The sequence below is a fragment of the Rattus norvegicus genome, chromosome X (assembly GCF_021556685.1).
Source record: "Rattus norvegicus strain SHRSP/BbbUtx chromosome X, alternate assembly SHRSP_T2T, whole genome shotgun sequence".
NCBI classification, from domain to species: domain Eukaryota; kingdom Metazoa; phylum Chordata; class Mammalia; order Rodentia; family Muridae; genus Rattus; species Rattus norvegicus.
The window spans coordinates 117,487,261-117,631,439 of record NC_141554.1 but is presented as its reverse complement, the minus strand read 5'-3'; the positions used below and the strand labels follow the sequence as shown (position 1 = coordinate 117,631,439).

Sequence of the window (144,179 nt, the reverse complement as noted above, 5' to 3'; positions counted from 1 at the left end):
GGGAGAATACTACCAACCAGTAGACATATGGACATGTGCTACAACAGCAGTTCTCAAATCTTGAGACATGTCCTCTGGAGATCTATTGACCCTCTCACAGGGATCTCCTAAGACCATGTGAAAACACAGATATTTACCTTATGGTTTATAACAGTAGCAAAATTACAGTTATGGAGTAGCAATGGAATAATTCTACGGTTGGGGGTCATCACAACATGAGGAGCTGTACTAAGGGTCACAAAGTTAGAAAGATTGAGAACCACTGGACTATAGCAAAGGCTCATATGATTTTCTGTGCAATTTGTGCACCATAAAGTCTGGCCACCTCTGTCACTGTAGTATGCAAACACTACAAATTCTAAATGAAGTGGGTGTGGCTATATTTGAATAAAGCATTGTTTTTAAACTCCCAAATTTGTTTTGAATTTTACATAATTTTGTGGTCATCAAAGGCTTTCTTCTTCTAGTTACAAAACATTATTACTGTATGTGTGTATGATATTTGTCATGTGTGAGAGAGAGGAGGGGAACTGAGTGTACACATGCTTGTTACTGCATGGATGTGTAGGTCAAAGGGCAGCTTCTGGAAATACGTTCTCTTGTTTCACTTTGGATTTTTATGGTCAAAGTTAGGTTGTCAGACTTCTACCAACTGAGCCATATTGGCACCTTGTAAATTGTTTGAAAATCCTATTCATGTTTTAATTTTGGAAAATATCAAGCACACTAAACTGATGCCATGAATTCCTGCATATCCACTGCCTTTATGTAATAAGTGTTAAAGAAATACTATAATTATATTTTGTACAAATATCCCTAAAAATACATGTTCATTCCAGCAGACATAAATGTGGAAAAGGGATTCATAAGGAACAAGAGGTAGCATAAAGTAGAGAGAAAAGTAAAAGATGGTAGAGGGTTGCAGGAATCAGAATGGGCTATATACGTGTAAAAGGGTTTAAGGTACATAACATTTTCTGAACTCATAGACCATATTAAAATAGGTTACTGTGAAGATCTGGCCCATGTTCTAGAAGTTGTCAACCCAGTCTGAGAGAAGCAACATGTTCACCATGGTAGGTAGTAGATAGCTCAAAAGCTGTCTAACCCTAATTAGCACTTGTCATTGTGCATAACATCTGGGAAAGTACAGAACTATGGGAAAGTGAGGCTAGATTGAAGGTGCCATTCTAAACAGATAAGGATGGGATACCATAAAAAAAAACTTGTTTGCAAGTGGCTCTACTGTATATGAAATTTCCAAAGGAAAGGGTTGGCGTGTTTTTTTGTTTTTTTGTTTTTTGTTCTTTTTTTAGATCATGAAAATTCTCTAAAATCAATTGTGGTGATGATTGAATAACTTTGAATACAATACAACTCAAAAGCATTGAATTGCATAGTTTTAAATGGGTGTCTTCTGTGGAATATGAATGATAGCTATACAACTTAGCTAAGAAAAAGAAAAAAAAGTATGGAGAATAAAGAACCCACAAAAGAAAACCAGCTGAACCCAATAAGCTCAAAGAAAACTGACACCAAATACTAATACAAGCTGTGCTGACTTTATAAGGAAAGTCTTTGGCTCTCTTCTCAAAGGAAAAAAAAGCATGAGTATGCTCCAGGATTCAAATAAACAGGCACCTAATCATTATGGGTATAATTCAAAAAGTAAACAAGAACCTGAGCATATACCCAAAAGATGCTTCACCATCCCACAAGGACATGTCCTCCACTATGTTTTAAGCATTATGGGTACAATTCAAAAACTAAACAAGACCCAGCTATACCACTCCTGAGCATAATCCCAAAAGGTGCTTCACCATCCCACAAGGACATGTCCTCTACTACGTTCACAAAACCTAGATGTTTCTCAACTGAAAAATGGATACAAAAAATGTGGTATAGCTACACAATAGAATACTACTTGGCCATTAAAAATAAGGACATCATGAATTTTACAGACAAATGGATGGAACTACAAAATATTATTCTGGATGAGGTAACTCAGACCCAAAAGGACATGTATGGTATGTAATTACTTATAAGTGGATATAAGGTAAAATGTACAAGATAACCATGCTATAATTAACAGACCAAAATAAGTCAAATAACAAGGAGGGCCCAAGGCAGAATTTTTTAATTTTCTTCAGAAGGGGAAACAAAATAGGTATCAAAGACCAATTCAAAGCAGGACCTGAGTGGAAGAGGGGAAGGGAAGGATGTGAGATCATATGTAGGGAGAGCAGAGGAGAGACAAGGGAGATTGGCTGGGCAGCAATCTCCAGGACATGCCAGAGGCCTGGGATGGGGTAAAAGCCCAGAGACTGTAAGGGACAACTCTAGCTGAGACTCCTAGCAGTGATGTATATGGATTCTGAATTGGCCACTTCCTGAAGCCAGGCAGGACTCCCAGTGGAAGGATAAGGACAGGAACCCACACATAAAGCCTTTGACCCAAAATGTGTCCTGCTTAAAAGATGTGCAGAGACAAAGACAGAGCAGAGACTGAGGGAATGGGCAACCAGTGACTGCCCCAAATTGAGACCCATCCCATGGGCAAGAACCAATCCCTAACACTATTAATGATACTTGGTTATGCTTTCAAACAGGAACCTAGCATAATTTTCCTCTGAGAGGCTCCACCCAACAGACAATGGAAAGAGATGCAGAGACTCACACCCAAACATTAGATGGAGCTTGGAGCGTCTTAGGATGAGTTGTGGGAATGGTCCAGGGATCCAAAGAGGATAGGGACTCCAAAAGGAAAACAAATCGATTCAACTAAAATGGATAACCAAAGAGCAAGCCCAGGATGGACCTAGGCCCCCTGCACATATGTAGCTGATGAGCAGCTTTGTCTTCATGCTCGTCCCCCAACAACTAAAGCAGGGGCTGTCCCCAAGCCTGTTGCCTGCCTGGATTCCACACCCCTAAATGTTACAGCCTTGTCTGGCATAAGTGGGAAAGTATGTTCCCAACCTGCAGTAACTTGATATACAAGGGGTGAGGTTGACACTCAGGAGGAACTTCCTCTTCTCAGAAGTGAAGGGGAAGGAGGAATGGGAGGGAGGACTTTTGTGAGGTGGTACTTGAAGGAGAGGATGGACTGATACTGGTTTGTAAAGGGAAAGGATGAATAAATTCACTAAAAAAGAAAATACATCTTAAATAAGATTTATAAAATTACACAGAAAAGAAATTTTCTGATTTTCTTTTTTTTTTTTTTTTTTTTTTTTTTTTTTTTTTTTAGGATCCTGCACGTGGCTCAGAGTGACCAATGAGAGGCCCCTGCACATGACTCACAGTGACCAATGAGAGGGCCATGCAGATCAACCACGTGACTCACAGTGACCAATGAGATGCCTCTGCAGACCCACCGCCAGATAATTTTTTATTTTATTTTATTTTTTTTTATTATCTTGAGTATTTCTTATATACATTTCAAGTGTTATTCCCTTTCCCGGTTTCCGGACAGACATCACCCTCCCCCCTCCCCTTCCTTGTAGGTGTTCCCCTCCCAAACCTCCCCCCATTGCCACCCTCCCCGCATAGTCTACTTCACTGGGGGTTCAGTCTTAGCAGGACCCAGGGCTTCCCCTTCCACTGGTGCTCTTACTAGGATATTCATTGCTACCTATGGGGACAGAGTCCAGGGTCAGTCCATGTATAGTCTTTAGGTAGTGGCTTAGTCCCTGGAAGCTCTGGTTGCTTGATATTGTTGTACTTTTGGGGTCTCGAGCACCTTCAAGCTCTTCCAGTTCTTTCTCTGATTCCTTCAACGGGGGACCTATTCTCAGTTCAGTGGTTTGCTGCTGGCATTCGCCTCTGTATTTGCTGTATTCTGGCTGTGTCTCTCAGGAGCGATCTACATCCGGCTCCTGTCAGTCTGCACTTCTTTGCTTCATCCATCTTGTCTAATTGGGTGGCTGTATATGTATGGGCCACCTGTGGGGCAGGCTCTGAATGGGTGTTCCTTCAGTCTCTGTTTTAATCTTTGCCTCTCCCTTCCCTGCCAAGGGTATTCTTTTTCCTCATTTAAAGAAGGAGTGAAGCATTCACATTTTGATCATCCGTCTTGAGTTTCCTTTGTTCTAGGGATCTAGGGTAATTCAAGCATTTGGGCTAATAGCCACTTATCAATGAGTGCATACCATGTATGTCTTTCTGTGAGTGGGTTAGCTCACTCAGGATGATATTTTCCAGTTCCAACCATTTGCCTACGAATTTCATAAACTCGTTGTTTTTGATAGCTGAGTAATATTCCATTGTGTAGATGTACCACATTTTCTGTATCCATTCCTCGGTTGAAGGGCATCTGGGTTCTTTCCAGTTTCTGGCTATTATAAATAAGGCTGCGATGAACATAGTGGAGCACGTGTCTCTTTTATATGTTGAGGCATCTTTTGGGTATATGCCCAAGAGAGGTATGGCTGGATCCTCAGGCAGTTCAATGTCCAATTTTCTGAGGAACCTCCAGACTGATTTCCAGAATGGTTTTACCAGTCTGCAATCCCACCAACAATGGAGGAGTGTTCCTCTTTCTCCACATCCTCGCCAGCATCTGCTGTCACCTGAGTTTTTGATCTTAGCCATTCTCACTGGTGTGAGGTGAAATATCAGGGTTGTTTTGATTTGCATTTCCCTTATGACAAAAGATGTTGAACATTTCTTTAGGTGTTTCTCAGCCATTCGGCATTCCTCAGCTGTGAATTCTTTGTTCAGCTCTGAACCCCATTTTTTAAGAGGGTTATTTGTTTCCCTGCGGTCTAACTTCTTGAGTTCTTTGTATATTTTGGATATAAGGCCTCTATCTGTTATAGGATTGGTAAAGATCTTTTCCCAATCTGTTGGTTGTCGTTTTGTCCTAACCACAGTGTCCTTTGCCTTACAGAAGCTTTGCAGTTTTATGAGATCCCATTTGTCGATTCTTGATCTTAGAGCATAAGCCATTGGTGTTTTGTTCAGGAAATTTTTTCCAGTGCCCATGTGTTCCAGATGCTTCCCTAGTTTTTCTTCTATTAGTTTGAGTGTGTCTGGTTTGATGTGGAGGTCCTTGATCCACTTGGACTTAAGCTTTGTACAGGGTGATAAGCATGGATCGATCTGCATTCTTCTACATGTTGCCCTCCAGTTGAACCAGCACCATTTGCTGAAAATGCTATCTTTTTTCCATTGGATGGTTTTGGCTCCTTTGTCAAAAATCAAGTGACCATAGGTGTGTGGGTTCATTTCTGGGTCTTCAATTCTATTCCATTGGTCTATCTGTCTGTCTCTGTACCAATACCATGCAGTTTTTATCACTATTGCTCTGTAATACTGCTTGAGTTCAGGGATAGTGATTCCCCCTGAAGTCCTCTTATTGTTGAGGATAGCTTTAGCTATCCTGGGTTTTTGTTATTCCAGATGAATTTGCAAATTGTTCTGTCTAACTCTTTGAAGAATTGGATTGGTATTTTGATGGGGATTGCATTGAATCTGTAGATTGCTTTTGGTAAAATAGCCATTTTTACTATATTAATCCTGCCAATCCATGAGCATGGGAGATCTTTCCATCTTCTGAGGTCTTCTTCAATTTCTTTCCTCAGTGTCTTGAAGTTCTTATTGTACAGATCTTTTACTTGCTTGGTTAAAGTCACACCGAGGTACTTTATATTATTTGGGTCTATTATGAAGGGTGTCGTTTCCCTAATTTCTTTCTCGGCTTGTTTCTCTTTTGTATAGAGGAAGGCAACTGATTTATTTGAGTTAATTTTATACCCAGCCACTTTGCTGAAGTTGTTTATCAGCTTTAGTAGTTCTCTGGTGGAACTTTTGGGATCACTTAAATATACTATCATTTCGTCTGCAAATAGTGATATTTTGACCTCTTCTTTTCCGATCTGTATCCCCTTGATCTCCTTTTGTTGTCTGATTGCTCTGGCTAGAACTTCAAGAACTATATTGAATAAGTAGGGAGAGAGTGGGCAGCCTTGTCTAGTCCCTGATTTTAGTGGGATTGCTTCAAGTTTCTCTCCATTTAGTTTAATGTTAGCAACTGGTTTGCTGTATATGGCTTTTACTATGTTTAGGTATGGGCCTTGAATACCTATTCTTTCCAGGACTTTTATCATGAAGGGGTGTTGAATTTTGTCAAATGCTTTCTCAGCATCTAATGAAATGATCATGTGGTTCTGTTCTTTCAGTTTGTTTATATGATGGATCACGTTGATGGTTTTCCTTATATTAAACCATCCCTGCATGCCTGGGATGAAGCCTACTTGATCATGGTGGATGATTGTTTTGATGTGCTCTTGAATTCGGTTTGCCAGAATTTTATTGAGTATTTTTGCATCGATATTCATAAGGGAAATTGGTCTGAAGTTCTCTTTCTTTGTTGGGTCTTTGTGTGGTTTAGGTTTAAGAGTAATTGTGGCTTCATAGAAGGAATTCGGTAGGGCTCCATCTGTTTCAATTTTGTGGAATAGTTTGGACAATATTGGTATAAGGTCTTCTATGAAGGTTTGATAGAATTCTGCACTAAACCCGTCTGGACCTGGGCTCTTTTTGGTTGGGAGACCTTTAATGACTGCTTCTATTTCCTTAGGAGTTATGGGGTTGTTTAACTGGTTTATCTGTTCCTGATTTAACTTCGATACCTGGTATCTGTCTAGGAAATTGTCCATTTCCTGAAGATTTTCAAGTTTTGTTGAATATAGGTTTTTATAGTAAGATCTGATGATTTTTTGAATTTCCTCTGAATCTGTAGTTATGTCTCCCTTTTCATTTCTGATTTTGTTAATTTGGACGCACTCTCTGTGTCCTCTCGTTAGTCTGGCTAAGGGTTTATCTATCTTGTTGATTTTCTCAAAGAACCAACTTTTGGTTCTGTTGATTCTTTCTATGGTCCTTCTTGTTTCTACTTGGTTGATTTCAGCTCTGAGTTTGATTATTTCCTGCCTTCTACTCCTCCTGGGTGTATTTGCTTCTTTTTGTTCTAGAGCTTTTAGGTGTGCTGTCAAGCTGCTGACATATGCTCTTTCCTGTTTCTTTCTGCAGGCACTCAGCACTATGAGTTTTCCTCTTAGCACAGCTTTCATTGTGTCCCATAAGTTTGGGTATGTTGTACCTTCATTTTCATTAAATTCTAAAGTTTTTAATTTCTTTCTTTATTTCTTCCTTGACCAGGTTATCATTGAGTAGAGCATTGTTCAATTTCCACGTATATGTGGGCATTCTTCCCTTATTGTTATTGAAGACCAGTTTTAGGCCGTGGTGGTCCGATAGCACGCATGGGATTATTTCTATCTTTCTGTACCTGTTGAGGCCCGTTTTTTGACCAATTATATGGTCAATTTTGGAGAAAGTACCATGAGGAGCTGAGAAGAAGGTATATCCTTTTGCTTTAGGATAGAATGTTCTATAAATATCCGTTAAGTCCATTTGGCTCATGACTTCTCTTAGTCTGTCTACATCTCTGTTTAATTTCTGTTTCCATGATCTGTCCATTGATGAGAGTGGGGTGTTGAAATCTCCCACTATTATTGTGTGAGGTGCAATGTGTGTTTTGAGCTTTAGTAAGGTTTCTTTTACATATGTAGGTGCCCTTGTATTTGGGGCATAGATATTTAGGATTGAGAGTTCATCTTGGTGGATTTTTCCTTTGATGAATATGAAGTGTCCTTCCTTATCTTTTTTGATGACTTTTAGTTGAAAATTGATTTTATTTGATATTAGAATGGCTACTCCAGCTTGCTTCTTCTGACCATTTGCTTGGAAAATTGTTTTCCAGCCTTTCACTCTGAGGTAATGTCTGTCTTTGTCTCTGAGGTGTGTTTCCTGTAGGCAGCAGAATGCAGGGTCCTCGTTGCGTATCCAGTTTGTTAATCTATGTCTTTTTATTGGGGAGTTGAGGCCATTGATATTGAGAGATATTAAGGAATAGTGATTATTGCTTCCCGTTATATTCATATTTGGAAGTGAGGTTATGTTTGTGTGCTTTCATTCTCTTTGTTTTGTTGCCAAGATGATTAGTTTCTTGCCTCTAGGGTATAGCTTGCCTCCTTATGTTGGGCTTTACCCTTTATTATCCTTTGTAGTGCTGGACTTGTAGAAAGATATTGTGTAAATTTGGTTTTGTCATGGAATATCTTGGTTTCTCCATCTATGTTAATTGAGAGTTTTGCAGGATACAGTAACCTGGGCTGGCATTTGTGTTCTCTTAGGGTCTGTATGACATCTGTCCAGGATCTTCTGGCCTTCATAGTTTCTGGCGAAAAGTCTGGTGTGATTCTGATAGGTCTGCCTTTATATGTTACTTGACCTTTTTCCCTTACTGCTTTTAATATTCTTTCTTTATTTTGTGCGTTTGGTGTTTTGACAATTATGTGACGGGAGGTGTTTCTTTTCTGGTCCAATCTATTTGGAGTTCTGTAGGCTTCTTGTATGCCTATGGGTATCTCTTTTTTTAGGTTAGGGAAGTTTTCTTCTATGATTTTGTTGAAGATATTTACTGGTCCTTTGAGCTGGGAGTCTTCACTCTCTTCTATACCTATTATCCTTAGGTTTGATCTTCTCATTGAGTCCTGGATTTCCTGTATGTTTTGGACCAGTAGCTTTTTCCGCTTTACATTATCTTTGACAGTTGAGTCAATGATTTCTATGGAATCTTCTGCTCCCGAGATTCTCTCTTCCATCTCTTGAATTCTGTTGGTGAAGCTTGTATCTACAGCTCCTTGTCTTTTCTTTTGATTTTCTATGTCCAGGGTTGTTTCCATGTGTTCTTTCTTGATTGCTTCTATTTCCATTTTTAATTCCTTCAACTGTTTGATTGTGTTTTCCTGGAATTCTTTCAGGGATTTTTGCGATTCCTCTCTGTAGGCTTCTACTTGTTCTCTAAGGGAGTTCTTTATGTCTTTCTTGAAGTCCTCCAGCATCATGATCAAATATGATTTTGAAACTAGGTCTTGCTTTTCTGGTGTGTTTGGATATTCCGTGTTTGCTTTGGTGGGAGAATTGGGCTCCGATGATGCCATGTAGTCTTGGTTTCTGTTGCTTGGGTTCCTGTGCTTGCCTCTCGCCATCAGATTATCTCTAGTGTTACTTTGTTCTGCTATTTCTGACAGTGGCTAGACTGTCCTATAACCTGTGTGTCAGGAGTGCTGTAGACCTGTTTTCCTGTTTTCTTTCAGCCAGTTATGGGGACAGAGTGTTCTGCTTTCGGGCGTGTAGTTTTTCCTCTCTACAGGTCTTCAGCTGTTCCTGTGGGCCTGTGTCTTGAGTTCACCAGGCAGGTTTCTTGCAGGGGAAAAGTTGGTCCTACCTGTGGTTCCAAGGCTCAAGTTTGCTCGTGGGGTACTGCCTAAGTCCTCTCTGCTGTGGCAGCAACCGGGAAAATCTGTGCCGCTCCTTCCGGGAGCCTCTGTGCACCAGGGTTTCAGATGACGTTTGGTGTTTTCCTCTGGCGCCTGGATGTGCACAGAGTGCAGTCTCTTCTGGTTTCCCAGGCGTGTCCGCCTGTCTGAAGGTTCAGCTCTCCCTCCCACGGGATTTGGTTGCAGAGAACTGTTTATCCGGTCTGTTTCCTTCAGGTTCCGGCAGTGTCTCAGACGCAGGGGTCCTGCCGCTCCCGGGCCCTCCCCTATGGGAACCCAGAGGCCTTATACAGTTGCCTCTTGGGCCAGGGATGTGGGCAGGGGTGGGCAGTGTTGGTGGTCTCCTCCGCTCTGCAGCCTCAGGAGTGCCCACCTGATCAGGCGGTGAGGTCTCTCTCCCACGGGGTTTGGGAGCAGAGAGCTGCTGCGGTCCGGGATCCGCCGGTGTGGGACTTCCGGTAAACACAGGAAGTGCCCGGCCTTAGAGGAATTTTGCCTCTGTGTGTCCTGAGTTCACCAGGCAGGTTTCTTGCAGGGGAAAAGTTGGTCCTACCTGCAGTTCCAAGGCTCAAGTTTGCTCGTGGGGTACTGCCTAAGTCCTCTCCGCTGTGGCAGCAACCGGGAAGATCTGCGCCGCTCTTTCCAGGAGCCTCAGTGCACCAGGGTTCCAGATGGCGTTTGGTGTTTTCCTCTGGCGCCTGGATGTGCACAGAGTGCAGTCTCTTCTGGTTTCCCAGGCGTGTCCACCTCTCTGAAGGTTCAGCTCTCCCTCCCACGGGATTTGGGTGCAGAGAACTGTTTATCCGGTCTGTTTCCTTCAGGTTCCGGCAGTGTCTCAGGCGCAGGGGTCCTGCCGCTCCCGGGCCCTCCCCTACGGGAACCCAGAGGCCTTATACAGTTGCCTCTTGGGCCAGGGATGTGGGCAGGGGTGGGCAGTGTTGGTGGTCTCCTCCGCTCTGCAGCCTCAGGAGTGCCCACTTGATCAGGCGGTGAGGTCTCTCTCCCACGGGGTTTGGGAGCATAGAGCTGCTGCGGTCCGGGATCCGCCGGTGTGGCAATTTTCTGATTTTCAAATCATCAAGTAGCCATTTTCTAAATATAAACTTACAAAATATCATCAAGAGATATGAAGACAGAATTGGCTCACTGCAACTTTGTCAACAAAAATAAAATTTAAAAATAAGAAACACCAAAAAGGACAAAAGCAGAATCAAATACTCAATAATTATGAAGAATGTCCACAATCCAGGGACCTGTTAAATTCATAGTGATAGAACCATGCATTGGGAGGTTAGAAGTAATATTGGAAAGATTAACTTAGATCCATATCAACTGGTTAAAGAAATATCTCTCATGAATTTCATCTATTGGGAAAGAGAATTAAGTGCAAACTAGTGTGTATAATTCTCCCTCTGTGCTCATGTGCACATGTAAGTGTGTAAGTGTAGAGAAGGATGAAAGAAAGTAGACAGAAAATGAATATAAAAGCAACCATGTATGTGTATTTATTTCATCTGAAATCCCTGGCTGCAGCATTTCTCATTAAAATCTGGCAGAAATTCATTTAGGGAAAAGCCAGATATTTGCCTACTTATAATGTTCAATAACTCCACACATTATGAGCAAATACTTTGCTACATAAATTTTAATATGCTTGATGAATATTGAACATATATAATTTGTTTCATTGCTGTCCTGAACCTCACTAGGAGAGTAACATACTAAATGTCATAGATAATATATCATTATGCTAAAATCTTGAAAACATTGAGTTGTAATATTTACTCCTAGAACATATATGTGTGTGTATCTATATTTTATGATGCTTCTAGAGTAGTATCATGATCTTTTGCTGTAGCTGTCTTCAGACACACCAGAAGAGGGCATCAGATCCCATTACAGATGGTTGTGAGCCACCATGTGGTTGCTGGGATTTGAACTCAGGACCTCTGGAAGAGCAGTCGGTGCTCTTAACCACTGAGCCATCTCTCCAGCCCCCGATCTTTTGAAAATTCTTTAGTGGTAGTTTTTCCTCCTTATGTTGTTTCACTTATAAAGTCTTCCCATCCCTCATCTTATATAATTGTTGTAAGTTCATTCATTTTTCAATTAGTTTCTTTTTTACATATTTAAATTTTTCATACAGTATAATTTTATTGTTTCGTCTCCAACTCTTCCCACATTCTCCACACTCCCCTACCTTAGCAACTTCTTTATATTCTCTCATGCTTGCTCACTTGTTCTCTCTCTCTCCCTCCCTCTCCCTCTCTGTTTTTCTCTCTTGCTTTCTTTTGCTCTATTTTTCTCTCTCATACATACATACATACAGAGAGAGAGAGAGAGAGAGAGAGAGAGAGAGAGAGAAACTACAAAACTGAAAATCAAAACAAACAAGAAAAGAAACTGAAACAAGTGTCAAAACCAAAGAATAAGCTCACAATAAATCATGATGCTCATTTTGTGTTGGCGACCTACTCCTTGGCATGGGACCTTCTTTGAGTGTAGTTGATATATGCAGTGATACTCCATTGGAGAATACCATACCAACTGTGAGTAGCTTCTCAGTTAGGGGTGTGATCCTGTGTTCACTGCCCCTTTGTAGTGCCGGAACCCCATCTGGCTGGAACCTGTGAAGGTCTTATGTATGTTGCCACAGTGTCTGTTTACGTATGTGCATATGTACATGCCTCTTAGTATATATGCCCGTGGAGGCCAAAAGAAAGCATCAGATTCCCCGGCGCTCGAGATATAAGTGGTCATGAACCACTCAACATGGGTTATCAGAACAAAACTTGGCTCCTCTTCAAGATCAGCAAATGCTCTTAATTTCTGAGACATCTCTCTAGCTCCATTCCACACATTTTTAATTTGTGTGTATGCATGCTACTTATTTCTTAGCAAATTTTAACTTATGTGTTTGTATGTACGTCTTGTTTGGATATGTTGTCCATGAGTTCAGGGGCCTATAGAGGCTAAAGTTCTTGTTTCGGATCTTCTTTTTCCCACCTTTTATCGCCTCCAGTTTCATCCCTATCAGTAGGTAGGAGGGAAAGGTAGAGGGAAAAGGGGGAGAGAAGGGGAGGTCTGAGTCTCATTTCTTTCTTCTTATTACTTCTTTAAGCACAACTACTAACAAACCACACCAACTGACCCTTAGGGTTTTAGCATTTATTTACTCTCCGGAAAATTCCAAGAATTCTAAATGCCACACAATCATAGAAACTATGTACAGCTGGCAAAAACATGCTTCTGCTAGAGCACAAGGCAAATCATAGTCACCTGCTGCAAAACAGACCCATAGCCCCACACCTGGGATTAAAACAAAAACATATTTTTATATTTCTTTGTTTTTTAAAGCAAACAAAATTCCAGAATACTAAATGCAGTATAGGATTGTGCTAAGAGCTGGATTTACAGGTGATTGTGGGCTGCTGAATGTAGGTGCTGGGAACTGAACTTGGTTTTTTTCTTTTATCAATTCATGCTCTTAACTGATTTATCTAACCCACAATGTATTAGTTTTTCATAAAATAAATTCAACACAGTTATAAGGGAAAATTATGATCCATTTTACTTTACTTCTTTTTAATGTTTCCATATTCAAGATCAATACAAAATTAAAAATTTAAAAGAAAGTGCATTTAGAATAATAAATTGAAAGCAGCTATGATGGGAAAGCAGTCTATGATAAGGCTTAGAAAGTGCACATCTCATGAGCCACAAATGTTGAGAAATATGGGCCATGCCTGTGGGTTGAGAAATGTTCAGAGAAGTGTTCTCCTGGGCATGAGGGAAACTGACTTAGGCTTTACAGGAAGGATTTATGTGATGACTATGACAGAGTTCACATGGAAAAGAGTCCATATAAAAGCAAGAAAGCAAGGAATGTAACTTCCCCCAAAGTTCAAAGCACAGAGAGTAAAAAGATGGTTCAATTTCCTATTAATACATTGATACCAAATGTTCGCTCATGTAACACAACTACCACCAAGCTATAAGCTATGTAGTCTGTCTCTCATCATCGATATCCTATTTACAGATAGTCCCAGACCTATGATACTTGACTTTACCAATTTTGAATTTATGACAGTATGATATACACACTCACACCACACACACACACACACACACACACACACACACACACACACACACACATATATATATATATATATATATATATATATATATATATATATATATATACATTCACAGTGGTAGGGACCTGAAGCTCCCTATCAGCCATGTGATCAAGTGATCAGGAGGAAGGGAAAATACCCATACTCTACAACATGTTATGTTCCTAAGCTGTGATGTTTGATAGACTAAATGCATTAACCCAAATTTCAACTTATTATATCTTCAATTTGCAATAGAGTTCATCAGAATGGAATTTGATGTCAAGTCAATGCACCAGTGTCAATTTATTTTCTTTTGATCCATTTACAAGATTTTCATTAAAGATACACATTTTTTTCTCAATATTAACAGGGACATACAGGACATGTTAAATATATGTGCAGAATTATTTGGGGAAAGAAAAAGCCCTTGGAAATCAACCTGTATACTCATGACATATTGTAGAAATGAATATGAGGTCAAATGAGGTGAAGCAAGTCAGCAGTCAGCAGGTTGCTAAGTTACATGGCTGGCTGGCAAAGAGTTCCAAATACAGCCCAGTCTTCTACCTTGTGGACCAGTTCCCTCTGCCTGGGTTTACTAAAAATACATTTCTTTTCTAGACTAGTCCATGATCTGGTAAGATTCTTGCAGGCTGTTAATATCCAGGAAACAGTAAACAAAATATGAAAGCATATAAACTGGATGCTCACTAGAGGAGTATCACGTTAACTTGTGTGTGTAGATCAGGCTTAAAACCTGGGTACTAGTAAGTTATCGTGGTGAGGTGGTTTGAATAAGTTTGGCCCATAGGGAGTGGTACTGTTAGAAGGTGTGGTCTTGTTGTAAAAAACTGTTTCATTGTCTGTGGGGGGGATCAGCTTTCGAGGTTTCCTCCTATACTCAGGCTCATTCCACTCATTGTGGAAGTGAACTTCCTCCTAGTGGCCTGAGGAAGGCAGTCTCTCCTGGCTGCCTTCAAATCAAGACGCAGAATTCTCAGCTCCTTCTCCAGCACTATATCTGCCTGCATGCTGCCATGCTTCCTGCTTTGCTAATGGACTAAACCTTTGAAGGTGTAAGCCAGCCCCAATTAAATGTTTTCCTTCATAAGAGTCGCCTTGGCCATGGTGTTTCTTCATAGCAATAGAAACACATGGCAACATCTGGGTATGCAATCCAGGCTCAAGAGAGAAGATAGTATCTCACATCCTGCCTGGACTCTCATTTCTGTCAAAATGTGACCTCACAATTTTAAAGATGGAGTGGTAGTGAATTCAGTATGACTGACACTTACTAGCTTAGGGATTCCATTGCTCTGAAAAGACACCATCGCCACTGCAACTTATATAGAAGAAAATATTTAACTGAGGTTGGTTCACAGTTTCAGAGGATTAGTCCATTATCATCATGTCAGGAAGCATGGCAGTGTCCACCAAACATAATGTTGAAGAAGGAACTGAGAGTTCTATATCCAGATACACAGGCAGCAAGGAGAGACTGTGTCTCTCATTGGGCATAGCTTGAGCATATATGACCTCAAAGCCTGCCTACCTACACTATCTTTAATAAGGCCAAACGTTCTAATAGTGTCATTCCCTATGGCCAACCATTCAAATACATGAATCTATGGAGGGGGGCAATCTTATTCAAACCACCAAAGATACTATTCTTTCTTCTTGTTCATATTGTCTTCTCTTTTGAAAGAGAACAGAAAGAAGGAAGGGAGGAAAGGATGAAGGAAGGAAGGAAAAGCAAAGAAAGAGGGGGAAAGGCAAGAATAAAGGAATGGAGGGATTGGAAGAGGCTTTTCTTTGTCTTGGTATTTTCCTTACAGTATAAATGCTGATATTAAAACTTCCTGGCCTACGATTTATTTTTTCTTTTCCTTCTTCAAAAATCTATATTCTAGCTGAAGGTGATGGTGGATGTGTGCGATCTCAGCACTAAGGATGCAGAGATAGGAAGGTCACATGGTCAAGGTTAATTTGGGGAATATAGGGAGGTTCTTTATCAAACAAATAAGCAAACCCAGCTTTCCTAACTCCTCTATCCTGATTCTGCATGGGGCCACAAGATTCTACCAAGGATCTGATATTGCTGAGATATTCCCAAGTGTTTATAGGAAACATAAATATTATATTTGAAATGTTCTTCCATGCTAGGGAGCAATCCAGGCATCAGCAACATAGTCAGAGTTGGGAATAAGATCAGGAATAAGGTATGGTAAAGTTTCTGACATGCATTTCCATAGTTCTATCATCTGAGAGTAGAGCCATGGTTCAGCCCCACTTTGTCTCTCATCTCTCACAAAGCCTACTGTCCTGACCACGCCTCAACAGTTTTGACACATCTCTGTAGGATGCACCAAAGGAGACATCAAATGATAGCCAGGATAGAAAGGGGGAGTGTGATCTTGGAAACTAACAGTATACTATGTGATCATGTACTTATTTCGAAAGGGTCATTCCAAAAAAAATAGATGGCCACTTCTGAGACCCAGTCACTCATTGGTTCTATTCCAGCAACAGTCTCAACTCGAGAAGGATGATGTGACTTCCTACCTGTGTATATAATGTGGCTTCTGAGGCACGTATGTCAGTTTATTAACTTTACTCCCCATGTACCAGGCTCAGAGCCATCATTTGTATTCCTGTGCTTTCCTCTATTTGGTATCCCGCCTCTCGCCCCCACAGCTTCCCTTATTTTAGCACGTGATTCAAAACCAAATCAGGGTTCTACTTCCTCCATATTCCATTATTGTCCCAACCCATGCTTAAATAACCTTTACACAAAGTTCACTTAAATGCGATATTACATAGTGCTGTTACCTATCTGTGCTTCGAGAGGAGAATGACAGCATTTGTTTCGCTGTATCTCACTGAGAATTATAGAATATAGCATATAATGTTTAGTACTGCCCGAAGCACACTAAATAAGCCACATTTACTGTTGTTGCTCTTGTGGGGCATTGAGTGATCTCAAATTAAGCCCGTCACACATTGCTGTATATAGTAATGACATCAAAAGCAGCAAAGTGTCTACCTATGCGTTGGATATAGGAAAGGCTCTTTTGCAACCCAAAGTATGCAGTGAGCATTAACTAACATTCAACAAGTTCTAACCATGAGCCATGTGACTTTTCTGTGTTTTATTTATTTCTAGATTGGCAAATTCTTATTCCACTAAAAGTTCACAGTCATTGTTATCGCTTGCATTTTATGATTCTGAAAACACACTTAAAGAAGTTGGGGAACTGGCAACAGGCCACCCATTAGCTGGCAGATCCATGTGGACATGAGCAGTGTCCTAGCACCCGAGCTCTTACCTCCTATGTTATACACCTTGCAGATTGGAAGACAACACCCCATTTTGGAGAGAGAAGCGCATTGAAAATGGCAGAAGTGATGTAAGATTTTAAGTGGAAGGCACCTGGACTTAGAATAGCAATGGCGGGCATGAGAAAATGATTCAGTTGTCATAGAAGCTTGAGGACCTGAGTTTGAATCCCTAGTACCCAAATTAAAAAAAAAAATTCCAGATGCAGTAGCCTGTTTTGGGAAGGAAGCAGACAGGCAGGTTCCAGGGGTTGCTGGCTATCATTTCAACCGACCAGGGAGCTCCAGGTCTAGGGTCCAGTGAGAGACAGTCCCAAAACAGCAAAGTGGAGAGCAATCGAAGGAGACACAAGGCAGGTTTTCACACGCATGCATATATACACGCATGCACACAAACATATGTACACACACGTTAACACAGGCATAACACAGACATATATATACACACACGAAGAAAACTGGGTTTTGGAGTGTGTCTGGTTTGTGCTGACTGCCTCACCAATGACTTAGGAAGGCTTATGACTTCCTTGCTGCTTGCCCCTAAGCACTTTCAGTTGCACTCAGGAAGCTCAGTCTGGGAGTGGGTAGCTGTCACAATGACTCATTTTGAGGAAGAAGGACTAGAGATAAGGATAAGGAGTATTCCAAGGCTGAAGCGCCAGAAGAGTTCCAGCAGGTAGGGGCAAGGAAGGTGAAAGAAAGAAATTATCCAGCCGTTCCCTGACGGTGGAGGCTACGAGCACTTTCAGAAACACAACTTCCTAAGTCAAGCTTTGGGGTCTTATCTCGAGCTTCTTTCTTGGCTCCTTTTTGAGCACCATCCTGTTGTGCATCTGGAAGGAATGTCAAGTTTTCCACAAAGCTGAGAGGGAACAGAAATAGTTGGTTCCCATGAAATGGTGTTTAGCGAGGGAACGGAATGGCAAGCATCCTTGAGCCAAGTCTTCATGGAGGTTTTCTGTGAGAAGAAAATGGCAAATGAGCAAGGACCTGGAGGTGCAGGGGCTGGGGGCTATGAAGCTGACCCTACCTCAAAGTTCACAGGGCTGTGAAAAGTTATCATTCACTGGCCTTTTGCTTCATACTATGGCCTAATCTCTGGGGACTGCACACATACTTGACGCATGAGATACCACTGAGGAACTGAAGCAGCCAGAGCAGCACGTATGACCAGGAAACTAGCATGCTTTCCAGTCATCCAGGAAACTAGACAGAGAAGTAGACCTAAAGTGCTGGAATTGTCCACATCCGTCCTCTTAGCATTGGCCTTTAATACATCTGTATCTTGAGAAGGCAGGAGTGGGTGGGTGAGTGGGGGAGCACCTTCATAGAAGCAGGGGGAAGGGAAGGGGATAGGGTGTTCATGGAGGGGAAACCAGGAAGGGGAATAACATTTGAAATGTAAATAAATAAAATAACCAATAAAAAATAGAAACATTTAGAAAAAGAAAAAGAAAAAAGAAACAACCTAAATTATGATGGACCATTATGCACTCACAGTAGTGACTAAGAGCAATATGGGTGAGAACGAGGATAATGAGTGAATGGGATGCTACCAGAAAGGCCTTCAGACCTAATGACGTTTGATCTGATATGTGGAAGATAAAAAGGAATGTATCATGACGAGGGAAGACTGATGCTTTCATTTTCTATCATGACTCTAGTAAATTACCCCACACTTAATGAATTCAAACAATGAATTACCTCATACTTTGTGAATTCAAACAACATAGATGATCTCCTGGTTCCAATGGATCAACAACACAGGTACTGAGTTTTATTCTTTGTTTAAGGTCTCTAGGGCCAGCATCAAGATATATTCTTGGCTAAACTATCTAAGTCTCCAACGAAAACCCACTTCCAAGTCCAAGTCTTTTATGCATTTTATACATATCTCATTCCATCACCAAGACAGCAAGGTTGTCTGGAGACTGTCTTATTCTTCAAGTGTCTAGGACTGATTTTTCTTCTGTAAGTCTCTTCACCTAGATCAGCGGTTCTCAACCTCCCTGATGCTATGACTCTTTAATATAGATCCTCATGTTGTGCTGACCGCAACCATACAATTATCTTTGCTGTAACTTCATAACTGTAATTTTGCTAATGTTATGAACCAGAATATAAATATCTGATGTGGAGGATGTCTGATACGTGAGCCTTGTGAAAGGGTAATTTGATCCCTAACGGAGTCATACTTCAGGTAAGAATCACTGATCTAGTGGCTTTGAGCCTACATGGAGAATCCAGGACAGCCTTCCCTTTTACAGTCAGTTTGTTCATAACCTTAAGTACATCTAAGTAAATATTCTCACACATGAATTAACATGGTCTCTGCCATGACACCAGGAGGAAGAAAGTAGGGGGTAAAGGATCTCGCAAGCATAGGGAGCAAAAGGATGACCAAGTGCAACGAGGTGGGCTTTGCTTGGCATATTGAAGGAACTGAGAAGTCAGTTTGGCAGGGTCATTATGACCAAGGACATTGAGACAAAATAAGGATGGGGAGGGTCAAGGGGTCAGTTCATGCATATGGGACATGGTCAGGAATCTAAAACGTGGGAAAACACTGATAAGACTAAAACTGGAATGTGTAATGATTCAGTTATAATATTTCAATAATCATAATGACTTCTGTGTGGAGAATGTGTTATAAGGGAGCAAAAATGAAAGTGAGAAAAATCATCATACGTAATCATGACAATGATGTCACTCCTGAATTCTAGCCTTTCTCATCTTGTTCCACTGACACAGTACCGGGGCTCACACAGATCTGTGAACTATATACAGCAGGATTTGTATGAAAGGCATACAATATCTACACACAAAGCTTGCTGTTAAATCAGATGCTGTCTTTTATATTCTTGTATAGTCATGTAGCAGACAGGATGAGGAGTTTCAGCAAAATTTCGGGGAGCACACACTATCCTTTCACTCACTGCCTTTCTGTGAAGACAAATGTTTTCAAGAAGTCAACTTGATGTAAAATGAGGGCCCTTCCTGTATCCTTTGAGACTCTCCTGGCCCTCTTTACTGAGCCATCCAGTTAGCTGTTATAAATATATTATTACTGTGGGAATGCATCCAAGGTCCAAAGGCTACACAGATAAAAAAACTGCAGATTTCCAGTAGAATGTATAAAAAGTTGTCAAGAGCTTTGAGACCTGATTCCTAGGTGGGTCATTTTGTTCCAGGTTTAAATATTTTCTGAATTTACCTGGAAGTCTGATCAGACAAGACTCTTTCACGGGTCATTGGGCCCTAGGCCCCAGCATTCATTTCCTTATCCAGCCTCTTCCTCCTCCTCCCCCTCCCCCCTCTAGCTCTTCTTCCTCCTTCCTTCTCCTCTCCTCTCCTGTCTTCTCCCATCACTTCCTGTCCTCTCTTCTCCTTTCCAGCTTTCAAGAACTATGTATCTGTGCTCCTTGAAGCTCTTAGATTTTTCTCTCCCATTTTCTCATTCTGTTCCTTTACTTGCATACCTATATGAATTTTCTCCCCTCCCTCTTAGGTTTTTTGACACAAGGTATCCCTGTGGCCTGGCTGCTGAACTGCTCTGTAGACCAGTCTTGCCTTGAAGTCAGGGAGATCTGCCTGCCTCTACCAGGTGCCTCAACTACCTAGTGCTGGCTGGGATTAAAGGCATGTGCCATCACTCACAGACAACACCCTACATGAATTTTTCAATCTTACACTTTTCCTAATCAACCCTTGTAGTTCCTCTCATTATTTCTACATCTATTGCACACCTGGGGCTGGGATGCCCCTGGTCCATTTTTACCACCCACATTACTTTTTTTTCAGCTCATCCATAGTCAAGACATACATTTCCATGTCTAAAAATGTATTAACAAACAGTGTGATTAGGCCTTTTCTATTCATCCTCCAATTTTCCCAGTATCATACACATTGACTAGTGGGAACGAGTTTCTATGGAACCCAGGATGTCAGGTGTCAGATATGTGAGGGAGGACTTAAGGGTAGCACTACTAGAGTCTTGATGCCTGAGTTGAAGTAGCTGGAAGCTGACTGAAGAGATACTGAATATACCTTTAAAGGTTTGTGGGACTTTCTAGTAACTGAAAAACAAAGATAGCATTGTTGTCCTCTTAAGACAAACAGGCCTGGCTCCAAGTTTTTTTTTTAACAAATAGTTTAACAACTAGTTGGTACATTGCCAGCTTCTTGAATGATGGTGGAAGAGGGGCAGAGGGAGACAGAATGAGTGCAAGAGCATGCTGTAGAGGGCACTATAGAGGGCTAATATACAATATATACAAAGAACTCAAGAAGTAATACTACAGAGTACCAAATAACCCTACTAAAAATGGAGTACAGAGCTAAACAGAATTCTCAACTGAAGAATATCAAGTGCCTGTGAAGGACCTAATGAAATGTTCAACATCCTTAGTCATCAGAGAAATGCAAATCAAAACATCTCTGAGATTCCACCTCACACCAGTCAGAATGGCTAAAATCAAAAACTCAGGTGACAACAGATGCTGGCAATGATGTGGAAAAAGATGAACACTCCTCCATTGGTGGGACTGCAAACTGGTACAACCACTCTGGAAATCACTCTGGCAGTTCCTCAGAAATTTGGACGTAGTACTGCTTGAGGACCCAGCTATAGCACTTCTGGGCATATATCTGAATGATGCTCCAACAATTAACAAGGACACATGCTCCACTATGTTCATAGCAGCCTTATATAATAGTCAGAATCTGGAAAGAACCCAGATGTCCTTCAACAGAGGAATGGATATAGAAAATGTGGTACATTTACATAATGGAGTACTACACGGTATTAAAAACAATGACTTCATTACCTTCTTAGGCAAATGGATGGAACTAGAAAAATATCCTGAGTGAGGTAACCTAGTCACAAAATAACACACATTGTATGCATTCACAGATAGGTGGATATTAGCCCAAAAGTACAGGATACCCAAGGTACAATTCACAGATCATATGATGCTCAAGAAGAAGGAAGACTCAAGTGTGGATACTTCAGCTCTTCCTAGAAGGGGTAGCAAAATACTCAAGGGAGGAAATATGGAAACAAAGTGTGGACCAGAGACAGAAAGAAAGGAGATACAGAGACTGCCCCATCTGGGCATCCATCTCATATACAGACACCAAACCCAGACACCTCAGGGTGCTTGCTGACAGGAGCCTGATGTATCTGTCTCCGGAGAGGCTCTGCTAGAGCCTGACAAATACAGAGGCAGATGCTCACAGCCAATCATTGGACTGAGCGTGGGGACCCCAATGGAGGAGTTAGAGAAAGGACTGAAGGAGCTGAAGGGGTTTGCAGCCCCATAGGAAGAACAACAATACCGAACAACCAGATGCCCCCACCCCAGAGCTCCCAAAGACTAAACAACCAACCAAAGAGTACACATGGAGGGATCCATGGCTCCAGCCACACGTGTAGCAGAGGATGGCCTTGTTGGACATCAATGTGAGGAGAGGCCCTTGGTCCTGTGAAGGCCGGATGCTCCAGTGTAGGGGAATGTCAGGACAGAGAGGTGGGAGTGGGTTATTGGGTGGATGGGTGAGTCAGGGAGCACCCTTATAGAAGCCGGAGGAGGGAGAATAGGATAGGGGTTTTCCAGAGGGGCAACAGGGAAAAGGGATAACATTTGAAATGAAAATAAAGAAAATATCCAATTTAAAATAAAGAACAGTCAGTATTTTGAGAATGTATTTGAAAAAGTGTGGAAAGTACAGAATAGTCTGATTCTAGCAATTTTCTCTGGATGAGACAGATTATTTCTATAAAATATGGCCCCGGGGACAATCTTTTGTGTCAAATTATTATTGTAATGTCAAACATTTCTTGAATGTCTTTTATTTCATGCTCACAATGACACAAGGAGATAGAGGATATTACATTTGTATTTCCAGCTAGGAAGATGAGTTGTAGAGAAAGGAAATAAATAGTTAGAGGTCACATGTCTGGTGAGTGACTGAACCAGATATAGGGCCAGAAGCATATACTGTAATACTGTACTGGTTCATATCAGCATTATGCTCTATGTGCATGGTTGTCCAGTCAGTAAAGCGCTGTAGAGGGTATTCCCTCCACTCACCTCTGTTCTAAATTCCTTTCCTCTTTCTTTCCATTACCTCCTCCCTCACTTCCAAGATCATGTGTGTGCACGTACATGAACACATGTGCATGCACTCATGAGGATTAGGAGTATGTCATACATTTGAATGTAGGCATTTGTGAGACATATAATACACGTAGAGGTCAGAAGACAATAGCATCAGGTATTGATTTTCACCTTCTACCTTGTTTGTTAAAGGGTCCTTGTTCTTTTTTGCCATTGCATATGTCAGGCGGTCTGGCCTGTGAGCTTCTTGGGATACGCCTGGATCTGTTTTCTGTCTTGTCAGGTGAACACTGGGTCTGCAGATGCACAGTACTACATCCAGATTTACATGGTTTCTGGAGATCGGCACTCAAGACTTCATGTTTCCATGAAAAACATGTCATCCACAGAGTCACCTCCTTAGCCATTTCAATACTTTTTAAGGAGATCAACAGTGAGGGAATGGGAAAAATTAGTAATGGGAATACAGTTAGTTCAGAGCAGGGAAGACACTGAATTCTCTATGGAAGCACATATAGGTGACTAAAAGTCATGAGTTACCTTCATGTTAGCCACATTCCCATGTTGTCTTTTCCACAGAGGAAGGGAAAACCCTATGTACCCCTTCCATGACTCCTCCAGAATCATACATCTGCTGGGTATGCTAAAATCCGAGACTCTAAGCTACATGTCTTCAATTTTTTGTCCTTGTCCCTGATGCCTCAGCTCTGTTGCCAGCCTTCTCTGTCCCTTTATGTTTTGTCTCTTGCACTTCTCTCCCTTCCTTTTCAAAGTTACTTTCCAAGTCGTCACCAGAAATGGGAGTTGTATTTTCATTTTCTGGATGATTTCCTGACTGGCCACATTCTCCTTCAGTGATTACTTCTGATCATTGTCTTTTCTCAGTAGCAACTCATCCGTGTAAAACTTGAGAAGGAAAGGGAGCTTGTTGCTGTTCAGTGCCAACAAAGTTAAGAAATCTAATCCCTTGATGACAAAAATGAATTGGCAATTAAAAATAGTTTTATTTTCCTTAAGTACTTTCAGTTTGTCAGAATGTGTTTTTTGATATTTTAAAACACCAATGCATGGCCTATGCAATGATCATTCTCTCTCCCACTCTCTCTTTCCCCCACTCTTCCCCTACCCCTTTCCCTGTGACAGCCAAGTGACTTACTCATAATCATGATGCTAGAGAAACAAAGCTAGGAATATGAACTTAGGACTTCACGCTGATACAGCATCTCCTCCTTAGCTTAAGAGTCCTTTCTAGTCCTTCCTGAAGGGGCTCTAGATTCTAAGAGGCTGCTGTTGGAAGAATATGGTAGGTGGTACTGGGGCATCGCTTAGAAGCACAAGGAAAAAGTAAGGCATTAAAAACAATACATTATGCAAAGTGTTCATTTTCAAGAAGATATTCCTGGGTCCCATGTGTTTGCAAGTCCTCTTTCAGTGTTACCAGTGTAGGTTGCAGGGGCCTCTGAGCTGTCTTCCTAGCCAGCTTCATCTGAGTAAGAGCACTGGGAGAAAGACTACAAGGCACTCATCCTCACTTCTTTGTTTTTTAGCAGGAATACTCTTTGAATAGCTTAGCGTATTTTACATTCACTCCTCTTTTTAGTTGCTTACTTCTTAATTCTAACATCCTTTAGTAGAAAGATCCTTGCATGTCTTAAAAACGTTCTTCCTTTGAGGAATCTTTTTTAATGAAGTAGTAGAAAACAGAGCTGGGAAAGTCATGTTAGGGTGCTTAGTAAACCAAGAAGAATGAAAGGGAATCTCAATTATGAACATAGTGCTGTCTTGAAATAGCAAGAGAATGCAAGGAAGCACCTTTCTTCACACCAGACATGACTGAGTCCAGGACACCCAACAAGGAGTTATTTCTTGAGTCTCAAATTTGGAATTCACACAAGGACTCTAAATTCTTGCTCTTTTTTTTTTCTTAGCAGGCAGCAGGGCAGAGGATCTCTGACTTATGATTTCATTTATATGAACATAAAGTTTCATGATACCATACAGTGATTTGCATTCCTTAGAAATCATATTTCCAAGTTTAAATGTTAATCATTCCCTAGGCTCGCCACAGGGTATGGACAATGCCACAAAATTTCAAGAATACAGAAGCAGCACTGTGGTATGCTGTGGTGCTGCGGTGGAATGTTTGCTGGGTCGGGTGCCTGAAATTCCTTTTGGACAGGAGAAAATATTCAACCTACCATAGATTCATCAGAATATAACCTATTCATCAGGCATGGAGCACTTTTACCCTAATCTATAAGAAATTCCTACTCATACTGTATACATCCTAGGAATAAAATGTAAATACTGCGAAGTATATACGATTTAACAACTACTTAAATCTAGAGTTCAAAAAGTTCTGCACTAATTTAGAGCTGATTTTATCCCTCCGGCTGCTAGATGCTTTTATCTTCGTGGTGCAAAATCTTTATAGACCACTTTTCCTGTCTATCAATGGAAGCGATAGCTAACGATACTTAATCATCTCAAGTTTTCTTGAGACCACTCAGTGCCCTAGAATCCCTTAACAGGGTGCTATTGGCTCCTTCAGAAACAAGAGCCTCAACTCAGAGCTTGTACTTGCAGCTGCCTCAGAGGATAAAGTTGAATACTCTCACAATCTGTCTCTCACCCACCACAGTCTTCTTTTTTTTCTTTCCATCCTTTCCTGAGGAGGAATGAAGTTCAATGCTGTGAGACCAGATGGACATCTCAAAAACAAAAAACAAAACAAAACAAAAAGGTGGTTTTATTTTCCTCTTAGTATTGTATATTTTTCTCTCCTCTCTCCTTCCATTTCCGTTGCACTAGAAGTGGTGAAAGTAATAGGCCGGTTGGAAGGTATAGGGGGCAAGGTGTCCCTTAGCTTTCGGGGCAATTATGAAGAGAGATTTTGCATCCTGGGAGAGTGACTTCGTTTTCTGCCAGGTCACAACATCTCTGGTTCTTTTCTTCAGAATGCTTGCTCCTTCAGTGGGAACAAGAAACAGGCTGATACGCCCTCCCTCTCCTGGCCCCTCTTCTACTTCTCTAGACACCCACTTCCTTTATAGCAGCTGCAGCTGTTGGGTCAGCCTGGGAGCCTAAAGCCCCTTCCTCACAACCCTTTTCCCCAGGTAAAAATAAATAAAATGTCAGTGAGTTGATTGCTTTTTGGATTGCACCTCACCTTTTTCTTCCTGTTTTGAGCTTTCAGGTTTCTCAGTGGAAACTACAAACCTTGCCTTGACTCCAGGGTGGGTGTGACTTCCTTCTTCCTGGCTCCTGTCCCATCCCCCTCCCGCACTCCTTCCTTCCCGGCTTGAGTCTCTTATCTCTCTAATTGGGATTTCTCACCAGCTAAGGTGTTTCATCTTCTTCCAAATTACAAAATGTCTGCAAAGGTTGATGGAACTCAATTCTCTATAGTTTACCCAGCAATTGAAGGCAAGGAATGAAAATGTTTAACTTCTGTTTCACACAAGACTCTCTACATAATTGTAATGCCACTGTCCAAATGCTACTTTTGGTTTTGGGAACCCACTTTATCATGTTGCCTCAATATTATTGTTGCTAGGTTTTTTTTTTTTAAGTGTGCTTCCCTTACAAACACTACTCAGGAAAAAAATACTTTTTAAAAAGATTTTATTTTTTTAAAAATTTATTTATGTTATGTATGTGAGTACACTGTAGCTGTATTCAGACACACCAGAAGACGATATTGGATCCCATTGCTGATGCTTGTGAGCCACCATGTGGTTTCTGGGAATTGAACTCAGGACCTCTGGAAGAGCAGTCAGTGCTCTTAACCACTGAGCCATCCTCCAGCTCAGCAAAAAGTTCTTTTTAAAAAAGGATTTATTTATTTATTTATTTTATGTATGTGAGGACACTGTAACTGTCTTTAGACACACCAGAAGAGGTCATCAGACCCCATTACAGATAGCTGTGAGCTACCATGTGGTTGCTGGGAATTCAACTCAGAACCTTTGGAAGAGCAGCCAGTGTGCTTAACCACTGAGCCATTTCTCCAGCCCAGAAAAATTTCTTAAGTTTTATGAGCCCTATCAATTTGCTTCACAGACATAGGGAATGTAAACACGAATGGTATTGGATGCATGGAGTGAGGGTTAGTGTACTTTTCTGAATTAAGTGAATTCCAAATCTACAGATTCAACCAATTTTGGACAAGAATACATTTCTAATTCCAGAAAATTCCATAAAGCAAAATACAAGCCTGTTGTGTGATGAGTGGTACTCCGCAACCTTAGGAACACTGGCAGGCAGCCTCAGGCCAGTTCAGTGTCCAGCAGCACTTCCTTAGCATTGCCTTGCATCTCTTTGTATTATATGTAGGTAAGTCTATATCAGTGGTTCTCATCCTGCGGGTGGCAACCCCTTTGGGGGTTCAAACATTCATTTCTTATGGGGCTTAAGACTATCATAAAACACAGATACTTACAGTAGCAAAATTACAGTTATGAAGTAACAACGAAATAATTTTATAGTTGAGGGGAGGGAGGTCACCACAACTTGAGGAACTGTATTAAAGGGCCCCATCATTAGGAAGGCTGAGAATCACTGGTCTAAATGGATCTATATGAACCATGTGCACCTTCCCTTTTTTCTTGTCATTATTCTACAAGTAATAGTCTGAAAACCATCTATGTAGTATTTGCATTTCATTGGGTACTATAAGCTGTTTAAAGATTTTTTTTTATTAACTTGAGTATTTCTTATATACATTTCGAGTGTTATTCCCTTTCCCGGTTTCCGGGCAAAAATCCCCCTCCCCCCTCCCCCCTCCCCTCCCTTATGGGTATTCCCCTCCCAACCCTCCCCCCATTGCTGCCCTCCCCCCAACAGTCTAGTTCACTGGGGGTTCAGTCTTAGCAGGACCCAGGGCTTCCCCTTCCACTGGTGCTCTTACTAGGATATTCATTGATACCTATGAGGTCAGAGTCCAGGGTCAGTCCATGTATAGTCTTTAGGTAGTGGCTTAGTCCCTGGAAGCTCTGGTTGCTTGGCATTGTTGTACATATGGGGTCTCGAGCCCCTTCAAGCTCTTAAAGATGGTTTTAAGTCTACAGGGAGATGTACAGATGTAATGTGTAAGCATCATGCCATTGTACATTAGCAATTTAGGCTGTATGTAAGCACAGTGACATTTTATATTAGATATTTGAGTATCTAGACTTCTTGGCACCCATGGAGGGTCAACGCCCTGTGTATATGGCGTGTCTATCACAATATTAGAATTCTTTGCTGCTGACTTTATATACTACTATTGGTTTTCTAAGGCTGCAAGACAATAGGAACAGTTAACATCTTTAGAATGGACTTTGATGTTTATACAGTTTACCTTGTTTATGTAGGTCTCACATTGTGGTCCAGGCATACAAATCAAAATAATGGTCTGTATGATGCATTTGGTATTCTAATTGCGATCATCATAAAATTATAATCAAAGCAGTAAATAGACAGTGACTGAAATTGCTCGTGATCATGGATCCATTTACCTACCTTCTTTCCTGAAGTGTGTTTAGACTCCCTAGTGGGATTTTAGAATGGATTCATGCCAGGAGACAAGGACAGAGGAGGTTCTGGTTATCTAGGAAGAATGGAGGAAGAGAGAGTTAGATGTTGTGGATATGGGCAAAAGTATTCTTTATCCTACAGGAGTTTCCATTGTGTGCAGATGAGGAAATTATATGTGAGCATATGTTAACAGTTTGGTGCTAGCCCCAAATCCCAAAAATTCAACCAGATTTCTCACTAACTAATTTTGTGACCTGGAACAAGTCATTTTTTTTCTTCAATTTGGTGTGCCTTTCCCAAGAATATGAAGATAATAGTTGTACCTCGTAGGTAAGGACAGTGAAAAGACATCATACATGACAAGTGCCTAACACGCAGTCACATCAACTGTTTATTTAGTGCTAACTATGTGCAAAAGAGTACAATGTGGCTTTTGTGTGTTGCCTCGTTTACACTGACAAATCCCCTATAGAGTAAACACGCATGCTTCACTTTCCAAAAAAAGGAAACCAGGGTCATGTGATGGTAAGTGTTGAGTATTTTTAAAAAATGTTGTAATATTCAAGTGCACCAGGAGTACAAAGACATGCCCAATTTGGACTGTGGGAAGCTGAGAAAGGAATGTCAGGGGAGAGAACACTCTAAAGGGTCCGTCAAGAGTAACAGAGAGTATATAAAAGTCAGTATTCAGTCACCGTGTATAGCTGAAGCACAGAGAGTGGTTGTATGGGTATCAGCAGGACCCAGGCATCAGGGTTTGTTGTGGCAACACTGTGATTGTCATGTTAAAGAATGTGAACCTTCCCCTCCAGAGAATCCTCTAAAACTCCAAGTATCCGACTCTGCTTGGGAATCCATTGACATGAATGTCAAGGTTCTATATAAACATGATGGTACAGATATGCGCAATTGGACAGTTGGAAAGTAAGTATTCTATTTCCTCACTAGAACGAAGTACAATACTTAGTTTGGGTGTGCTTGGGGGTTGTGGTCATTATTCTCCCTCCAAAAGATCACAATATAATGCAGAAGACCGTTCCATACCAAAGATGAACCTGAGATGTGGATGTCGCTGTGGTAAAAACCCACTTAACTAGGTCTGGCAAGGTGGCTCAGTGGTTAAGAGTACATACTGTTCTTGTAGAGGACCCGAGACTGATTCTCAGCACCTATAGCAGGAAGCTTGTCACTGCTTCTGACTCCAGTGCCAGGCAAACTGACACCTTTCTTTCATCCTCATTTGCAGACATATAGCTAAAGAAACAATACAGCAATTTTTTTAAAAGGGATCTGACTACTGCATACAAGTACATGTGTCTCATCCTCAGCCCTGTAAAAGTAAATGAAAGAGCAGCCAACCATTACAGTGTGATATGATATGTTCTGTGAGAGAGAAGAAAGGGAGACGCAATGGAGAGTGTTTTTACAGTGCGAATAGTGAGTGATTGTCTATAAAAGGACTCCCGGAGAAGTTTTCCAGGAAATTAAATATTGCAATATGGCAGAAATTCTTATAGGAAGAAGGACATAAAGAAATTCCCAGGAGTCTGCAATGTATGGAATGCGGGAGAAACTGCAGGTATTTCCTATATCGCTAGAGTAGAATGCTATGCGTGAAGCTCAAAAGATAGTAGAGAATACATTTTGAGGACATGGATATGCCGAGGAAAGGGGTATGGACTAATCCTGGTGTATAGATAGACGTGCCTGTTGTTATGCTGGCAGCGGTGTGAATGGTAGGACTAGGGGTGTTGACGTTGGGAGAGGGGCCATCAGAAGTAGGAAGATGTGGTAAGAAATGATTGCAATACTTCATTAAAGATGGTGATTGCCTTAGATAAAGATCGTACACAAGGCACATGAAATGACTGGAAAACAGAAGCAGTGGAATTGAGCACCTTGCAGCTAATTTCCTGTAGTGGGTGAAGGAAAAGGAGTAGGTGCAGACTTCTCCACTTGGGACTTTAATGATTTTAGTCTCACCAAGTAAGATTCAGGATGAAAAATAGATTTTAGGGGGAAAGCAGCAAGTTTAGTTTGGGGTATATTGAGTCCTAGGTGAGTATGGGACATCCAAATGATATCCACATTTTTTAGTATATGAGTCTAGAGCTCCAGGGTGATTCCAAACTGTCGGCATATGTATGACTGTAAAACACAAAAACAGAATTATCACAGGACATGAGGCCTAGAGGGAAAATATTTAGCGAGATCAGGGAAGACCCAGCATAAAATCTTAAAGGAGTACTAGCATTCAGGGGACAAACAGACAAGAGAGTTTCTAAATGTATCCTACTTGCTATAGACTACATCTTTGGGAACTGTGGGAGGTTTGTTTTGTTCTGTTCTTCAAGACAGGGTTTCTCTGTGTCACTCTGGCTGTCTTGAAACTTGCTTTGTAGACAAGGCTGGTCTTGAACTCAGAGATCCACTTACCTCTGCCTCTCGAGTGCTGAGATTAAAGACATGGACCACTATGCCAGGCCAGAAGTGTGAGATTTAATGAGAAGCCTCAAAAGAGCAGCTTCTGTGTTTCATCTGGAAAGTTTCTGAAACCACTGTGTGCCCTACGTCGTTGAGCATAAATGGTCAGTATATCTTTTCTGAAATACTTCCTAAACTGTTGTAAAGCAGAAATGTTTTAGAGATTGGATGTTCTCGTGTAGAAGATTTACCAAATACCTTCCTGCTAACGATTAAGGCCTCATCATATAAACCGTGTTGTGGATGATGCATGTTCAGTCTGTTACATCTAATAAAAGTTAGCCTTTCTTTCTTCCTTCTTTCCTTTCTCTTCTTCTCTTTCCTCCCTGCTATTCCCTTCCTCTCTCCCTCTCCCTCCCTCCCTCCCACATCCCTCCCTCCTTCCCCCACCTTCTCTCTCTCTCTTGAACATGTATAAGAAACAAAACAAAGTGGCCATTGTGGGTGGCCAATACAATTCAAGTGGCATAGCCCAACTTCATTGTTTATATATAAATATTCACATGCTGACCTGCAGTCGTAGACCTATATACAAGTAAGTTAGAGCGTTCTTAAAGAGCAATTGCTCAATTTGTCTTGCCTTTCGGGGTTTCATTTTAATGATTTGGTACCAGAGGGAAAATTACAAAAGTGAAAGAAAAAATACTGGCATGCGGATTCCAAGGGACTGTTTCCCTTCAGATTATTACAGCATGTTAAAAACTGATCACAGTTGATATACAGCAGCTTGCCTGAGTCTGCAACATACCTCAAATACAGAAATCCCTGATGATGGACGACTTTGGGTAAAAACATACATGCATCAAATTTCTTCTTTGATAGCTTCCAGACCCGATTTTAGTGGGTTTGGCTCTGGAAGCAAACTTCATTTGACAGCACAGGAGTAGCACTCAGTCATTTTCCCCACATTTGGCCTTCATTCAGCAGGCAGGGCTTCACTAGCTGCTTCCACCCCCTCCCTCCTAAGGGAGAAGGGAAGTTAGTGAAGTCCCTGGTGAGTGCTGAATTGCAGTCCATGCATGGGATTTTATAGGGAAGAACAGGCACTCTGCTTTTCCTCAATTTCATTGTAATAAATCTCTGAAGAGACCCTGTGCTGAGTGAGGGGAGGAAAGAGGAGCCGGACAATGAAAAGCAGAAACTAAGGGGCAGAACAGGAAGGATACTGTCACTGACATACTCTTATTTTGGGCTATTTGCAATGGTTAGTACTCAGCTATGTTCTCATCTCTGTGAAGCTTTTCCCTTCTCATTGACACTCTGATCTTATCGAGGCCTTTCATTCTTTAATAGGTAGAAGGTAGAGTCTTCTGCTTCCTACATACCTCTACTCTTCAGTACGCCATTACTGGAGTTAAAAACAAACACATGTTCTAATAAGCTTCTCTCTATTGTGTCTCTCTACAAGGGTGCTGTTCTTTTTTTTTTCTTTCAGTAATATTGTTAGCCATTTGCTAGGCTTTATGCTATCACACCCCACACAGCAGACGATCAGGGCCAAATAGGTCCTTGATTTTACTGTCACTATTGATCTCTGTGTCTGTGAGATGAAGGTAGGGGGCATTGTGCTTTTATAGCCTTTGGAGAAACCAGAAGATAGGAACAAGAAAAACGTACAAAGAAATAATAAACACAGAAGAAAGAAGTGGAGCAAGCACCCGAAGAGAGGGAAGGGAGACACAAGGAAATAAAGAAAAACCCTGAAACAAACATTCCCTGGTTCTTTGCCTCGTTGATGTCGTTGTCCTTGTTTTATTTCCCTGGAAAGCATTAGGTGATCTTTACTTGAGTCTCAGCTTTTGTATTTCCCTCTTGTGGTGTCCAGAAAAATATTTGTGATGAAGACAAGACAGACCTTGGGATTACATCACCCCTTATTCTTTTTCTGGCATGAGCAAAATCTCTGACCTGTAATGAAAAATAGGCTCCCCTTCTTAAGAATTGTGTATTTGGGTTTGCTGTAGTGATAACAATTCTTCTGAGACATATATAGTATTCTATCATCGTGTCACACTGGTAATATGTCACTAGAAGCCAGTCTTTTCAAATAGCTATCTATGCCCAAGAAGAAAATGGATGCCAATGTATTGTCACTTAACACATATTAATATTCTTGAATGTATATTTGGCAAAGAATCCAAATCTAATGAATACTGTACAATAAAATATGTCTAACCCTTCACAACAACTCTTATTTTTTGTTTTAAATGTAATTACTGGACCCCTACTCATCATTCTTTGTTTGACAGGCAGACTTTGTCATGGAAAGGAGGTTGACCTGGGATACTTCTGCTTTGCTCAAGTTACTTGCTGTGGCTTGGTTGTTGTTAGAGTCTTCTGCATATATATTTGAAAGCTTGGTCCACAGGGTAGTGATACTGAGAGATTGAATGTTCCTAAACTGCTGGAGCTGTGTGTGTGTGTGTGTGTGTGTGTGTGTGTGTGTGTGTGTGTGTGTGTGTGTTATGTCTTTGGCAACATTTGGCAACTTGAGAATAAGTTTGAATTAACCTTGTTGATTATTAAATACATAAGTCATTCCCAGCCATTATTGAATGTCAAGAAATTCCCTGTATATCTCTGGGAAAGGTCTGTAATACTCAATGGAACATCCCTTCTCACTTGATAATTACTTTTCTACAGAAGCCATATGTGTCTAACAGAAAACAATGTATTTTATATTGTATTGGGATTTTTTCCATTTTATTATAGAATTGTTGACATATATAACATATAGCACATATATAACTATACTATATGATTCTCTCTCTCTCCCTCCCTCTCTCTCTCTCTCTCTCTCTGTGTGTGTGTGTGTGTGTGTGTGTGTGTGTGTGTGATCAGCAGAAGCTGTTCTTAACTCTTTGTGGCAATTTTCAGAAACATTCCCATTTCAGACACAAGAGGGAGCTTTCACCCCAAAATGAAAAGTTAAATGTAGGCTCAACTGTCTTTAATTTTTTTTTCATTAAAAATGTTATTGTCACTGTCTCCTAAACCATATTAATTGGCTTGTTATGGAATTGCTTGCGTAATGGTAGAGGTGACCAGCTCTCCCCAGTAAACACTACCTCTTTATAGTACTCAAAATAGTGTGGTAACCCTTTCTTGTTTTCTCTCTTTCTTCCAAGGTTTTCTTGGCTCCATGTTCTTTGGATGGGCTCCTAATTTTTTTTATCATTTATTTTCCTTTGCTATCTCCTTAAGTCTGGATATTTTCCTGAATCCACCAGGTCTCTTGTCATCACATTCTTATTTTTATCTCTTTGCACAGTTTCCTTGATTAATCTGATCCAATCCTTGAGTTTAGGTTCATAAGTCAACATGCACCTCAATTGTGATTAAGCCTCTCTAAAGTTGTAAATATTCAGATTCACTTGTACAGTGGACATGACTAAGAACATGAAATCCTTTCGGAGGAAGATCATAGGCCTGAAGGAAGACAACAAACAAATTAGTTAAAGATTTTTGGAGCTTTCTGGACCCACAGAAGGTTTGCCATGGATGGACGTTTGAACACTACAATTGTTGAAACAGAAGAGAGAAAGAAAAGCCAACCAAACCCAACCAAACCAAAGGAAACAGGGATGAGAACCTTCTTGTCCCTAGACTAAAACATGTATCACTTCCCATGTGGTGGTGGTGTATGCCTTTGATCCCAGCACTCCTTCTGGAAGCAGAGGCAGGATCTCTGTGATTTCCCAGGATCTCTGTGAGTTCAAGGCCAGTCTGGTCTATGGAGTGACTTTCAGAACAGGCATAGCTTTTCAGGGAGCGGGTGGTAGGAGAGGAATGGTATTGTTTAGTATAGGCTCTCCTCTACAGCAGAACTAATCATAAGACCTGTGTGTGTGTGTGTGTGTGTGTGTGTGTGTGTGTGTGTGTGTGTGTGTGAGAGAGAGAGAGAGAGAGAGAGAGAGAGACAGAGACAGAGACAGAGACAGAGACAGAGACAGAGAGACAGAGAGAATTCATACCACAGCAGCCATGTGGAGGTGGCAAAAATCAATTCTTTCTTCTAACCTAGATGACTAGACATGGTGAATGTGAATTTATCCTAAGCCATATTGCCATCTCCAAAGGTGTCTTTTAAGCATTAGAAATGTTTGATATATATTTCCTGTTTGAAAGAGGAGAAATATTTAATTAATGTTTTTACACCAGTCACAGTACAGTTGCTTGCTCGTATGACATAATAAATGTTAATTGCCACTCTCACTAGATATTCAATAATTCTGGTTTGGTTAAATTTTGTAATGTTACTCAAATCTACTGTGCACCTATGATGCCTTTCTAGCCCTATGAACGCTATTTCTCCTTCTTGTAACGGAGTACTTCAAGTTCAACATCTATTAAATTCCTATGTCATCCTCGAGACCTAGCTTAATCCTAAACTGCTCTTTGAAGCATCTACATTAACAGCATCCATTTTCTCTTCTGTGTTTCTCCACTCTGTGCCTATTCTTTTTGGAGCACAGATCTTGCTACAAAGTTAATATAGGCTATGTGTGTGTTTCATCCTCTAGACTCCTTAGCTAAAGAATAGGAACTTGCTGGCTTCTCAACATATCTATAGTGACTAGCACAACATTTGCTATATAATATGCCCTTAATAAATATTTTCTAAACTGGAAACTTAATCATCTAATCTGTCCACTTTTAGAATTTTTAAAAAATGAAGTCCTGGAAAGTGATAGGAATCTTTTAGACAAGATTAAACTTTGCATACTATAGGATCAAGAATGCTTTTTGTTTTCTCTCAGTAAGGAATAGACCAAAAGGAGTCTTCAGAGTAACTGCAAGTAAGAATCTGTATATGTAGCCCAGGGGAAGGCCCTGGCTTTAGGCAAACCATGAATTAAATTCAGTGATATTTGATCCTAGAGGAGAGACCTGTGAGATCTAGCTAACATAATTAAATGCTTATCTCAAAGAAGACAGGATTAAAAAGTCATTGCCAAAATTACATCCAGCAAAGTTGTTTTCTCTGCTAGCTCTCTGTTCCACAACCATAAATGCTTATTTCAGAGAGAAGAGGGGAAACCACCCAAATTAATTGCAGTGATGTTGAAATTGAGACAAATTAGCCAAGGATTTAACCCATTTAACTAACCCTTTATTTAAAGAAGGAGAAGGATATGACCACTTCTAAAATTACATGTGTTTGTAGACTAGCTGTTTGTATCATCTAATCCTAGGAAGTAAATGTTTATGTGAAGGAAGTATGGAGCAAATGTCAACATCAAAGGTCATTCTAGTGACATAGGACATAGACAAGTTTATCTTCGTTTTGATCAATATAAGTGACTGCTAGATTGAAGAAAGAGGAAACAAAATCATGGCATACCAAAATAAACACAGTAATGTTTATTTCCTGGCTGGTTATTGCTTGTTACATCTATTGTCTGATTTATAGATGTAAATGGCCAGATAAGTACATTATATTTAACAGGTTTATTAAAAATACTATATGGATGTGACTGGCATTTTTTGTGGTAAAACACAATTTTGATTGAAATAAACAGGTAGGAGTATAAAAGAATTTCCTAGTATGATGTTTAGCTTTCACTGTTAACTTGACAGAACCTAGAATCACCCATGGAGAAAGTCTTACTTAGAGATTGTTTATATCAGATTGGCTTGTTGGCATACCTGTGGGAGACTGTCTTTATTGTCATTATTGATGTGAGAAATCTCAGTCTAATTATGGGCAGCACCTCTTGGGCTGACCAGGTAAAAGAACTTGGAAGAAAGAAAATGCAATCTGTTCTTTTGTTCTTTTTGTTGTTTGTCCTTTATTCTTGGTGAGGATGACCGCCGTGAAGATGATAATGATTCCTTCAGTGGTTATTAATGCTTCCAAAGCAGACTGAAGACACTCCTTTTTCCTTCACTAATGCTACACCAAGCTTCTTGGAACATCTGGCTTGGGCCTGATAACCAACGGCTCTCTACGCATCCTCCAGGCCTTCACAACCAGATTGGGATTTGTGGATTAGGCTCATGACTCTTGGATTATCTGCTGTGATACGAATTTTTTTCTATTACTCAGACTGTATGTAAAGCAATATACTAGATGTTATTTATTTATTTATTTATTTATTTATTTATTTATTTATTTATACACTCCAGATTTTATTCCCTTTCCGGGCCACTCTCCAACTGTTTCACATCCCATATCTCCCCATGCCCACCCACCCCCCATCACCACGAGGATTTTCCTACCCCACCCACCCACCTGCTCTTTTAATATATATTTACTCTATTGGTTCTGTTTCTCTAGAAAACCTTAACTAATATGCCTAATATAAGGAAAATATTGGAGCAAGTGTGGAATACAGGATGATGGGTAAGAAATTCTCAAATAGTAACAACAAATATTTCCTTGAATCATAGTGAGGAAAATTTGAACATCATATGTGTTATAGGAAATTGCAACTGCAATGGAGAGGTGACACCATATCTGCCAAAGGCTAGGAAATACGCTTAATTATTGGAAATGAGAGTGGGAAACATAGAAAATCAACCCGTGGGTCACAAACCTTTGGTGGTCACATATCAGATAGAGTGCATATCATATATTTACATCATGGTTCAAAACAGTAGCAAAATTATGGTTATGAAGTAGGAACTAAATAATTTTATAGTTGAGTTGGGTCACCATGCCATGAGGAATTGTATTAAAGGGTTGCAGCATTAAGAAAGTTGAGAATCACTGATCTAAACTGTGATTGAGCAACTGAAGAGAAAAGAAGAATGACAGTCCAGAAGAGGGTAGCAGTTGCATAGTCAGGAATCACTCATCCACCCAATCTTAGAGTTGATAGTGATATGTATATATAGAAGTCAGCCAACTACTGCCTGAAAAGTTAGCAACCCAGAGGTGGACATTCAAGGCTGAACTTCTAGACTTGACAAGGAAATACTGGTAAACTTTAGAATCCTCTGCCCTTTGCTGAAAGCAGTAAAAGGCTTGTGAGTTGAACTGTCTGTCACCTGAAAGCTTTCTCTGGATGAGCAAGTCATCAAAAAGTATGATGAATTTATTCCAGTGCTTTCTAAAATTGCTTGCTTATTTTATGTGTATGGGCATTTTGCCTGTGTGCATGTTTGTGCACAACATGCATTCTTAGTTTCTGTGGATGTTGGAGAATGGTATTGGATACCCTAGATAGAATTGAAGTTCTAGATTATTGTTAGTTTGTTGATTTTTAACAAAATCTTAGTCATTCAATTTTACCAATGAAGACTTGGGAGCCAGATGCTTGGGTGAAAGCCTGCTAGCTCAAGAGAGGCAGAGGAAGCTTCCAGCTGACCTTCCTCCACAGCCTGTGTCCCCAAACCGTGTTCTTCTCCTTCACACCATTTCAAAACCCATCAAACTGAATCCCCCTCCCTACTTCCTGTGTGTCTCTATCCACGCACCTGACTCCCTCTTACTTTTATTCTTTTTCCTGTGTTCACTGTCTGCAAACTGATTGCTTGCTCTGCCTCTTGGCCTGTGATAGACTTTATTTAATCCTGTTTAAAATGAACATAAAACTCTTAGATTAAAGATGTGTGCTATGACTGAGCCCACACCACAACTAGAAACAGTTTACTTTTTCAGTAAATAATGCAATCTCAGGGTTCAAAGTGTGACCAAATTTCCTGCAAGATGAACTGGCATATTGGTGCTGGGAATTAAACTTGAGTCTTGTGGAAGAGCAACCAGTATACATAAACTGAAGAGGCATCTCTCCAGCCTCTAGTCCCATTATCTTAGTGATTAGTAGAATTATGAGTTGCCCTTGATATTTTAGAGAAGTATTTACTGATGAGATGCAAGTTGCAATATACTACAAGAAAGAACTCAGAGTGGGCCCAGCCATCATGTTGTGCTTTAGGCTTTTGTCATGGTGGTAGATACGTAAGTTTGGAATGCTATTATTTCCAAATATGTGTTAGTAAGAGTATTCAATCTACAATTCTTTAAAATACTCCTAGGAATAGTTTTTTCATATTCAAGGCTTCTTGAGAGATGATAATGCTAATTTTATTTTAAATATAAACATCATGTCTGGAGATGTGTGTCATAGTTAGCTTCATCTGTCAACATGACATAAACTAGAATCACCTGGGAAGACAGAGCCTCACTTGAAGAATTGCCCAGATCTCATTGGCCTGTGGGTATGTCTTTGGTGCATTTTCTTATATGCTAGTTGATGTAGAAAGGTCCAGCCTTCTGGGGGCAATGTCATTCCTGGGCAGTTGGCTTGAGCTATCTAAAAAAGGAGCTGAAGAAGCAAAAGAGTACTAAGTAAGCAGTGCCTCTTCATTAGTTTCTGCTTCACGCTCCTGCCTCGAGTTGCTCCCTCGACTTTCTTCAAAGGTGAATATAACTTGCAAGTTAAAATAAAATTTTTACTTCCCAAGTTGTTTTTGCCATTGTTATATCTTAGCAACAAAAAGCAAACTAGGCTATATGCCTTGTTAAAATCAGGTCAGAAAATTTTAAGATATAGGATTCAGGTTGTGATGGTTTGAATTAAAGTGCCTCCCATAGACTTATGTATTTTAATCTTTAGTCACTAGAGAGTGGAACTATTTGAAATGGATTAGAAGGGTTAGAAAGTGTGGCCTTGTTGGAGGAAATGTATCACTGGTGACAGAGGGTGATTAAGGGTTTCAAACGCCCCTACCAGGCTCAATTTCTGTCTGACTCTCTTTCCCTGGCCCTCTGATTCTCCATCCCCTCCTCCTCTCCCCACCCCTCTGGATATAAAGTTCTTAGTAGTTCTAGTGCACCATGCCTGCTTGCTTGACCCTATGCTCCCTCCTTGAGATAACTGACTCACTTCTGAAACTATAAGCAAGCCTCCATTTAAATGCTGTCCTTCATAAGAATTGTCTTGGTTGTGGTATCCCTTGAGAGTAATAGAAAAGTGTAAAGACATAGGTGTAGCCACTGTATTTTATGTTTAGAGAAAAATTTCTTGTTGTGCTACTATACCTATGCTAGGATAACCAACAAATCTCAGGGAGAATAACTCCTTGGACCACCAGTGATTGCATATTTAGCTAAAAATCAATATTTAAATATATGTCTTTAAAAAATTGATTACATTTTATTTGTTTTCTTTCTCTCTGTCTCTCTGTCTCTCTCTGTCTCTGTCTCTCTCTGTCTCTGTCTCTTTCTCTCTCTCTCTCTCTCTCTGTGTGTGGTATGTTTTGGGTAAACATGAATCATAGTTTAGATATGGAGGTAAGAGCACAACTCTTGGAAGTGAGAGTGAGTTCTTATCTCTTCTGGTAGCAAGCATCTTTACCTAATAAACCATATCACTGGACCTTAATGTATTTTTAAACATTCTCATGTTTATTGATCTTGTTCTTCCTCAGTTTTCAAATACAAATAGCTCATTGAGAAGAACATTTATGCTTCATCTTCTAATTCCATAGAAGGATGGTGTGCTCCATTTATCTAAATCCATTTATTTAATAAATGGATTATCCAAATAATCCATTTATTAAAGACTCAGAAATACAGAGTTTGCTGAAAAATTTCCCAACACTATCATCCTCCATGGTCACAATTACTGTTTTAAGTGATGTGATTAAAAGCGTTGATAAGGTTAGCACAAATCTCACCCAATGTCTATTCCTTTCAGTTATTCTTATGGATTAAACTTGAAAGACTAGCTACATCGCAAACTTCAAGATTGGTAAGATAAGAAAATTTCAGAGGTGTTGGGAAAAAAAAACTTTAGCTAAGTTTAAGACGTTCACTAGAACTAGTTTTAATGACTTTGGTATTCTATAGGCAATTTTTAAAAATTATCTTTAATCTTTTTCTGTAGACAATGTTTAAAATGTAATTAATTAACGTATTTGTATACGTGTGTGCGCACATGTGGAAGTCAGAGAACAAACTGCAGGAGCTGGGTAGCGCCCTCCACTTAAGTGGAGGATTGAATTCAGGTCATCTGATTTGGCAGCAAGTATGTTTATCAACTGGGCTATCTTGCTGGCTTCAGAGTTTTGAAAACTGCTCTCTTTTGTTGGTTAAAAACCATGGTCTTTTGTTGCTCACGTGGTCTTAAACTTGACATATAATGGAGAACGGCCTTGATCTTCCTGCCTCCCCTTTCAGAGTGCTGGAATTCAGGCGTGTTGTAGTACACCCAGCACATACCATTTTGTTAAACAGACATTTGGTTTTTGTTTATCATTGCTAAAAGAATATGGGAAATGTCCACCTAAAATAGAAATAATGACAATATGATACCTTACTGAACAAAAGAAATAGAATGGGTTATTCCATGATTCCTTCTGCCTTCCTTATTTCTACTTTCTTTTTTCCTTTTCCTGTAGAATTCTGAATATTCTTAGGTAACCTTCCCTAAGTAACTAGTCATTCTTCACACAAACATCTATCCCCTTGCTCTGGAGCTACACATGTTTTGGTTGCATATGAGGATATAACTGCGGTACAAATAAAAAGATAACCAACATGAGATAACATAATAGTGTTATTTTATTCACACTTACTTTCTTTAAAGACAAAAATCTCTAGCTTGGACTAGCTTCAAACTACCTATGGACCCAATGGTATCCTTGAGCTCCTTTAGAAAGACGTGCATTCTTAGGTTGTTTGACGTTAGTGTTCCTAGTGTTTACATGTGAATGTAAGTATGTGTGGGTGTCCATGTGCCACAGTCCAAGGACTACCTCGAGTCTCAGTGCTCGCCTTTCACCATGTTTAAGCCTATTTGGCCTGTGATCTCCCAAGAATACTCCCTTTCCCCTCCCATAGCACTGCGGGTATAAGGAGATTACAGATGCATTCTACCACATCCAGCTTTGCGTAGGTTCTTACGATTTAGACTCTAGCTCTCATGCTTTCCTGGAAAATTAAAGACATTGGCACGCACCTTTCACAACCACAATCCTTTCACTTCTTCTTGACCCTGTCTTTCTTCTCCAAAGTAACTAATTACACTTCCAGCTAGTTCACTAATCACTTTTCATTTTCTTGATCATCTCATCACCAAAATGTTTGTGATTAAGCAGCCGGTCGTTCCCTTGTACTTCATTCATCATTAAGGCTCTTTTTATCTAGAGCATTTAATTTATTTTCACTTATAATGTGTGTTCAAGAAGTGCTATTGCTTGTTCTTTAAGACCTTCCCAGAATTGATTTTGCCTGATGGCATCTCCTAATGTCATTTGGTGTGCTACTTTGTCTACACTTGCTGTAAATTGGCACTTAGTTCTGGAAGATTAGATTTGTGTTTTTTTTTTCTGTCCTTTCTTTTTGCTTCATAGATTGTGAAGAGTTCTATTTGGAGATATATAAAGTTTGAATGCCTCTTTTTATCTATGATGTATGGTGCCATTAATGATCAATACCATTGTTTTCTATGTTAATGATGCCCTTCTAAGATATTTTAGTTCTCATTTGTTCTCCCATTAAAATACAGAAGAAGTTGTTGGAATAATATCTTGCATGTTTGTCATTTATTTGAAATTCAGTGTGTGGAAAACATTTAACTTACTTTTTTCCCTTATGTATATTGAATATGCTGTACTACTCTCTGTTGATATAAATATTGTCATGCTGATGATATGTTGGTTTCATCTCTTTTATAAATTATTCTAGTAATTTTATTGAGTATTCTCCTTTCCAGTAATCTGAACAGAATACATCTCTATATTGCTTCAAATGGCAAGGTTAATTTCCTCTTTTAATATGCAGTTTCAAACTTTATTTCAGGGAATTTTTCATGAGTTTCAAGAATGCTATCTTTAGAAATGTTCTTTGTCCTTCCCTCTTATTTCCTCCATTGAGAATTGAGAGCTTATGAAAAATAAAACAACTTTGAACAGCTGGGGAGGAGTGTTGACATATGGATCATTAAGAGATTACAAAGCAATATTGAAAGATGAGATGAAAAAGCTGCGGCAGTTATCAATATATGAGTATACATAACGAAATCATATGTAGATGTTTCTGAAGTAATTCCAATTCTATTTAAAGCCTTACTTATTTCTTATTGTGTCTGTGTCTGTGTAAGGACAAAGCACAACCCTGGTGTTTTGGATCTCTCCTTTTTCCTTTATATGAGTAGTGTGGATAAAAATCAGGTAGCCTGGCTTATGTGGCAAGTGACTTTTCCCACTGAGTCATGTCTCTGGCTCATTAGTTCCAAATTTGACAACTTTGTCTTATATAAAGGAAATGTGAATGTAAAAAAAAATAACGTAATAATTATTCATTGTTAAGAATGTTTATATGCATTAACAAATCATAAAACAATTCTCTGTTTCTCTCACACTTTCCTCTGTCTTTGTGTATGTTTTAAGACTGGGTCTCCCTACATGCCTCAGCTGGACTTGAGCTCACAATCAGCCTGGCTCAGAAAAATAGTCTCAATAGAACAACATATTGATCGGAAAAAAAAATCCCGAAGATGTATGTATGTAACAAACCAGTGAGGGCCCTTCAATTGAAAACTCTTCCATTTGGATTGCTCTGGGGTTTTACATTTCTTTCAACACCTTGTTTCTATGGAGCTAAAGGTCCTATGCCTTCCAAGATACACAGACACTGAAGTGGAACTCTACTGCTTTCTACATTAACATTTGATATAGATTAATACTAAAGAAAATTGTTGCATAACAACAGCAGTTCATTTAATTAGTGTCCCGTAGTCACTAAGAATGCTAACAAGCGTCTTCTTTAAATGTTCTGTACTCATCTCTGATATTATCAAAATTAACTCATTGGTGCTTCTTCCTAGATTTTTTTCAAAACCATTTTCCATAGGTTCCCATTAAGCATAAGGAATTCAGACACTTCTTCCTTTATGGTCTTGTGCTAAACACCAGGGGTGACAATGGGGGTGGGGGTTGAGTGAGATACAGAAAAGATTCTACTCAAGGCCTGAAAAAAATCCAAAAGGCAGTCCTTTTGGAACCTCCTGGGGAGTATCACAACTTGCAGCCACTACTCATTGTTCTCCTGTTAATACAGTCCACTTTTAAACACCTTTATCTTGTTCCTCATGGTTCTCTCCTTAGTAACCATTTTGTTGTCTTCACCCCATTTCTTTTTCTTCTTCTTTTTCTTCTTAGTTTGAAGATTCAATTGCAACATTTCTTTCTTCCTTTTCCTCCCTCCAAACCAGAGGTTCTCAACCTGTGGGTCATGACTCCATTGGGGTCGAATGACACTTTCATAGGGGTTGCACATATATCCTTTATATCAGATATTTACATCGCAATTCATTGCAGTAGCAAAACTATAGTTATGAGTAGCAACAAAAATAATTTTATCTTTGAGGTTCATCAAAACATGCAGAACTATATTAAAGGATAAATTATTAAATTTAATGTATTAACTTGTATTAAATCACAGAATTAGGAAGGCTGAGAATTACTGCTCCAAATATGTCCACACTCCCCTTCCCAGTCTTCCTTCAAATACATGACTTATTTTTTTATCAATTGTTATTGCATGCATATACCTATTTGTATATACATGTTTATTCCTACATACAGGCTGTTGAGTCCATATAATTTTACTTGTATATATGTTTTCGGGACTGACTATCTGGCACCAAGTAAACAATTCTTGTGCTCTTCCTTGGAGAGAGATATATCTCCTACTTTTAGCTTTACTCGATTGCCTCTACTACTTTGTGTAGGGTTGAGGCCTCATGGGCTTTTCCCCTTGTAGTTATGCATGCTCATTGATGTCCTCCTTGTGCAAGTTACATTTGGGTAATCTCATTGGGGAGGCTTTACAGGCATACCTTTTTTTTTTATCTTTATTAACTTGAGTATTTCTTGTTTACATTTTGAGTGTAAATCCCTTTCCTGGTTTCTGGGCCAACATCCCTCTAATCCCCCCCTTCCTTATGGGTATTGCCCTCCCCATCCTCTCCCCATTGCCACCCTCCTCCCAAAAATCTATTTCACTGGGGGTTCAGTCTTAGCAGGACCCAGGGCTTCCCCTTCCACTGGTGCTCTTACTAGGATATTCATTGCTACCTATGAGGTTGGAGTCCAGGGTCAGTCCAGGTATAGGCTTTGCGTAGTGGCTTAGTCCCTGGAAGCTCTGGTTGCTTGGCATTGTTGTTCATAAGGGCCCCTTCGAGCTCTTCCAGTTCTTTCTCTGATTCCTTCAATGGGGTCCTATTCTCAGTTCAGTGGTTTGCTGCTGGCATTCGCCTCTGTATTTGCTGTATTCTGGCTGTGTCTCTCAGGAGAGATCTACATCCGGTTCCTGTCAGCCTGCATTTCTTTGCTTCATCCATCTTGTCTAATTGGATGGCTGTATATGTATGGGCCACATGTGGGGCAGGCTCTGAATGGGTGTTCCTTCAGTCTCTGTTTTAATCTTTGCCTCTCTATTCCCTGCCAAGGTTATTCTTGTTCCCCTTTTAAAGAAGGAGTGAAGCATTCACATTTTGATCATCCGTCTTGAGTTTCATTTGTTCTAGGCATCTAAGGTAATTCAAGCATTTGGGCTAATAGCCACTTATCAATGAGTGCATACCAGGTGTGTTTTTCTGTGATTGGGTTACCTCACTCAGGATGATATTTTCCAGTTCCAACCATTTGCCTACGAATTTCATCGTTTTTGATAGCTGAGTAATATTCCATTGTGTAGATGTACCACATTTTCTGTATCCATTCCTCTGTTGAAGGGTATCTGGGTTCTTTCCAGGTTCTGGCTATTATAAATAAGGCTGCTATGAACATAGTGGAGCACGTGTCTTTTTTTTTTTTTTATTAACTTGAGTATTTCTTATATACATTTCGAGTGTTATTCCCTTTCCCGGTTTCCGGGCAAACATCCCCCTCCCCCCTCCCCTTCCTTATGGGTGTTCCCCTCCCCACCCTCCCCCCCATTGCCGCCCTCCCCCCAACAGTCTAGTTCACTGGGGGTTCAGTCTTAGCAGAACCCAGGGCTTCCCCTTCCACTGGTGCTCTTACTAGGATATTCATTGCTACCTATGAGGTCAGAGTCCAGGGTCAGTCCATGTATAGTCTTTAGGTAGTGGCTTAGTCCCTGGAAGCTCTGGTTGCTTGGCATTGTTGTGCATATGGGGTCTCGAGCCCCTTCAAGCTCTTCCAGTTCTTTCTCTGATTCCTTCAACGGGGGTCCTATTCTCAGTTCAGTGGTTTGCTGCTGGCATTCGCCTCTGTATTTGCTGTATTCAAGCTGTTTCTCTCAGGAGAGATCTACATCCGGCTCCTGTCGGTCTGCACTTCTTTGCTTCATCCATCTTGTCTATATGGGTGGCTGTATATGTATGGGCCACATGTGGGGCAGGCTCTGAATGGGTGTTCCTTCAGTCTCTGTTTTAATCTTTGCCTCTCTATTCCCTGCCAAGGGTATTCTTGTTCCCCTTTTAAAGAAGGAGTGAAGCATTCACATTTTGATCATCCGTCTTGAGTTTCATTTGTTCTAGGCATCTAGGGTAATTCAAGCATTTGGGCTAATAGCCACTTATCAATGAGTGCATACCATGTATGTCTTTCTGTGATTGGGTTAGCTCACTCAGGATGATATTTTCCAGTTCCAACCATTTGCCTACGAATTTCATAAAGCCGTTGTTTTTGATAGCTGAGTAATATTCCATTGTGTAGATGTACCACATTTTCTGTATCCATTCCTCTGTTGAAGGGCATCTGGGTTCTTTCCAGCTTCTGGCTATTATAAATAAGGCTGCTATGAACATACTGGAGCACGTGTCTTTTTTATATGTTGGGGCATCTTTTGGGTATATGTCCAAGAGAGGTATAGCTGGATCCACAGGCAGTTCAATGTCCAATTTTCTGAGGAACCTCCAGACTGATTTCCAGAATGGTTGTACCAGTCTGCAATCCCACCAACAATGGAGGAGTGTTCCTCTTTCTCCGCATCCTCGCCAGCATCTGCTGTCACCTGAGTTTTTGATCTTAGCCATTCTCACTGGTGTGAGGTGAAATCTCAGGGTTGTTTTGATTTGCATTTCCCTTATGACTAAAGATGTTGAACATTTCTTTAGGTGTTTCTCATCCATTCGGCATTCCTCAGCTGTGAATTCTTTGTTTAGTTCTGAACCCCATTTTTTAATGGGGTTATTTGTCTCCCTGCCGTCTAACTTCTTGAGTTTTTTGTATATTTTGGATATAAGGCCTCTATCTGTTGTAGGATTGGTAAAGATCTTTTCCCAATCTGTTGGTTGCCATTTTGTCCTAACCACAGTGTCCTTTGCCTTACAGAAGCTTTGCAGTTTTATGAGATCCCATTTGTCGATTCTTGATCTTAGAGCATAAGCCATTGGTGTTTTGTTCAGGAAATTTTTTCCAGTGTCCATGTGTTCCAGATGCTGCCCTAGTTTTTCTTCTATTAGTTTGAGTGTGTCTGGTTTGATGTGGAGGTCCTTGATCCACTTGGACTTAAGCTTTGTACAGGGTGAGAAGCATGGATCGATCTGCATTCTTCTACATGTTGACCTCCAGTTGAACCAGCACCATTTGCTGAAAATGCTATCTTTTTCCATTTTATGGTTTTGGCTCCTTTGTCAAAAATCAAGTGCCCGTAGGTGTGTGGGTTCATTTCTGGGTCTTCAATTCTATTCCATTGGTCTATCTGTCTGTCTCTGTACCAATACCATGCAGTTTTTATCACTATTGCTCTGTAATACTTCTTGAGTTCAGGGATAGTGATTCCCCCTGAAGTCCTTTCATTGTTGAGGATAGTTTTAGCTATCCTGGGTTTTTTGTTATTCCAGATGAATTTGCAAATTGTTCTGTCTAACTCTTTGAAGAATTGGATTGGTATTTTGACGGGGATTGCATTGAATCTGTAGATCGCTTTTGGTAAAATGGCCATTTTTACTATATTAATCCTCAGGCATAGCTTTGATGTTACTAGGAGACAGGATCTCACACAGAACTCTATGATCCTCTGTCTCCTTCCGTCATTTCTTGCTTGCAGGGGCTACAGTGGTGAAATGTATAGCTGAACTACACTGAGATTAGTCCAGTAGACCAATAATATGAGCTTCCTAACTAGATTTCTCAGTTTATATCTTCCTCAATAATCTCATTTGAACCATTGTCTGTCTCTATCATTTAATATTCATTGCTGCTGTTAAAATAGCAAAAGGAAATGTTTCAGGTATTTTACCGCACTGTGAACCCTAACGTTGTGTTATCTACTAAAAAAGAACCTGTGTTTAGTTGTGGTGTCACTCAGCCTTAGCACACACTTTTCCTCCCTTTTGCTGGAATACAGATACATCCTTAGCACACACTTTCATTTCAAACAATACACGTCATGTTAGTTTGTAGAGGCAGCCATGTCTAAAAGTGTCTAATTGAAAGACAGACAAAGTGACAAATCAGAGAAAGAGTCAGAGATTAGAAAGCCCAACTCTCATGAGACTTTGCAGGAAAAAGTAACTATTTAAGAGAGCAGCATAGGAGATAAAAGAGAAAAGAGGCTTTTTTTTAACTGAGATGGTATAGAGAGATAGGTTGCAGAGAGAAAACAAAGTAGACACAGGTAAAGACAAACCAAGCCAGATAATGGGGAGCCAGAAAATTAGAACAGATTGCTAAAGTTAGTACAAGGACAAGCAGGGCAATTTAGTCAGAGGCTAAGAGAAGCCACACTGGATCAGTCAGCTGGGTGAGGAATTTGAACCAGAATAGATGAGTTGACCAGCAGCCAGAGTTCAGAAATAACAAGAAAGTATAAGCATATTTAACAGTAATTCTCAGAGGCTGAAAACATTTTAGGCCCAGATAAGATTGGACATAGACTAGATGCTGCCAGAACTAGGCCTAAGTTAGGAGGATGAGGCAGTACATCTTATAGATGTCAATTATACATGAGAATAAAAGTTATATTTATAAGGATACAAACTCCTTAAGAGAAATCTAAGATCTTTTTTGGGTCAATGCAACATTGTAGGTGTTTATTCTTCCTTGTTGTATTGTTGTAGACACCATTACTTAGAGCATTGTTACTTCATTGAAGCTAGCGTATCATAGCATCCCTGAAGCTATTGGTATTGATGCAGCTAATTCTTTGGTTTTCTGTGTCCTGAGGAAATTTACTTTGCATTGCAGACTGGTTTCCAAAGGATTGAGAAGTAGGTCTTCAAAGACTCATCCTGTAATATAAACTATATTGGTAAATTATCAAAAGCACTTTAAGTTTATTGAGAAGGTGGATCTGAAGTAGAATATCATTCCACATTTCAGATCCACTCAAGTATGTTTGATTCAAAATTTTCTTTAAAAATAAGTGGTGGCTTGAATGAGAAATGTCTCCTATAGGCTTAGGTATTTGGACAGTAGGTCCTAGATGGTAGTGCTGTTTGGGGAGGTTATGAGGAATACAGCATCTGTAGAGAAAGTACATTGCTGGGTGTGAGTTTTGAGATTTTAAACTCTTCACTCCACTTCCTGTTTATGCTTTGCTTCATGATCGGGATTAAGGATATAATCTCCCAGCTTTCTGGTCAAGCCACCATACCTGGTGCTTGATCGAATGCCTTCTCATTATCTTGAATTCTTATTGCTCTGGAGCTAGTTTTAAGCAAAAATAAACTCTGTCTTCTCTAAGGTACTTTTAATCATGACATTTTATGACAGCAATAGAAAAGTAACTAATACAGAAGCTGGTACCAGAGAATGGGGTACTGCTATGCAGAACTTGATATTGTTGTTTGTAGAGAAATGTGGAAGACTTGAGGATATGAGCACATCTAAGTTTCCAAGTTGTGAAAGAGCCCACTGAGTTTCAGGTTCTAGAAAGCAAACAAAGGCTGCTGTAAAGATGATCCCATGTAAATATGGGAGTTAGCTGTCACCCCAAGCTGCCAGTTGAACTTGGCAGGGTTATCTCTGTAAGTCTGGCCTACTTTGGAAGCGCAAAAGATGAAAGAGTGTGAGGGATCATATATTCTGTGATTTCAGAGGGTCACTTGAGGCCAGACAATGTTTGGCAGGGTGTCCACAAATCAAGGCCACAAGAAGGCAGGAAGCCTTAAAAGGCCATTTGTGAAGCTATGACAGTGACTCCCAGGATGCTGTGGAGATCCCAAGATACTGGAGATGCCAGAGGCCTGAGATGTTTGAAAAGGAAAGCTGCATACTGTGAGGTCTGAGAGAGTCTGAGAGAGTGGTGGTATATGTTACAGGCAGCAAAACTAGAAGGGCTATGTCATCTAAACTTTTAAGAACTAGATTACCAAACTTTGGTCAGGGAGCTAAAGGATACATACATATTGGCGTTGGGCGGGGAAAGGTCCAACCAGTGTATATTCTTTGGTTAGTGTTTCTGTCTCTGAGATCCCCTAAGAGTCTGGGTTAGTTGAGTCTGTTGGTCTTCTTATCAGTTCCTATCTTCTCTGAGGCCTGTGATCCTTCCTTTGACTCTTCCATAAGACTCTGTGAACTCAGTCCAGTATTTGACTGTGGGTGTCTGCGTCTGTTTCAGTCAGCTGCTGGGTAGAGCCTCTCAGAGGACAAGTTCTTCTAGGCTGTCTGCAAGCATAACAGGGTATCATTAATAGTGTCAGGAACTGGTGTTTTTCCTTGAGAAGAATCTCAAGTTGGGCCAGTCATTGGCCATTCCCTCAGAGAGGATTATTCCAGGTCAATTCCAGCTGATTTCTCGAAATTCTCTTTCAGAAGTTTGTGGTACCTTCACCAACAAGGGTTTTCTTTTCATTTTTAGTTAGCAATGAAGAGCCCTGGGAATAACCTATATTGCTTTGGGTTTCCTTTGTGTCCCTGATCAACAACTTGAAAAGTGATTTCCAATGCCTGGCAGTGGTACTTTTGCTAATCCATCAAAGTTTATATATTTAAAGTATAAAGCATGGTGTTTTCTATACATAGTGAATTGATCACTAAAGTCAAGATAATTTCATATCAATTTACTCACATACTTGTATGTTTTTGCAGCATACACAGAGATAATGGGTATTTGTTAATGTGGACTCTTGCATGGCATGTTGATCATGTGGAGGTCAGAAGACAACTTTTGTGAATCAATTCTTTCCTTCCATTTTGCATTCCAAGCTTCCATTTTGGGTCTAACTTAGGCTTGTGTGGTAAGCATTTTTACTCACTTAGCTATTTAACCAGTCCACAGTAGTCAGTGGTTTTGATTTGCACTTCTTCTTCAGTGGTTAGTCTTGCCAAAACTTTTCATATGTTTGTTGACTATTTTTATGTCTTCTTTTGAGCAATGTCTATTTAGGGCTAATGCTTCCTCATGTAGTTTTCATAGTTTTGGGGCTGGAATAACACCTAATGTATGCTAAGCAAGTACTCTGATATAGAGTTACATCTAGTTTTGTTTTCTCTAATTTTCCTGCATTATTTTATTTGATTTTTGAGATTATAATGTAACCAAATCCTTTCTCCCTTTCCTCCTCTCAAGACCTTCCAAATATTCTTACTTGCTCTCTTTCATGTCTACGGTCTCTGTTTTTCATTCATTTTTGTTGCATGCATATATATACATACACACATATATTATATTTTATATGTTATAATCCTAAATATAACCTGTTCAGTGTGTGAGTTGTTTGTATACATGTACTCAGGGCTGATCATTTGGTATTGGATATCCAAGTTATGTGCTCCTCCTTGGGAAGACTCTTTCCCTTGCTCTCACCATTTCTTAAATGCCTGAGCTTCTTTGCATAGTATTGGTGCCTCATGAACATTGTCTTTCCCGTGACCATTTTAACATGTGTCTATTTTTCCCCTTATTCAGCTCATGATGAGGCAGTCTTGTTGGTGATACTTTGTGAGTAGAGCTTCTGATCTTGCAAGGAGAAATTGTTTCACAACAAACCCTTTGATCCTCTGGCTTTTATGTTGCAAACTAGTGCAGCCACTATGAAAAATCAGTATTACAATTTCTCAAAAAAAGCTAAAAATAAATCTGTCGTATAACCCAGCTATACCATTCCCTGGCATATGTTCAAAGGAGTTGACATCCTATTCCACAGACACTTGTATATCCAGGTTCAGTGTTGCCCAATTCACCATAGCTACAAAGTAGAAACAATCTAAATGTCCTTCAACCAATAAATGGATCATGAAAATGTGATAAATATACACTATGGGATGCACTCAGTTTTATACAAAGGTGAGGTCATCAAAATTGCAGGTAAGTAACGGATGTAACTGTTGCAGTAAATAATAAAAATAAAATAAAAATTGAATATCAACCTTCCCCTGTGGTTATAGTCACAGCTCCTAGCAACCGGTAAAATCAAAATTCAATAAATAATCTTGTAATTTATCAATCAGATTTATATCAGTAAATTCTCACCCCAAAACGTACCCACACAACAAACTCTAAACAAATTAATAATAATAAAAACTGCCCACCTAGAAAAGACATATTATCCTATAAAAATCCATCCCTTATGAAATATTCATAACTGCCTGGGGCCCTTTAAAGCCTTACAGATCTGTCTCCGTCTTAGTTCTTCCTCTTCCCGTCTCCTCTCTCTTCTCTCCAAAACTCTGTGTCGGCCTGACTTTTTCACTGCCCAATCACAGGCCTTGCCTTATCTTGTGCCTGCCTTCACTTGCATATAGAAAACAATCCATATGGAATTAAAAAAAGATCACACTGAGTAGGAACCACACACTGAGAAAGACAAACATTGCGTGTTCTGTCTCATTGGAAGCCCCTAACTCCAAATATTGAGGTGTAAGCTACAGAGTAACTTCAAAAACCAGGAAAGTAGAAAGGGACCATTGTTGAAGGAGGGTGTTAGGGAGATAGAGAGAGGAATTCCTCTAAAGCATGAAGTGTGGGGTTTCTTTAAGGACAATTGAAAATATTCTCGATTCACATAATGCTGGTTGTTGTATGGTGTTACAAATTTACTAAAATCACGAAAAGTATACTTCAAATGGATGAAGACTTACTATGTAAATTTTATCTTTCAATGTCCAGAAAGCAAACAAATAAGTATCGCTTAACATTGGGCTATCTAGTATGGTAGTAATTGGTGGCTGGGAGATGCTGAGCACGTGAAATATGGCTGCTTTCAAAGTCAATGTACTACAATAATGAACATTAAATTTCAAACAAACTAAACCATGTCCACAATGTATCTCAGTGTTCATTACAAGATGAAATGGTGGCACTTTCAGTGTGTAGGTTGAAATAAAAACTAAATTAAAATTATTGAAACTAAAATTAAGAGTTCACCTTTTGAAGTACTGTCTTATTCAACCATCATCAGAGAAGCTTCTTTGTGCAGTAGATGGGAACAAATACAGAGACCCAAAGGTCGACAAAGTGCTCAAAATAAGAGACATTGGAAGACTCAGTCCTAAACGGGATATCCCTTACCAAATCCCTCTCTTTGGGGCTAAGGAAACACAGCAGAAGAGGAGGCAGAAAAATCCTAAGAGCTAGCGTATCGAGTAGCAAAGGAGAATCTAGGAGAGTAAGGCCTTTCAAGCACAGCAGAACCTATGAACATATAACCCCACTCACCCAGAGACAGTGGGAGCAAGCAAAGGGCCTGCATCTAAGCCACATGGGGTCCCAGCACTGAGGAGAAAAATGAACGTAAGCTCTCACTCATAACCCAGAAACTATGTCCAATTGATAACTCCTGGCAAATGAAAAATTAGTTTTTTCCAGCAGTAACTGAGTCACACAGGACAAGCTCAACATCACGTGTTTGGAGACCCTTTGTCTCACGACGCTTGGTCAGAGCTCTTCTCTTTATAAAACTTATAGTTTCATATATATATGTATACACACACACACACACACACACACACACACACACACACATACACACATATATATCAGGGTTTCCAGTCTTGCAGTTTGTTTCTTTGTTTTGTTTATCCTGGCATCTACATGTATTTCTTGTACTTCTTTTACCCCCTTTCTTCTTTTATTCTATTCCCATTTGTTTTTGTATTATTACATCTTATTAATAGTTTTAGATGCCTTTTTGTATTCTAACAAGAGAGCAAGAAAGGGTAAGGATTTGATAAGCGGGGAAGTGGGGAGAATGTAGGAGCATTTCAATAAAGGGAAACTGTAGTGAGAATATTCTCTATGAAAAAACCCTATTTTCAGTAAAATAAAATATGGTGGTCATAAAATTTAAGCTTACTTACATTGCTTATACATTTTATTCACATTATTTTCAGTAGGACAGGCCTTTTCTGGAAGATTAGAAGATGAAGATGACCACAGTCTACTTTTGTATCCAGAGAACTAATAGCAAAGCATACGTTTCAAGTAGCTCATACAAAAGGTCTGTAGAGTTGACTGTTTTTATGGAACTATGTGGCTTTAGGTACATTTCAAAGATAGAAGAGAATGAAATGATGCTGGTTTCTATTGACAAACATGCTGTTTATTGGGAAGAATCAATTTAGAGATTGTGAGGAATGTCACTATTTTTGCAGAACACTATGTATTTGACAACAAAAAAGAAATTCTCTAAAAGTCACATAGACATGGCATGCTTACACTACCAAATCACAGTATACTTCCTATCTTTATCAGAAAACACCAGTTCGGGGCTGGGGATTTAGCTCAGTGGTAGAGCGCTTACCTAGGAAGCGCAAGGCCCTGGGTTCGGTCCCCAGCTCCGAAAAAAAGAACCAAAAAAAAAAAAAAAAAAGAAAGAAAACACCAGTTCTTTTGTTGAACTGAAACAGGATCAGGATAAGTGAAATGGTGTGCTGCCACTCTGAGCCCTCGTAAGCATTTAAACCTCTCTCTGTGCTGCTGACTTCGTAGAGTCGACTGAGGCAGTGTTTTTATCTTCCCTGCGGTAACTGACTCCTAAGTCAGAAGTGTGCAGAGTGACAAGGATGTCCATAGGAATTTCCTTGCTAGACTCAAGAAAAGATGGATACTGTGTTATTTAAAGAAGACAGAATTGGCTACAGCTGATGAGTGCACCTTTGAGCTTTCATAACCCACACTGTATCACCTTGTCAGACCACATGGTTTAATGGGCTATTGATGAAATAGAGGAAGGAAGCAAAAATACATTCAGAAATCTATAAAAAGCTATTATTTATATACTGTACGGCAGGCAGTTGTTGATGAAAGGGTTTTTTTTTTTTATCTCCAAGATCCATATAAGTTCAACTTTTTAATCATATAGAAACTATTACTTACATAAAAAGAGAAACATGTAAATTATTGTAATAAAAAATTAAATATCAACAAAACCTTTTTATTGGTAGACAATTATTTCTAAAGGCCTCCACTCTTATATATAATTATAGGACATGAAAGGAGAGACTTATAGCTCCAGTGGCTTCTCGAACTCAGCAGGAGGCTTGTCAGAGCATGGGGTATTAGAAATATGGACAAGAAAGGGATAGGGCAACGGACTCATGGTTTTATGAGTAACAATCCGAAATGCAAGCTGCAGAGGTAAGCTTCTGATCAATAGCATTATTGCTTTGATTCATGGTTCAGGGAAGCGGTGCTTTCAGACTGAAATATTCAAGGGTGAGCGATAGAGTCAGTGGCAAGAGCATCTTCTCAGGAAATCGAGTCTCCATGTCTTTTGTAATTCATTGCAGAGTGATATTCTTTTTATTTTTTCTTTATTAATGTATATTTATTGTACAGGATACCAACACTCAAGTTTATTTTCTAATTTTTTTACGATGTTTACCCTCTTGTTTCTTTTTCTTTTTCCCCCTTTCATTTTCTTCTTTTTTGCCAGTAACTTTTCTCCCTCTAGTCTTTCTCCTGTTTCATATCAAATGTGTATGTATGTGGCAATATATCATAAACATTATATATGTCATATATACATAATACATAAATGACTTCATCTGTCTATAAAATGTTAAGATCTACAAATGAGAAAAAATTGTATTTACCTTTCAGAGTTTAGCTCATTTCACTTAATATGATGATTATTTATTATATTAATCTCCACAAAAATGGAATCATTCCACTGTGTGTATGCAGCATGCTCTCCTTATCCACTTAGTTCTTGATTTTCTTCTCCACTCTTTTCCCATGAGAAGGCTAGGCTGATTCCATGACAGGCTTCAAATTGGCAGTTGAGGGGACTATGCCTAAGAACTAGGCAAGTCCAGACAAGCCCAGGCAAGTCAGTTACTAGAATAAAAATCCAGGCTTCAGGCAACTAGTCAGAAACTACCCTGCCACTCTTTTCAGTCCCAGGACAAGAGTCACTTTATTGCAGCCAGTTTAAGTAATCAGAAGGCTAGGCCGGAACCTGTGCTGCTGGGGCAAGTGGATGGACTAGTTCAGGAAGCTTATTTCTGTTCCAACTAATTCAGCACAGCAGGATCATAATAGTTCTGACAACCTCATCACCAGTTCTACCAAGAACATCCCAGGCTTCAACTCTGGGAATATCAGTAGTGCCCCCAGTGACCTACCTTTCTGTTGGAACCCAAGGAGTCAACAACACAGCTTCAGGGAGTAACAGACATGAAGGGATTGGGGGTGGCAATGGGGAGAGAGAGAGAGAGATACTGAGAACCCGGGTGGTGGCCATCATAGCCATGGAGACTGTGGCAATCGGCGTGGAGATAGTGGCCTCCATGGATATGGATACCGTTACCCAGAAAGTAGTAGCCGTCATACTGATGGCCATCGTCATGGAGAGACCAGGCACCGAGGAAGTGCCAGCAGACATGAAGAGAGCAAGGGTTCAAATGATGGCAGGAATGGAGAAAGCAGGAAAGAAGGCTTTAACCGTGAAAATAAGATGGACCCCAAGGTGGACAGCAGCAGGATGGACAAAGTAGACAGCAAGACAGATAAGACACCTGATGGCTTTGCTGTTTCAGAGACACCCAAATGCAAGAAAAACCGATGGGATAGTTAGAGGATATGTGAAAGTCAGCATGGTCAGTTGTCTTTAATTTTATTTTTAGAAAGATTTTGGTAATGAGGTATCTCGGGCTAGGTTGAGGTCCAAGATATACAAACACCCTGCCCTTAGAGGAGAACTGGAGCGTGGAGATATTATACCTTCATCTGGTGTTCATTCATATGTTTTCTTGGGAACCTGAGTTGGCCCTAGAAAGCAGAGCGCTGGGAAGTTTTTGTTTGCTCTGGGTGAGTTTTAAGGAGGGTAAGTAAAAAATGCTTAGGGAGAAAGAGCCTTTTAGAGCACAAAAACTCACTCTAGGTTTATAATAGCTTATAATTTTTACTAAAATGTCACCTTATAAACATCTATAATTAATTTTTTTTCTTAGCTGTGGCCAGGCAGTCCCATTTTTTGGAGTTGGCTTCTACAATCTCAACTTTTGACCTGTTAGGGCTGCTTGGGAAGCAGTTTGGTGCTTTCAGATGTTTGCAGGGAAGATACCTGATAACTCAGCTTCCCCAGACTTTGTTTCCAGCCCTGAGACATGTAGGGAAAGACAGCCTTCCAGACACAGGCTTTGAAATCCTAAGCCATTAAGACTGAAGGAATGATCATCGTGGAGGGATTCCAGGATCATCCAGGCCTGGAGTACAGCTAAATTTACCATTTCAAACCAACCCCAACAGTAGCTTTCAAAGTGTCTCATTGTTTGTTTGTTTTTTTAATTTGCCCTTATAGTAGAAAAAGTCTTTTGCTGACATGATTCTGATTTTGGTTCTATCTTGTTTATAAAAGGAAAAGAAATATACAAACTTTGAATTTTGTGATTGTTGTTAAGGTTTCTTTTTTTTCTTTTTCTTTTTCTTTTTTTTCTTTTCTTTTTTTTTATTAACTTGAGTATTTCTTATATACATTTCGAGTGTTATTCCCTTTCCCGGTATCCGGGCAAACATCCCCCTCCCTCCTCCCCTTCCTTATGGGTGTTCCCCTCCCAACCCTCCCCCCATTGCCGCCCTCCCCCCAACAGTCTAGTTCACTGGGGGTTCAGTCTTAGCAGGACCCAGGGCTTCCCCTTCCACTGGTGCTCTCACTAGGATATTCATTGCTACCTATGAGGTCAGAGTCCAGGGTCAGTCCATGTATAGTCTTTGGGTAGTGGCTTAGTCCCTGGAAGCTCTGGTTGCTTGGCATTGTTGTTCATATGGGGTCTCGAGCCCCTTCAACCTCTTCCAGTTCTTTCTCTGATTCCTTCAACGGGGGTCCTATTCTCAGTTCAGTGGTTTGCTGCTGGCATTCGCCTCTGTATTTGCTGTATTCTGGCTGTGTCTCTCAGGAGCGATCTACATCCGGCTCCTTTAAGATGTGCATTCCCTCTCTGCTTGATAGTAAATGTCTTAACTACTGGGACCTGAGAGCTGTCCTTTCTACCATAAAATTAGTTGCTACATATTAAATTATGGCTTGGAATAGTACAGCCCATGATGTGAAATGTGGGGAAATGCTTAATTATTAAACTATCAGAAAAGTTAAAAGAAAGAAAGAAAGAAAGAAACAAACAAACAAACAAACAAACAAACAAACTACCCTGCCTTCAGAAGCTGCCTGGCTACCTGGCCTGACCTGAGGCAAGGGCAGTGGGTCAGCAGCCGTTTCCAGTCTTCCCCAACAACAGTTTCCAGAGCCCCCAACACCACCCCCACCCCACCCTGGCCCCAGCATTGGTTCTGGAATGAGATAGAGCCAAGATTAAGATAGAGGTCACCTACCCCTCCCTGGAATTCCCTGAATGTGCTTTAAATCCAGCCTGTGAACTCATTTCAGGGTCTCTCTATTTTGGTAGTGGGAGACCCCAGCATGCTGGACTTCTGTAGAATGAAACACAATTTGCGTTTGAGTCCAGGATATAATTAATTCCTCGGTGAATCACAGACCCTGACACCCCCATCTCTTTGGTCCCTCTTGTTCCCTTCTACCTCCAGTAAGTGCCTCTACCCTTCCATGTCACGTCTGGCTTCCTTCCTTCCTCATCTGCTCCATTTTATATGCCTTTCAGGTTCTCCCTACACTGTTTACAGAATCAGTTTCCTGAGTGAATATATTTATATCATAGTGTGCCAGTATCTTGGAAGCTTGTCATTTCCCTAGCAACTAGATAAAATGTTTTCTTACCAATCACTGTGATTTTAGAAACCTCAGAGCCTCCAGTACAGGTCCATCATGTTCTGGGTTAAGAATAAGGAATGCTGTCTTCTGCTTCTGACACAGGGAAGAGGTGCTTGTTTTGAGATTTGGGGCTGGTGGACAGCAGGGAAGGACAATATAAAATGTCACCGAATTTCTTTGTATTTAAAAGTGACTTTAGTCTCCAAAGTCTCACTGCAATCCAAGCCTCATAGATACCCACTCTCACAACTTGAGAGACAAGCTGTATCAGGCTCCTTATATACTTTCCAGGGCTTTCACGTTAAGTCACATGTTGATCCAGAGGTGAGATTTGTCTAGACACAGCAAGGTGGTCACAGAGACAGCAATGTGCAGCTATTTAAAGAGAGCACAACAGGTAGAAATTGGTGAAAAGAGACTTTCAGGACAATCAATATTTTTGTTCGCTTTGTCCAATCACATGACAGCATTCCTGCTGCTGAACCATAAGTTTAAAAAGATTACCTCTGTGGGATGGCACTTGAAGGCCATGATTGCTTTGTGGAGTGCCAAGAGTTATAAACTAAGGCTTTATGGCTTAAGTGGGTAATGGAGTGAGGTCCACGCAATCTGTTAGGAGTATTGTTTTTGAACAAGAGGGCAGCTAAAGGTCTGGACTCCAGCCACTTAAAAAGCCAAAATCAGGCTGCTGAGGTAGCTCAGTTGTGCAAAGCACTTGCTACCTGACAAAATGATTTCAATTTCCTGAACCCAGGTAAAAACGGAAATAGGGAACTAATTAAATGCAATTGTAAATGGGAATGTTTAAAAAGTTAAAATATGGTCTGTATGCAAATCAAGTACTTTAGACACTGCCAAGAGTTTCAAGGCAAAGGAGGCAAAGAAGGGAGGAGGAGAGAAGGAGAGAGGAGATGAAAGAAAGAAAAAAAGAATAGAAGGAAGGAAGGAAAGAACGAAGGAAGGAAAGAACGAAGGGAAGGTAGGCAGCTAGCCCAGCTTGAATGGGTAGAATGGCTCAGAAGGTAAAGGCTTTTCACACAAAGTCTTGATCTTCCTGATCTATATGTTATAAAGAGAACCATTTTTGTACAAGTTGTCTGTGGACCTCCACACACTTGGTATGGTGTGTGTGTGTGTGTGTGTGTGTGTGTGTGTGTGTGTATACATATATTATACAAAATGAAGAAAATGCAATATAAAATAAAAAAAAAAGCACAGATTAACACAGCTTCCAGGGAATGTATGCTCTATCATTAGAAACACAATTGGCTAAATTTAAAATTAAGACTAGGGTTAAGGAGAGGTGCAAAGTTCAAGTATTTAAGGCTCAAAAATATGCAGTAATCTAAAAAGTGTCAGTAATACAGAGTGCACACTTCTAGGTAACTTCATAGCACCAGTCTGATTTTGTAGTAAGAAACATGCTTCTCTACAAAAACAATAGTTAATGAATAGAAATGGAGCCTAGTACATTCGTACCTGTCATGAAGAACCAAACCAGGAAGTAGACTACACTCTTCTTTGAAGATTAAAGAGCAAGCAGACACCTGTGGGAAAGCCTTTCAAGGTCAAGTTTCTAGATCCTATGGGGCGGGGCTTCTTCTTGTACAATTACATCGAGTACTGCTAATGGAACAAATGAAATAGCTTTAATCTAAAGAAAAACATTTCTAAAAAAACATGATAGCAAAAACTATTGATTCTAGGAAATATGTGTGAAGGTCACTCGTTTTTGTATTATGCCAGGACCCTTACAGCTTCAGTGTTTCTCACAGTGACATCCGCAGAGCTGCTCAGTAGTAGTCGTTGTGGAGAAAAGATCATGGGAAATATCAGCTATGAAGATGGTACGAGTTTTGAAGTCCATTGGTTAAGGTAACGCATACTTTTAAAATGTTTTTTTTTGTTTATTCTTTGAGGATTTCATATAATACATTTTTGTTATATTTTCCCATTCTCCCAACCACTCCCAGATCCTTACTCCCTTTCCTACCTATTGACGTTTGTGGGTTTTTTCTCTCTTAAAATATATAAAACAAACAAACAAAAAACCTTAAACCCAAACCCAAAACTATAATAAATAAACAGAAAAAAAACACATAAAAACACACATTTACATGCTCAACATGGAGTCTGGTTTCTGTTGGCTGGCTCCTTCTGAGCATGGAACCTGCCCTAGAGTATAGTTGATATACCCAGTGTCACTCCACTGGCAGTGCAGGGGAGGGGACAGGGAGCACCTGATACTCACATAGCTGCTTCAACTGCAAATAGCTTCTTGGATACAGATGGCACTGTGTGCTCTCTGCCTTTCCTCTGTGCTCAGATTTTGTCTGGCTTAAGCTTGTGAAGACCTTGTGCATGCTGCCACAGTCTCTGTTACTTTATATGTGCATCTTCTCTGTTACTTCTTGGTTAAAAGCCGGTGCTTGTAGTATGTGGAATCTAATGTGGGTGGTATGTATGTCTAGTATGACTCTAGGTCACACACTACTTTGTATACACAATTCTCTGACCTTCTTTCAAGGCTTGTGTTTAAACACATATTAAAGTGGAATCTGGGCAAGCTTATGCAATTTCATAGAAATTGTTTGGCATCAGAACGAAAGCTGTTTCGATACTAGACCTTTGCGAATCCCACAAAGAAGGCAAAATCAGATTATTATACATTTCAAGGATCCACTGCCCTTCTAGAAAACATGAAGAAAAGCTGCCTCAAGGAACAGCTGAAGGCATCGTCCATCTGTGAGTCAATAAAGTGATTGCCATCTCATTGCGAGCTAAGTGGAGAAACAGCAATTGCTTTGGGTACAATTCATATTACATGTTTTCTAGCCAAGCTCTGGGCTCAGATTTGTTGTGGCTTCAGCTTATGTAGATATGAGCATGCTGTCAAAGTCTCTTCATGTGTGTTTGTTAAACAAGAGAAAATCCTAGTGTAGGGGCAGGGAGGAGGAGGAGGTCAAGAAATCCTACCACAGGCTGAGGAGGTGCTGATAATTGCTGGATGTTTGGGGGAGGGGGAGTTGGTTTCCTTTAAGGGTGTGACTTCACTTCAGGGAATGGCTCCACACCCAAGAGTGTTTGGGCTGTATAAATTGGCCTCCTAGCACTTTATATAAAGAAGATAAGAACTTGGGCAGGTTGGAAGGCCGAAGTGGATCTGGGAAGAACGGAGGGAGGGGACATAGGTACTATAAAAATGCAATATATGAAAATTTCTGGGAATTAATGAAATGTTATTTAAAGAACATGATTCTAATAAATCCCAACTTTGCTTCATACAAAACAAAACCAAGAAAAAAATCCAGAAACTTCCAGTGTATCCAGTAGTTAGCCCTAAGTCAGTGTCTATAGCAAGCAATAGTGAGGAAGTCTAATGACCTTTATGATTGTCCTGAATGCCTGCCCAGGCAGAGTTGAAGTGATTATTTTCTATTCAAAGATTAAAAGGAAAGGAAAGGAAAGGAGCTGAACACAAAGAACAGCCCCCACCCAGTACTCCCTATAAAGATAACTGTAAGGAGTTTAGCACACTGAAATCTACACAAGATGATTTTATTTCCTGTTGTTGTCTTTTATTTGTTTATCTTGTGGCAAGCTTAACCAGAGTCTGTTTGGTGACATAACAGTTTTTAAACTAGGAGCTTTCTTTCCTTCTAAGTCCTAGAATGTAAGGGAAGCACCAGGAATCCCCCACACTTAGGTCAAAGAAACAAACAAAAATAAATGGCAAAGGGACTCTGGGGAACAAGAGGGACTTAACCAATGGCTTCTATCAACCCCACACTGTTTTATCTGAGCCTTTGATCTAAACACCAACTTTTAAAGACATTGTTTGGCATAGCAATGAATGCTCTTTGAATACTAGATATTGGAGAGTCCCACAAAGATGGCAAAATCAAATTATACACATCAAGGATCGACTGACCGACCTTGCAGAAAACATGAAGAAAAGCAGCCACAAGTGGCAATTGAAGGCATCCTCCATCTGTGAGTCAATAAAGTGATTGCCATCTCATTCTGAGCTAAATGGAAGCTCGGCAGAAGCAGCTGTTGCTTTGGGTAACAATTCACATTTTGATGTTTTCTAGCCAAGCTCAGGACAGATGACCTTCAACACAATTAGCTCTTTAATCAGCAGGATGCCTCATGATTATTTGATGTCATCCTGCCCTGTACATTCATACAAAAGTCTATTATTAGACTTACTTCTCTCAAAGACTGACAGGCACCAAGCCAAGCCAAACTGAACATTTGCATTTCTTGAGAGAGGCTGATTTATTTATTCAGGGGGAACCCAGTGAGAACTGGCTAAATTGCATCAAGGTACCAGTGGACATGTTAGAGGAAGAGACTTAGCTTTCATAGCTTCCTGCAATGCCTTCCCCCTGGCTGATCAACACCTCCTCATGCATAGTCTTCTTTTGTCACTGTGTTCCAGACGCTATATAGTCGACCACTTTCTAGAAGTCACTGTCTCTTCAGGCTCACTATCCAGTTTGAGATTAAAAATTTAGTCCTTGTCTTATTGTGACTAAGCTTTTCATGTAGTTTGTGATGATGGAAAGATGTGGTTTTCGTTGGCCTTTCTTGGTATAAATGAATGAGTCTGACCTTTGGGATATGCTTTCTTCATCAAACCACATTAAATGGCCCTTTTTAGGTTTACTCTGTTTTTCTATTCTGAGGGAAGGTACCTGGAAGGGAAAGTGGATAACAACAGAAAGGCATTGGTTTAGGGAAGGACGGTAGAAGAGAGATGGAAACAAGGGCACGATGGACTGGGCTGAGGTTGTAAGTGGCTATAGAATGCATGGCGTGATGCATGGATGGAGGTTGTTGCAGGAGGAGGTAAAAGAAATTACAGGTGGTCCCTGATTGTCTCTACTCATCTTGGTTTATCAGGTTGATCAACAGCCCTCTGCTTCTTCCCCTTTGGGAAGAAGCTGCTGCAAGTGCTCGATAGTTGTTTACTTTCTATGCTATGGACCTGGGATGGTTAGTTTTCATCCAGTTGATACAAACTATAGTCACCCAGAAAAGGAGAACATCAATGGAGAGAAAGTTTCAATCAGATTGGCCTGTGGGGCATTTTCTTAATTGTTAATTAGTACAAGAGGTACATTCCACTGTGGGCAGCACCATACCTAGGCAGGAGGCCTGTGCTATACAAGAAAAATAAATGAGCAAGCCAAAGGGAACACACGACTGGGTAGTGTTCCTCCATGTTTCTGCTTCAGTTTTCTTTAGGTTTTTTTTCTTAAGTTCCTGTCCCAACTTCTCTTGATGGTGGACTTTATAAGATGAAAAAAACTTTCCTTCTCATGTTGTGTTTGGCCCAAGTATTCATCACAGCAACAGAAAGCAAAGGAAGATGAAAGTGGTAGTTTTGTGGTCAAATTGCCTATATGCTTCCCAGTAGGTTATTTTACCTCAGATCTCCTGACCTCTCTAAATGGACCCATCTTCAGGACAAAGAGTGGCTGTATTCTTACTCTATCTTTGGTCAGGAAACCACTCCCATGCCTTTGTAGCCTAGGACAGGGAAAGACTAAGATACAAATCCTCCATTTTCAGTCCACTGTAGGGAAAAGGAAGGCAAACATATTCTGGTTGCAAAGGGAGATCTGCACTCTGAGAAAGTGCTTTGAAAGGTGATGCCTGGTAAAAGACCCAAGTACAGGCTTGAGATAGAGGTATTTAAATATAAGCAATAAAGTGCCCTATGAAGAAAGAGAGCGATGTTAGTTGAGGAGGACCAACTTACAGAGAAGTTGCTTATAGATCTAGCAAGAATCTTCATTTTATAAATTTCCTTTATTATTTATTTTAGCTTCCAAAAATATCCACTGGTCTTCAGTAGAAGCAATTCTCAACATGAAGGTTATAGAGCAGTATTGACCCAAGGTGAGAAACAGACTAAAGGAATGAGGAGCTAAACATAGTTTAGTTTTTTGTGGTAAGCCATATCAGAGACAGATGATGTCAATGAATTACAAGGGAGATATAATAGAATACTCTAAACAATTATTTACCCTCACATTTCATAAGTTCAAGGAAGTGGATGAATTTCAAGAATTGTGCAACTTCCCATAACTTAATCATAAGAAATAAGAATTCTGAATAGAGTGATAATAAGAAAGGGGAATGGTTCAACAATAATAAAGATCTTTCAAAAATATTCATAATTAATTAGCATACATCAATCTTTAATGATATATCAGCAAATTGAATTAGAAGAAAACTAAGGGAATGATACATCATGACCAAGTGAAGTTTACTCTAGAGGAAGCAAGGATAATTCAATATCTAAAACAGTCAATCTATGTAATACGTGCATTAACACAGTCAACAGCAGAGAACACATGATCAACTTAGATAATAGAAAGCATTTGGTGAGATTCAACACGCATTTGTTATTAGGCCACTCCATCTGGGATGAGATAGACACTATTCAACACAATACGATCATAAATGAAAAACTATAGTAGGGCCATGTTTGATGACACGATGTAAGTTTTCCTCCAGGATAAGGAACAAAAAAAAGATAATTATCATTACTATTCAACACAATAGTTCAAGACTAGCCAGAAGAGTTTTGAAAAGGGTGAAAAATCATGACAACCATTGTGCACTGTTACTGAGGTTGTAAATAACGCAAGCACTATCAAAAGCATTATGGATGTTCTAACATTCAGAAGGTAGAGGCAAAAGGATGGGAGAGTCAAGGCTGGCATGAAATACATGAATACTGTTTCAAAATCTACTATATGATCCAATAATTCTGGGAACGTATGCAAAAGAAGTAAGAAAACGTTAAATGATTCAGTCACCAAAAAAGCGAATCCGTCATAAATTCTACTTTTATAATCTAACACGTTCAACCCCTTAGAAAGAGAAAGCAGAGTGAGAGTGGGCGTTGTCTGAAGCCATGAAGAGGAGAAAAAGAGCAGTTATCATTTACTGTGCATCGAGTTTCAGATTTGTGTTATGATGTGAATTAGCCTTACAGTACTGAGCATTATTGTGTTAGCTGGTTTGGTTTGGTTTTTGCCGCTTTATTTTGTTAGCTTGACACAAGCTAGACTCATCTGAGGCAGGGAACCTCAATTGAGAAAATAACCTCATAAAAATCAGGCTATCATCAAAATACTTGACTAGTGTTTGTTACCTATGAGCACTAGTGACACATTTGAAAGACAATCTTGGAGTAATGACTTTCCCTACAGTGAGGGAAACAACTATATCTGAAACTGTCCTGACAAATTCATTCTTATCCTGTCCTTTCAAGGACTTCATGTGGGTCAGAGAAGTGGCCTAATGAAATTGTCTAGACAACATGTTACTGATATTCTTTGTGATCTTCTAATGATTAAAACAAATGATAATTTAGATCACAAAATGTACCAGATTAAAAATAGGAGATCTTTTTGTCCATATTTTGTCAGTTCTCCCCCCTCCCCCACTTTCCTGTCTTTACAAAGAGCGCTTCTCTGGGTCATAAGGGACAAGCTTATATTGTGAGACACTAAGAGATACTTTATACACATGGAACATAACTACTAGTTCTTATTATCTGATATCTTAGATTTTAAATTAATTTTGCATTAGTTTCTGCAACTGTGAAATTGATTAGAAAATGTGTAAAAATCCTCTATGGATTTTATAAAATCAAATAAGATAATTTATGATAACAGTGTCCTGCTAGTACTAAGCGTTTAATAAATGTAGGTGTTAAAGTTAGCCAAGGTAATGCCTTAGTCACAGTTTGAGCAAAGAGAACTTTAATGTGATATAGGGGTCCATTATGAATACCCATGTCATTTTGGTAAGGAAGACATCCCTTCTCCATTGTTCTGTTTCCATTACTTTTTGAATTTCTCTTTAGTGCTAGGAAAAGTTGTGGTCATGAACTTATCAGATATTTTTATCCTACATATGACTAGGGAGGGTACAGGGACCACTTTTATTTGTTTACTGATTTTTCATGATCAATTTTTCAGACTTTATGTTCAGATCATGGTCTTCCCTTCCCCAGCTACCCTAGCCCTTTCTACCTCTCCACCCACAGAATTTTATACCTTCTTTCTCCGTACCCAAGATGTTCCCTCTGTCCCTAAATTGCTATGGGTCTCTGTTCTTTGATTTTGAAATGTTGGTTTTTAAAGGACAAGCAAAGAGCTGTGCTTAACTCAAAGAAGCCAAAGAAGCTGCCCAGCGATTCAGCCTAAAGGTTACCAGGATGACATTTAGAACTCCATGTGGCTTTAGGCAAATGACATTCTCTCCTCCCTTTCTCTTTCACTACCTGTCACATATTATTATGGAAATGGGATCCATAAGGGACATGATTGCACCACCTAAACTGGATTGTGAATGCCACTGTCTTCCTTTCAGAATGTTTTCTCCATGCCTAAAGAAACGTTACCTCTTCCAACGTCATCTCTGTGACAGAACACATTTGTAGTTATCCAAGGGACTACAAAAATTTGCACACATTGGAACAGAATGTATTTGACAAAAATCTCTACTCAAATTCTTTTGGTTGTTTGTTTACTCTACATGCCAGGCCCTTATCATAGCCATGTATTTGCAAGCATTTTCCTCATTTTGTGTAAGTTATCTTCTTCCCCTTCTCATAGTACTCTTTGATATCGAAAACAATGTAAATTTGCTGAATGACAACTTGTTTTTTATATTTTGTTGCTTATGCTTTTGAAATCATATTTAAAGCATATTAACTACTCCAAGGTCACAAATATTTATGTCCATATATTCTATGCTTTCTATGGTTTTGGGTGGATGGGTGTTTGATCCCTTTTTAATTCCTATGGTTTGGGTAGAGGTCGAACTCCATTTTCAGAATATTTAGAAACTGATTTAAGCATGCTGACCATTTTTATACCATGAGGCTTCATTATTTGTAATTCATTTTCACCCACAATTATTTTATCACTGATATTTACACAGTGAGCTCCTTCTGATACTTTTAGGTCTCCTGTCATATTTTACCTCACAGTGTTTCTTAAATATTCCACAGAATATGAATTTTTCCAATCCAGACCCCAGTATCCTATTCTAAGATAAATTAAAGACTGTACTCCTTTGTTTTACTCATGTCCCTGTGCTTTTATTGCATGAATTCACTATTTGAATGTGTGTGAACTTGACTTTGATTCCTTTTCCAGTGCCTGCTACATTTGCATGCTAAGCAAATCATGGAAGAACAAGTTTGGTTGTCCCATAAAGTAATAATAGTAAGAAGTGTTGTTTAAATAATTTTTCAACTTAATGAATGACCCATTCCTGATAATTTTCAATGTAGTAAAGATTTTCATAAATAGGAAATTAACCTCTAGGTGAAAATGAGTGCTTATGGTTCAAAAAAAAAAGCAGTCTTTTTCTTTTTTTCCTCTCTCTCTCTCTCTCTCTCTCTCTCTCTCTCTCTCTGTCTCTCTCTGTCTCTCTCTGTCTCTGTCTCTCTCTCTCTCTCTCTCTCTCTCTCTCTCTCTCTCTCTCTCTCTCTCTCCCTCTCTCTCTTTCTGTTGTTGGTTTGTTTCTTTGGTTTCTCTGTGTAGCTCTGACTGGCCTGTTACTTACTCTATAGACATGGCTGGCCTTGAACTCAGAGAGACTCTGCCTCTGCCTCCTGAGAATGCTGGGCTTAAAGTATTCAGGAGTCTTAGATTATAGAGTTATTCCTCAAATAATAATTTAGCTTATAGCATTCCACAAAAGTCAAGGAGGAAAATGTTGAACTTGATACTAGTTTTCATTTCATTCCTTGAAATTTGTCTAAATTCCAGGGTTGGGGTGGAGGTGGGAACGACACCAAGTGGTCAGAGTCAGAGTCAGAGTCGAAGGATGTATATGTCAAGAAATGCAAGTTTTAGCTATACTGAGTCATGTGTTAAGTTGAGTAAAAATGGAAAACACTTTTGTATAAGCTGGAAGGATAGATGCATTTCTGAGTGAGATTGGTTTCTCAGCTCATCCTTGGTTATCTTCGGATAAAAGCGGGTCGATAAAGCACTCAAACTGGAAGGACGTTTAACCACTCTGCCTCCTTTGTCACACTGCCCTCACATCACCACATCCTTCCTATGTTTGTCCTTCCTGACCAGCTCTCATCTTTAAGAGGCCGTGGTTTGCACAAAATAGGATGGTAAGAGCACTGAACAATACTTGTCTCCTCCACGAGTCCTTGTCTTTTCACCCATTCCTTACTTAGAATTGATTCTGCCTTTGGTCCTCATGGTTTATTGTGTGTTTATTATGGAAAGATAGAGTGTCACAGGCTAGCCTCACTGACCGTGTAGCTGAAGATTCCCATGATCTTCATGTCCACTGTCCTCTACCTTCCAAGTGCTGGAATACATGGATGTCTCACCACAACCGATCTCTATGCTCCTGGGCACCGAACGGAGCGTTTCATTCATAGTAGCCAAGCACTATGTTAACAGAGCTAATTAGCCTATCTTTTTACTTATAAATGGTCATATCTACTTTTAGGATTAGCATCTTGCATATGAAATGTTGTCCCAGAACTTTTGTTTCATCTCTAGACCCATATATATATATATATATATATGTATATATATATATGTGTGTGTGTGTGTGTGTGTGTGTGTGTGTGTGTGTGTGCTACACATTTCTTCTGAGGACTTTTGAAGACACTTTGCACCTATAGTCATGCTGAACTCAATGTTTTACTTTCTAGTCAAGGAAATGACATGGATATGCATGGGCACTGCTGCATACAATTTTGTTCTGCCTTATAGAAGGATATCCTTACATTCATCTTCAGAAAGAAATTTAGGTTATTTTCATACTTTTGCTGTTCCTTCATAACCATTTTCACCCTTCTTTTAGGTTCTTACTCAGTTGGTCTTCTTCTCTAAGTCCTTTTCCAAAGCCATCATTTAGGAGACTGAAGAGTTCTGTGGACTTGGAGAAGCCTGTTATTAATTTTTATGCAATATATTTTGATCATACTCCACCTGGATCCTCTCCAACTTTCTACAGACCAACTTCATATTCATTTCTCTCTCTCTCTCTCTCTCTCTCTCTCTCTCTCTCTCTCTCTCTCTCTCTCCTCTTTCTCCCTCTCCCCTCTTTCAATGGACAAAGAAAAATACAAACTTGAAAAGAAACAAAGTGAAAAGGAAAAGAAAGAACATGACTGGGGGTGGGGATTTAGCTCAGTGGTAGAGCGCTTGCCTAGCAAGTGCAAGCCCCTGGGTTTGGTCCCCAGCTCCGAAAAAAAAAAAGAACCAAATAAATAAATAAATAAATAAATGGGGAAGTTTATGGTACATAAAAGGGAGAGCTAGCCAGAGACAGGGAGAGCCCAGAGTGTATATGAACAGATGGATCTAGGCCATATGGGAAGAGTGGGGGCAGGGAAGAGGAAGGGAAGAGGAGAGGGGAGAGAGGGTAACCAGTGGCAGCAGCCAGAAAGTCAAAGGTACAAAAAGGACAGGTAACCAAAATGGCTGTATTATATAGGGAAGAGCAGCCCACCCTCCCTCTGCTAAAGAGGTCAGGGTGAGGGGTAAGGTATGTCATTCTTGCAGACTCTGTGACAGGTCGGGACTGAGGGATGCCAGGAGAACCAGGAGGTCAATGTCCACTTTGATATATTAATGGACACCTCAGCTGTTTGTCCCAAATTTGAAACCTAAAACAAGCCACGAACTTTCCTAAACCTCAGCTTTGTGTTCTAAAAAGATGATTTCTTTTGAGGATTAAGTTTATTACTCAATTTAAGATGATTCCTCAGGTAAGCCCTGTGGACAAAGGTTAGATACTATTTACTGAAATTTTCCAGCAAATATTCTTGAGGACAAGTTCTTTGGAAGGTCTTCTAGACATAACATTTTTTAGAACAGTTTGTGGATATATGATGTCCCCAGAAAGTATAAATACAACCCAGGAAGAGGTGAAATGATTTTTTTTCATTGCTAAGAAAAAAATCTACATTATAAGCCACTAGACAAATTGCCCAAATGTTACCTGGAGTAGTATGTTAACATTGCACAAAAACGTTTTACCAGAAGTACAAAGCTGAAGTTTGTTGGTAAGAGCATTTTTATTATGTGCTCTGTTTCAAGCAACTGTTGCTTTAAGGTGTTTTGTGGACAAATTACGTGCCTGGTTGTGCTATCTCTATTGGAAGGCCAGTTGTCCTCTCAGATTACCGCTGTAGAGAGGACTGTTCTGTTTCTTGAGTTATATCTCTCTGATATGGTAGACACAGTCATCTGTTTTCCTTCCATTTTTCCCATTTCCTCTTTTCCTTATTCCTTCCTTCCTTCCTTCCTTCCTTTATCCATCCCTCCTTACCTCCCTTCCTTCCTTTTCCATCCCTTTGTCCCCACCCCTGCATTATTCTGTGTTAGTATGGCTCAAGTTTGTGAGTTAACCCAAAAAGCTGCACTGCTCAATAAAATCGAAAAAGTATAAGAAAGCTGTAAGAACTGATTGGTTATTTTCAAATCAGCCTGTGTGTTTCAGGTCACCCAATCCTCAAAGCTCTGTGACTTGTCTCAGGAGACAGAGGTAAAAATAATCTATTTTTTCCCTGAATGCTCTCTCTCTCTAGGTTCATAGATATTTTTCCTCCTGAAACCAAATTATATTATTCAGTAGGAAATTAATTGGAGTGGCTTGGCAAATGAAAATACTTTCCTACAGTATTTAGTTATCAAGGGTGATAGCATTAGAAAGGCCTCATAAGAAAGTACAATGAAAGATAATGATGTATGTATGGCACATGTAGATGCCATAGTGAAACCAATCACTTCCTATGCAAACTTGGAAAATGATGCGGTAAGCAACAATACAAACAATATGAAGCTTTTATAGTGAGTATCCTGGGGAGGGAAGAATGGCAGGGAAAATATCACTGAGAATGTTGACAGGCCATTTCCTTTGAGTTCTGAACTATGATTCAGGTTACCGCTTTAGAAATTCGATTCTATAGAATCATTCACTGACTGGAACATAAGAGAGGGTAGATTGTTTCTAGGCAAACCAATTTGATAACCAGTTCAATATAGGGTACTGTAAGTGCAGAAATTAAAAACCGAAGTTTAGGGTTTCTGAATGCAAGATGGAAGATGGTGAGAGAGAGAGAGAGAGAGAGAGAGAGAGAGAGAGAGAGAGAGAGAGAGAGAGAGAGAGAGAGAGAGAAAGTTTTGAGGAATAAAAAGTGTACCCTTGGATTCTCTATATTACAGCTTTCTGTGTTTCCTAAAAATATGGTAGAGAGTATTTTAAATCACTCCATGGCTTCCCTTTAGTTTGAGCTATGCCAGACCAGAAAGCCAGGTGAAATGTCAAATACTATCAAGGATAATGACTTCTGTTATTAACTAAATATGTTAACAGTAATTTAGAGAAATCCCAGAGGTACAATTACAAAATTGGTAGGTATTTTCCTGTAGCTACTCCAGTTTCCACAGAGATATGTCAGAGGTCATGTGGCCAGTCTCTGAGGGGAAGGGCACAGAATCAAGGGACATAGACACTTATCTTTATCCTGGTTTGACACAGTATTTATTATTGAAAACAATAATTGCTACTTTAAGATTGATTATAGGTATCCAGTACAAAATAAATGCTTACAAGTTTCTCCTTTTTTCCACCAACTATCTTTCTGGTTTCATCTGACACCAGTCTCCATTTTACCGTGACTGAGCCCCACTGACCTTCCAACTTTGAGTCTTTATAGTTTCTTTTAGTTTCTTTTAGATCTTTATTGCTTCTAATCTGTTTAGATACTTTTTCATTGCTGGGATAAAAGGTCAACTTAAGGAACAAAAGATGAATTTTCACTTACAGTTTCAGAGGGATAAAGTCTATTATGGGGAGAGAGAAACATTAAACCTGGTAGGGAAGCCATGGTAGCAGGGCCAGGCTGTCTGGTTATACTGTATCCTTCCTCAGGAAGCAGTGAGGAAATTGATGTGGTAAATGTACATAAAGCTTCAATGATCCGTCCATTCACCCATCTACTCAAGCAGCCTCCATCTCTTAACGGTTCCATGGCCTTCTCAAACATGAGCATTACTAGCTTGGGACCAAATGTTCAAATATTTGAGTTTAAGCATGACATTTCACTTGTAATCCCCATACTTTTGCTATCTTGTGGTATTGCTTTTTGAGATAGGGCTTCTCTGTGTAGCTCTGGCTATCTCGGAACTAGTTCTGTAGATCACGCTGTTCTCAATCTCACAGAGGTCCACCTGCCTCTGCCTCTCAAGTGCTGGGACTAAATGCGTAGTACACCACTACACCAGGCTTCATTGTTATCTTTTGATATAAAATGCATTCAGTCTAACTTCCGAAGTCTCCACAGTCTTTTTTTTTTAAAGATTTATTTATTTAATGTATATGCACTGTCACTATCTTCAGACACACCAGAAGAGGGCATCAGATCTCATTACAGATGGCTATGAGCCACCATGTGGTTTCTGGGAATTGAACTCAGGACCTCTGGAAGAGCAGTCAGTGCTCTTAACCGCTGAGCCATCTCTCCAGCCCTCTCTCTACAGTCTTTAACAGTCCCATCGTTATTCAAAACTTCAAACTCTCTTCAGAGATACTAGGGAATCTGCTAACCATGAACCCCTGTAGAATTGTATATAGTGATGTAAAGCATACATCCCCAAACCAACGAAGTGATGAGCAAGGGAAAATTCCAACCTAAACAAGGCTGAAACCCAGCAGGACAAACATCAAATCAGAAGTTCCATGTCTGACATCCACAACTTATAATGGAATCTTCTCGTTTCCAAGGGGCATAGGTAGCCCTGGTACTCCAGTTCAGCTGCCTGTAGCATACATTGCTTCATTTTGGAGTTAGCTCCAGCAGGCGTGCAGCTTTCCTTGCTTGACGTCCCATGGCTTTGTTCTCTCCAACATCTCAAGATGTCAACCATTTCTTAGGTATCATTTTCACAACTTTTCCAAGTGATCTCTCAGGGACTCCTTGATGGAACTCTTACTCTGCCACATGCTATTTGGCCTTACCCATCCTCAAAAACTAAGGTACCAAGACTCCATTACTTCTTGTGATGGTTTGTATATGCTTGGGCCAGGAGGTGGCACTATTAGAAGATGAGGCCTTATTGCAGTAGATGTGTCTTTGTTGGAATAGGTGTGTCTCTGTGGGTAAGGGCCTTAAGACTCTCCTAGCTTAAGAGATAGCTCAGTGGTTAAAAGCACTGACTGCTATTCCAGAGGTCCTGGGTTCAATTCCCAGAAACCACAGCTTGCAACCACCTGTAATGGGATCTGATGCCCTATTCTGGAGTTACTGAAGACAGCAATACTGTATTCATACATAAAATAATTTTTTTATTAACTTGAGTATTTCTTATATACATTTCGAATGTTATTCCCTTTCCTGGTTTCCGGGCAAACATCCCCCTCCCCCTCCCCTTCCTTATGGGTGTTCCCCTCCCCATCCTCCCCCCATTGCCGCCCTCCCCCCAACAATCTAGTTCACTGGGGGTTCAGTCTTAGCAGGACCCAGGGCTTTCCCTTCCACTGGTGCTCTTACTAGGATATTCACTGCTACCTATGAGGTCAGAGTCCAGGGTCAGTCCATGTATAGTCTTTAGGTAGTGGCTTAGTCCCTGGAAGCTCTGGTTGCTTGGCATTGTTGTACCTATGGGGTCTCGAGCCCCTTCAAGCTCTTCCTGTTCTTTCTCTGATTCCTTCAACGGGGGTCCTATTCTCAGTTCAGTGGTTTGCTGCTGGCATTCGCCTCTGTATTTGCTGTATTCTGGCTGTGTCTCTCAGGAGAGATCTATATCCCGCTCCTGTCGGCCTGCACTTCTTTGCTTCATCCATCTTGTCTAATTGGGTGGCTGTATATGTATGGGCCACATGTGGGGCAGGCTCTGAATGGGTGTTCCTTCAGTCTCTGTTTTAATCTTTGCCTCTCTCTTCCCTGCCAAGGGTATTCTTGTTCCACTTTTAAAGAAGGAGTGAAGCATTCACATTTTGATCATCCGTCTTGAGTTTCGTTTGTTCTAGGCATCTAGGGTAATTCAAGCATTTGGGCTAATAGCCACTTATCAATGAGTGCATACCATGTATGTCTTTCTGTGATTGGGTTACCTCACTCAGGATGATATAAAATAAATAAATTTTTTTTAAAAGACTCTGCTAGCTGCCTGGAAGCTAGTCCTCTGCTAGCAGTCTTGAGATGAAAATTCAGAATATTCAGCTCCTCCGGCACACCATTCCTGCCTGGACGCTGCCATGCTCCCACCTTGATGATACTGGACCGAACCTCTGAACCTGTAAGCCAGCCCCAAATAAATCTTGTCCTTATAAGAGTTGCATTGGTGTCTGTTCACAGCAGTAAAACCCTAGCTAAGACACTTCTTCAATCTTGTATTTTACGTTGTGGAAAAACCAGTACCATGTGCTCTATGCTGCTACCTTAAGACATAGTTTGACCATCATGGACCATAGTGACTTGTTGGCAAGAGCTTTTGCTCATTGAAAAACATCACGAGTTCCAAGTTTTGATTTTTTATGTGAAATGGGTAAGTTTCAGTTATAACTTTTCAGTATAGAACTAAAACTTTTAAAGAAAATTTATATGATGTCTTTGGCCAGACAATTCCAGGCATACATGTGTTTCCACATCCTTGGTGATGAGATTCTAAACATACATCACCACAGAAAGCTTTACTATATGGCTGCTAGGGTTCAAGCTCGGGTCATCATGCCTGCTCCGCAACCATTCTAACAACTGAGTGTATTTTCCTATTTTAAGTGTCCATGTTTGACGGGTCATGGAATTTATATGATTTTTTTGAAAGCCTTTACATGCAACCTTCTCAAAATTCAAGGGCAATGGAACTATAATTTCAAGCCTATGGGAGTTATTTCACAGTCAAGCCATATTATCCTTTGGGTTCCTATCTCCATGCTACATCAGAGAAGCCTTCCCTAATGGCTTCATTTAAGATATGCCATCTTACCCCACACAGTTTATTACTATTCTCATGTTGATTATTTACCTGTTTAACCTTCTCTGTCTTCATGATTGGAATGTAAATATTATAAGGTCATGGTCTCTGTCTATCTTCTTCACTCTGTGCTTCCTGAGATTTCTATAGTATTGGACATTACCAAACTGTTTAATTTGATTGTATTTATACAACAAAATTCTTCTCCTAGTTGTTTGTGATAAACAGAATATATTTTCTTACTGTTCTGAAGGATTGGATAACCACAAAGCAACAGATCATTGAGTTTCTGATGAAGGTGACTCTGCTTTGAAAATTGGCAGTTATTTCTGTATCTTATTGAACAGAAGAATGCAGTCTTCACACAACAAAGATGGGAAGGCTATAGGGCTATAGTGTCCTGACACTGCCAATGGTGGTAAGGCTAGAGTCTGAATACTTATTGAAGCCACTCTTCTATTCAATCCCTAAACCTACCACCACCACACTGGTAACACATGACGTTTGGAACAGACACATTTAAATGAAGGCAGTAAGTGTTCACTGGTTGCCTTTGGCAACCATCAGCATGAGTGATGAATATTTGCAGGGTATATAAGAATTTTTAAAGAATTTAACAGCTCAATATAAATGTTCTCTAAATTTGCTTTCAAATTATATTTTAGTATAAGCACGTATTAATGGAAGTTAATGAAATTCAATTTAGTTTAACTTAACTAAATATCTGGTACATTGGTTTTGTTTTTAAAGAAAGAGTTCTGGTTTATTTTTATCTGTTATAAATTTAGTAAATATCTTCCCTCAAAGGCTGTTAATGCAAGCAGCAAGACCAGGAGTAATTTTATTTTTGATTTACTTTCAAATAAAACACAAATTGCATGCTAAAAATTGGGACCCAACAAAACATCTTAATAATGTTTCAGTGCTGATACTGTGCATGGAGGGGGAGAAACCAGTGTATATGTAATTGTTTTAATAGTGTATGAAGCCTATAAATTGATACAAGCTAAGACTGTGTTTTTTGCATTTGTTTTTCTTTTTAACTGTAAGTTCCAGTGGTGGTTTGGAGCTAATTTACACTAGCTTGTGGATGTTGACTGTGTATGTCTTCCAAATTTCACCCTCAATATCATCAAGCTAGTAAACACGAACTTTGATGTGATTGGCCTATAAACATCATCAATATCACAAGTTAGGGCTTTATAGCACCTCATCTCCAGACTCTGAAGGAGGTTATTAAGCATTTACTGTTAGGCCCTAGCATTGCTGTGCTGATTTATATTCCTTATTAACTTGGCTAGATGTAGAATCACCTATCACCAAGACATACCTCTAGGCATGTCTGTATAGGTATTTCCAGAGAGGTTTAAGCAGAGGACAGACATCGCTTAAGGATAGTTCATACCCAGCCATCAGAGATTAAAGCACTTTCTGTGTATGCATTAAGACCAGAGTTTGGATCCTCAGAACCAATGTTAATGACAGATGGGCACTTAGAATGTGGATATCAGATTGGTGGGATCAGTTGACTAGCAAGACTAGCAGTATATCAGCAAGCTCTGGGCTCAACTGGACTCCCTGCCTCAATCCATAAGGTAGAGAGTAATCAGAAAAGACTCTCTGCATCAGCTTCATGTCTCCATGTGCATATACTCATACATATAAGCATATACCACACAAACACACACTCTACTTCTTGATACATGTAGATACAAGTTCCTGTTGTCACATGATGTTCATGACCACAGTCAATTGTACCCATCAACTCTGAGCCAAAATAAATCTTTCACCTTGAAGTCACCTTTACTGTGTCTTAGTCATAAGAATTGATCATGGAATTCAGTAAAGAAGTCATTTCTGATTTTCTTAATTTTTTACATTTATTCTTTACTTTGTATGTGTACACACATATACAAACACATGCAAGTGGAGGAGGAATTAGTTCTCCCCTTTCACCACGTGGTTCCAGGGATTGCCTTCATGCATTGAGCAATCTCCACAGTACCCAGGTTCAATGTTTGTATTAAAACACATAAGTTTCTTTTCTAGGTTTTCAGCATAGAGCTAAAAATTTGGAGGAAAATTTATAGTGTGTGTGTGGCTAGCAATCTCCAAGAATTTGTGTGTTTTCATATCCTTAGTATATGTCACCATAGCAGGCTTTTTATTTGGTGGATAGCATTCAGACATAGGTATTTATGTTTGTGTGGAGGCACTTTACCAACCAACTCACTTTGAGCCCCTAGAAATAAAGCTTTTCACTGACCTGGGAATCTTTCTATATTTAACTCCCATGGGTAACAGGCCATGGAGTCTATGTGTTTTTAAAGTTTGAAAGCACTTACATGCAAACTTCTCACAATTCAAGAACAGTGGAGCAGTACAATCAATCTTAGGATAGATGGGCTGTCCTTGGAATCCATATTTCTAAGCTATTTCATAAAAAAGAAAACAAGGAAGTAACCATGAAAGAAGTAGCTATACAACAAAGCAAAAATTAGAATATGAAAAATATGAGTACAGCTTCAAAGGATAGCTTAATATAGAATGGATAACAGTAGTACTAACTTTCTAGTTTGTAGTGAACACTAGTTGTGGTGGTTTGAATATGCCTGGCCCAGGGAGTGGCACCATTAGGAAGTATAGCTTTGTTGGAGTAGGTGTGGCCTTGTTGGAGGAAGCATGACTCTGTGGGGCGTGGACTTTGAGACCTTCGTCCTAGCTGCCTGAGGATAGCCTGTCTGCTCCTGACTTCCTTTGGACGAAGATGTAGATGTAACTTTCCAGTGCCATGCCCATCTGAATGGCGCCATGCTGTCTGCCTTGATGATAATGGACTGAATCTCTCAACCCGTAAGGCAACCCCAATTAAATGTTGTCTTTTATAAGAGTTGCCTTGGTCATGGTGTCTCTTCATAGCAATGACAACTCTAAATAAAACTCTAAATAAAATAAAACTCTAAATAAAATACTGTTCATTTTCAGTGAGTAGAATGTAAAGAAACAGTCTGGATTGGCTGGCAGTATACCAATGCTGAACCCAAGTGGCATTTTTCCTTTATGCCCTTTCCTCTCTTCCATTTTAACCTCCCTCTCCTTACAGTTAGCATTATGTCTCTGCTATAATCTATAGATAATTAGTCTCTACCAGGAGTCAGCACATTTTCTCAGTAAGGAGCCAGGTAATAAATCTTCAGGCTTTGTGGGTCATAAGATCTCTTTTTATAACTACTCAACTCTGCCATGGTAACATGAAAGCAGTCATAGATAATACAGAAATGAATATGCTATGGCTGTGAGCCCATAAAACTTTAGAGAAACAGACAGCCTAGTAGATTTGCCATAGACTGGCTCTGGCTCGTTGACCCCTTGTCTAGACAGCAAAATGCTGTGGGAGTATTACGCTTGCTTGGGAAATGCTACTGTATGTATAAGGCACTGTTTACAAAACTAGGGATGGGAATGGATGTATGACTAACAGTCACCTCTCAGCATATATTCTCTGCATCTTTTATTCCATATAGATTAAATAGAGGATTTAGATGTCCCCTGCTCAGTAGGAATTTTAACAGTATGACAACTAGTGTATATCATTCCATCACTTACATATATTACAAGTAGTAAATATTTCTCATTCTATCTCAAATGTCTTATTGAAGCATGGTGTAAAACCTTTTGCTTTATTTTGCCTTGATTTTGTGCTACAGTCTATGTTGGCTAGATTGGCAAGAAACTTGGGATCTCCCTGCTTCAGCCTCCAGAGCCCCAGATTTTTAGGAATGGGTTTCCTGGCAGCTGAATAGCATAGTGAAATGAACAGAAATATGGTCCCACAAGAGTAAAACCCATTTCTTTCTGCGATAATTCGCCATCATTAAATTAAAAAATAAGAAAAAACAATAAATTGCTCAATAAATCATATCATTATTTAGTATATAACTATGTGCCTCTATTCTTCCATTTCAGGGAAATGGAGGTTCATTGAGAAGATATTTCAAAAAAGGAATGTATAAAAGGAAGTCCCCTCTGAGTTCCAAATAGTGACAATTCCCCAAGTGACAAGTATAGTTACCAGGTACAAGGTTATATAAGCAAGAGCACAAAGAAGAATTAACTACCTGAACCTCCCAAAGTTTTCTGCCATATCTCTCACACAGGTTCTATATGTCTGTTCATGTGATGGTGTGGATATGTTTGGTCCAGTGAGTGGCACTATTAGGATGTGTGACTTTGTTGGAGTAGGTCTAGCTTGCTGGAAGAAATGAGTTCCTGTGGGGGTGGGTTTTGAGGTCCTAAGCTTAAGCTCTGCGGAGGGCAGAAGAGTCTTCTGCTTGCCTTTGGACCAGGATATTGAAATCTCAGCTCCTTCTTCAGCATCATGTTTGCCTACATGTGGCCATGTGTCCCACACTGAAGATAATGGACAGAACCTCTGAAACTGTACACGAGCCCCAATTAAATGTTGTCCTTTCTAAGAGTTGCGTTGGTCATGGTGTCTCTTCACAACAATGGAAACCTTAACTAAGCCAGTTAATACTGACTTATTTTTAATGAAAGAAGGCATAACACTTCTCGGTACATCAGTGCTTCCCAATGATGCTGATGCTGTGACCCTTTAATAGACTTCCCTATGTTGCTGTGACCTCCAACTATATAGAATTATTCCATTGCTACTTTACAACTGTAATTTGGCTACTGTTATGAACTGTAATGTAAATATGCAAGATATCTAATATGTGAACTGCAAAAGGGTAAGTCAACCTGCAAAGGGGTCACAACCTACGAATTGAAAACAACTGATTTACACACATAGTCCTATACCTGAAGCAGTGACTCTTAAGCAGTTAACAACTGGGAAATTATTTAAAATTTCAAGGGAGCTTGCGCTACTAAAAGTCAGACATTATATGCAAGAAGTCAGCTGTCCCTCCCTGCAGGAAGTGCCTCAGTAAGCTCTTATTACAGATGGGAATGTCATTTATCAGTGAGTTTAGGAAGAAAAAATGTGGTTAAAAACTGCTGATGGGAAATAGCTTGATAAATTAATGTGTGCATGAATATAGATGATAAAAGACAGGGCAGGATTTATGCATGTATCTAGGCAGATGAGAAAAGTTTAGTAGGCTCATTAAATAATTATAACACAATGAATATATCAAGCTACTAATTCATTTAGTTTTGCCCTGTGAATTTTTGCTGTAAGATGCACAAACACAAGATTGATAGCGCTCAGAACCCACTTTTGAAGGTAATCAGTAACCACCAATATTTTGGATCCGCTAAGACTGTTCTGTGAAGTCTTCTTCCTTGTAACCTATTTTGAGTTAAATTCCTTGTTCACGAGGAGGCATCTAGATTGAAGGGGAAATAAGATCCACATGTAGAAGTGTACAATGGAGATGATGACAGGTTTCAAAAGTAAGTGTAGTGTGCCAGGATTATACTCAGACATGAGAGGTGATGGTAGACTGGGCCAGAGCCTCAGACTAGCTGTGTTCATTTCCAGATCACTAGGTTCTTTTTATAAGTAGAAAAAAAGCAGTTCCCTGTGCTTTTAGATAAATAAGACACTGATGTTTGACACTACTACTATTTCAAGAGCTATTACTACTCTTTGAATGTATGGTTTAAGTAAGATCTTTAGGGTTTTTTTTTTCTTCCTTTGGCTAGGTAACTCGGGTTAGCCTTGAATTGTGATCTTCCTTCCTCAGGCTCTGACACACTGGGATTACAGTTGTGTGCCACTACACATGGTTCTTCATAATTTTGTGTCTTTTAATTTTAGATATTAGTACTGTTTGTGTGAGGCTTATGTGCGTGTGAATATGGGCATGTGTACGTCAAAGCCTGTGTATGGCGTTCAGGGCACAACTTTCACGAATCCGTTCTCACCTTCTACCATAGATTCTGAGGATCAAGCATGGGTCCTCATGTGCAGGAAGCAATTTGATACACAGATCTGTCTCTCTAGTCCTCAGTTGTTTTCTTAAAGGTTACATTGTGCCAATCTTGAATCAAAAATTTCTCTACCAGAATATTTGAGGGAAAATTCTATTTAAGGGTGAGCATGCTCTCTCCATTTTTTCCCCCAAGTGCCTAATCTCTTCGGTAGAGATTATTTGGGTGTTTGGAGAAAAGTTAGGGAGAACCTGAGTTCCACAGCTGGAATTCAGCAGGTGGGGAAGAGCCATAGAAATGCAGATGAAGAGTGGCTACACACACACACACACACACACACACACACACACACACACACACAGAGGCAGAGAGGGAGGGGGGAGAAAGGGAGAAGGGGGAAGGTGGAGCGAAGTAAGGAGGGAGAGATAGAGATTAGAGGCAAACACACACACAGAGGAAGGGAGGGAAGGAGTGGAGTGAAGGAGGGAGGAAGGGAGGGAGAAGGGGAGAGAGAGAGAGGGAGAGAGGGAGAGAGAGGGAGAGGGAGAGGGAGAGGGAGAGGGAGAGGGAGAGGGAGAGGGAGAGAGAGAGAGAGAGAGAGAGAGAGAGAGAGAGAGAGAGAGAGAGAGAGAGAGAGAGAGCCGCAGCTGGGCTGTGGGTGGTGAGAGGGTGCCTGCTGAGCTGGTTTCTGCTTCAAGTGCCTGCATGTCAGAGGGTGAGTTTGAAGCCTCCAGCGTAGTTGGAGTTAATTCCCATTAAGCTGGACTCCTCCCCTCTCTCCCAAAGGTAAAGCAAGGTTTTCAGGCATCACTGCAAAGAGCAACTGGGAATCCCATCCCTGTCTGACAAGCTGTGAGAAGTTCTTATTTTTTCTCTCTCTTCTCAAATCTGAACCAGGCGAAAGGGAACAAGTCAATCAGCCTTCGTGGTTAGAAGGTAAATATTCAATTTGGCCAAATGCAACTGAAGCAGCTGGAAAAAATCCCTGCTTTGCTCTCCTTTTGCTCAGCCCTTCTTCCCTGCTTCCTTTCTCAGGCTTCCTTTCTCAGGCTTCCTGCTCTTTCATGTCAAAGAAGTTGTTTTTCTTCCCAAGGGCAGCCTGGTGTATTTTTACTTCCTCATAGTTGGTTGTTTGCATAGTCTAGGAGGGATCAGTTCTGGACTCCTATTTCATATTGACAAGGTTTGAAGACCTAAGGGTTAAGAGCAAGCTCCATTCCCCCAAGGGAGTTGGTAACCTGAGGAGAGGAAGGCAGACTTTCTCTGGGAGTAGAGGGAGGGATTGTGTTCTGACTTGTCTAACCAAGTCAAAATGGATCTGATTTCCCGATGTGGTAGGGCAATGTTTTAGACTCGCCTAAATTGAAACTACGGGGCTGAAACCAGAATGAGGTTAAACTGAAGTGCAGATGTTGAGATCAGTAGGGCTGAGTTAAAACATGGCATTCGTTTAGTAGCTCTAAGTTCCTACTATGTGCCACAAGTGATGGTTTACAAGGAAGCCAAAAGGTGTTAACTATTAATCCATGCTAAGAAAGAACACTTAGCTAAGTGGTTTTATTTTTATTTTTTGGTGGGAAAGAAAATTAAGAAATCCAGGAGCAACAACTGCTAGAGGGGTTTCAAGGAGACAGGATGGTGGTGGTAGTGGTGGTGGGTGTTTATTTTCTTCTCAGTAACATCAAGATTCATCTATCATTCAGTAATGCTGTTTTCATTGCTAGCATGGAGGATAATTGATACCAACTCTGTTGTTGTATAATATATGCCATGTATGCTATGTTTTATTTGCACTTCATGCCATTGTTTCCAGTTTGGATGAAACAGAAACCCAAAGGTTTGAAGTGATCTCCCTCCGTATTCACACCACTTTAAGGGGAAGATGTTAGGAGTCTGTGGCACATTTGACTCCAAGATCTTGCTCATTTCCACTAAATGAGTATCCCCTCAGTCCTGAGTTTCCATCAGAAAAATTGCAAATTCTCATGGACTCAAGTTCGATAAATCTGGGGAAGAGAGAGAGAGAGTACACAATTTTCTCCTTTGAAAGAGCATCTAAAGTGGTTTTTATGAAGGGGAGTTAGAGCTCCTAATTGAGAGACTTTTTTGATGTACCATGCTGCATCCTAGCTATTTCAAACTGAGTGCAAAACCATTTAGCCTGCCTTCTAGTTAGTTGTGGTGGCATTTTATTCTGAGGACCTGGAATGGAAGGTTCATTGCACAGCAAAAGTAGGTTGCAGTTATGACCCTAAAGGTGGTTGAAAATGCATGCCTTTCCAATCATTCATTCCCTTGTTGCTAGGCTTTACCCTTATCTTGAAAAAGCAACTGAGGGGCAGCTTTGAATTGCCTGATGATGTGTGGTAGATTCCCTACACAAGCAGACCACCATTGAAGCTAGGGTACTAGGATTCTGTGCAGCAAGATTCTTCCCCATTTGATAAAGCATAGATAAACAGGTGTACAGGAAGTGGCGTTTCAGGGTCAGAAGAAGCTCATATGAACTTTAGGGAATTCACCTGAGTTCCTGTATTTTTAATCTCAAACATTAGAGAAGGAGAATGGCCTAGTATTTAATGTAGCATTTTTGTTTATTTCCTCTGTTTTGTTTATGAACTCTCCCCTCCTCTGCATAGTTAACTTAGGTGACCCTCTAGGTTTTTGATTAAGTTGATTGAGTGTACTGCAAAGGTTCAGAGGCATGACTGTATCCAAACAACCACCACAAACGTCTACATTTTTGATTGCTTGGGTGGTTCTCTGTATCCACTTACTCTCTTGCTTCCTGGATTGAATCTCCTATTTACTTGTAATGATCTGTACCTTGGGATGATGAGATCCAATAAACAAACTAACCTAACCCATCTGGTTTTGCAAGTCTTACTATGACAGACAAAAAAGAGAAGGGATGGGTGAGGTGGGAAGCCCAGGAGACATCTCAGCAATTTTGAAAACTGAGGCCAAAATAGTGAGAGGTTCTTAGAGTCACAAAGGTATAAGTAGAGAATTAAGCCCATTGATGAACATCACCTTGAGAGAGAATCAAGAATAGAAGACCTTGGAACAGCTGTTATTGTAGAAGAGGAGAAACTTCAAAGAACATAAGCTGCAGAAAAGGTTGTCCGGAAATGACTTGGATATGGTTGTTTTGTTTCCCAAGGTTATATTTAAATGAGAAAGGTCTAGAATGGGTAGACTATGTCTGGTACCCACTCTGATTTAAGAGAATTATACCTCTTAGACACATATGTCTGCACATCTTGCTCATTTCCTAAGAAAATGTCAACACTGAGGAAGAGGTACATGTAAATGCTTGGCAGGTAGGCAGTACTCACTGCCTAGGAGCTGAGGAAAAAGATGTGTCCATATTTCTTTACTTACACCAATACCAATAAACCTCATATAAACATGTGTGCAGCCATTTTTGCTACAGCACCTGCAGCTCAGAGACTCTTTTGTCTTAATCCTGTTGCCCTTGGGAATCATTTTACTTATTTCTAACTCAGAATGTATACAAATGTTATAAGACCCCAAAGTGGCCCTACGTCAGGAGCGCCACCCACAGAGCACAGATTAACAGAGTGACTGCTGCAATACCAAGAGGGTATAAGGTTTTTTTAATCCATGTACATGGAGTTGCTCATCCATGCAGGGAGAGGCAACCCCGGACCCAAAAAGCACACAACTTTTATTCCTTACAGAGGACAGACTTCAACAACAGGGTTAGCTGGCCTATTCTCATTGGTGGTACACAGGACAAAGGATCTGGTCAGGTATTGGCTGGCCTGCTCAAGGGACTATTCATGGCTCAGTTGGTCACTTTCCTCATCCAGCCCTACACCTGGCCTTGGAGAATCACCGGGAAAGGGCTAAGTTGGCACGTGCTTTAGAAGGGGGGAGGAACTGGGTGGCTGGGCAGGGTCAAGATGTCATCTTGTGGTTGTTCTTGGAATCTACCTCAGGGAGGGGTAGGGGGAGCAGGATATGTTTTGGCTAGTTTCCATTAAGTCTGGTCACTCTGACCACCAAGACCTTGCTCCTGTATTCCCAGAACATCTTTCTTACAGCTTTGTTTCCTGCATCTACGAAACTTTATTTCTTCACAATGAGCTCTAATGGGAATGAAAAGATTGGTATCCTTCTATCAGGACTGGAGAAGAGAGGAGATAGGCAAAAGAGTTAGCTTATCTTTCCCACTGTGCAAAATGTAAGCAGAAAATGTTTCTAATTTAATTGATATTAACAACCCCCCCTCACACACACATCAAAGTAGGTCTATGTGAGAGCAAGAACCAAGAAAAATGTATGGCAATGGTTGGGAGAGAGAGAAGGAGAAAGGGTAGGGGGAGACACAAAGACAGAGAGACAGAAACCAAGAGGCTGAGAAACCTAGAGAGGTAGAGGTAGAGAGACAGAGATAGACAGAGAACTCAATTTGAGGGATGGAAAAATATACCAATAAAAGAACACATCATATCAAAATAAATTCTCTACCCATCAATGCTTGGCCAATGGGAACACTATGGTATTGCCTGGATTTTTAAAATGCAGTATGTCTGTAAGGCTAGCTATTTCAGGGACAGAGAAAGAGAAACAAAGTTGGCAGGGCATTAGGATACAATGAAGGATGGCATTGTATGCCATAGTTACTGGAGTAAGAATAAAGTGACTTAACCAGCTTCTGGGAATGAACTTGGACTTGGATTGCTTTAGGAGGCTGTCATAAAGGGGATTAGTCTATTGCAAGTAAAACTGGTTGCTAGACTGCGCTTAGTCACTGTGAACGTGTTCACATATTCCTCATGTGCATTCTGCCTTGCTGTGGGTAAGCTCAGCCCACTTTTATTAGTTCTCTTGAAAAAACAAATGAGCAACCAAACTCCTGCAACCTAGTCATTGACCTGGTAAGTCAAGAAGCCGTGATTTAGAGAGACATAAGACAAAATGTACACATCTCATCTTTCCAATAACGATTTTCTCAGCCAGTTTTAAGTTCATATCATGTGAGTCATGGAGAGATCCCATTAGGGCATTATCTGTGGCAGTGATTCTCAGCTTGCTGCCCATTGATGATGTTGGCTTACCATGACTCTAATACTAAATAATGGTGACCATCTCAATCCAGGTAGTTTTGGATTTTCTGAATTTGTCACAGAAAATCCCACATTCCAGAAAAACCTCTCAGGCCACTCTTTTTAAAAAAGATTTATTATTGCTATTTTTTAATTATTAACTTTACATCCCCCTTACTTCCTCCCTCCCAGTCACTCCCCCATCCTTCCCACCTCCCCCTCCCCTTCTCTGAACAGCATCCCCGCACCCCCCAGGGATTCATCAATCCTGGTGTTTCACATCTCTGCAAGTCTAGGTGCTTCCTCTCCCTTAGGCCAGAAAGGGCAGCCTAGCTAGTAGAACATAGCCCCACATTTATGCAGCAGCTTTTGGGATAGCTCCATTTGAGCTGTTCAGAACCCACATAAAGACCAAGCTGCACATCTGCTACATATGTGCGGGGAGGCCTAGGTCCAGCCCATGTATGTTCTTTGGTTGGTGGTTTAGACTCTGGAAGACCCAAGAATCCAGGTTAGTTGATTCTGTTGGTCTTTCTGTGGCGTCCTATCCCCTTTGTGGCCCACAATCCTTCCTCCTATTCTTCCATAAGAATCCCTAAGCGCCATCCATTGCTTGGCTGTGGGTGTCTGTATCTGTCTGAGTCAACTTCTGGGTGGAGCCTCTCAGAGGACAGCCATGCAAAACTGTCTGCAAGCATAACAGTGTATCGTTAATAGTGTCAGGGATTGATGCTTGCCCATGGGATGGTCTCAAGTTGGGCCGTTTATTGGCTGGCCTTTCCCTCAGTCTCTGCTTCATCCCCTGTGCCTGCATTTCTTGTAGACAGGATACATTTTGGGTCCAAAGTTTTGTGGGTGGGTTTGTTGTCTATATCACTCCACTGGGTTCCTTCCTGGCTACAAAAGGGCTCACACATCTTTTAAGGAAATTCAGTTTTAAAGGATTAATTTAAATTCTAAAATACATTGAGGTTTGTTTTTTAGCTAAATACATTTATATTAACATTTAAGGATTTTCTTTTCTCATTTTTGCATCAAGCATTTTTTATTGGACATTTTATTTATTTACATTTCAAATGTTATCCCCTTTCCCAGGTTCCCCTCCACAAACCACAAACTGCCTGTCCCATCCCCTCTTCCCCTGCTTCTCTGAGGGTGCTCCACATTTCACCCACCCACCCACTCACCCACTCCCACCTCACCACCCTGACATTCCCCTACACTGGGGCATCAAGCTTTCACAGGACCAAGGGCCTCTCCTCCCATTGATGCCACCTAAGTTCGTCCTTGGTTTGCAACACCATAGGAAGAATAACAATATCAATCAACTAGACCTCCAGAACTTCCAGGATATTATTTCTTACACGTGGTTTCAGAATTCCACTTTTGAAATGAAATCAAGGTGGTAATGATTGGTAGTATTATACTTCATTTAATAGCTTGATATTTCACAGATGAGGTCAGTGTTGTATTAGAATCATTCTCTCCCTGTCTATTATCATATATCTGAGAATGTGCCATGCTGCATAAACCACAATGGCTTTGAACTCCCAGTTTCATTGCCTTATTTTCTTCAGTACTGTGAGTTTGTGTGTGTACCACTATGCTGGGCTCTGTCCATGTCCTTCAATCATAGTCTGGAACTACTCACTGCCTCCTATTCTCTGCCATTCCCCCTAGTTGTCACGGTGCAACTTTGACCTCAAGATAATGATGTTGATGGGAGACATTAGTTCTGACTGCAAGTGCAGTACTTGAAGCAGCCCATGCTTTTGTCGTTATGTCTTGAGAAATGGGCATTCCTTTTAACTTCTCTGCCTTCCTTGTAATTATTCCCCCATTCTGAAATACTTTTGAAAATATGGATGTGAAATCATGGAAGCATTTTTTAAAAGATTTATTTATTGTATTTGTATGAGTACACTGTAGCTGTCTTCAGACACACCAGAAGAGGGCATTAGATCTCATTACAGATGGTTGTGAGAGACCATGTGGTTGTTGGGATTTGAACTCAGGACATCTGGAAGAACAGTCAGTGCTCTTAACCACTGAGCCATATTTCTAGCCCCACCATGGAAGCTTTTAAATATAATAACACAGGATGATACTATAATTTTGGGAGAGGGTAACACTACACAGGAAGAGAAGGTTGTAGGTATGGGAGTGAGAAATGATAACTTTTATTGAATCAATGTGTATCCTTGGGAAAGTCATTTGGCTTGTTGACCCCCAGTTTGCTTATTTGTAAATCTCCATTTACAAATTACTTTTCATGAAAATCTAAGAAGATTTCTGTGCACAGCAAATGGAATAATGGGTCCAGAAAATGTTGGGGTAATGATGCCAGTAGCTGTTTCCTAGCTTTTCCTTTCTCCCCATCTGGTCTAGGTATCTTCATTAGGAAAGAAGTCCACCATGGGGCATTGACTGTGCATTTCATATTCCTACAAACTCCAACCTAACAATCAGATGCATTACCTCATTGTGGTAAAGCATACCTGACTTCTAACAGCAATTATTCAAAGCAGTTCCACTCTTTCCCCCACTAGCCTTCAATCCCTCACCACATCTTTTTTTTCATTCTTCCAACTCTCAGGCAAAACCTCGTCCTCAGGGGACCAGATCATGGTAGTATCTTTTCAAACCTTAACATTCCAGAGTAAGCACCTGCAATTTATGATCTCAACTCTCTTCCTGCATGAAAACACACAGCTTAAAATACATATGTATCGAGAAGGGAATTGTGATGGAGTGAAAACAGAGTATAATACTGGGAAAAAATAACTAGACTCTGGTTTGTCTTATGTATTTCACTAGCTTTTTACTCTGGGGTAAAGAACTTCCTTCTCATATTCACATCTGAGAAATGATGGGGGAAGTGTAAGTTAGCATTGAGCGGTCCCTGCACTCTGGTCTAGTAATCATCAGATCAGGTTTCTGGTTCCGGTGTGTCTGGTTACTAACTGTGACTGGAAAAAGAATCACTTCCTGCTTTCCTGAGCCAAACTCACCCATATGTAAAGCCAGAAGACCAGATTAACTGATTCATGAATGCTTCTGCCAATCTTGGAGTTTGATGATCTTTTAAAAAGACCTTCATTAAGCAATCATGAATTGTAATTCCTACTCTGTGCCAATCACTATTTGATCATGCTTATAAAATCACTTACAGCTATATCCTGAGACCCCCAAATACAGTTGATGTTTGCTCCTGTTGGTTTCCAAAATTTGTATTATAGTAGTCTCATACAGGTAGTCTATGACACTCCCTGTGATTTGGGTCCTCAATTTTCAATATCACTACTTATAACTCTAAACAGTAGTGGTGAATGAGAGAGAAGTTTCTGAAACATTCCACCATCTGCTTGCTAGTGACAGTTAACAGTGCTTTCATCAAGCTGCAGTATGCTCTTTAGCTGCATTAGTAGAGAAACTAGCCAGAAAGCAAAGGCAAGTTAATGGATTGGAAAGGAAGTGGTTGATTTTTGACAGAGGAAATCTGGGAAAGCCATTTGTGAACTGGATTGAGGATACTAGCACTGGAAAGCCAGTATCTAAGATTACTTGTTCCAAAGGGGATCTGGAAATCTGGAAAGGCCCACGTGTGTGTGTGTGTGTGTGTGTGTGTGTGTGTGTGTGTGTGTGTGTGTGTGTGTGTTCCCTCTTCAGAGAAAGACTGTTGTTAAAATATTTCTGGAAGATGAGAAGCTTTCTTAGCTGTATCCAGCAAGGAGTGTCGATGATTCTTCGGTAGTTTGTCTAGGTGTAAGTGCTGTTATAGGTGTGAGTGTTGTTATAGGTGTGAGTGCTGTTATAGGTGTGAGTGCTGTTATAGGTGTGAGTGCTGTTATAAACGGTGTGAGTGCTGTTATAGGTGTGAGTGCTGACTGGTAAGTTACTCCTCAGCTTTTTTGTGGGAAGTGACTCAGTGATGGATGTAGGATGCACAAATAGACAACTTTTATCCTCCCAGTTTCGCTTTGGTATTTCTGTGAAAAGCACATACATGATTGGTCATTCTAAGCCAAAATGAAACATCTTAAACTGCCCTCTTACCTCTTAAATGGGGTAAGGGGCGAGTCTGTTGACTTGTCTAACTTTTTACTTTATGAAATAAACTGATTCACAAAATCATTCATCTGGGTCTCGGGGACTCTTGGGACAGCATTCCTTTCAGACTCCCTTCTCATGACCAGTTCCATACTGTGTTTCAAACATTGTAAGCTAGCTAGCTGATTGGGTTCCACTTGGGTTGCCATAGCACTCACTAATTCAACTCTGTGACTCTTCTATTGCAGCCTAGCAACTATAGAACTCTGAACTAGGCAGAAGTAAAGGATGACGGAAAGCAATAGCCCACAGAGACCCAAATGACATTTCAGAGAATGAGCTCTTCAAGAAGCAAGAGCCATACAGCACACCTGTGAGTTCCAGGACCGGCCAACCAGATGAAAACAGCCCAGTGGAGCCTACATCGTAACTTGTTTCTTGCTGCTGTGAACCATCTCATTTCCCCATCCTTGCACAGAAACCTGAGACCATGAGGAGCAGCCTTACTCTGGTAGGCACCTTCTGGGCCTTCCTGTCCCTAGTTACTGCTGTGGCCAGTTCTACCAGTTACTTCCTCCCTTACTGGCTGTTTGGATCACAGCTCGGAAAGCCAGTATCGTTCAGCACGTTCAGGAGATGCAACTACCCTGTGCGGGGAGACGGGCACAATCTGATCATGGTGGAAGAATGTGGACGCTATGCCAGCTTCGCCGCCATACCAAGCCTGGCGTGGCAGATGTGCACGGTGGTGACAGGTGCTGGCTGTGCTCTGTTGCTCCTGGTGGCATTGGCTGCTGTCCTAGGATGCTGCATGGAAGAACTCATCTCTAGAATGATGGGGCGTTGCATGGGAGCTGCACAGTTTGTAGGAGGTAAGATTGTCCTGGGAATGGAGTAGGATGTGGAAATTTGGAGTGATGGAAGTAGAACCATGGTATTATGGAAAAATATACTCTTACCTCTGATATGATCTTTGAGTCTAAGGCTATGAATGACAATTTCCTTGAAATTCACTGAGAATTCACAGAAAAATACAATAGTAGATAGAATTGATATCAATGTCCCTTTTTAATCACCTAGAAGGTGTCCACTTCATAATATTGTCTAAAATAGATGTCAATGTAGAAGAGAAATGAACAGTGATCAGTAGAGGTGTGAGGTGAGATAAAGGAGACCAGACAATAGTCATGAAAATACAGTTGAGTAGGAAGAATACATTCTGGTTCTATAGTGCTGTATAGAGACTGTAGCCAATAGCATTTCATTGTCTAAATATAAAAACTCAAATGACAAGATCTTTAGTTCTTCTAGTTATATGTCAGTTAACAATAAAGTAATACCAAAAAGAAAACATATTTCACTACAGTCTATGTAATGTAACAGTTTTGAATGTAACAAAATTATTTAAAAAGACTATTATCCATTTTGCCTTCCAATAACAATAATACTGTAGTATATTACTACTCCCACAGAAAGGTGAGGTCTATGAACTTTACTCATTAGTAGTTATCTCAGAGGACAGTGATCAGATAAACATATACACAGATGATAAAATACCAATCATCACCACTAAAGAAATACACCACTAATAGTAAGATGCTAATTATTTTCTAAACAGGCAACACATGACTACTTTTTGGTCTATTTCGAAGGCTCTCCTCATACGGTGACCATTAAGTAAGTATGCCCAGCTTTTTAGTGGCTCTGATATACCCTATTTTGTCTTTTGTCTTTTTCAGGCTCCTCTTCATTTTAGGGCAGTTTTGTCCTAGATTGCAGGTAGAGGGAGGGTAGTCTAAGAAAGTGCAAAAGGCAAAGCTGGACAGATTACAGGAAGGCAAGGAGATTAGGTTAATTTCAACCAAGAATAAAAAGTAAGTTTCGATAGGAAAATGCATATAAATCTTTGTGCTATCATCCATGGGACATTAGAAAAACTGCTGGTAAAACTCACTGCTGAAGTTTGTTGATATAAGTTTTGGAATCCTCATCTGAGTAGATTATTTTTATTAACATTACAGTATTGTGGTGAGAAAGGCCAGGAGACTTGGATTCCACTTGTTTTATGACATGGATCTATGCCTGTCTGTACAAATGATAATGAATTTTTCTATGCTTCACTTCACCTGAACATATTCCCTGGAAATGCGATTCATCTCTGCATTTTCACTCCTCTCTCCAGTGACTGACTGCATTTAGCTGTTCTTGGAGTGAGATTGAAAGTAATTGCCTCTGTCCATCATGGCAATCTTACTCCAAGAACAGCTAAATGCAGTCCTATATCCTCTTTCCCATAAAGGGCATTTGTTACATCTGGAGAAATTTTAGTCATTAAAATTCAGGAAAAATGCCACTGAGAAGCCCCTGGTTTTCTAGTTCCTTCTTATTTGGATTCACTGCACATCTTTCACATATGCGTTATCATTTTATTTGCACATGCATCTTAATTTTTCTACTTTTTTCAGATAAAGATGTTCTAGAAAAAAATTTTGGTAGGTGTCTACACTGGTAGAAACAAGTTATTAATTTCTCAAAGGAAGTTCCATGAGTATCACAAATAAGCATTTGGCTCACTTTTTATGTTTGTGGGTGGGCTGAAGTTAACCCACCATGTCCTTGAATATAATTCTTCGGAAAGTGAAACTTGGCTGCTAAGAGACAAGATGTTTCCTATCTGTTTGAATAATGTGAACATATGAGACTTGGGTTAGTTTCACAACAGGGTTTCTCTGTGTAGTCCTGACAGTCCCTGGATCTGGCTCTGTAGAGCAGGTTACTCTCCAACTCATGGAGATCTGTCTGCCTCTGTCTCTTGAGGCCTGGGCTTAAAGGCATGCATCACCATGCCCTGCCATTTCTAGACTATTTATGCTTATTATGTCCCAAGCACCCATCACTTCTATGTGACAACTTTGCTTCACTTGAATCTCTAAGAGCATCCAGATGAACGTTAGGAAGATACAAGTGGCAGAAAGTAGGACAGTAGTAGCAACAGCCTCTACAAACTGCAGTGCTAGCAACATTTCCTCTAAGCCCCTCTGAAACTTTTATAATATTTTAGGTTCTCTGTATAATTAATGCATCTTTCCTGATCTCATCTAAAAGATCTAGAAATTTGAAGGAACATTTTAAAGCAAGATGTAAAGTGACAATGGGGATTTTGACATTTTCTAGCTGTCTGGAATAAAATTTTAGCTAGGCGACAGATATTGTTTGAGAGGAAGTCAGAAGTGACTCCCATTTGGGCATCAAATGACTCGGCCAACCTATATTCCCTAAGACCCTTGTTCATAGGCATATAGTTTCAATGTTTACATCCAGGTGAGTATCTTTAAAATCAAGAATAAAAATGGCATCTTCAGTAGTCTTAGAAAGGGCAAATGAGGTTAGACGTAATGTAAAAAGCTTCTCAACAGGGAAGAGAACAATCAGAAAGCTAATAGCATGAGAGAAAATTCTTTGTCAGCTCTACTTCAGACAAGGAGGTAATATCTAGACTCTACAAAGACCTGAAAAAAGAAACACACATTCATACACACAGATATCTGTCAATCAATAAGAAAGGACTAGGCAGTTCTCAAAAGAAGAAACACAAATGGCCAATGAATATTTTAAAGTGGTCAACATCCGTAGTCATCAGTTAATGCAAATTAAAATTGATTTGGAAGTCCATCTCTCCCAGTGACAATGGCTATCATCAAAAAATATGACACACATGTTGATGATGATGTGGGAAAAGAAGAAATCTTATGCATTCCTAGCAGGAGGATAGACTGCTGAACCTACTATGGAAATAAGCTTAGAATTTTTTCAAAAATATAATAATAAGAAATACCATATGACCTAGCTGTACTGGTATTGAGCATACACCTACAGGACTATAGTTCTACTTCAGGGACACATGTATATCCTTGTTTACCCCTGGACTGAAAAGAAAATCAGTTTGTATCGCTATCAACAGATGATTCGGTAATGGAAATATGGGTATGTCCACACAACAAAATTTTACTTGACTGTACTTAAAAAAGAAATAATGAAAATTTCAGAAAAATAAATAGATTTTGAATTTACATTAAGTGAGATAGCCCAAATTCAGAGATACAGATGCTGCAAGTTCTCTCAGTTGCAGAATATATGTATATGTATACACACACACACACACACACACACACACACACACACATACACACACATACACACATCACATCACACATGGATGTGGGAATGTAGTTCATGAAATGAAAAAGATGACAAGAAGAAAGGGAGTGGGAAAGAGGTGCTGAGGTGGGAGGGAGGGCAAGTGAACACATGTGACCTGGAGTTGGAAAGACTCTCAGAGGTGGAAGAGTACAAGGCTGCGGGTAAGCAGAGGAGAAGAGTATACAAAGATCCACATGAATTATGTTTGAAGACAATGTAATGAAACAGAATACTTTGGATGCTAGTTTAAGGAGAGAAAGAGTAAGCATATGTGGTCAGGATTATCCCCAGACAGAGGAATGATATTGGAACAGACTGCTAGACCTCTGCAGTTTCCCTGTCTGTAATCAGTCAGAAAGCAGTGACTGTTAACGTTGTGTCCCATGAGAAAGAATGGTGAGCCGTGCTTTGGTTTACCAGATTTTTTAAGATTCACTTGGCATTTGACCACTTCTGTCTCTTCAGAACATTTGAGTCAGATCTTGAGAGAAAAGGGCTTCAACAGTGTCAGGAAAGTAACCAAAAGCCGTATTTGATGCTCCATGGATAGTAGACAGACTGACAGACAGACAGACAACTAGATAGACAGATAGATAGACAGATAGATAGATAGCCAGATAGCCAGATAGATAGCCAGATAGATAGCCAGATAGATAGATAAGAAGATTAAGAGCTGCGGAGTTCAATTTGTGCTTCTCGTGCAGCCAGGGGAAATTGATTTTGTTCCCTAAGCCTCACTGCTTCTCGGCAGCTAGTGCATTAACCGAAATATATCAGGGGAGGAGCCAATTTGTTTCAGGCCTGGATTATCTCTGCCAGACCCCAAACCACTGAAGAGATGGAAGATCCATTAAGAAACCCCTCCTCCCTCCCCTGCCTGACTCTTGTTCCCTGGTTTGGCAGCTGCCCACAGAGATGAGTGGTGGGAAGTGGGAGAGACAGGAAGAAATACAGAGCTGCTGGCCTGACTCATACTCAGCAAGGTGACCTGATGGGGCCCTTGGGTCCCATTTGTTCCACCTGCAACTGATCCAGCTGGCCAGGCTGGGGTCCAGAGAGTCTTCCACTGGGGCCTCTGTGCCCTGTTACAACCAGGGAAGGAAACATCTGGCCAGGAGATTATTTCAACACTGGGGATGCTGAGGTTTTCAGGCAGCTGGCCCTCAGTCCCCAAGAAAACGATCATTATTCCCACTCCCCTGTGTATATAAATGCAAGATGTTTGTGAATTATCTTTTCTCTTCAGTGAGAACTAAACAAAGAGGTAAAAGGTGAGAAGTAAATGTAAGGGACTTCTTGGCAGGAAAAAAAGTGTAAGATGTTGGATCAGGTTACTCGAGGAAAGCCAAGAATCTTTCTAGAACAGAGAATGTATTGGAATCACCTGGAATGCTGAGAAGAACATGAACTCTCCCACTCTCCAGTTTATTTTTCCATTTTGATATATACAGCAACAGGTGGAAAGCTGCATGGTAAAAATAAATATTCCCAGTGGCTCTGATGTGGAGCCTTTCCAAAACCCAAAAGCAATCCATTGCCCTGGATATATACTTTTTGTTAAAGGGATAGAATTGAACACATCAAGACAGTCACCGGTGCATATATGCGTGTCAGCTCACAATATTACATGCTCTGAGCTGAATCAGTGTTGGCACTGAAGGCAGATAAGGGAGAAATCAATCTCAGGAATGATACCATCTCTCGAAACCATTATCTTTCAATACATGTGTACAGCGTTCAGTGACCACACCAGGGCAATGAACAGTTCCATCATCTCAAACATTTTATCATTTACTTTGGATGAAAATGTTTCATACATTGCTTATTTTGAAACATAATGTACTTATTAAATTTACTGTGAAGTTATTGTCACACTAGTATACAATAGGGTAACACACACACACACACACACACACACACACACACAGAGTCGGTAGATGAACCCAGGTTGCCATGTTTAGCTTCAATTGCCCTTACCTGCTGCACCATCTCAAGAGTCAACCGATGTTTTAAATTTTTCCTTGTTTCCCTTTTAAAAAGAAATTCTATTCCACTGATTTGCAGAGCAGGTCACGCACCATATGCATATGAAGTACCTATTGTGTTTGTCGACACACTTAGATTCTTGATTGCTTCCGCTATGACCAGAGCCCTGGTGATCTATTTTTCACACTTTCCCTAGGATGGTTTAGTTTTAAACATATACCTACCACATGTTTCAAACATGCATAACCCAGAACTACAATAGTACAGAGGATGCTGAACCATTCTGTGTATTCCAATCTCATTCTCAGGCCGCCATTGTAAACAGTTTAGTACAACCTAAAAGTGTTTAAGGAAGTTATCTCATTTTTGTTCATAGAATTGTTTCTTTCTGTAACTACTTCTGCCTGAAAATATTTGCTCATTGCTCAAAAGCCAGATCCAATTCAGTGTCTCTAAGTGAAGATTTCATTGAATTTTCACCATCTCTAGAAAATATAAACTACCCTATAGCTGTGAAAGAGAATTTCAGGACAAATGAATTGGGGAGAAGAACTAGAAGGAAAACATACATCATATATATATATATGTGTATATATATATAATGATATATATATTCTGTTATAGCAAGTTGAACGCACACACATATATATATTTATATATATATACATATGCATACATATTTCTTAGAGTCATGTTTCCTAGAGTTATGTTTATCTTGAGGTTGATGTAAGAGAAATAAGCTGAACAAGGCAATAACATTGAGCACCACCTTTGGTTTTGTTTAGAGTAGTACACTCAAGCCCCGTAACTATCTTAATTGGAAAGGCAAGGGACTTGATAGTGCTGGAACTTGTAACAAGGTGGCTATTCACTTACAAATGGGGAAGAGGGATGAAGCAGTTTTGCCATAGCCAGTGAGAAGGCTAATACTTTTCAGAAATAAGCATCAGGCACCGACCTATTGAGGATATGTTCTGGAAGGAGGGTTTTATAGCTGTTGGGCCACAGGAAACAGTTATTCTGGGTGCCTAGAGAATCTGGACAGAAGTTAAATTAGTTGAAGGGAGGGTTTCATGTTATTTGAGATTTGCCACCTGAGAGGGCTTGTTCTGATGTTGCTGTTGCTGCAATGTCTGAAACTGATCAACACAGGTCTCTGTGTGGTCACTGAAAGGAATTCAAATTACAGTAATACATTTGGACCATTGTGTATTAGCAGCTACATTAGAAGGGGAACAGACGAAGGGACATTAGATGGTGAGATGGTGGGCCACTGGACATTTTCTTTGTCTAGTAGGAGAGAGGAATGATAGTCATACCTTCCAACAGGCTTTCTCTGTGGCAAATGAGACTATGTTGGAACAGACTACTACTACTACTACTACCATTACTATTTCTTCTCATTCTTCTTCTTTTTCTCCTTTTTTCCTTCTCTTTCTCCAACCCCTTTTGCTTCTCCCTTCTCCTCCTCTTCCTTGTCTTCCTCCTTGTCCTTGGTCTTGTCCTTGTCTCTTTTTCTAGATAGTTTCTTAGTATGTATTATGTACTGGGCTGAAACTTGCTCTGTAGAACATGGTAGCCTTGAACTCACAGAAGTCAACCTGCCTCTTCCTACTGAGTGCTGGGATTAAACATGTTCACCAGCATACCCAGTATAGGCAGAACTCTTATGGTTAGAAAGTCAGTAAATGTAGGAGTTAGCAAGATCACACTGTAGTAGTGCAAGCCAGAACTGTAGCTCATACGTGGCAGGCCTGGGATTTGAAACTAGTTTTTTCCCCTGTTACCAGGTCACCTGCTTTTACAACTATAATTGTTTTGGGGTATTTATTTGTTTGTTTTGTTTTGTCTTTTTCTTTAGTGTTGCTACCAAAAGCAGGTACATCTATATCACAGGAAGTTTTAAGAATGTATATTCTTGGGCTACAGCTAAACACCTTGTGATAAAACCCAACACTCTGCATGTCTTTCTGCTAATAACTGTAAAGTTATTATATATAAAATACAATGAGAATAGCATCTCTCCTTTATTCTACCTTTAGACCCCTTCCTTCCTTGTGTAGCTGTCCATTTACATTTTGTCCTATTTGGTATCTCATATAAAGGAAAAAATGTGCTATTTGTCTTTCTGGGTCTGGTTTATTGGGTGTCTCCTAATGGCATCTACTTCATTGTGTGTGAATGTGCTATGTTTTCTTTGTTTGTTCATCTGTTGAGAGAAGCATCTAGACTGTTTCCATAGCTTGGCTATTGTGAATACTGCTGCAACCAATCAGGGGTGTGCATGTATCTCTGTAATATGATGATTTAGAATCCTTCATGTGTATAGCCAAATGCACGTTTTTATTTTAGCTTATCTTTCATTTTTCTTTTAAATTATTATGTTAAAATTTATGCACTATATGTTTTGATCATGTACTTCTCCGCACTCCACTTCTCCTAGGTCCTTCCCTACTCCCTATCCACTCAACTTCATATTCTTTCTCTCTTTCAAAGAATTCTACAAAGGCAAAGACACAAATCAAAATTAACCAAAATGAAACAAGACAAAAATATCAAGTGTACACTTTTAATCAGTTGTCACTCTCTTATAAAGTTGCAGGTTCCAGCACTGGCAAGTGGCTTCCCTCTTGCTAGTTACCATCCCAAATAAACAAGGACAACTGTTGGAGGCAAATCTAATTAAAGAAGAATTGTCCTGTGATTTCATTTTTCCTTTTGAATGTATCTTCCCAGGACAAATTTTTCTAGCTATAATATTTTCTCTATATTGAGAAATATAATCTCTATATTGAGAAAAAGAATCAGTCACGAGTCAAATAGATGCATGAAGTGTGTATACATTCTATTATACTTAGCATCTAATAGGCAGTACAAGGGATGGGTATGGAGACAGTAATTTGAGTAGAACATGGGTGTGTGTTGGGAAAGGACCTATGCTTCACAGAGACACCTGCTTCATCACTAGGTACCTCTACACCACTGCAAGATAATGCCTTCAATTGGGCAGTTTCTTGTGGAGTAATGGTCAGCATTTTAGCTTTTCAGCCATTATGAAGACCAAGTGAGGAAGCAATTAGAGGAGGACTATGGTCAGAAATTGGCAGAGGAGCTACAGGGAAAGACAGTTGTTTATTAATAACAAATCTTGGTTGAGTACTTTAAATATCTGCCACTTGGGTTGGGGATTTAGCTCAGTGGTAGAGCGCTTGCCTAGCAAGCACAAGGCCTTGGGTTCGGTCCCCAGCTCCGAAAAAAAAAATATCTGCCACTTGATATTTATTCATCTCATTGGCCAATGAAATGTCTTCATTGGATATGCTATTGTTATTCTTCCTATTTTAAAATGGAGGTAACTGAGGCAGAAAGAGATATAGAGTAGCTTGTTGAAAGTCAGGTGGACTTCAACTGAGTTCTTGGCAGATTCCAGAACATGTTCTCCTAAGCCATGTTATTCTCTCTGTTCAGATCTTACACATTCACATTTCCTAAGGCAGTCACTGTTGAAAAATGAATTCTAGAAAAATAGCACCTGTGAGGGCTGATGTTTTTATTTAAATTAGAAACTTTCTGCCAATGATTAGCTAAATAATCCTGTGAATGAAGGCATACTATCTAAAGGTCTTCTACTATGCAGGATTTTATGACAGGAGGGCTTGGAGGGTAGATAGTGAGAAGGAAAGTGGTATGAGAACTGTACTTATATATGATGTTCTCAAAATAAAAAATACCAAATGAATTAAAAAATAAACACAATGTCTTAGAAAAGATATTATGATTATAACAGATATTCATAATTGTCTGCCAACGTGGCTGAGGAAGTTCCTTTAGAAGGCTGCCTACTTTTAGAGATTATGGGAAAAGTCATTGTGTCTTTCTTTGTCTGCCTGTATTCCTGCCTTCCTTCCTGTATTGCTTGCTTCTTTCTTTCCTTCCTTCCTAGTGTCTGTTTCTCTGTCTTTTTCTCTCTATCTGTCTGTCTCTGTCTCTGTTTCTGTCCCTGTCTCTCTGTCTCTGTCTCCCTCCCTCCCCCTCCCATCTGTTTTCTTTAGAATAGGACCATATTCTATAGCTAAAGTTGTCCTGTCCTTGTAGCCCAAGCTACATAGTCATTCTGATCTTCCTGTCTCAGACTCCAAAGCTCTAGGGTTAGCAAGAGCCACCACACCCAGCTTCTTTTATTTATTTATTTATTTATTTATTTATTTATTTATTTATTTATTTATTTATTTATTTATTTTTAGACAAGTGAAGTTTAATTATTTGCTATCCAAGTGCTTCCCACAGAGATGCTACAGATTTGTGTAAATAAATAGATAAACAAGTAAATTCTTTGACAGTGTTCTTCACTCAAGCTTCCAGAAATAATGATATACTTCAGTGCAAATATCTTATTTGCACTTCTAAGATTTGATAGTTTTAAAGCCTCTAACTACACATATGAGGAGCATTATACAAACTGAGCACATTACTTTTAAGAATATATGTGCGTTGGTGTATATTCATAATAAATAAAAATAAGGTGCCAAAAATTTAAAAGAGAACAAAAGGCAGGATATGTAAAGGTTACTAGAGGGGAAGGAATGAAAGAAATAATGTAATAATATTATAAATTCAAAAGTAAAAGAAAAATTTGTTAAAAAATTATGTATTCTTTTCACCATATTTTAGTTTGGTTTACTATTTTTTTTTTATTAACTTGAGTATTTCTTGTATACATTTACAGTGTTATTCCCTTTCCCGGTTTCCGAGCAAACATCCCCCTCCCCCCTCCCCTTCTTTATGGGTGCTCCCCTCCCCATCCTCCCCCCATTGCCGCCCTCCCCCCAACAATCTAGTTCACTGGGGGTTCAGTCTTAGCAGGACCCAGGGCTTCCCCTTCCACTGAATACCCAGCTTCTTAGTCTTTAGTAATTATTCCTATTGTAACAAGAAAGGACTCAATTTTCCTTTGCACTTTTGTCTCTACCCACGGTGTGTACTCTGAATTATTTCATATCACCACATTTCAGTTTATCGAGGGTGAAAAGGAAGGGTATTGTTCAATTGCCACTGGATGAATTCCAAAGTCTAGAAAGGTCTCTGAGTGACTAGTTTCATTTCCTGGAAAAGTATAAGACAGATAAGAATGTTTTCTAATTTTAAGTGTTCCATTGGAGGGGGGCGGGGCTAAGCATTAATTTAGTTTCCAAAGTTCTTCTCACTATGCATCAAGAAAAGTTCTTTTATCCATTTTTAAAACATTTTTTTTTGCTATACGTTAAGATCTTTCATTTCTCTTAAAGCATCACTGGGTACAGGGAAAAGTTGATTGCCATATGCCAGACAAACTCAGTTGCTCAATTAAAGTACCTTGTCAGGCAAATTAGGCCTTTTGGACTTCCCTAGGATGTCTATGATGAAGAATGAGAAGTGAAAGTGAAATGAAGCCGGATGTCCTTGAGGTGGCCTTTCCGTCACTGTCCAGCTCCATCCAGGACTCAGGACTTGCAAATTTGACATTTAGTCACCACTGCTCACACATCTGCTTCCATGTTTTGGTGTCCATGCTTCCTGCCAGCACATACTTTACAGGTGGTCTTGAAATCAGGATATATGAAATCGGGACCAGACATCTACCTAGAAGAAGTGGCTTCTATTTTCTTAAACTTTATTGACAATAAAGGGATTTGTCTCATAATCTCATATTCCTGCCATTGTTCTCCTCTAGCTGCTTGCTCTACCAATTGCTTTGCCAATCCAGATTGGGATCATAAATTGTGGCTTTAGCTTTATAGAAACTTGATTCTCCCACCTGCTCTGCTCTTTGGTTTTTTTTTTCTCCATGTCTGTGCTATCTGCTAATTATGTTAGCATTTCTCTGTTTTGTTTTCTCTTGCCTACTTGTCTTTTCTTCATATTTTAAGGACAGGATCTCCCTAAGTTGTCAGGCTAGTCTCTTGAACATGCCATGTAACCCAACATAATCCTCCTGGTTAGGTTCCCAAATACCGAGATTAGCATCCTGCACCAGCATGCATTGTATGTTTCTTAGTTAAAAGTTTCAGAAGTAAAAATCTAGTCCTGCTTTTCTTGAGGTCTGGCTACTATGGCACCCAGAACTGGCTAGCAAGTAAATCTGGTTGCATTTAGTGTCATGTGGCAATATGTGTTCCAAGTCACTGTAGCTCAAGTCCTGGCAGTGTCCTGTGTTATAAAATGTGAGTCAGGTGCTCCTAGAACAGAATGGTTGTGGGTAAACACAGACTTGTAACTATGGTTTTTACAGTAAGATTATAATTAAAATTGCATAGAATTTCCCTCTAATGACCAAAATGCTTATGCCAATGGGAGATAAGCAAATGGGGCTGTATTAATTCCTTCTTTTTTCTGTGAATAGCCTACAACAGCTTAAGAATGCTCACTTCCACTCACAATGAGAAGCTGTTACACTGAGAACTCCCCTCCAAGTGGTGAGTGGGGTATGAGGCCACACTGCACATTCAGTCAGGAAGCAGAAAGCGATGAATGCCTCTATTCTTACTTTCTCCTCTTTACTTGCGCTAGCACGCTGATGCACAGAATGCTGTGCTCTACATCTGGGTCTCTTCCTATCTCAGTTACTTCCCTGGAAATGGCCACATAGACATGCCCAGAGATGGACCATTTAGTTTGACTCTCAATCCCTCCAAGTTGACCATCAAAATTAGCCATTACAGGGACATAGATGACAAAGGACGGAAAAGGGCTTGGATTTAGGTTATAAGAATATTTTGAAAAAGAGAGACTATGGTGCTCTATTTACCACATGAAGCCTCCTCAACATATATGCAGTTTGTAGGTCTGTTCAGTAGCTTCACAGTTTGCCAAAATAGGTCTCATAGTGACACCCTGTGTGAAAAACAAAAACTGGCTATAAGAGTAAAATTGTATTTATATATCTATGTATCTACCTATGTATCTATGTATCTACCTATGTATCTACCTATGTATGTATGTATGTATGTATGTATGTATGTATGTATGTATCCATCTGTCTCAATCCATGACCTAGTGTATGACACAGTGATCCTGTTGAATTGACAGTATGATAGATTTGAAACATTTTAGAATAAAAAGGTAGGTGTCAGGCCTTAGTTGGAAGGCAGAATTTAATGTGAAGCACCCCAGGGCAGATGTTGGGACAACAGGAAAACTGCTCTACTTTTCTCCCTCTGCCTGTGCTTTTCTTTCCAGGGCTGCTGATAAGCTCAGGCTGCGCATTATATCCTTTAGGCTGGAACAGCCCAGAGGTAATGCAGACGTGTGGGAATGTCTCCAATCAATTTCAGTTAGGTAAGGCGGCATGGCCAGAATGGCAGTGTTGGTTTATGGGCAAATTGGCTTCAAATGCTTACCTCTCGGGCGGTCCTCTGTGAATAATGGCACTTGCCTGCATATGTCCTGCTGTCAGCTTGTGGGAGGTGGCATGTTTGTCTGAGTTCTTTTGCCTTTTTTAACTTGTAGGGGTTGGCTTTAAAATTGCCCTCTGTTAAGTCCCTCTCTATGTGATTTATACATTTTTTATCTACGTTCTTTCGGCCAGTGTAGAGAACCTAACTATATTAGAATTATGTGGCCTGTAGAAACATTTTTGGTCTGTGTTATTTTTTATCATTTACCTGAGGAGGAAAATAAAAGAATGAGACAGAAAAAGAGAGATTCATTCTCAGAATTCATACTCTTTCTTGCTTTCCTTTGTGTGTAGGATAGAGGAGAGTAAAAGCAATGTTTATAATAATTAAGTGTTTATGAGCATTTATTATAATTCGTGGATTATATCACAACCAGTGAGGACAGCAGAGAAGAAATGGGTAAAGGACCATCTTCTGGAGAAGGTGGTCATTGACTTGCTTAGAGCTTTTAGTAAGTAGAACCATGGATCAAATCAAGTCTATATATGTGTATTGCTGCATTATATTCAATAGAGAAGAAATGGAGTAGGCCTAATATGCACTAACAAAATAATGAAAATGGAGCATACGATGAATCTGCAGATCAAAATGAAAAAAAAATAGATAAAATGAGAAGCTATGGTATGGAAAACAATGGAGTTTTTCAGCCATGACCATAGGAAAAAAATTGACATTCTGAAGAATATGGAAGGAACTGTTATGTTAAGTGAAATAAACTAAACTTACAAAGACACACATCATATGTTTTTCCCTCATGCTGAACCTAATTTGAATTTAGGTAAAGCTATGTCTATGTGAATAGGACATAAATCTAAGAAGAGGACCTTGGGAGTGGTGGAGGACGTCTAAAGGGAATGATAAAAGAACAAGAAGAGATAGTGGAATGTTTGTAACATGAAAACGGGAGACAGAATGACTTTCAGGGAGGAAGAGGAGGAAGATGGTGGATGAGGAGACTTAAGTACAAAATATACTGATACACATACATTAGAATGTAACAACGATACCTACTGCTTTATATATTAAATAAATAATAACTGGATACACATACATTAGAATGTAACAACGATACCTACTGCTTTATATATTAAATAAATAATAACTGGAAAAACACTTCAAATACAATTGATTTTTTTACACACTGTGCTAATTCCATCTCACTATGTCTCCAATAGAAATAACTAGTACCTATAATTTACATGTTTTAAAGGTTATATATACCCCAAATTGTAATTGTACTATGAATACTATATTCATTATCATATTTTATTCTCTTTTATATGTTAGTATTTTTCTGAAAAAAAGAAAAATTTCCTACCCTTTCACCAAATAAAGAACTGGGTATAAGTTTTAAGAAGCACCTGCTCACTTTGCAGTGCAACTTCAACATATTTTTACACTGACTCAGACTATTTGAATAAAAAGAGATTTAGCTATTAATTGATTTAAGATGTTGCTTAATACCATTATCCTTTATATTACATATTAAAACCTCTGACATAGCAGGTGATTCGATGTATAAAGTGTTTGCTATGCAAGCCAGAGAACCTGAGTTCGGATCCACTGCAGCCATGTAAAAAGCCAGGCATGACCACGCACATCATGGCTCCTGTGTTGTGGAAAACACATGGAGCCAGGCAGATTTTAATTTCATTGTTTTTTTCATGTATTCACTTTACGTCCCGTTCACTGCCTCCTTTCCTCTCACCTCCCACAATCCTTACCCCTTCCGGCCTCCCCTTCTCTTCCCAACAGGTAGGGGTGACTTGGGTATCCCTGCCACCACACACACCCCCTCCAGGCACTTCAAGTCTCTGCAAGACTAGATACTTCATTTCCCACTGAGGCAAGACAAGGCAGCTGAGCTGGTAGAACATACCCTATATACAGGGAACTACTTTTGGGATAGCCCCCCGTATCAGTTGTTCAGAACCCACAAGAAGGCTAAGCTGCACATATGTTGCATATGAGCAGGGAAGCCTACGTCCAGCCCATGCATGTTCTTTGGCTGGTGGTTCAGACTCTGAGAGCTCCAAGGGTTCAGGTAAGTTGATGCTGCTGATCTCCCTGTGGAGTTAGCTTAGACCACAATCCTTCCTCCTGTTCTTCCATAAGAGTACCCAGGTTCCATCCGCTTGGCTGTGGGGGTCTGTATCTGTCTGAGTCAGCTGCTAGGTGGAGCCTCTCAGGACGACACGCTCCTGTCTGCAAGGAGCGTGTTAACATTAATAGTGTTAGCGATTGGTGCCTGCCCACTGGATAGGCCCCAAATTTGGCTGCTTATTGTTTGGCCATTCCCTCAATCTCTTCTTCATCCCCTGTGCCTGCATTTCTTGTAGACGGGATAGGTTTTGGGTTGAAAGTTTTGTGGTCAGCTTGATGTCTCTATTGCTCCAATGGGGTTCCTGGAACCAGGCAGATCTGAAAGCTCACTGGGCAGTATTCTTAGCTAATGGATGAGGTCCAGATTCAGGGAAAGAACACTATCTATAGAAAAGTAATATGAAGAATGATTAAGGAAGATAGTTCAACCTCTGAGCACCACAGTCACACACACACACACACACACACACACACACACACACACCCCTCAAAAGTTCATTCACTGCCATATATTTATATATCAGTTTCCTTTGTAGTTCAAAATATGTAATCATTTGTTCTTATTTGCCCATCTGTTTTCCTTACTGGGATGGGATGAGCTATGATGGAAGAGAATTTGGGGGGACACACACACACACACACACACACACACACACACACACACAGGCAAATGATGCTTTTTGCATGATATTTTTCTACTGGAAAGTCTGCTCTCACCTCTTCAGTCTAAAGACAATGAATCAGAGGGCAAAAAAACCTGATCATGTAGTCCAAGTTTCATGACCTAACACCCTTGTGTTAGGATTAGCATCACTTCTTGAAGGAACAGGGATTATTATTTTTTCCATCCTTATTAAATTGAGTATTTCTTTATTTTATTTTATTTTTTTTATTAACTTGAGTATTTCTTATTTACATTTCGAATGTTATTCCCTTTCCCGGTTTCCGGGCAAACATCCCCCTAATCCCTCCCCCTCCCCTTCTTTATGGGTGTTCCCCTCCCTACCCTCCCCCCATTACCACCCTCCCCCCAACAATCATGTTCACTGGGGGTTCAGTCTTAGCAGGACCAAGGGCTTCCCCTTCCACTGGTGATCTTACTAGGCTATTCATTGCTACCTATGAGGTCAGAGTCCAGGGTCAGTCCATGTATAGTCTTTAGGTAGTGGCTTAGTCCCTGGAAGCTCTGGTTGGTTGGCATTGTTGTTCATAAGGGGTATCGAGCTCCTTCAAGCTCTTCCAGTTCTTTCTCTGATTCCTTCAACAGGGGTCCCGTTCTCAGTTCAGTGGTTTGCTGCTGGCATTCGCCTCTGTATTTGCTGTATTCTGGCTGTGTCTCTCAGGAGCGATCTACATCCGGTTCCTGTCGGCCTGCACTTCTTTGCTTCATCCATCTTGTCTAATTGGATGGCTGTATATGCATGGGCCACATGTGGGGCAGGCTCTGAATGGGTGTTTCTTCAGCCTCTGTTCTAAGCTTTGCCTCCCTATCCCCTCCTAAGGGTATTCTTGGAACAGGGACTATTGTGGTGCCAAATTATAGTGTTGTCACTGCAGTGACAAGGAGGACCATTTCTGTAAGCGATAATAATAGAGGAGATTCTTCAATTGGGAAAATATTAGGAAGAGGTTCTTAACAATCTGTGATTTTTAGAAGAAACCTGAGAGATTAGTAGTACTAACCATGGAAAATTCAGGGAAAAGAGAGTTCTACGCACAGAAAAGACAATATTCTATAAAGTGGAAATGAGTTAGATAATTGGGGAACTGGAAGATCAATGTTGCTCACTCAGGCTGAATGACTGACAAGAAGTGCAATAGATGACCGAACAGTTGTGAGTGGCACTACAACTTTATAGAGCTTTGTGTTTTATCCTACCTGACATGGGAAGCCATAGCACAATTTTATGAAGGACAGAGACAAGATGTGATTTACACCCTGAAAAGGTTCTTCTGATTGAGTTGCAGAGAATAATTTTGAAAGGTATGGCAAGAGTGGAGGAAGAGTCAGATGGGAAGATAGGCTTAGACTAGGCAGAAAGGAAAAAGCCCAGGCACTGGCTATCTGAAGAAAGTAGACAGATTACAAATACACTTGTCCCTTCTCAATACCAGTTGACCTGTCAACATGGATGGGGACTCTCACAATGCCCCACCTCTAGATGAAGATGTAAAGAAAATTAATGGCTGCCAAGAGAGAGAGAGAAAATCCATCTTCTTTGGGGGTGAGCCCTCAGTAGATTGTCTAGTCCCATGTGGTCAGCCCCCAATACAATACACACAACACACACACACACACACACACACACACACACACACACACACGTATTGCTAAATGAACTTGGGAGGTTATATTTATATATTAACACACATATTATATATATGCATATATATGTAAGCATGCATAAAACAATAAAAAATTTTAAAAGGAGATTCTGAATTTGGAGGGGAGTTTGGAGATGGAAGAGGTAGAAAGAGAAGAGGGAGAAGGGGATGATAGAAATAAAATATCCATATATGTAATTTTTAAATGCAAAGTATAATTTTCCCTTGCATTCTCAGGTTAGGTTTTGTATATTTGGATTCAGTCAAGTATGGAAAAATAAATTTGATAAAAATTATGCTTGTACTACAGATGTACGTTTTTCATTATTTATCTGTAAATAATGGAGTATAGCAACTGTTTGCATAAAGTTTACATTATATTATATAAGTAACCTAGAGATGACTGAAATATACATAAAGAATGTATAATTCCTATCTAATGCAATTTTATATCAGAAACTTGAATATTGGCCAGTCAACCTTGAGGGACAGGAGTACATTTTAAAATGTTCAATCCATCGTGAAAGGTATTAGGTTTGGTGTGGGTAGAAGAAGACTAGAAATTGGAAGACAATAGAAGTAGCTGTGATTGAAACAGGAAGGGAAAAGGAAATCTCAGTTCAGACACTTGTGAATTGTATCTATGTAGCCAATTGTGAATGGCAAACAAGTGGTCTGAACCTCACTGAGGAGTCTGGCCATGAGTTTAGACACTGGGAGTTCTTAGCCTGTATATGATATGGCTATAAGGATAAATGATTGTGATAAGAATGTCTAGTGTCTTGTGAAGGTATAGTTTACAAGCAGGTGAAGTTACTTTTACAAGATCTGCTCAGTTTTGAGAAATAAGTAAAAGGAAATATTAAGTCTTGGAGAATGCCAGCACATAAAATTAGTGAGTACATAACCAAGCAGTGGTGGTGCATGCCTTTAGTCCCAGCACTCAGGAGGCAGAGACAGGTGAATCTCTGAGTTCGAGGCTAGCCTGGTCTATAGAGTGAGTTTCAGGATAGCTAGACTACACACAGGGAAACCCTGTTTCAGTGAGTAAAAATACCTATGTGTCATCTACTATATTGTGGCATCAATCTGTTAGGAAAGGATTGTTAACTTGTGCCTATTTTGTGTTTCTGTAACAGATTACTCATTAATGGATAATATGTAGAGGAAATATGTTTAACTGGGTATATCATCAATGTCTGAGTGTATCAAGACATGGTGGAGAAGCAGAAAAGAAATTGGGTTTGTACAAAAAGTCCGTGTATATATGCAAGAATACAAGAGAGCAATGGTTGTTCTTTTCTGACAACCTGCCCTTTCTTGGGAACTAGTCTCATCTCAGGAGATCTGACATAGTCCCTTGAAACAGCATTCATCCATTTGTGTTGGCGGAGCTCTTATTACTTAAGCCTCATCTCTCTCTCTTTTTTTTATTAACTTGAGTATTTCTTATATACATTTCGAGTGTTATTCCCTTTCCCGGTTTCCGGGCAAACATCGTCCTCCCCCTCCCCTTCCTTATGGGTGTTCCCCTCCCCACCCTCCCCTCATTGCCGCCCTCCCCCCAACAGTCTAGTTCACTGGGGGTTCAGTCTTGGCAGGACCAAGGGCTTCCCTTTCCACTGGTGCTCTTACTAGGATATTCATTGCTACCTATGAAGTCAGAGTCCAGGGTCAGTCCATGTATAGTCTTTGGGTAGTGACTTAGTCCCTGGAAGCTCTGGTTGCTTGGCATTGTTGTACATATGGGGTCTCGAGCCCCTTCAAGCTCTTCCAGTTCTTTCTCTGATTCCTTCAACGGGGGTCCTATTCTCAGTTCAGTGGTTTGCTGCTACCCAAAAGATGCCCCAACATATAAAAAAGACACGTGCTCCACTATGTTCATCGCAGCCTTATTTATAATAGCCAGAAGCTGGGTCTTGTGCATAGTGTCATAACCACTGTGGATTCTTTGTATTCATTCTCTGTCTTTAGATTTTACAGTCTTCCCACCTACCCCTTTTTGCAAAGATCCTTAAACATTGAGAGAAAAGGGTATAGTTGAGCATTCTGAAAGCTCTTATTCTTTGTATGAGAGAAGGTGGATATAAAGTACCACACCAAACCAAGGAGCTATTGACAATTAATAGCTGATAAAAGATGGGGAGTCTTTTTTAAAACATTATTTATTTATTATGTATACAGTGTTCTGCCTGCATGTATGCCTGAAAGCTAGAAGATGACACCAGATCTCATTATAGATGATTATGAGCCACCATGTGGTTGCTGGGAATTGAACTAGGTACCTAGGTACCCCTGAAAGAGCAGCCAGTGCTCATAACCTCTGAGCTCAATTCTTCATAGAATGAGAAAGAGCAATTTACAAATTCATTTGGAAAGCAAAAAACCCATGATAGTGAATACTATTCTCAACAATAAAAGAACTTCTGGGGGAATAACCATCCCTGACCTCAAGCTGTATTACAGAGCAATAATGATAAAAACTGCATGATATGGATACAGGCAGGTAAATGAATGGAATAGAATTGAAGACCCAGAAATGACCCACACACCAATGGTCAATTGATCTTTGAAAAGGGAGCTAAAACTATCCAATGTAAAAAAAGACAGCATTTTCAACAAATGGTGCTGGTTCAAATGGAGGCCGGCATATCGCAGAATGCAAATCGATCCATTCTTATTGCCCTGTACAAAGCTCAGGTCCAAGTGGATCAAGGACCTCCACATAAAACCAGATACACTCAAACTAATAGAAGAGAAAGTGGGGAAGAGTCTTGAACACATGGGCACTGGGGAAAATTTCCTGAACAGAACACCTATGGCTTATGCTCTAAGATCAAGAATCGACAAATGGGACCTCATAAAATTGCAAAGTTTCTGTAAGGCAAAGGACACTGTCACTAGGACAAAATGCTAACCAACAGATTGGGAAAAGATCTTTACCAATCTTAGATCTGATAGAGGGCTAATATCTAATATATACAAAGAACTCAAGCAGTTAGATTCCAGTGAATCAAATAATCTTATTTAAAAATGCGATATAGAACTAAACAAAGAATTCTCAACTGAGGAATATGAAATGGCTAAGGAGCACCTAAAGAAATGTTCAACATCCTTAGTCATAAGGGAAATGCAAATCAACACAACCCTGTGATACCACCTCAAACCAGGCAGAATTGCTAAGATCAAAATCTCAGGTGACAGCAAATGCTGGCGAGGATGTGGAGAAAGAGGAACACTCCTCCATTGTTAGTGGGATTGCAAGCTGGTAAAACCATTCTGGAAATCAGTCTGGCAGTTCCACAGAAAATTGGGCATACCTAAGGACCCAGCTATACCACTCCTGGGCATACACCCAAAAGATGCTCTAACATATGACAAGGACACATGCTCCACTATTTTCATAGCAGTCTTATTTATAATAGCCAGAAGCTGGAGAGAACCCAGATGTCCTTCAACAGAGGGATGGATACAGAAAATGGGGTACATTTACATAATGGAGTACTACTCAGCTATTAAAAACAACGACTACATGAAATTCTTAGGCAAATGGATGGAACTAAAAAGATATCATCCTGTATGAGGTAACCCAGTTGCAAAAGAACACAAATTGGTATTCACTCACTGATAAGTGGATATTATCCTGAAAGCTTGGAGTACCTAAGAAAAAATTCACAGATCATAAGAATCCCAAGAAGAAGGAAGACCAAGATGTGGATGCTTCATTCCTTCTTAGAAGGGAGAACAAAATACTCATGAGAGGAAATATAGGGACAAAGAGTGGAGCAGGGACTGAAGAAAAGGTCATACAGAGACTGCCCTACCTGGGGATCCATCCCATATACAGCCATCAAACCCAGACACTATTGCTGATTCCAAGAAGTGCTTGCTGACAAGAACCAGATATATATGTCCCCTGAGAGGCTCTGTCAGAGCCTGACAAATACAGAGGCGGATGCTTGCAGCCAACCATTGGACTGAGCACAGGGTCCCCAATGGAGGAGTAATAGGAAGGATTGAAGGAGCTAAAGGGGTTTGCAATCCCATAAGAACAACAATATCAACCAACAAGACCCCCCAGAGCTCCCAGTGACTAAACCACCAACCAATGAGAACACATGGAGAGACCCATGGCTCCAGCCATGTACATAGCAGAGGATGACATTGTCCAGCATTAATAGGAGGAAAAGCCCTTGGTCCTGTAAAGGCTTGTTTTCCCAATGTAGGGTAATTCCAGGGCATTGAGGTGGATTTTGGGTGGGGTGGGAGTGGGAGCACATTCATAGAAGCACTGGGGGGTATGGGAGATGAGGGAAAGGGGATAACATTTGAAATGTAAATACATAAAATATCCAAGAAAAATAAAATAAAAAAGAGATGGGGAATCCTTTGTCCTTAAGATTGTTGCCATTGGTAGGTAGATCATGTACCAGTAAAAGTCGACACATCCACGAATATATGAGAAGTCTAAATTGCACTTCATAGGAGAGGAAAATTTATACAAAACTGGGTCAGTAGGGCAGAGTTATGGATCTGGAGAGCGTTGGAGATGGTGAGTATAGTAAAAACTCATTGCACAAAAATTTCAAAGAACTTATAGAAATATATTAGCCTGTAGTAATTGTATAAAATAAATACTTTCATTGTGACATTTCATGTGTGTGTGTGTGTGTGTGTGTGTGTGTGTGTGTGTGTGTGTGTGTGTGTGATTGGAGGACTTTTGATCCCAGGATCCCTTGTGATTACAGCTACTGGCAATACTTTGGTGCTGGGGCTCAGATCCACATCCCCTTGAAGAGCAGCCTTAACTGCTCTTAACTGCTGAGCCATCTCTCCAGTCTCTATACTGAACTTTAGAAGCTTCATTTTACAGAAAGAAAAACAAAGTTAAGAGAGACTTACTAACTTGCTTAAAGTTGTTTACCTGATGGAGGGGCAGAGCTGTGCTTCTAATCCTATGACTCTTGCCTATTGAGAACCATTCAATTGACGTTTCTGCAATGATCGAAGTGATTTCTGTCTCAATAACTACCTCATTTTCTTAAACAATACAAATCTGGTCAGTGGTATACAGTGCTGGATTATTCATTTCAATTTTATTAAATAAACGCTTAATTTTCTTAATGTAGTTTATTTTCATTAATTTAAATGTGAAGGCACCAATGGGAAAGGTAGCTATCATGTTGGGGGGCATAACTTGGGAATATGTCATCTTAACTGCTATGTTCCTCTGCAGAGGAGAGGAGAGTGCTAAGCAGATTCAGAATGAGATGTTGGGGAGAAATAAAGAATAAAATGAAAGACAGAGAGAGAGAGGGAGAGAGAGAGAGAGAGAGAGAGAGAGAGAGAGAGAGAGAGAGAGAGAGAGAACACGAAAGAGCACTCAGCAATTAAAGAGTGCTGGCTGCTCTTCCAGAGAACCCAGGTTTAATTTCAAGCACCCATAGAACAGTATACAGCTGTCTGTATTGCAAGTTCCAAGGCATCCGATACCCTCTTCTGGCCTTCCTGGGCACCAAACATGCATGTGGTACCAAGATACACAGACAAAACATTCGTGTGTGTGTGTGTGTGTGTGTGTGTGTGTGTGTGTGTGTGTGTGTGTGTGTGTGTGTGAAAATAAAAAAGAATTAAGAAATTGACGTCACAAAAGAGAGATGGGGGAGTACGCCAAAAGGGTGTGGTTATTGTTTGTTTATTGCTCTTGAATGTTTCTAGACAGAGCCAGTATGACAATGGCAACCTATAGCAACATTTGTAGCAACAAAAGGAAGGCACTGTGGGTAGACAACTTTTTGAAAATATTTTGTTGTCTGGCTGCATTTGTAGCTCAGTTGTAGTGCTTTTGCACATGGATTTGATCCCTACTACTGTAAAATAAACAAATTTATGTTTGAAATTTTCTGCTTACAATTTCATTTTTAAAAATTGACAATTTGCTGCCATGGAGGAGAATTGAGAAATGTGACTAGTAGCTGACGTGACACGATGATCGTATATTAGAGAGAGCATGGTGCATGAGCAAGGAAGAGTTTTCCTTTCAGTATAGTATAAAGAAGTCCAGACCAGAGTCTTGAACACTGAACTTAACTAATACATAGTTCCGCCTTGTTGACTTTTCAACGTCCTAAATACTTCAAATGGAACATAACACTTTTTAATGAAAAGACTGGTATCAAAACAGCTCATTCTTAGGTAAGTTCTACAGTGTCTTGAGACGAAGCATACCCTCAGTATCATACTCCAAACAGATACAGAGCATTGGCTTATAAACACAGGATTTAGAGCGGAGTCAAAAGATGACTTAAGGTGTAAATAGGAGGGAAAGTAATTGTTTATTTATTCTGAGATATTTTTGCTTGCTTTTTTAATTGTGTAAGATGATGGTCACATGAAAGTATAGCTAATACCACTTTGGTTTATGATTTATTACTTGTGTTTATTTGAAAACATCTCATGACAAACAAAGTTGTAATAAACTTTGATGACAATCGACAAACAGAAGGAGAATGTGTGCATAGCTGATCATAGCATGCTGTTGTTGTAATGACATAACCATGGAACATGAAGTAGTAGTTTATGTGAAGTTATTCATCAGTTTATTCTGTGAGTTGAGAAAATTACACATTCATTATTTGCTGTGTGATATCGTCACTGTCACCATCACCACCATCCCCATCACCATCAACACCATCACCATCACCATCACCATCACCATCATCACCAACACCATCACCACCATCACCATCACGACCATCATTATCATCTTGATGCCAGTATTAAAATGGAAGCAGTATTCTCATGTGTGATGATCAGGCCTTTTAAAACAACTTGACTAGACTTCGAAGCACCTAGGAGACATATATCTCTGTGCAAGTCTATGGGGGGTGTTTCAGAGAGGCTGAACTGAGGAAGGAATATTCATTCTTAATGTAGTGGAATGATCTCACAGGGTGGGGTCCTAGCCAAAATGAAAAAAAGGTGTGTGTAGGGGGGCTGGAGAAATGACTCAGTGGTTAAGAACACTGGCTGCTCTTCCAGAGGTCCTGAGTTCAATTCCCAGCAACCACATGGTGGCTCACAACCATCTGTAATGGGATCCGATGCCCTCTTCTGGGGTGTCTGAAGACAGCAACAGTGTACTCACACACATAAAATAAATAAAATATTTTAGAGAGAGAGAGAGAGAGAGAGAGAGAGAGAGAGAGAGAGAGAGAGAGAGAGCCAGCCAGATGAGTAGCAGCACTCTTGTTCATGTGCCGTGATTGACCTACTTGTGAGCAAGCTTCTGCCAAGCTTTCCCTGCCCTGAGGGACTATATCCATTAAACTTGAGTCAAAAGAGAGTTTTCTTCCTCTATTGTTCTTTCTCATGGGAATTTGGCCCCAGAAAAGACAAAGTACATAGTGCATTATGCTTTAGCTTCCAGAAAAAGAATCAATTATAAGAAAGTGATATCCTATATCTATAGGACTTGTTAAATTTTCTAATCTTTAACATTATCTGAAAAAAATTTCAAACAGCCCTAGGCACTTAGAATTAAAATATATAGATATGTAAGTCAAAAACTGATAAGAAATAAAAGTCCATTTATTATAAAAACTTTGATGTATGATTTAACCATTTATTACAGCAGAAAGCAAATCTGTATACTAATGAAATAATATGCTTGCTTTAACATAACAATTAAATATTGGCTGAATATTGAGTATAAAAGGATTTATAGCATCTTCCATATTTTTCATTTGATTGGTATTTTGCTTTTGTAATTATCGGTGTAAATGTGAAGCCCAAACCTGTTATGGCCATTTTAAAGCTGTTACCAATTCTGTTATAAAGCCAAGCCAAAATTTACTGACTTTTTATGAAACTCAATTCAGCAACTCAAACAGCAGTTTTTATTTTTATTTTTGTTGCTATATTATTTACTTATTTAGCACATTTTTCTACAGTATATTCTGACTATGGTTTCCTCTCCTGTATTTCCTCACAAGTTCTCTGCCCCACACCACCCATCCAACTCCATGCCTTTTCTCTCTCTCTTTCTTTAAACAACAAACCAATAAAAATTACAAACAAGCCAGAATAAAACAGAACAGAAAAAACCCTCAAGAAACAATACATGTAGATACATGAATACACACAAAAATCATAAAAGACAAACTTGGAAACTATAATAGATAAACAAAAGATGGCTAGAATAAAAAAGTGACAAAACAAAGCATTATGAGAAGAAAAATCCTCAAAAATACCACTGAGTTCATTTTGCCCTGGCCATCTACTGTTGATCATGGGACCTGGCCTTAAGGGTGAGGTGTATACCCAGTGAGGCTTCACTGACAAAAACTGCTTAGTTCTTTATGAACAGTTATCAATTGGAGATCTCTACTGTGGTAGGGATGAGGCCTCAAGTTCAGTTCCCCTCTCAGCACTGGGACTCCATCTACTTGGACTTGTGCAGTCCCTGTGCACAAAGGCAGCAGTTTTCAAAATCCAACTCTACTAACAGGATACCAAAGATATACTGTTTCGATGCTTACATTCTAAAGAACGACAGTAGGAGAATATTCAAATATTCTGTTTTCCTTCATTAAATCACTGTTTCTGCAAAATCAGGAAACTTCGCGCATATAGTAAAATCCCTGTAATTTATAACATACGACAGTACTGAATCTAAGCCCATGTTTCAGGCTCTGTTTATTGCCATCACATGGTGTGAGGTGAGAGAAAGCACGGCACAAAATGCACCATGTTGTAAATTCAGCATCACGACTGCACTGAAGTTGCACAATGAACTTGGGCAAAGTGCTGCCAGAAACACCTCAGCTCGATCATACGTTTGATTTTGAATTAACTCGTGTTCATTGTGCATTCAGAAACCATTTGCTCTTGCTAAGTTTTTCATTACCCTCCCATGTTTTGTTACATGACCCGATCGGATCATGGCCAATAGCTTTAGAATCTGTGGCCTAAATAACATGAAGAATAAATGCATAGGTTTGCAGTGTAGGATTTGTCTTCAAATGTGAACCTTGCCACTTATTAGCTGTATAAATCTGGGCACACTCTCTAACTTCTTAGTATTTCACCAGTGGGGACTGGTAATCCTACTCTGGTAGGATGATCAGGTAGATAGAGGAAAGTAATCATCAGATACAAAGCCCAATGCTGCATTAAGGTAACTTGTTATTGGTAGACACTCAGCCCAATTGCCAGAGTCCCTTTGGAGGGGATACCCTGGACTTTCAGAATGAAGAGAAGAAAGAAATGACCCTCCATCTTGGCAACGACTGGTGATAGAGGCTAAGCACAGGTCATGTGTGTGTCCCTTGTCTTTCTTTTCTCTGGGGGGTTCATTTCTGTTGCTCTCTCAACATTTCTGCCCATTCTTGCCAGTTCAAAGTCTTTCATAGTGACTTGGGATTTGACCTTTGAGGGATCCATTTCCAGGAATTTCCTGTTACCTTTCCTTTCTTTCAGTTTTTTTCCAAAAGATTTATTTCTTTTTTTTTTACTTATTCACTTTACATACTGCTCACTTCTCCCTTCACAGTTATCCCCTCTCACAATCCTTCTCCTATCCCTGATCTACTTCTCCTCTGAGAGGATGGGGGGCCCTGGGGTATCTTCCCACCCTTGCACTTCAAGTCTCTGAGAGACTAGGTATTTCTTCTCCCACTGAGGCCAGTCAAGGCATCCCAGATAGAAGAACATATCCCACATACAAACAAATAACAGCTTTCATGTGGACAGTCTGCTGTGCTCACTGTAGCACAGCCAGCTTAGCAAGCATCTTCATGTCCACAGTGGGGCAGTAGAGTGCGCGAGAAGTCAGCCTGGCCAAGGTAACTGCTTACTCTGCTTTCAATCTTCCTAAGCTTGCCTGAGCACATCACTTCTCCACTGAGACCTGGCTTCTCCATTTTCATGTAGAGAGCACTGAACTAGATAGGTGAATAGCCAGGTTATTAGCTCCAGTGATAAAGCCTGCTTGTAGATCTGAATCTTTTTCCACTTTCAGAAAACCAGGGGTCCTATATACCTACTTAGCTCCCGGTCATGATTTGCTCTCTATTAATCATTTAATTTCATATCTTTCTTTTTTCTGTTTTCAAACAGTTTATTTTCAAGTGGTTTTTGCACACATATAACTGTAGCAGGATATGAATATGTTAATTAGTTTAACTAGCAATTAGTTTCTTATATATCAAAATATCATGTTTTATACATTAAACTATACAATAAAAGCAATGTACATAGGACAATCATATTATAAACAAGGATAGTTTGAGGATCACTCATTTTAGCTGTCTGGGAGAAAAATAAATTTAGCTAAGGGCGTTACTCAGAGCCACTATCCTTTGGGGCAGCATTAGCTGGAATGTTGACAATCAGTCCTAGGAAGCTCCAGGCTCAGACATTGCTGAAAATTGCATAGTTGTCCACATGAACAGAGATGTGTTTCTACCAAGGAGAAATTGAGGAAGTTGGAGGAGACAGGAGGGAACAAGTCATGGAATAACTCCACTCAACTGCATATGTCTGCTGCATAGTACAGTTTTACACTGTGCCAAAGCTGTATCCCTATCTTACTGCCTGCCATTGATGACCATTTCATTTCTCTAAACCTATTTCCCCATAATTTAAACCTAATTCCCCATGTGTGACATAGCAATTACCTTCAGAAACAGTTCTGGTCATGGGTTAGAGAAGGGCACCGAAAAGTTTTCAAACAATAATCTTGTGTGTGAGGGGTAAAAATTAGAAATCTAATCTATTAGATCTCCTCACTGATCAGCTTCTAGATTCAAAATAGTGAGACATTTAATGTAATGACACTCTATACATCCCAGGGAAAATACAGCTATTTTCGTTTTGACTAGAAGAAATAACAATGGTGCATTTATAGACAGTTCTCTTTTTCCTGAAATAGTCCACGTGAGAAAGGGTGTGCAACCCTGAATTAGTTACTTGTTCCAGTTCCAGTTCTGCAACCTGAGAGGAAGAGCAGGCTCTTACAAAGGCCTCAAGGACAAGTCCACTGCATCGCCTTATTTCCTGTTGTCTTGCTCAGGGCCTCCCAGGCTCAGAAACAGAAATAGAGATTAGGAGCTGGTTGTCTATCCACCACAAAACCACACGATGGCAGTAAAGCAAGGCAAACTCCGGATTAGTGCTTCTGTTCTTTACTTTATAGAATGTGAATCACAATTTCTTTGCTTCCATTTCCTCCCCTGGAGTTGCTTTTGTAAGCATCACTGCCAATTTCTCCTTCCTCTTTCACCTTTATTGTGTGTTAGTCCTTTCCCCTTTCCTATAAAATGGTGCTGCATCATAAGCGTTTGTTTCAAAGCAGACTCTCAGTTTATTTTTAAGAGCACATGTTAACAGGATGGCCTCCAAGTTACGGGGCTCAATCAGTAAGGATGAGTGAGATACTGTACAAAATATGTTCAGCTCAGAGCCCACACCCTGTAAATGTGAATGGCAGCTGCTATTATTACGATTGTTGTTGATATAGATCTGAGTAACCCAGAAGCTTGAGAATAAAGGGAAACTGGTTGAAAAGGAGCAAAGCAAGCAGCTGCCACAATCCTAGGAGCAATTCCCTGATGAAGTTGGGGTTACAGGTGAAAAGGGATATGTTAGGGTTAGGCCATATGCTTTCCTACAAACAATAGTCACTAAACCAATCTAAGTGAATGGTAAGAAATGGTGAAAGAGACAAAAATATATCTCTCAAGCACAGGTAAATTCTTTAAAAACAGATTTCTTTTCACATTTTCTTTAATGGGCTAATGATATACCTTACTTCAGGCCCCATTGGGCTGGACTTAAGAATCCACTGGACTCTTCCCCAGAGATATGGATGCGAGGGATCAGTAGGGAAGGCTAGAAATCTGCATCTTCATGTTCTTTCAGGTATTTGTAGGGACTGGGAGAGAGGGACTCTGAAAAGTACCCATCATCCTAGGCTCTGCACTGATTTTTCTTAAAAATGTTTCATCATATTCACCCCCTTAGCTGTCTGTATTGTAAAGTGAGCAGCCACTTTTATTTTTCCCCACAAAGAAGAGACGCTCAAAAAGGCTAAATGACTTGCCCCTGGAGATCCAGTTTGGAAGGGGCAGGGCATGCTTGAAGATGCGGTTCCCTGTAACTGTCAAGTCAGGCTCTGCTCCTTATACCACAGCAACTCTCCAGGTGCAAGGGTGACTAATCCCAGCCACTATACAAACCTTCTGATGAAGTGGGGGAACTTTGAGACACACTTCGCTTCTCTGATGATTCCTTCTCATAGAATAATATCCCTGCCTATGGGTACAACTTGACAAATGACTAAAACTCAGGAAACAGGATTAACTGGAAGAGTAATTAGAAAAGGTATGTTGTAATTTGGGAAGCAGTATGCTCATATTAGATAGTATAATTTGGGGGATTTATAAGCCTCTATGACAGGTATCTATTAGGTACTGGAGTCTGAATAGAAACAACAAATGCTTAAAGCTGGCATTCCCAGTACAAATCTCAATAAATTATTTGAATGAAGATTCACTAAGTCCTAGGTTCTGGGGTAGATTAAGTTTATGAGACTGGACCTTCAGTGATTTTTAGTAGTTAAGAATATACCAAAATAGAGATCATACTCATCATTCTATCTTGGATGTTCACTATAAAGTATTGAATAAATCAGTATGAAATGCAAAATTCAAAGAGATTGTACTTGGTTTGGGGAGACAAACTGTATACAGCTATATAACAAGGAACCGATAATGATGGTAATCCAAGTACATGCCAACAGGAGCTGTAGATGGGGCAATGCTAAGGCACAGGAGAACTCTAGAATCTTATCTTTCTGCTCTGACTTTACGTTCTACTTTGGGTTACTAGAATCATGTCTTGCTTCTCTCCCCGCTATCTCGCTTTTCCTCTTCCTCTTTTTGTCCTGTTTTTAGATTGCAAGAGATCCTACATACAGGTCCCTTGATATCTCCCACTCTTAGGTTAAATTTATATTAATGAAATGCAAATCAGATGCCTTTCTGCCTTTCCAAGTGGAATTCCCCATTACTTTCAGGATGGAGTCCAGACTCCACAACAAGGCTGGCAGGGACCACAGCCAGGATTTCCCATTCACATAATCTTCTTCTCTTCCTTAGTTATACTGAAAACCCAAGTTCCTCCCGACTGCCTCAATTTTGCAGGTGCCACTGTCCTTTTTCACTTCCTTGCCTCGTTAACTTCTAATTTTTCTTCAAACTGTCCTTGTCCCCTTTACACTAAATGCAATCCCCACCTGAATCATCGTGTGACACAGTGCATCGCAGCACTTGTCACTTTAGTGAGAACATTTGCCCATGCTCCCTGGTTTTCTGATCTTACCTATGAGAGAATGGCTTGTTGAAAGAGCTTTCCACAATGCTCTTTGACCAATATTAATGACTTCTGTTTCAGTGACTGGCTTAGTGCTGAGGAAGTTCGACTTGATGCAAGCAGAGAGCTATTGAGTAGATATGAGAGGAGAGGGACCAATTGCTTAGAAGCCAAGTGTCCTAGAGAGTGCGTGCTGAATGAAAGCAGTCCAATATTTGCTTAGTTGGTTTTTGACTTCTCTCCTTAGGGAGAATTGTCCAAAGCTATTCTAAGAAGCTTCTCTAGGTAGAATTAATGAGCTATACAAAAGGGCAACATGATGATATGGACAATTTTTAAGGGTCCAGGAGGTCAGTCTGAAGAAAGACAGAGAAACACAGTTTAAATTGGTCTGAGGCATGCTTCTCCCCACTGAAGAAAAAGAACAGAGACAGCTAAAACCGATAACCATAGAAGAAACGCAATAAAAAGTAGTACAGGATGCCAAGGGAGATTTCAATAGGAATCAATTTGGCTGATATGTGTGTCTGGGAGAGGAAAATCAGACGAAGGAAGACATTTTTGTCACCATGAAGATTTGGCTTCTTTGCAAGTGCCATGAACTGGTCTTTCCTTCCCTTCAGAGCAGTGGGTTGGACCATGATAAATTTACCAGCATAGTATGTCTTATTCCTTAGCAGATCTGATTGGATCAAAGTTAGTACTACCAGCAATAACATGCTTACCTAAAGAACTGGAATTCTCTGTTTTGTTTTGTTTTGTTTTTTTACTTTCTCTGCCAAGGTAGCTTGGCAGACTTCTGGAATATTCGCTGGGTTCTGGGCATCCAATCTGGGCTGCTGGTGACATGCATAGCCAGCTTGGAATGTGAGTAGAAAGATGTTTTCATAGTCTTGGCTGTCTTTTTACTGGGGGCTGTGGTGGGAGAAATAAGATGTTTGGCAATTGTTTTTGAATTCATCGGCTTTGCTTTCCCTTTGAAGATTATTCATCTGTGTTTGCTCAAACCTAGTGGAGAACGTTCTCTGCTCATTTAGCTTTTGCTCCATTGGAAATGTCCTTATGCTATTTCCTATTGAAATCCTGAAGTCTGAAATTGAAAGTCATCATGGAACAGCTGAGACCACTGGCTTCTTATAAAGCCCCACTGTGTCTGTCGCCACAAAAGCCAGGCTTGTCCAGCAAAAAACATACCAAATTAGAAAATGGCAAACCTTTGTCTTCCTCATCCCCACCTTATACACCAAACTGTAGCTTGGTACATGATGAGCATCATAAATGTAGACGAGACACAGCTATGGTTAGCTTTCCTGAGTTGAATTTGCTTTGGAAAAATAATATCCTTAATAGGAAGGAGTCTGGGATAGAGCTCAGTTCTTCCAACTTTGTCCTTATTCACCATGGTCATGATACTTTAACCCCCTTATGTTTATCTCCTTTGTCCTGTTTACTCTCTTTCTAGTCTTTGATCCCTTTCTAGTCCTTCTCACCTGCTACTCCATTAATCTTTACTGGAAGTCTAGATGTCTCTGTAGGGTGAGTCCTTTCCTTAGGATAGATATCAATAGCCCAGTTTGACATGGACAATACTATGAAAGCTACCTGAGTTGCCTCACAAACAGAATTTTCTGTCTTCTCCTTTTATACTGGAGGTGGGCCAAAGAAGATATGCACATTTTCATCATATATCTTCCTCTCCTTTCTTGGTTCATCTTTCTTCAACTTTCAAGTCCGTTGAATAACAGAGAAAGCCACAAATAGATGTCATTATTCCCAGCGTTCCACCTGAAACCCTTCCTCAATCTTCTGATGCCAAAAACTCTTACAATCTGGATTTCATCTTTGGTTTTTTTTTTTGTTTTCTTTTATTTTGTTTTGAATTTTGAGACAAGGTCTCACTATACAGCTTTGGCTAGCCTGTAATTCACAATGTATATCAGGCTGGCCTCCAACTCAGAGACATCCACCTGCCTCTGCCTCCCGAGTATTGGGATTAAAGTTGTGGGTCACCATACTGAGCTGGATTCCTTCTTTGTCCCAAAATACAGATTCCTTTTTGTATTTCTGAATTATTCACGTTCTCCAAACAGCTTTATGCCTTCTTGTCCTATTCTGGAGCTTCAAGATCCCATACAGCCTTATCCTTCCTGCAAGCCACTCTTGGAACACAGCAATATTGACCCAGGGCTCCTTATGTGATCCTGCATCACAATCATGGTTTTTCCTAGAGTAGTCTGTAAATGGATAAGAATAAACTCTACTAATTATTAATATGTCTCAGCCAGGTCCTAATTAACTGAGGCAGAATCCCATGGATTATTTAGTCAGCATTTGCACAATTACTGGGGCATTACCCCATCAATATTTCTATTTGCTAGACTGCTATGTTAATTCCCAGATGTGCTCCCCAAATACTTGGTGTTTGAATCTTGCCCAGATTACTTCTCCCCATCAGTCTGTCTTTGGGGTGCATTTCATTTAGGCATGGGCTGCTAGTTCATCAGGTTGAATGGAGAACTCTGTTCGCTGTGTCTTCTTTCTCCTTCATTCTTTCCTTCCTTATTCTTCCTCCTTGTGTTCCCTACCTGAGACCTCGAGTCTGGTGACTGAAATTCTACCTTTTCTATTCTCCCCAGTAATTGTCTGTAGCCACTTTATTTTAAATAATAGCTTTAAAGCATGAAGCAGGGTTTATATTTGGTGTGGGTGAGGATTTACTCCTTGGGGGCAGTCAGACTTTGGGGACCAGTTTTAGCATTTGAATACAGAGCAACACCAGACTAACCCCACAACAGTAGTGATTTTCAGAGCTGGACACTTAGTAACACTTATGCCAAGTCAAACCTTTAACTGTCTGATAGTTTCATATACCTCATAGGCCTAGTCAGTTTGTAAGATGTCAGTTGTTATGTACTTACAATAGCCCTGCTTCTATACCCATTCCTCAAGTCATTCAGGAACTTATAGTAGCATCAGATAATTTTCTACAAAAGAAGACACAGAAAGCTCAAAAGACAGACTTAACTTGTTCCATGTGTGTGTGTCTGTCTCCATCATCACTCTTTCCTTCTTCCTCTAAGAACAGCCTTCTTTGAGATAGAGTTTGAGCACTTTTGGGGGGTTGTTTACTTCTAAGATGGTACTCAGAATATGGCTCCTTGAAAGTGTAGACTTTCTCTCTGACTCTGTCCTGTTTGGATTCCAAAGTCTGATGCTCACACAGCTGCTAGTTTATAATAACCACAGCTAATCCCCTGGAGCCCCTAGTAAGTCACAGTAGCCACTACACAATGCTAATGCCCAGTATGAGCATTAGTTTGTATCTAACTTCTCCCATTGGGTCATTAGAATCCCTAGGCAACTTCTAGGCGTCTTTCTCTCAAAGAGCATTGGACTGGGCCATTACAGACGATGCCCAGTTTAAGTAGCATCCACTGATTTAAAAAAAAAAGCCAAAACTGTTCAGCAATGACTTAATGCTGAATCAAAGGAAACAGTCAAACTCAAATCCAATTTGATTTGCAACTTGGAATAAAAGCAACATGTCTTGATTTAAATGTCAGGCCCACTGCTGAGTGATGATTTAATAACTTTTATGAGGGATTCTGTCACAGCACATTCAACACTGGAAGAGAGTGACTCGGGAAAGGGTGTTAAAAGAGATGCGGAAGCACACGAAATGGAACAGACTTATCGCAGTGCTCATCCAGAAATTTTACATAAAGCTCATTTGCAGCAAGAGCCTATTCTCTTCCCCTATCCTGCTACCCAATCTTTCTTTTAGCAGGTACCCATGTAGGGATGTGGAGAAAACTATTAGGTGTGATGTCAACTCACTGCAATTATTTTCCAAGGACACAGGTCCTAGAATAGGTTTAGCAAAGAGGTTCAGAGGCAGCACATTCAATTCAAGGGCAAGGAACAGTAAATATCACTGTTTCTCAAGAGATTTTAAAGAGCTGATCTGATCGTAGTATTCCAGCTTTAGGGAAGTATTTTTCCCCATCTTAATAGGGAGTTAAACCCAGTGCATTTAAAAGATTTTTTTTTCACCTAAATCTACAGTTTCCATGCTTTAAGGAAATGATTTTCCCCTCCATACATAGAAATTTTTTTTTTATCTTGAGGGTTTCTCAGCTTTCCTTCTTTGACAGTTCCTTCATAAGTTAAGAAAGAGCCAAGCATGGCTACTCAGAGCTGAGATCATCCCATCTTATTGGGATAATGCTTTAGTTATAAACATTTACTCTTGTTGGGCTGATCCTTTAGTCATCAAGACGTATTTTGAAGAGAATTTAAATTAAACATCTACTGTTTGCCTAGGTGAGGGTTCTTCACTCTTCATAACACTGATATTTTGGCTAGACTATTTTCATCATAGGGAATTGTCCTATGTTCTGTGTTATAGGGAAAGTCCAGGTTCAATGGTAAATGATTAAGGAAAACAAAACCATGTTGACTTCTGGCCTCCACACTCACTTTTGTGCATGTGTGCATGTGTGCATGCCTAGGGGTAGGGGAATTAGGGCCCAGACAGATGATATTAGATTACAGTAATTTTTATCTCCTAATTTTTTTCTCCTGTATAATAGAAAGACATGATACTGAGCTTTAAAATCGTCCTGTCCTTGACACCTTGTTCCTGAGACTTTTAAGTTGGTCATGTCATTTGCTTTCCTGAAACTCACTTGAACAGACTTAATTATGAAAGCTGCAAGAATAAAATGAAATTGCAGCATTCAAAATATTGGGTACTATCTAGGACTGTTGGTATATGCCTATAACCTAGCACTTGGATGTGGGAAGCAGAAAGACGTTAAGTTTGAGGTCAGCCTTGTGTTTGCAGCCAGTATGGGCCACAAAAAAGAGACCCTGTTTCAAAGAAAATTGATATATAGTATTTATTGGGTAAATATTTGGTAATAGAATATGAATATCAAGAGTATGTGTACCTTAGGATTTAGAGTTGATGACAGTCTTGTGGACTTTCTTAAAAGTGGTTAGACCTGAGTAATGGCAGCTCATTGGTATGGCTCCCTATATCTTTGTCCTTTCATGGAGGACGTTTTAAGCAGTGTCCAGGCAGTTGGTGGGGTGACTGGCAGTGATAATCAAAGGAGAACAGTAGTTCTAAATGTTTTCTTTTGTCAATACCAGATACACAGCTCCCCTGTTCCCTCAAGCAGGGCATGCAGTATGAGGAGGTAGAGGTATGAGGAGGGTGTGGGAACAAAGATCTATTTCTGTTCCTTTTAACTTCCTGGACAGGAGCAGATGGCTGGGACTCCGGAGCTATTCAGTGGCTTAACAAGACTGTCTGAGAGAGAAAATTCAGAATGCACTTAGGACGGCAGTAGGAGCACCTTGACATTGGCTGACCACCCAGTGGTAACTGGTTTTTCCTTTTGAAAAGCTTACTGAGGCCTTTCTTGATATATCCTTACCAGGTAGAGCAACTCACACAGTAAATTTGCTTCCTGATTAGAGTTTTGGAGTAAAGGCACACTACGCATATGTTCTTTTCATTTAAACAAGCAGTCTTTCCTGGCCACACAGTACATGTGCCCAATAAAAATATTCCTGCTGTTTTAATGAGGAGATGAACTGGCAGGAGAGTGAAGTAATAGAAAGGTGATACCCTTTCTATGCTAGATTGGGAAATGCTGAGGGGCATGAAGTCACTTAGCAATTGGCACACCTCAGGGATGGCTCTCTCTCAGGGATGGCTCTACCTCAGGGATGGCTCCATCTCAGAGATGGCGCATGACTATTGTGCAATGCTAGCACATTTTAATTGGAGAAGCTCGAGGACTGGTTCACTCGGAGAATATTGTAAATTGATTCGGAGTCTCCTCTTTAGAGCTGATATAACTTTGTGAGAGATTCAAAGTAAGGCCAAGCAAACCATAGGGAAACACAGTATGAGACTGGGAGTTAGAGATGTGGTTTAAATTCTTGCCTCTGTCTTTCTGCATTTGAGATATTTCATAAGTCATTTATTTATTTCTAAGCCTTATATTTCAGGTTGAATGGTTAGGTTTATATATGTCTGTGTGTGTGCATGTGTGTATGTATATACGTATATACATATATATTGGTTAGGGAGTACATACATACATCTATACATACACACTAATAAATTCTTTCTAATGACAGCTGAAGAATGTTTGCTCTGCTAATTTCAAAGCATTTGCTTTGAATGTATGAATGAATTGGGAAAAACTCCCCCCTCTCATATCTATGGAAAAATAAGATAAGAAATGATAGAAATATTGGCAGATGACTACAAAATAGACTACAATGTATTCTCCCTGTATGCCACCATAATTTTTCAGGTTGAAGCCACTTTGAAGATAGGTACATTCTTTCATTTAAGGGGGCATTTCTATCAACACTATGCCTTTGCTAGACAGGGAACATTGAGGAGGACAGTGGGGGATATGGACAAATTATAAGAAAGTCTAATGATATATATGAATGAAAACAACATAAAATCAACTGTCTTGTATGCTAATATCTTAGTTATTAGGCAACTTAGAAAAGAAAGCATGTAATGTATGGGGTCATGATTCCAAAGAGTTAGAGTCCATGACTACAGTGGGAAGCAAAGCATGCAGGCAAGCATAGTGCTGGAGCAATACCTGAGAGCTCATATCTGATCCACAGAAATGACATATGCAGGGGCTTAACTGGGAATGAAGTTGGCTTTTGAAACCTCAAAACCCACCTCCCAGTGCCACACACGCGTCAATTAAGGTCACACTTCCTAATTTTTCCCAAACAGTTCCACCAGCTACAGAGTGAGCATTAAAATTCCTGAGCATAGGAAAGCCATGTTAGTCAAACCACACAGCTAATTTAAACAAAAGGGGGAGGGTTGATCTGTCCTCTGCTTCTCTCCTTTTCTGCTTTGCATATGTAATTTAATTTTCTTTCTTTATTTTTTTCTTTTGCAGATTGGTTTCAATTTCTCATTTTTAATTGGATATTTTATTTATTTACATCTCAAATGCTATCTCCTTTCCCAGTTTCCCCTCCAGAAACCCCTATCTCATCCTCCCTCCTCCTGCTTCTGTGAGGGTTCTGCCCCACCCACCCACTTCTGCCCCCCAACCCTGGCATTTCCTTACTACTGGTTAATCTAGCCTTTCCTGGACCAAGGGTTTCTCCTCCCAATCATGTCCTATAAGGTAATCCTCTGAGACAGGCGACTGGAGCCATGGATCCCTCCATGTGCTCTCTTTGGTTGGGGGTTTAGTCTGGGAGCTCTGGTGGTTCTGGTTGGTTGATATTGTTGTTCTGCCAATGGATTGAAAAATCCCTTGAGCTCCTTCAATCTTTTCTCTAATTCCTCCATTGTGGATCTAGTTCTCAATCCAATGCTTTGCTGCTAACATTCACCTCTGTATTTGGCAGTCTCTGACAGAGCCTCTCAGGGGACACCCATATCAGGATCCTATAAGCAAGCACTTCTTGGCATCTGCAATAGGGACTGGGTTTGGAGTCTGTATATGGGATGGATCTCCAGGTAGGGCAGTCTCTGGGTGGCCTTTCCTTCAGTTTCTGTTCCACACTTTGTCTCCATATTTCCTCCCTTGAGTATTTTGTTTCCCCTTCTAAGAAGGACTGAAACATCGACATCTTGGTCTTCCTTCTTCTTGAGCTTCATGTTTTCTGTGAATTTTATCTTGGGTATTCTGAGCTTTTGGGTAATATTCGCTTATCAGTGTGTATATAGCATGAATGTTCTTTTGTGACTGGGTTACCTCACACAGGATGATATTTTCTAGTTCCATTCATTTGTTTAAGAATTTCTTGTAGTCATTGTTTTTAATGGCTGAGAGGTACTCCATTGTGTAAATGTACCACATTTTCTGTATCCATTCCTCTGTTGAGGGACATCTGGGTTCTTTCCAGCTTCTGGCTATTATAAATGAGGCTGCTATGAACATAGTAGAGCACGTGTCCTTGTTGTATGTTGGAGCATTTTTTGGGTGAATGCCCAGAGTTATATAGCTGGGTCCTTAGGTACTACTATGTCCAATTTTCTGAGGAACTGCCAGACTGATTTCCAGAGTGGTTGTATCAACTTGCAATCCCACCAACAGTGGAGGAGTGTTTCTATTTCTCCACATCCTTGACAGCATCTGCAGTTACCTGAGTTTTTTATCTTCGCTCTTCTGTCTGCTGTGAGGTGGAATCTCAGGGTTGATTTGATTTTCATTTCCCTGATGACTAAGGATGTTGAACATTTCTTTAGGCGTTTCTCAGCCATTCAGTATTCCTCAGGTGAGAATTCTTTGTTTAGCTCTGTACCCCATTTTGTAATAGAATTATTTGATTCTCTGGAATCTACCTTCTTGAATTCTTTTTTTTTATTGGATATTTCTTTATTTACATTTCAAATGTTAATCCCTTTCCTTCCCCTTCTTTTATAAGGGTGTTCTCCTCCCCACCCCACCCCCCCATGCCTCCCCGGACAATCACCTACACTGGAAGTTTTGTATATATTGGATATTAGCCCTCTATCAGATGTAGGATTGGTAAAGATCTTTTCCCAATCTGTTGGTTGCCATTTTGTCCTAATAACAGTGTCCTTTCCCTTACAGAAGCTTAGTAATTTTATGAGGTACCATTTATTGATTCCCATTGGTTTTCTGTTCAGGAAATTTTCCCCAGTGCCCATGTGTTCCACAGTCTTCTCCACTTTCTCTTCTGTTAGTTTCAGTGTATCTGATTTTTTGTGGAGGTCTTTGATCCACTTGAACTTCAGCTTTTTTAAAGTGTTTTTTTTTTTAATTTCACATTTTTTTAAATTAACTTGAGTATTTCTTATATACATTTCAAGTGTTATTCCCTTTCCCGGTATCCGGGCAAACATCCCCCTCCCCCTCCCCTTCCTTATGGGTGTTCCCCTCCAACCCTCCCACCATTGCCGCCCTCCCCTCACCAGTCTAGTTCACTGGGGGTTCAGTCTTAGCAGGACCCAGGGCTTCCCCTTCCAATGGTGCTCTTACTAGGATATTCATTGAGGTCAGAGTCCAGGGTCAGTCCATGTATAGTCTTTAGGTAGTGGCTTAGTCCCTGGAAGCTCTGGTTGCTTGGCATTGTTGTACATATGGGGTCTCGACCTCCTTCAAGCTCTTCCAGTTCTTTCTCTGATTCCTTCAACGGGGGTCCTATTCTCAGTTCAGTGGTTTGCTGCTGGCATTCGCCTCTGTATTTGCTGTATTCTGGCTGTGTCTCTCAGGAGAGATCTACATCCGGCTCCTGTTGGTCTGCACTTCTTTGCTTCATCCATCTTGTCTAATTGGGTGGCTGTATATGTATGGGCCACATGTGGGGCAGGCTCTGAATGGGTGTTCCTTCAGTCTCTGTTTTAATCTTTGCCTCTCTCTTCCCTGCCAAGGGTATTCTTGTTCCCCTTTTAAAGAAGGAGTGAAGCATTAACATTTTGATCATCCGTCTTGAGTTTCATTGTTCTAGGCATCTAGGGTAATTCAAGCATTTGGGCTAATAGCCACTTATCAATGAGTGCATACCATGTATGTCTTTCTGTGATTGGGTTAGCTCACTCAGGATGATATTTTCCAGTTCCAACCATTTGCCTGTGAATTTCATAAAGTCGTTGTTTTTGATAGCTGAGTAATATTCCATTGTGTAGATGTACCACATTTTCTGTATCCATTCCTCTGTTGAAGGGCATCTGGGTTCTTTCCAGCTTCTGGCTATTATAAATAAGGCTTCAATGAACATAGTGGAGCACGTGTCTTTTTTATATGTTGGGGCATCTTTTGGGTATATGCCCAAGAGAGGTATAGCAGGATCCTCAGGCAGTTCAATGTCCAATTTTCTGAGGATCCTCCAGACTGATTTCCAGAATGGTTGTACCAGTATGCAATCCCACCAACAATGGAGGAGTGTTCCTCTTTCTCCACATTCTCGCCAGCATCTGTTGTCCCCTGAGTTTTTGATCTTAGCCATTCTCACTGGTGTGAGGCGAAATCTCAGGGTTGTTTTGATTTGCATTTCCCTTATGACTAAAGATGTTGAACATTTCTTTAGGTGTTTCTCAGCCATTCGGCATTCCTCAGCTGTGAATTCTTTGTTTAGCTCTGAACCCCATTTTTTAATAGGGTTATTTGTTTCCCTGCGGTCTAACTTCTTGAGTTCTTTGTATATTTTGGATATAAGGCCTCTATCTGTTGTAGGATTGGTAAAGATCTTTTCCCAATCTGTTGGTTGCCGTTTTGTCCTAACCACAGTGTCTTTTGCCTTACAGAAGCTTTGCAGTTTTATGAGATCCCATTTGTCGATTCCTGATCTTAGAGCGTAAGCCATTGGTGTTTTGTTTAGAAATTTTTTTCCAGTGCCCATGTGTTCCAGATGCTTCCCTAGTTTTTCTTCTATTAGTTTGAGTGTGTCTGGTTTGATGTGGAGGTCCTTGATCCACTTGGACTTAAGCTTTGTACAGGGTGATAAGCATGGATCAATCTGCATTCTTCTACATGTTGACCTCCAGTTGAACCAGCACCATTTGCTGAAAATGCTATCTTTTTTCCATTTGATGGTTTTGGCTCCTTTGTCAAAAATCAAGTGACCATAGGTGTGTGGGTTCATTTCTGGGTCTTCAATTCTATTCCATTGGTCTATCTGCCTGTCTCTGTACCAATACCATGCAGTTTTTATTACTATTGCTCTGTAATACTGCTTGAGTTCAGGGATAGTGATTCCCCCTGAAGTCCTTTTATTGTTGAGGATAGCTTTAGCGATCCTGGGTTTTTTGTTATTCCAGATGAATTTGCAAATTGTTCTGTCTAACTCTTTGAAGAATTGGATTGGTATTTTGATGGGGATTGCATTGAATCTGTAGATTGCTTTTGGTAAAATGGCCATTTTTACTATATTAATCCTGCCAATCCATGAGCATGGGAGATCTTTCCATCTTCTGAGGTCTTCTTCAATTTCCTTCTTCAGTGTCTTGAAGTTCTTATTGTACAGATCTTTTACTTGCTTGGTTAAAGTCACACCGAGGTACTTTATATTATTTGGGTCTATTATGAAGGGTGTCGTTTCCCTAATTTCTTTCTCGGCTTGTTTCTCTTTTGTATAGAGGAAGGCAACGGATTTATTTGAGTTAATTTTATACCCAGCCACTTTGCTGAAGTTGTTTATCAGCTTTAGTAGTTCTCTGGTGGAACTTTTGGGATCACTTAAATATACTATCATATCATCTGCAAACAGTGATATTTTGACTTCTTCTTTTCCGATCTGTATCCCCTTGACCTCCTTTTGTTGTCTGATTGCTCTGGCTAGAACTTCAATAACTATATTGAATAAGTAGGGAGAGAGTGGGCAGCCTTGTCTAGTCCCTGATTTTAGTGGGATTGCTTCAAGTTTCTCACCATTTAGTTTAATGTTAGCAACTGGTTTGCTGTATATGGTTTTTACTATGTTCAGGTATGGGCCTTGATTCCTATTCTTTCCAGGACTTTTATCATGAAGGGGTGTTGAATTTTGTCAAATGCTTTCTCAGCGTCTAATGAAATGATCATGTGGTTTTGTTCTTTCAGTTTGTTTATATAATGGATCACGTTGATGGTTGTCCGTATATTAAACCATCCCTGCATGCCTGGGATGAAGCCTACTTGATCATGGTGGATGATTGTTCTGATGTGCTCTTGGATTCGGTTTGCCCGAATTTTGTTGAGTATTTTTGCGTCGATATTCATAAGGGAAATTGGTCTGAAGTTCTCTTTCTTTGTTGTGTCTTTGTGTGGTTTAGGTATAAGAGTAATTGTGGCTTCATAGAAGGTATTCGGTAGTGATCCATCTGTTTCAATTTTGTGGAATAGTTTGGATAATATTGGTATGAGGTCTTCTATGAAGGTTTGATAGAATTCTGCACTAAACCCGTCTGGACCTGGGCTCTTTTTGGTTGGGAGACCTTTAATGACTGCTTCTATTTCCTTAGGAGTTATGGGGTTGTTTCACTGGTTTATCTGTTCCTGATTTAACTTCGGTACCTGGCATCTGTCTAGGAAATTGTCCATTTCCTGAAGATTTTCAAGTTTTGTAGAATATAGGTTTTTATAGTAAGATCTGATGATTTTTTGAATTTCCTCTGAATCTGTTGTTATGTCTCCCTTTTCATTTCTGATTTTGTTAATTTGGACGCACTCTCTGTGTCCTCTCGTTAGTCTGGCTAAGGGTTTATCTATCTTGTTGATTTTCTCAAAGAACCAACTTTTGGTTCTGTTGATTCTTTCTATGGTCCTTTTTGTTTCTACTTGGTTGATTTCAGCTCTGAGTTTGATTATATCCTGCCTTCCACTCCTCCTGGGTGTATTTGCTTCTTTTTGTTCTAGAGCTTTTAGGTGTGCTGTCAAGGTGCTGACATATGCTCTTTCCTGTTTCTTTCTGCAGGCACTCAGCGCTATGAGTTTTCCTTTTAGCACAGCTTTCATTGTGTCCCATAAGTTTGGGTATGTTGTACCTTCATTTTCATTAAATTGTAAAAAGTTTTTAATATCTTTATTTCTTCCTTGACCAGGTTATCATTGAATAGAGCATTGTTCAATTTCCAAGTATATGTGGGCATTCTTCCTTGATTGTTATTGAAGACCAGTTTTAGGCCGTGGTGGTCCGATAGCACGCATGGGGTTATTTCTATCTTTCTGTACCTGTTGAGGCCAGTTTTTTGACCAATTAAATGGTCAATTTTGGAGAAAGTACCATGAGGAGCTGAGAAGAAGGTATATCCTTTTGCTTTAGGATAGAATGTTCTATAAATATCCGTTAAGTTCATTTGGCTCATGACTTCTCTTAGTCTGTCTACGTCTCTGTTTAATTTCTGTTTCCATGATCTGTCCATTGATGAGAGTGGGGTGTTGAAATCTCCCACTATTATTGTGTGAGGTGCAATGTGTGTTTTGAGCTTTAGTAAGGTTTCTTTTACATATGTAGGTGCCCTTGTATTTGGGGCATAGATATTTAGGATTGAGAGTTCATCTTGGTGGATTTTTCCTTTGATGAATATGAAGTGTCCTTCCTTATCTTTTTTGAGGACTTTTAGTTGAAAATTGATTTCATCTGATATTAGAATGGCTACTCCAGCTTGCTTCTTCCGGCCACTTGCTTGGAAAGTTGTTTTCCAGTCTTTCACTCTGAAGTAGTGTTTGTTTTTGTCTCTGACGTGTGTTTCCTGTAGGCAGCAGAATGCAGGGTCCTCATTGCATATCCAGTTTGTTAATCTATGTCTTTTTATTGGGAGTTGAGGCCATTGATGTTGAGAGATATTAAGGAATAGTGATTATTGCTTCCTGTTATATTCATATTTGGATGTGAGGTTATGTTTGTGTGCTTTTCTTCTCTTTGTTTTGTTGCCAAGTCGATTAGTTTCTTGCTTCTTCTAGGGTATAGCTTGCCTCCTTATGTTGGGCTTTACCATTTATTATCCTTTGTAGTGCTGGATTTGTAGAAAGATATTGTGTAAATTTGGTTTTGTCATGGAATATCTTGGTTTCTCCATCTATGTTAATTGAGAGTTTTGCAGGATACAGTAACCTGGGCTGACATTTGTGTTCTCTTAGGGTCTGTATGACATCAGTCCAGGATCTTCTGGTCTTCATAGTTTCTGGAAAGAAGTCTGGTGTGATTCTGATAGGTCTGCCTTTATATGTTACTTGACCTTTTTCCCTTACTGCTTCTAATATTCTTTATTTTGTGCGTTTGGTGTTTTGACAATTATGTGACGGGAGGTGTTTCTTTTCTGGTCCAATCTATTTGGAGTTCTGTAGGCTTCTTGTATGCCTATGGGTATCTCTTTTCTTAGGTTAGGGAAGTTTTCTTCTATGATTTTGTTGAAGATATTTACTGGTCCTTTGAGCTGGGAGTCTTCACTCTCTTCTATACCTATTATCCTTAGGTTTCATCTTCTCATTGAGTCCTGGATTTCCTGTATGTTTTGGACCAGTAGCTTTTTCCGCTTTACATTATCTTTGACAGTTGAGTCAATGATTTCTATGGAATCTTCTGCTCCTGAGATTCTCTCTTCCATCTCCTGTATTCTGTTGGTGAAGCTTGTATCTACAGCTCCTTGTCTCTTCTTTTCATTTTCTATATCCAGGGTTGTTTCCATGTGTTCTTTCTTGATTGCTTCTATTTCCATTTTTAATTCCTTCAACTGTTTGATTGTGTTTTCCTGGAATTCTTTCAGGGATTTTTGTGACTCCTCTCTATGGGCTTCTACTTGTTTATTTATGATTTCCTGGAATTCTTTCAGGGATTTTTGTGACTCCTCTCTATAGGCTTCTACTTGTTTAATTATGTTTTCCTGGAATTCTTTCAGGCATTTTTGTGATTCCTTTCTGTAGGCTTCTACTTGTTCTCTAAGGGAGTTCTTCACGTCTTTCGTGAAGTCCTCCAGCATCATGATCAAATATGATTTTGAAACTAGATTTTGCATTTCTGGTGTGTTTGGACATTCCATGTTTGTTTTGGTGGGAGAATTGGGCTCCGATGATGCCATGTAGTCTTGGTTTCTGTTGCTTGGGTTCCTGCGCTTGCCTCTCGCCATCAGATTATCTCTAGTGTTACTTTGTTCTGCTATTTCTGACAGTGGCTAGACTGTCCCTATAAGCCTGTGTGTCAGGAGTGCTGTAGACCTGTTTTACTGTTTTCTTTCAGCCAGTTATGGGGACAGAGTGTTCTGCTTTCGGGCGTGTAGTTTTTCCTCTCTACACGTCTTCAGCTGTTCCTGTGGGCCTGTGTCTTGAGTTCACCAGGCAGGTCACTTGCAGCAGAAAAGTTGGTCTTACCTGTGGTCCTGAGGCTCAAGTTCGCTCGTGGGGTGCTGCCCATGGGCTCTTTGTGGCGGCAGCAACCAGGAAGACCTGTGCTGCCCCTTCTGGGAGCTTCAGTGCACCAGGGTTCTAGATGGCCTTTGGTGTTTTCCTCTGGCGTCCAAGATGTATGTACAGAGAGCAGTCTCTCCTGGTTTCCCAGGCTTGTCTGCCTCTCTGAAAGTTTAGCTCTCCCTCTCACGGGATTTGGGTGCAGAGAACTGTTTATCCGGTCTGTTTCCTTCAGGTTCTTGCGGTGTCTCAGGCAGGGGTCCTGCTGCTCCTGGGCCCTCCCCCACGGGAGCCCAGAGGCCTTATACAGTTTCCTCTTGGGCCAGGGATGTGGGCAGGGGTGGGCAGTGTTGCTGGTCTCTTCCGCTCTGCAGCCTCAGGAGTACCCACGTGACCAGGCGGTGAGGTCTCTTTCCCACGGGGTCTGGGAGCAGAGAGCTGCTGCGGGCCGGGATTCTCGGGTGTGGGACTTCCGCTAAACACAGGACGTGCCCGGTCCTAGAGGAATTCTGCCTCTGTGTGTCCCGATTTCACCAGGCAGCTTTCTTGCAGCAGACAAGTTGGTCTTACCTGTGGTCCTGAGGCTTAAGTTTGCTCGCGGGGTGCTGCCCACGGGCTCTCCGCGGCGGCAGCAACCAGGAAGCTAAAGTGTTTTTTTTAGTCCTCTCTTTCATCTTTCTGACAGCACTGTTAATTTAGCTTTCCCCATTATTTTGGACTGGGGCCATAGAAGTTTAGGAAAAGTTTTATGATTGCCTATGACTATTGACAAGGTACTCTTCCTTAGAGTGACTGCTATTCTGCTCCTGTCAAGATAGGGGATAAAGGAATAGCTATTCAGTCTCAAAAGGATGGAGAGATTGTAGTATGCTAGCCTACTGTGAGGGAATTTGACTTCAGTAGTTCAGAGAAAGCACTAGGAGATAATGAGATCTCATGAGATATAGAACATTGATCAAACAAAAGAGTGTGATGGGAAATGTATATAGTCATACAGATTGATGTGAAGGAAATTTTAGGCAGAGGAGATACAGTGTAATTCAGCTTTAGAGTAAATGTGCTACGGGGTATTTAAAACATCAATAGTATATTACTTTGGATTTTCAATGTCATTGAAAATTTAGATGAGAGCATTTTGTGTTGATGTCTGCATGTTGAAGTGCCCTCAGCTTCAAAATGCTGTTAGAGTAGATGTGACATCTTGAAATGGTACTATGGTATTAAAAAACTAGAAACCTCAGCAAAAACATATCAAATATATTGTTTACTGTGAAGGGATGAATGGGCGGATCAAAACTATGTGAAATGTAATGTTACCTCTCAACATTTCCTCCAACAGAAGAAGCCACATATGGGTTATTCAGAAGGATTAAAAGTTCTCTACTTGGTTGGGATGACTAGGACCTATGGCAATGAATCAAGGAAAGCTCCTAGTTGGTAACAAGTCCTGAGTAGTATTCTTTGTAAGATATGAATCAATGAACAAGAGGGCAGAAGTTGCAATTTTTTTTTCCCAGGAGATAAAGCGTGAGCAATGACTTGTTAGTACAAGGACAATGGAGGTGGGAAATTTGGTGGGTAGAAATGCATTGTTACTTGAATCAACCTTATACTCTTTCTATGACACTTCAGCTAATCAATGTAAATGAGAAACTTAAGATTCAATGGGTACTATGTAAACAAAAATAATTTGTATTTGTTCACATGTAGGCTTGAAAATAGAAGTTGTCATAAATATCTGTCTTGGCCTCTTTGACTTACAGTCACACTAGCTTTCTGCAAGACTTTATGTAGGGTAGAGAACTACCATTGCCTATTTCTCATCCCAGGTTCGCTCTATAGATTTGTATAATTGGGTACCTTCCACCGTTTCCAGAGTCCTATATGCTCAAGCATTTCATTGTAGCAGTTAGTCACTCTAATAACTCATTAAATAACAGCTCTTCCTCTGGGCATTAATGCTTCCTGAAAGATTTTTACTAAAAGTATTTATCTGCCAAACAAGGTGACCTACTTTTATAAAATGGTACAAGGTGAGGTGAATGTGTTTGAGCACATGACATTTTTCTTACTGTTCAAATGGAAGCTACTCCCTGCTAAACTTAACTTTGATACCAATATGTACATTCTAATAAGTACTAAATGCTTAGATTAAAATAGATACCTAGTAAGAAGAAAGGAGCTTAAGGATTTTTTTTCTGTCTCATATCCTGATGTTTCAGTACAAGGATCTCTTAGAGAGGCACACGAATGGCAGTATATCTCTTTGGTTAAAAATGAAGTACTTTTGAGCAATCATTAAACATGGTTGATAGTCCAACTCTACCACTTTCTAGCTGTGTGACCATTCCCAGCATGTGCCTCATCTGATGCATCGTTTAGAAGAAAAAGAGTATCTGTCTCATGAAGTTGCTGTCATGATCAATGAGGTTCATGTATAAAGAAATTAATATAATGTTTGATATATTATTAGCTGTCACTGATTGTCATTGTAATCACTGTTGCTGCAATGTCGCCACTTGCACCAGTCTTAGGTTCCTACTCTAACCGGAAATATAATTTTATAAGGTCTTTCTAAGGCATGTGATGGCAAGCAACTAAGGAGGAAATAGAAAGCTTAGCTTATATCACTATTTTGTATCCTTAAGTTAACCATCTTATGCCAAAGCAGATGTATCAAAAATATACTTTTTTTATAAGGGAAAAATCTCACGGGGCCATACTCTTAGACAAAGAACTACAAGTAACTAAGAGATGTTGAGAGTAGAGGAGAAATACTCTTCCCCATTGATGCAGGACCTCCCTAATTGTCTACACAATTCAAACTGGTCATCCATGAAATCACACACACACACACACACACACACACACACACACACACACACACACACACACACACAATCACTAGAAGGTAGTGAAAAGGAGGCCAGGAAATAGGTCTTGGGGGAAAGGAAAGGTATTAGATGGAAATGGTGTAATTATGTTTTAATTAAAAGTATACTTTCAGAGACCACAGTTTATTACCTGAAATGATATATGAGAATATAAGCCGACATTTATGCCTCTGTCCTTGTTTCCACAGGAACCTGTAGACTTGGCTGGGCCTATTACTGTGCTGGTGGCGGAGCTGCTGCAGCCATGTTGATCTGCACCTGGCTCTCTTGCTTTGCTGGAAGAAATCCCAAGCCAGTTATGTTGGTGGAGAACATCATGAGGAATACCAATTCTTATGCCATGGAGCTGGATCACTGCCTCAAACCTTAAGCTTTGAATGATTTACTAAAGAGGGAAAAAAAGACCTGTAAGAAGGTACTAAGTCCAGGCAGCCACCTCCTAGTAGTAAACCCCAGTGCTCGCAGGCATCTTGTCCACTTGTAATTCATTTTCATATTCCCACAAAACTCTACGTCCAGGGTTATTAAGACAACTTAACACAATGATTCAAACATTCCCTGGACAAGAGTGTCTACTGGTCACATAAGTCGCACTGAGTACCTTTGTGCAAAATAAGATCCTTACTTGAAAAGGAACCGAACGAATAACCAAGAAACTCTTCAGAGTTCTATAACACGTACTTTCCACGTACTTTAAAGCATAGATTTCTGTTTGGGAGCAGTTGTACTCAGAAGCTCTAGAGGACAGACTAAGCTATTCCCCATCCATTATTTGCATGGCTTTCCCCCTAATATTTACTGCTCCCCACAAGCACATCTGGAGAATTAATATTCCAAACTTTTGTGAATTTCTCAGGCCTAATACTTTGCCTCATTTTTTCTCTTCTCATGCATGGGAGAGCTTTGTAGAAAGGAATCTTTCAGTGGGGAAAACACTGATCATGTTTGTGTGCACATAGCATGGGCACTTTTCACATTATGCTTTAGAATATTCATAGTCATTAATTTTCTACTCTTTCTGGGTGACTGGTATCAAAATATAATGGTAAGTGTTCCCTAAACCATTCTAGATAGAGGAATGTTGTTCATTGAGTCTAACATTTGTCAGGTGTTCAATAACTCACAGTGATGAAGGCAAGGATGTGTTTGCTGTTTTCTTGAAAGATTTCTCTGAGGTTATTATAAGTGACTCAGAAGTCTGCAATGATGTTTCTCCCAGTAATCATCTGTAGTGTGATACAAGTTTCTCTGCCTGCTTTAATTACTGCTCTTCAAATCATCTCACCTCCATGTAGGCTAAATTTGATATGATAGAAAACAGCCATGATGTCACCTAGGGCTGAAGTGATCAAGGCTGATGAATGGTGTAGACCTTGGTGTCTCCTGGAGAAAAAAAAATCAGACTCACCCCTTCCTTCAGATAATTAAGGCTAGTGCTATTATTTCATAACTCTAGCTTTTGGGACTTGGGAGGGCCTGAAATTCAAAAAGCCAGCTCATCTGTTTCTATTCTTAAATACGCCACTATGTTTGGTCCTCCTAGAGGGGGAAAAACCCTCACAAAACTGGCTTAATTAATTGGAGATCATCTCCTAAAGAATCAGAGTCCTTATACTTGCCTCAAGTATGTAAGTTAATTCAAACATATACTTCATTAATCGTCATTCATAATTCACTCATTTAGTCATCTGTTTAGGAAACAATTCTTAAATAGTCCACATTCTGTGCCAAGCATTAGGGTTAAATGATGAAAACAGTCTTTGCTCCATCTTTGTTCCTACAATTCCTGTAGGCAGACAAATTTTGGGTCAAAGCTTTTGTGGGTGGGTTTGTGTCTGTATCCCTCTATTGAGAGTCCTGTCTAGCTACAGGAGTTGGACACCTCAAGTTCCATATCCCCCACTGCTATGAATCTCAGCTAGAGTCACCCTCACAGGTCTCTATCCTAGGTCTCTGGCATGTTCTAGATTCCACCCCCTAATTTCCTTTCACTCTCCTGGCGTGTTCTCTCTCTCTCTCTCTCTCTCTCTCTCTCTCTCTCTCTCTCTCTCTCTCTCTCTCTTTCTCTCTCTCTCTCTTCCTGGTTCTCCCTACACCTGATCTCACCACTCTGTTTCCCTTCCCTTTCTTCCTTTCTTTTATCTAGTTCCCTTCCTAGAGGGAGAGGCCTTGTGAGGTGTGGACTGAGAGGAGAGGGGCTGTGATCAGCATGTAACATGAATAAATAAATCGATTCATGGAAAAAATAAAATAAAAATATATACTCATATAAAATCATGATGAAAATAATTTTTCACCCTAAAAGGAATAGTGATGAGTTTTCAATGGCATGTCAATAAATAGTTGTCAATGTGTTAAGTGCTAGGGATTTTAAAGTAGGGGAGGAGAGGCTAAAGGATCACAGACCAACCACAAAACTAAGTTAGTGCCTTAAGAGATCATGATGAAGACTATTTTCTGAGTGATGACTAAGATGGGTTTGAAAGATGAAGAGAGGGAGACTAATTGTCAAAGACAAAAAGCTCACAGGGACAGCATGAGCATGAAGGTCAAGCTTACAAACAAACTGACAAAAATGAAGCTGGAGGGAACAGTAACCAGATTCTATAACACAAGGCAATGCGCCTGCATTTTAAACTAAAGCAAGGAACTCGATTGCATTTGTGTTCTTTCAAAGATCTACAGCACGAGCATTACAGAGGGTAGGGTGAAAGAGTCTAGAGATATTTTCATAACCTGGGTGCCAAGCGGACATGATGGGAATAAAGAGTTGAAATGAGCATTAAATTAAAAAAAAAAGATATGGGTTGAGCCGCTCTGCTTCCAAAATTCCAACTCCAAAACAGTTCTACATGTAAAGCAATTTAAGTTCAATGTCTTCAAAGAGAAGTTCCAGAGCATTTCACATGTGATAGGTTTTAAGACTAAGAATGAGGAAAATATATAATCTATGCCAACATTCCAAGTCCAAAGAACTCTGAAAATTCAAGGCCAGCCTTGGCTGTGTAGTGAGTTCAATACTAGAATGAGCTACATGATATCTGTTTCAAAACAACAACAACAACAACAACAACAACAACAACAACAACAACAGCACAACAAGAAGGCAATTTGGCTTCCATTAGATTATAACAGTAACATTTTAAAACACATGTGCAGGATTTTGGTTTCCCATTTCAACAATTATGGTTGTATGTTTTTATTTCTGAATTTACCACAAGGCTGTGTGTTGAGCTGTTTGTTTGTTTTTTTCATATTTGTTCAGTTTACTTCCTCATGTCACTAAAACATTAGACTGAATTTTTGTTCCCATACTCAACATTTCAAAGGGTCCTAATAACGCTGGACTTGAAGTATACTTTTAGTTGGTTTAACTTATTTACTACATAACTTTTTAGATTGAAAAAACAATTGGGACACTTATGCTCCATTTTGTGCCTAGAAAGTCAATCCTTTGTCAAGACATGTAAGTGAGGGCAAGTGAAAGTTTACAGTGATCACTCTGAAATAGGAGTTATACCAAGATCGGGATTATAGGCCATAAGCAAGTGATGTTCATATCCAGACCAAATATGAATTCTTCTTAGAAGATAAATTGATTAAACGTTTAAGGTAAAACATGTTGTTAAGATGTTCTGGAAAGCAGAGTATCTGAGGAGTCCATTGCAAACCCTTATCTAAGTAAAATGACTCTGTTTAGGTAAAACAACACTGTAATGAACCCAAACATCATATTCATTTTATAAACACTCTAATAATATCTTAAGAGGGTGCAGTATGTGAAGAACATGTGCAATAGCCAGGAAAAGACAGATCACTCTCTTAGAAAAGCCAATTCAACTAGGTGATCTCACTTTACAGGCTATGGAACTGTTTGGAATTCCATGGGACAGACTATGTGCAGGTGAGTGTATACACTGGTATTCTGAGGCAAACAATTTTGATACTCAAGGAATTTAGATGAGAAAAATATAATTAAAGGATCACTTATGATGGTATGTGTACGGTAAGGGGCACCTACAAAC

At 40.0% G+C, this 144,179-nt stretch overlaps 1 protein-coding gene across 10 annotated transcripts; it reads left to right on the top strand.

The window, feature by feature from the left end:
• The first annotated feature begins 82,205 nt into the window (after nt 1–82,205).
• Nucleotides 82,206–142,184, top strand: Lhfpl1 (LHFPL tetraspan subfamily member 1). 10 transcript variants are annotated; one of them, XM_087599341.1, is made up of 5 exons: nt 82,206–82,270; nt 82,757–82,795; nt 91,233–91,856; nt 104,386–104,484; nt 140,343–142,184. In XM_087599341.1, exons 3-5 carry the CDS (start codon nt 91,475–91,477, stop codon nt 140,522–140,524), a joined length of 663 nt encoding a protein of 220 aa, XP_087455467.1. In that variant the 5' UTR covers nt 82,206–82,270; nt 82,757–82,795; nt 91,233–91,474; the 3' UTR covers nt 140,525–142,184. The 10 variants fall into 10 exon arrangements, with proteins under 10 accessions (XP_087455467.1, XP_087455464.1, XP_087455463.1 ...); XM_087599337.1 differs by having other exon boundaries at nt 82,248–82,270; nt 82,646–82,795; XM_087599339.1 differs by lacking the exon at nt 82,206–82,270 and adding an exon at nt 82,276–82,574.
• Nucleotides 142,185–144,179: the final 1,995 nt, after the last annotated feature.

Bases quoted from the DNA above. Each gene is read 5' to 3' on its own strand.
- Lhfpl1 (XM_087599341.1), top strand. From the start codon at position 91,475: ATGAGGAGCAGCCTTACTCTGGTAGGCACCTTCTGGGCCTTCCTGTCC. The intron at 91,857-104,385 runs GTAAGATTGTCC...TTTTCTTTCCAG, and splicing joins AGCTGCACAGTTTGTAGGAG to GGCTGCTGATAAGCTCAGGC. The intron at 104,485-140,342 runs GTAAGGCGGCAT...TTGTTTCCACAG, and splicing joins CTCCAATCAATTTCAGTTAG to GAACCTGTAGACTTGGCTGG.